Source organism: Pipistrellus kuhlii, unplaced genomic scaffold (genome assembly GCF_014108245.1).
Source record: "Pipistrellus kuhlii isolate mPipKuh1 unplaced genomic scaffold, mPipKuh1.p scaffold_m20_p_33, whole genome shotgun sequence".
Classification (NCBI taxonomy): Eukaryota; Metazoa; Chordata; class Mammalia; order Chiroptera; family Vespertilionidae; genus Pipistrellus; species Pipistrellus kuhlii.
In genome coordinates this window covers 3,384,482-3,493,598 of record NW_023425533.1, presented here as the reverse complement: position 1 = coordinate 3,493,598, position 109,117 = coordinate 3,384,482, and the positions used below count along the sequence as shown (strand labels likewise).

The 109,117-nt window shown below is 38.3% G+C and overlaps 1 protein-coding gene and 1 long non-coding RNA gene across 4 annotated transcripts; one reads left to right on the top strand and one right to left on the bottom strand.

Moving 5' to 3' along the window:
* Window positions 1–22,038: 22,038 nt before the first annotated feature.
* On the bottom strand, window positions 22,039–108,857 carry TBC1D8B (TBC1 domain family member 8B). Of its 3 annotated transcripts, XM_036460735.2 has the most exons (21): window positions 108,559–108,857; window positions 95,737–95,847; window positions 88,822–88,940; window positions 88,102–88,327; window positions 86,999–87,239; window positions 80,954–81,161; window positions 78,058–78,225; window positions 69,281–69,430; window positions 68,131–68,281; window positions 67,231–67,445; window positions 50,957–51,074; window positions 49,588–49,873; window positions 48,538–48,667; window positions 47,931–48,029; window positions 44,804–44,872; window positions 44,377–44,617; window positions 43,113–43,178; window positions 39,822–39,905; window positions 38,510–38,566; window positions 33,389–33,486; window positions 22,039–24,760 (listed from the first exon to the last, which is right to left on the bottom strand). In XM_036460735.2, the coding sequence occupies exons 1-21, from the start codon at window positions 108,686–108,688 to the stop codon at window positions 24,365–24,367; spliced, it is 3,363 nt and encodes a 1,120-aa protein (XP_036316628.1). In that variant the 5' UTR covers window positions 108,689–108,857; the 3' UTR covers window positions 22,039–24,364. The 3 variants fall into 3 exon arrangements, with proteins under 3 accessions (XP_036316628.1, XP_036316629.1, XP_045426423.1); XM_036460736.2 differs by lacking the exon at window positions 43,113–43,178; XM_045570467.1 differs by lacking the exon at window positions 95,737–95,847.
* Window positions 69,844–79,587, top strand: LOC118731866. The gene is made up of 3 exons (XR_006739548.1): window positions 69,844–69,854; window positions 70,015–70,018; window positions 79,307–79,587. It is a non-coding gene; the product is annotated as an uncharacterized LOC118731866 (long non-coding RNA).
* Window positions 108,858–109,117: the final 260 nt, after the last annotated feature.

Genomic DNA, 109,117 nt, shown 5'->3' with positions numbered 1-109,117 from the left:
AGGAATATTCCTGAAACAGGTGCCTAGTATAATACTAAAAAATGATTAGGTCATCCTAGCGGGTTTGGCTCAGTGCATAGACTAGGGGTGTCGAACTCAATCAGAGAAGGGGCCAAAATCTAAAATCCAGCCTAAATCGCGGGCCGAATGGTTTACTGAACAGTCATAAACTGTCATTGTGATGGAAACGCAGTGGAGTGCAGTGATGACAGCGCGGTGCGGGCCACATTGCAAGGCCTGGCGGGACGGATTTGGCCCGCGGGCCTTGTGTTTGACACATGTGGCATAGACCATCAGACTGTGTACTGAAGGGTCCTGGGTACAATTCCAGTCAAGGGCACTTCAGTTGTGAGCCCTTGGTTGGGGCATGTGCAGGAGGCAACCAATTGATGTGTTTCTCTCACATTGATAGTTCTTCCTTTCCCTCTCTCTTCCAATCCCTTTTTATTTATTTTTATTTTTTAAATCTTTATTGTTCAGATTATTACAGATGTTCCTCTTTCCCCCCCCCATTGCTCCCCACCATCCAGTTTCCATCCCACCCAGGCCTTCCCTTCCCCCTCCCCCCCCCCGCCCCACTGTCCTTATCCATAGGTACAAACTCTTTGTCCAGTCTCTTCCCACTCACCCCACACCTCCTCCCCACCAAGAATTGTCAGTTTGACCCCTTTACATGCCCCTGATTCTCTTACATTCACCAGTTTGTTCTGGTCATCAAATTTTTTATTCATTTGATTTTTAGATTCACTTGTTGATAGATATGTATTTGTTGACAATTTGTTGTCCATAATTGTTTAAAATAAATCTTTATTGTTCAGATTATTGCAGCTGTTCCTCTTTTTCCCCATATAGATCCTCTCCAATTGGTTCCCACCCCACCCCATACCCTTACCTTGCACACTGTCCTCATGCATAGGTATACGATTTTTGTCCAGTTTCTTCCCACACCCCCACTCCCCTTCCCCCCAAGAATTGTCAGTCCACTCCCTTTCGATGCCCCTGATTCTATTATATTCACCAGTTTATTCTGTTATCAGATTTTTTATTCACTTGATTTTTAGATTCACTTGTTGATAGATATGCATTTGTTGTCACTTTGTTGTTCGTAATTTTTATCTTTACCTTTTTTATCTTCTTTCTCTTCTTAAAGAATACCTTTCAGCATTTCATATAATACTGGGATAGCAGTGATGGACTCCTTTAGCTTTTTCTTATCTGTGAAGATCTTTATCTGACCTTCAATTCTAAATGATAGCTTTGCTGGGTAGAGTAATTTTGGTTGTAGGTTCTTGTTATTTATCACTTTGAACATTTCTTGTTGCTCTATTCTGGCCTGCATAGTTTCTGTTGAGAAATCAGCAGACAGTTGTATGAGTGCTCCCTTGTAGGTAACTAACTGATTTTCTCTTGCTGCTTTTAGTATTCTCTCTTTGTCTTTTGCTCTTGGCATTTTAATTATGATATGTCTTGGTGTGGTCCTCTTTGGATTCCTTTTGTTTGAGGTTCTCTGTGCTTCCTGGACTTATAAGTCCATTTCTTTCACCAGGTAGGGGAAGTTTTCTGTCATTATTTCTTCAAGTAGGTTTTCATTATCTTGCTCTCTTTCTTCTTGTACCCCCATAATTTGGATGTTGGTACACTTGAAGTTGACCCAGAGGCTCTTTTCACTGCCTTCATATTGTTAGATTCTTTTTGTACTTCTGGTTAAGTGTTCTTTGCTTCCTCATATTTCAAATCTTTGACTTGATTCTTGGGATCCTCTAGTCTACTGTTTAATCTCTGTATATTATTCTTTATTTCAGTCCGTGTATGCTTAATTTCTGAATGGTCCTTTTCCATTTTTTTATTTTTTTTTTTGCATTCTCATTAAGATCCTTAAAGGTCTCACTAAGTTCCTTGGAGGTTTCTAGAGGATTCTTCAGTAACTTTATAACTATGGTTTTAAACTCTATATCCAGTATTTTGCTTTCATCCATTTCTTTCATTTGTGGCATGTTTCGTTGTCTCCACATTTAGGCTGGTTCCCTGTGTTTGTTTCTATGTATTGGGTAGCTGCTAAGTGTCCTTGAGTTGATGGAGTTGCTTTGTGTGCTAGGTGTCTTATAGGGGCTAGTGGATCAGCCCCCCAGTCACTTGAGGTGGACACTCTTGGTGCACCCCTTTGTGGGCTGTGTGCACAGTCTTATTGTAGTTACGCTTTTATTATTGTTCGTATCACTGGGAGGAATTTACCTCTAGGCCAATTAGCTGTGAGGACCAGCTGTGTGTACACTGGAAGAGCTGCTGTGCAGGAGACACCCTTATGGGACAGGACTTGCTTCAGTAGGTCTTTAGTGCTCACTGAGTCTGTCCCTGAGTGTGTCTCTTATGGATGTGAAGAGTTTTAATCTGGTATGGTCTCACACTGACCACTGAGTACACTGGCTCTTGGATTTCCAAGGAGGTGAAAAGGCAGCCACTGCCTGGGGTCTCCTAGCAGCAGCTACAGAGATATCTGCAGATTCCTCCTCTTTGTATCGGGTTTGGGAATGCCCAGATGAGGCCCAGCTGTATAGCAAGGTAGACTGCTGCTGCCTGTTTGACAGGTTTTAGGCTGAGAAAGGACAGGGCATTCATTTGCAAAAGCCGCTTCACACAACTTGGGAAGGGTTGTAAATTGGGTGGGGTGGGATCTCAGGGAATCACCAGTGTGGAGCAAACAGCAACGGCTGCCAGTTAGCCCTGCACTGGAGAGGTCCCCAGGTCCCTGCGCAGGAACAATGATCCTTGCATGGACCTCTGAAAGAAAGCCACCCTCACATTCCTGTCCCGATGCCAGACAATCCAGTTTTTCAGCTATGTGTATGGGTTCCCCAGTGTCTCGCCTGGAACTGGAATTCAGAGCAAGCTGGATCTTGTATCTCCCTCACAATTAAAAAAGAACACCCAGGTGCCAATCCATTCCGCGCAAGCCTCTGCACCTTTTACCATTCTCAATGTACTTTCTTCACCTCTCTAGTTGTGGAACTTCCACTCAGCCAGCTTTCCCAAGGTTCTGGATGATAGTTGTCCTGCCTTTTAGTTGTAATTTTTATGTGGTTGTGAGAGGCAGCAAGTATCGGTGTTTACCTATGCTGCCATCTTGGTTAGTATCTCTCTTCCACTCTCTAAAAATCAATGAAAAAAATATCTTTGGGTGAAGATTAAAAATAATGCCTGGGTAGAAGAATAAAAGATGAGATCAAAAGATATGTAGAGATAAATGAGAATTACAATGTAACACATAGAAACTTCTGGGATGCAGCAAAAGCAGTAATTAAGAGGAAAATTTGTATCATTACAGGCCTATCTCAGGAAACAAGAGAAATTTCAAGTAAAGGATCCAACATCACATCTGAAAGAACTAGAGGGGGGAAAAACAAAAGCAATCCAAAGTCAGCAGAAGAGAGGAAACAATAAAAATTAGAGCAGAGTTGAATGAAATAGAGAACAAGAAGACTATACAAAAATTCATAAAACAAAGAGCTGGTTCTTCAAAAATTTAATAAAATTGACAAACTCTTGGCTAAACTCACTAAGGAAAAAAGGGAAAAGACCCATATAAACAAAATCAGAAGTTAACAAAGTCACTACAGACATCACAGACATACAAAGCATCATACTACCATATTATGAAATATGCCACTAAATTCAACACCCTAGGAGAAATGGATAAGTTCCTAGAAATATGTAACCTTCCTAGTCTAAATCATGAAGGACTGGAAAATTTAAGTACACATATCAGTAGTGAGGAAATTGAAACAACCATAAAAAAATGCTCCCAAAATATAAGTCCAGGTCCAGATTGCTTCACTAGTAAAGTCTACCAAACGTTCAAGGAAAATTAAAACCTATCCTTCTCAAACTCTTCCAATAATTGAAGGAGAGGCAATACTTCCTAACACATTCTATGAGGCCAATATAATCCTCATACTAAAACATAGCAAAGATAACACAAAGAAAGCAAAGTACAGACCAATTATCTCTGATGAATACAGTTGCAAAAATCTTTTTTTTTCTTTAAATGTTTTCATTGATTTTATTTTTTTTAATTTAATAAATATTTATTGTTCAAATTATTACAATTGTTTCTCCTTCCCCCACCCACTAGCTCCCTTCCACTCGGTTCCCACCCCACCCTGTGCCCTTTCCTCCAACCCACTGTCTTCATCCATAGGTGTACGATTATTGTCATCTCTTCCCATACCTCCACACCCTTTTCCCCTGAGAATTATCAATCCACTCCCATTTTATACCCCTGATTCTATTATATTCACCAGTTTATTCTGTTCCTCAGATTTTTAATTCACTTTATTTTTATGTTCACTTGTTAATAGATATGTATTTGTTGTTCATAATTGTTATCTTTACCATTTTCTTCTTCTTCCTCTTCTTAAAGAATACCTTTCAGCATTTCATATAATACTGGTTTGGTGGTGATGAACTCTTTAGCTTTTTTCTTATCTGTAAAGCTCTTTATCTGACCTTCAATTCTGAATGATAACTTTGCTGAGTAGAGTAATCTATTCATCACTTTGAATATTTCTTGCCACTCCCTTCTGGCCTGCATAGTTTCTGTTGAGAAATCAGCTGACAATTGTATGAATGCTCCCTTGTAGGTAACTGATTTTCTCTTGCTGCTTTTAATATTCTCTCTTTGTCTTTTGCTCTTGGCATTTTAATTATGATGTGTCTTGGTGTGGTCCTCTTTGGATTCCTTTTGTTTGAGGTTCTCTGCGCTTCCTGGACTTATAAGTCTATTTCTTTCACCAGGTGGGGGAAGTTTTCAGTCATTATTTTTTTCAAATAGGTTTTCAGTATCTTGTTCTCTTGCTTCTTCTGGCACCCCCATAATTCGGATGTTGGTATACTTGAAATTGTCCTTTCACTATCTTCAATTTTTTGGATTATTTTATCTTTTTGCTTTTCCAGTTGTTTTTTGCTTCTTTGAATTTCAAATCTTTGACTTGATTCTTGCTTTTCTCCAGTATGCTGTTGGGTCTCTATATAATATTTTTATTTCAGTCATTGTATGTTTTATTTATAGTTGGTCTTTTTTAATATCTTGGAGGGCCTCACTAAATTTATCAGCCTTGTCTAGGAAATTCTTGAAAAACTTTATAACTGTGTTTTTTAATTCTATATCCAGACGTTTGTTTTCCTCCATTTCTTTCATTTGTATTCTGTTTGTCTCTGCATTTTTGCTGCTTCCCTGAGTTGGTAGGGTAGCTTTCTATGCTAGGTTTCCTGTATGGCCCAGTGAGTTGTCCTCCCCAGTTACCTGAGGTGGACACTCTTGGTGCACCCCTTTGTGGACTGTGTGTACAGCCTTGTTGTAGTTAAGTCTTGATTGTTGTTGGCATCACTGGGAGGAATTGACTTCTAGGCCAATTGGCTGTGAGTATCAGCTGTGTCTATGCTGGAAGACCTTCTGTAGTGGAGACAGCCTTATAGGATCAGACTTGCAAAATTGCAAAAGCCTCTATGCTCAGCTTGGATAGGTTTGATTCATAGGGCTGAGCAGACAGTCTTGGCTTCTTGTCAGACCTGCCCTTGTGTGCATGCCTCCAGACCTCTACCTTCCATGGCTCCCCTGAGTTTCTGAGGTACAGTCCAGATCCCCTGGCAAGCGTGTGAGTCCCCAGGGACTTGCCCGGAACTGGGGTTCAGTGCAGTCGGAAATGGGGTTCAATGCAGTCAGGAGCTTCTGAGTCCCTTCCACTAGGGAAATCCTGTAGCAACATCTGCAGTCAGTCTCTGTGCGTACTTGTGCACGCATGCACCTCTAGACCCCTCCCTGTCGTCGTTCCCCTGAGTCTCCGAGTCTCCATGTACCTTTCTCTGTACCTGATAGTCCAGACATCCCCCGTATGAGCCTGCTTCCATGGGGTTTCAGCTGAACCTGGAGTTCAGCACATTAGGAACTGGGTTTCAGTACATTTGAAACTGGGGTTCTATGCAATCAGGAGCTTCCTTCCCCATCCTGCCAGAGAAAGCCAGCCAGCCACTAGGCCACCCTTCCTCTCTGCAGGCCTGTCTGCATACCTCAGGCCTTTGCAGCTCCTCTGATTCTCTGTGAGCTTTTCTCTTACCTTCTAGTTGTAGAATTTGCATTCAGCCAACTTTCCTATCTGCATGATGTCCATTCTGTCTTTTAGTTGTAGTTTTCAAATTGTTGTGCAAGGCAGCAGTTTAGGTGCTTACCTATGCCACCTTGGTTTCTCCTCTCCAGATATAAATCTTAAACAAAATACCCGAAAATCGAATACAAGAGTACATTTAAAGAGACATCTCGATTAAGTGGGGTTCATTTTAAAGATGCAAGGATGAGTCAGCATATGCAAATCAATCAATGCAATACACCACATTAATAAAAAAAAGGATGAAAATCATATGATCTTGTCAATAGATATAGCAAAAGCATTTGATGCAATACAACATACATTTAGGATTTTTATTTTATTTTATTTTATTTTATCTTATTTATTTTTTACTTTTTTTTTATTAAATTATTATCTGTGTACATGTTTTAACATTGTCCCCCCCTCCCATAAATACACTCCCTCCCCAGAGTTTTGTGTCCATTGGTTGTACTTATATGCATGTATACAAGTCCTTCGGTGGATCTCTTATCTCCCCCAGATCTCCCTCCCCTCCCCACTGTAATTTGACAGTCTGCTTGTTGCTTTACTGTCTTTATATCTGTTTTTTGGTTCATCAGTTTAAAATGTTCTTTAATATCCATAAATGAGTGAGGTCATGTGGTATTTCTCTTTCATTGACTGGCTTATTTCACTCAGCATGATGTTCTATAATTCTATCCAGGTTGCTGCAAATGATGAGAATTCCTTCTTTTTTATGGCAGCATAGTATTCCATTGTGTAGATGTACCATAGTTTTTTAATCCAATCAGTTGCTAGGCTGTTTCCAAATTTTGGCTATTGTAGATTGTGCTGCTATGAACATAGGGGTGCATATATCCTTTCTGATTGGTGTTTCTAGTTTCTTGGGATATAATCCTAGGAGTGGGATTACTGGGTAAAATGGGAGTTGCATTTTCAATTTTTTGAGGAAACTCCATACTGTTCTCCACAGTGGTTGCACCAGTCTACATTTCCACCAGCAGTGCACTAGGGTTCCTTTTTCTCCGCAACCTCGCCAACACTTGTCTTTTGTTGATTTGTTGATGTTGGCCATTCTGACAGGTGTGAGATGGTACCGCATTGTTGTTTAGATTTGCATCTCTTGGATAATTAGTGAGTTGGAGCATGTTTTCATGTGCCTCTTGGCCTTCCTTCTGCCTTCTTTTGAAAATATATTATTTAGGTCCATTGCCCATTTTTTAATTGGATCATTCATTTTCCTTTTATTTAGTTGTATAAGCAATCTGTAGATGTTGGAGATTAAACCTTTATCAGTGATAACATTTGCAAATATGTTCTCCCATACAGTGGGCTTTCTTGTTGTTTTGTTGATGGTTTCTTTTGCTGTAAAAAGCTTTTTATTTTGATGTAGTCCCATTTGTTTATTTTCTCTTTAGTTTCCATTGCCATAGGGGCAGTATCAGTGAGGAAGTTCTTTTGGCATATGTCTGAGATTTTTCTGCCTGTAGATGTCTCTAGTATTTTTATGGTTTCCTGTCTTATGTTTAAGTCCTGTATCCATTTTGAGTTTATTTTTGTGTATGGTGTGAGTTGGTGATCTAGTTTCATTCTTTTGTATGTATCTGTCCAATTTTCCTAGCACCATTTATTGAAGAGACTGTCTTGACTCCATTGTATATTCGTGCCTCCTTTGTCAAATATTAATTGAGCATAGTGATTTGGGTTGATATCTGGGTTCTCAATTCTATTCCATTGATCTATATGTCTGTTCTTGTGCCAGTACCAAGCTGTTTGAATACAGTGGCTTTGTAATACAGCTTGAAATCTGGTAATGAGATCCCTCCTACTTTACTCTTCTTTCTCATGATTGCTGTGGCTATTCAGGGTCTTTTATTGTTCCAAATGAACTTTTGGAGAGTTCTTTCTAGGTCAGTGAAATATGCCATTGGTATTTTAAGGGGAGTGCATTGAACCTATAGATTGCTTTAGAAAGTACGGACATTTTGAGGATATTGATTCTACAAGTCCATGAACATGGTATGTTCTTCCATCTGTTTACATCTTCCTCTATCTCTTTTTTCTGTCGTGTAGTTTTCCACATATAGGTCCTTTACTCCCTTAGTTAAGTTTATTCCTAGGTATCTTAATTTTTTGGTGCGATGGTAAATGGAATTGCCTTGTTAGTCTCTGTTTCTATAAGTTCACTCTTGATGTATAGAAATGCCATAGATTTCTTGGATTTAATTTTGTATCCTGCTACATTGCAAAATTTATTTATTAACAATTAGATTTTAATGGTGTCTTTTGCGTTTTTTATGTACAATATCATGTCATCTGCAAATAAGGACAACTTTACTTCTTCTTTTCCAATTTGGATGCCTTTTATTTCCTCTTCTTGGCTAATTGCAATGGCTAGTACTTCCAGTACTATGTCAAACAGGAGTGGTGAGAGTGTCATCCCTGGCTTGTTCCTGTTCTTAGAGGGAATGGTTTTAGTTTTTGCCCATTGAGTATGATGTTGGCTGTGGGTTTATCATATATAGCTTTTATTATGTTGAGGTATGATCCTTGTACTCCCACCTTGTTGAGAGTTTTTATCAGGAAAGGGTGTTGGATTTTATCAAATGCTTTTTCTGCATCAATTGATATGACTATATGATTTTTATCTTTCAATTTGTTTATGTGATGTATCATGTTTATTGATTTGCAGATATTGTACCATCCTTGCATTCCTGGAATAAATCCTACTTGGTCATAGCTTATGATCTTTCAGATGTGCTGCTGGAGCTGATTTGCTAAAATTTTGTTGAGGATTTTGGCATCTATGTTCATGAGGGATATTGGCCTGTAATTCACTTTTATTGAGTTGTCTTTACCTGGTTTTGGTATTAGAGTGATTCTGGCTTCATAGTAGTTTGGAAGTGTTCCTTCCTCTTGAATTTCTTGGAATAGTCTGAGGAGGATAGGTTTTAGTTCTTCTTTGAATGTTTGGTAAAACTCTCATGTGAAGCCATCTGGCCCTAGGCTTTTCTTTACTGGAAGCTTTTTGATGACTGTTTCAATTTCTTCCCAAGTCACTGGTCTATTGAGATTTTTAGATTCTTCCTGATTGAGTTTTGGAAGTTTGTATTTTTCTAGGATTATGTCCATTTCCTCCAGGTTGTTCAGTTTGTTGGAATAGAGTTGTTTGTAGTATTTTGTAACAATCCTTTGTTTTTCGGGGGGTCTGTTGTTATTTCACCTCTTTCATTTCTGATTTTGTTTATTTGAGTCCTCTCTGTTTCTTGATTAGCCTGGCTAGAGGTTCATCTATCTTGTTTATCCTTTCAAAGAACCAGCTCTTCTTTTTGTTGATCTCATGTATTATTTCTTTAGTCTCTATGTTGTTTATCTCTGCTCTGATTTTTATTATTTCCTTCCTTCTGCTTACACTGGGCTTTTCCTGTTGCTCTTTTTCTAACTCTTTGCACTGTAGAGTTAGACAATTTGTTACCATTTTTTCTTGATTTTTGCAATAGGCTTGTAGGGATATGAACTTCCCTCTCAAAACTGCTTTTGTTGTGTCCCATAGATTTTGGATTGTTGTATTTTCATTGTCATTTGTTGTCAGGATGTTTTAATTTCTTCCTTGATTTCTCTGGTAACCCAATCCTTGTTTAATAGCATGCTGTTTAGTCTCCATGTGTTTGATTTCTTTGGATTATTTTTATTGTAGTTAATTTCCAGTTTTTATGCCACTATGATCTGAGAAGATGCTTGATATGATTTCTATCTTCTTGAATTTGAAAAGACTTTGCCTATGTCCCAACATGTGGTCTATCTTTTAGAATGTTCCATGTGTACTTGAGAAGAATGTATATTCTGTGGCTTTGGGGTGCAGTGTTCTGAAGATGTCAATTAATGCCATCTGGTCTTGTGAGTCATTTAGGATTGATATTTCTTTGCTGATTTTTTGTTTAGATGATTTGTCCAAGGGTGACAGAGGGGTATTAAAATCTCCTACTATGATTGTATTGCTATTAATATCTTCCTTAATGTCCTCCAGCAATTTTTTTAATGTATTTGAGTGCTCTCGTATTGGGTGCATATATGTTTACCAGGGTTATTTCTTCTTGTTAGACTGTTCCCTTTAGTATTGTGAAGTGGCTTTCATTATCTCTTGTTACGTCCTTTACTCTGAGATCTAATTTGTCAGATATAAGTATTGCTACCCCAGCTTTTTTTTTTCCTTTCCATTCTCCTGGAAAACCTTTTTCCATCCCTTCACTCTCAGTCTGTATGCACCTTTTTTTCTGAAGTGGGTTTCTTGTAGACAACAGATGTATGGGTCTTGTTTACTTATCCAATCTGTTACCCTATGTCTTTTGATTGGAGCATTTAATCCATTTACATTTAAAGTTATTATTGATAGGTACTTATTTGACACCATTTTTATTCTATATCCCTGTGTTCCTTCTTCGCTTCCTATTTCTTTATTTTTACAGTAGACCCTTTAGCATTTCTTGCATTGCTGGTTTGGTGGAGATAAATTGCTTTAGTCTTTTTTTTTGTCTGTGAAGCTCCTGATTTCACCTTCAATTTTGATTGATATCCTTGCTGGGTACAGTATTCTTGGATTCAGACCCTTCCTTTGCATAATTTTGTATATTTCATCCCATTCCCTTCTGGCCTGATGAGTTTCTGTGGAGAAGTCAGTTGCTAGTCTGATGGGTGTTCCTTTATATGTAACTTTCTGTCTCTCTCTGGCTGCTTTTAAGATTCTTACTCTGTCGTTGGTGTTTGCCAATTTAATTATAATGTGCTTTGGCGTCGGTCTTCTGGGATTCATTTTGCTTGGGACTCTGCAAGCATCTTGGATTTGTGTGGGTTTTTTCTTCCTATTTCAGGAAATTTTTCTGTCATTATTTCTTGAGATATGTTTTCCATGTCTACCTCAGTTTCCTTTCCTTTTGGAATCCCTATTATTTGAATATTGTTTTGTTTTGTATTGTCCCAAAGCTCCTGTAGGCTCCCCTCCTGTTTTTTAAATTTTTTTTTTCTAGAAGCTGCTCTAATTGGGTATTTTTTCCCCATCTTGTCTTCTAGCTCACAGATGTGGTCTTCTGCTTCTTCTAGTCTACTCTTGATGCTTTCTATTGAGTTCTTCATGGTAGCGATGTCATTTTTCATTTTTTCTTGGTTCATCTTCATTTCCTCTTGGTTCTTCTTCAATTCCTCTTGGTTCTTCTTCAATTCCTCTTGATTTTTTTTCATTTCTTCTTGGTTCTTTTTTATTTTTTCTTGGTTATTGTCAAATTTCTCTTCCATTATTTTTATCCATCTTATGATCATTACTCTGAATTCCTGCTCTGGTAGGTTGCTTGCTTCTAACTCGTTTACTTCCTTTTCTGGTGATGCCTGCTTTTCTTTCATGTGCGTGCTATTTCTTTGTCTGCCCACGGTCTCTGTTTTCAGGATGTCTGGTTATGTGGTTTTCTTTCTCTTATGTTGACATAAAGGCACAAAATACAACACTACCAGGTACAACACAAAAAGCACTGAACAGGAATGTATTTGCGATATTAATCACCTCTAATAAAGGTGATCACTACAGAAAGGCAAATTAGAGGGTAGGGGAGAAAGAAGAAAGGCAAAAGAGAGAGAGAGAGAGAGAGAGAGAGAGAGAGAGAGAGAGAGAGAGAGAGAGAGAGAGAGAGAAAGAGAGGGATAAAGAGAGACAGAGAGAGAGAGAGACAAGAAGCAGACTAAGAGAGAAAGGGGAAACAAACTATATATATATGTGGAGAAAATTTCCATAAAACAACCACTAATCTCCGCAAATGCCAGCAACAATACTTGGAGATTAATACAAACTACAATATCCACTATTATTAAGCAAGACTATGATAAACAGAGGTAAAAAATAATCAAAAACAAAGCAATTGAAAAATACTAAGCAACAGTACCAACAAAAGAATAAGCATATCAATTTCACTAAAAAGCATAAAAATTCAATACAATCAACATTCACACAAACAATAACAAAAGGATAGAGAGGAAAACAGTTTTGTTTTTTTTGTTTTTAACTAGTTAATATAGCAAAGAGAGTTGTATTTATGCACTTGGAGCAGGGATTGAAAATTAGGTCTATAAGTATGGTGAGAATTTTAGCAGGTGGTATATAGAAAAAAATAGAGAAAATCTAAAGCCGGAAAGGGATAAGAGAAACAGGAGATGAAAAGGATAAAGGTTAGTAAGATAATGATGGCATAAAGGTCGCATTGAGATAGGTTTGAATGATGCTGTAGTAGAGATTAAAATAGAATGAAGACTAATCCAAATGTAAAAAAAAAAAAAAAAAAAGGAAACAAAAAATGCAAAATAGCAATAGTAATAATGATGTTTGAAATTGAAAAGTGTCATAAGGTAAAATTGCAAAGGTAAAATTAAGTCAGGAAAAAGAGAAAAAAAATTGTTTCTTAAGTAAAAGATGTAAAAAATGAAAATAAACTAAAAGATGTAAAAGATGAAAATAAAATAAAAAATAGAAAAATTAGCATAAAAAATGTGCAATAGTAGTATTCACTTCCTCTGTTATTCTATTTAGCATGTGTTTCTCAGTCCAGACAGTATTGCAGATTCCTGCGTTCACTGTACCTCAATTTTGTAAGCTAGTCCTTAATTTTAAGTAGGTTATTTCTTAGTTATTTGTGTCCATTTACTTTTGATTAATTAAAAGTAAAATAAATAAATAAATAAATAAATAGGAAGGAAGAAAGGTAAAAAGCAGGGAGGTGGGGGGGGGAATCAGTTTGTAATTCAGCCCCTAGGTGGCAGTATTTCTGGTTTGACTTCCCAGTCTTTTTGGCTGCTCTAACCTTCTTTCTCTATGGCTCTATGTTTTGTCGAGGTAGGCTGCCTGGGTGCAGGCTCCAAGATTGTCTTGGCTCCTAGATTGTCTCTTCTTGCTCTGATCCCCTGTTTCCAGGAAGGCAATTTCCCCCTGCAGTCTCCCAGGATATGCCCCTAGTACTCAGAAGCAAGGGGGTAAGGGGATCAGGCACAGGATGGGTCTGCATGTCCAAGGTGTCCAGATGTTCCGCTTTTGGTGGGACAGTCCCGATTCTTAACAATTTGTCCAGCGTCCCTTGGTGTTTTTAAAAAAGTCCCAATTTGGGGGAAGATCACTCTAAACCCAGCACTGGGTCTTACAGCGTGTGATTCTCTGCAGCCCCTGTCTCTTTCGGTGCAGCTCTGGGCACGGGGCTACTAGAGGTGCGGGGCAACTTGTGGCTAGGGTCGCTTGTGGCTAGGGTCGCTCGGGGCTAGGGCTGCTTGTGGCATGGGGCCGCTCTGGGCGCGTGGCCACCAGGGGTGCCGAGCCACTGGAGGCACGGATCCGCTAGTGCGCACCGCGAATCAAGTCCCTGCCTGCGCCGCAGTGACCCAGAACCCTCACACTATCCCCACAAACTCTGACCTTTCTGTGGGTGATTGAAAAACTCCCTTGAATCCACGTGTTTGCGTTGATTGGGGCGTCACAGCTGCTTGATGGTCTCGTCTGCTGTGGGTTTTCCAGGCCTCAGAGAAGGTCCTCCTTTCTTGGTAAAATGGCGTAGCCTTCCCTCTGAGCCCATAGCTCTGGGAGAGGTCTCTGCCGCCGCAGTGCTGGCTGCTTGGTCAGGAAATCCTGTCCAGAGGACCCTTACCTTCTTTTAGAGTTCTGCTACCCCTTAGCTTGCCAATCAATACTCCCTGAGTGACTCTCAGAAGCTGCTTCTATCTGTTCTGGGACTAGGCTCAGAACAAGTCTGTCTGATCGGTCGCCATCTTGTCTCTCCCATCCCATTTTATGATTAAGACACTCAATAAAAAAGGAACAGAAAGAAAGTACCTCAATATAATAAAGGACATTTTATGTAATAAAGCGGGAATATGCTAATTAAACTTCATGCCAACACAAAGATGGCACTGCCCACAGCCAAGAAGGAGGGAATATGCTAATTGACTGACAAACCCTCAAAGATGATGGTTCACACGGCCACAAGAGGGCAGCACCCAGTCCCCTCAGCCCCGCCAGGGCCGCAGATGTGTGGTGAGACCAGGCCTGACCCCAGGCAAACTCAGCTGCTCCCTGCACCTGCCTTAGGAGTCCCCCCAGTTCCCTCAGCCCTCCAGCCACCAAGTGCCAACCTGAGGAGCAGGCAAGCCTCAGATAGCAGCTGCCTAGCTGATGCCCAAGGCACAGGCAAGCCTCATGTTTGCTGCTCAGCCACCCAGGGCCAGCCAAGTCTTGTGATTCTGGCAGTGGCAGCAGCAGAGGTGTGATGGGGTGTCACATTCTCCCGATTCCCAGGTCGTCTACCACCCCTGAGGGCTCCCGGACTGTAGAGAGGTTCCCCCCTCCAGTGCATGAATTTTCATGCATTGGGCCTCTAGTATATGATAACCCTCAGCCAATATCATACTCAGTGGTGAAAAACTGAAAGCTTTTCCCCTAAGATCAGGAACAAGACAAGGATGTCAATTCTCACCATGCTTATACAACATAGTGCTGGAAGTTCTAGCCAGAGCAATAAGGCAAGAGAAAGAAAAGGCATCCAAATAGGGAAGGAAGAAATAAAACTGTCACTTTTTTCAATGACATGATCCTATATATTGAAAACCCTAAAGACCCTCTTCCACACACACACACACACACACACACACACAAAAAAAAAAAAAAAAAAAAAAAAAAAAACACCCCACAAACAAACAAAAAAAACCTATTAGAAACAATAAATAAATACAGTAAAGATGAAGGGCACAAAATCAATGTGCAAAAAATCTATTACCTCCCTATATACAAACAACAAAACTTCAGAAGAAATATTTTTTAAAAACCACAATTCATTTTGCAATTGCAACCAAAAGACTAAAATACCTAAGAATAAACTAAACAAAGAATGTGAAAGATCTATATACTGAAAATTACAAAGCATTATTAAAAAAAGATAGGAAAAGGCACAACAAAATGGAAAACTGTCCTGTATTCATGGATTGGAAGAATCAACATAGTTAAAATGGCCCCTTTACCCAAAGCAATATACAGATTTAACAAAATCCCCATCAAAATCAAAATGTAATTTTTTAAAGAAATAGAATGAGAAATCATCAGAGTTGTAAAGAACCACAAAAGATACCGAATAACCAAGTCAATCCTGAAAAAAAAAGAACAAAGCTGGAGGTATCAGGCTACCTGGCTCCTAATTATACTACAGAGCTACAATAATCAAAACAGCATGGTATTGGCAGAGAAACAGACATACAGATCAATGGAATGGAATAGAGAACCCAGTTATAAAACTACATGTATATGCACAGATAATTTTTGACAAAGGAGCCAGAAACACACACTGGAATAAAAATCTCTTCAATAAATGGTTCTGGAAAAACTGAGAAGCCACATGCAAATGAATGAATCTGGATTATTGTTTGTTCCCATGTGCAAAATTTAATTAAAATGGGTCAAAAACCTAAATATTAGACCAGAAAAAAAAAACATGTTACATAGAAGAAAATATAGTTAACAAACTTAAAGACTTTGGTCATAGAGAACATTTTATGAACTTCTCCCCAAAAGCAAGGTAAATAAAAGCAAAAATAAATGAATGGGACTGTATCAAACTAAAAAGTTTCTGAACAGCAAAAGAAACTGACAACAAAATAAAGAGGCAGCCAGTGAGATGGGAAATGATATTTGCAAAGAGTAGCTCTGACAAAGGTTTAATTTCCAAAATATATCAAGAATTCATAAAATTCAACACCAAACAAACAACCCAATCAAAAAGTTGGTAGAGGACCTGAAAATACACATTTCCCAGGAAGACTTAGGAACAGCCCTTAGATACATGAAAAGATGTTCAACCTCACTGGCAATTAGGGAAATGCAAATCAAAACTACAATGAGATGCCCTACCAAGTTTTGCTCAGTGGATAGAGTGTTGGCCTGCGGACTGAAGGGTCCCAGGTTCGATTCCGGTCAAGGGCACATGCTTGGGTTGTGGGCTCGATCCACCGTAGGGGCCATGCAAGAGGCAGCCAGTCAATGATTCTCTCTCATCATTGATGTTTTTATCTCTCTCTCATTATCCCTTCCTCTCTGAAATCAATATGTATATTGAAATATATATATTTCAAACAACAATGAGATAGCACCTTACACCAGTTAGAGTGGACATTCTCAACAAGATAAGCAACAAGTGTTAGAGAGGTTATGGACAAAAGGGAACCCTCATCCACTGATGGTGGGAATATAGACTGGTATAACCACTATAGAAAGCAGTCTGGAAATTACTCAAAAAATTGAGCATAGAACTACCATACAACCCAGCAACCTGGGTATATACCCAAAAACCTCAAAATCATGTATTCGCAAAGATATATGCACCCCTATGTTCATTATAGCATTATTCATAGTGGCTGAGACATGGAACCAACTAAAGTGTCCTGCAATAGAGGACTGGATAAAGAAGATGTGGAACCTATACACAATAGAATACTACTCAGCCACAAGAAAGGATAAAATAGCCCTGACCTGTTTGGCTCAGTGGATAGAGTGTCGGCCTGCTGACTGAAGGGACCCAGGTTCGATTCCTGTCAGGGCATGTACTCTGGGTGCGCGCACATCCCCAGTAGGGGGTGTGCAAGAGGCAGCTGATCGATGTTTCTCTCTCATTGATGTTTCTGACTTTCTATCCCTCTCCCTTTCTCTCTGTAAAAAATCAATAAAATAAAATAAAATGAAATAAAATAAAAATTAAAAAAATATATATATAGTTAAAAAAAAAAAAAAAAAAAAAGAAAGGATAAAATAGAGCCATTTGCAACAATGTGTATGGACCTTGAGAACATTACACTAAGTGAAATAAGTCAGAAAACCCTAAGAACTATATGATTTCACTCATATATAGGATATAAAACTGAAACTTGTGAACACAAACAGCATTGTGGTGGTTGCCAGAGGGAAGGAGGTGGTGGAAGAAGAATCTGTATGATAAAGAGCTAATATGCAAATGGTCGTGATGCCCTCACACAATCAACAGGAGGCTGCATGCACAGCAGGAGTGGGTGGGAGGAGACTTGCGTGAGGCATATGTCCATGCCCCAGCACCAGCCCCAGGGACATGAGGCTCATGGAGGCCTACCTCTTAGGGGCAATGGTTCGGAGGGCTCCCACACTGTGACAGGGCACAGGCCAGGCTGGGGGACCCCCCTTCCCCCTCAGTGTATGAATTTTGTGCACCCAGTCACTCGTGTCCTAATATAAGGTGACAGGAGAATATTTGACTTTGGGAGATGAGCACATGGTGCAATATACAGATATTGTAACATAGAAAACCACACCTGAAACCGATATGTTCATGTTTAACCAATTTCACCCCAACAGATTTTTTTCTTTATTAAGGTGTTACATATCTGTCCTTATTGCCCCATTGCCCTCACCCCCCTTACTCATACCTTCACCCCCCTGTTGTCTGTGTCCATTGGTTATGCTTATATGCATATACACAAGTCCTTTGGTTGATCTCTTCCCCTTATCCCCACCCTCCCCTACCTTCCCTCTGAGGTTTGATGGTTTGATCGATGCTTTTCTGTCTCTGAATCTGTTTTTGTTAATCAGTTTATGTTGTTCACTATATTCCATGAATGAATGAGATCATGTGATATTTATCTTTCTCTGACTGGCTTATTTTGCATAAAAACAAAACACTATACAATTATCCCAAACAAACTTACAAATTCTTTGAATGTCTGGCAGCAATTTAAAAACAACATGAAAGGATTTAATCCCTTCCACTGTGTAGAGGGCCCCCTGGGAAGCCACCTGAGCATTCTATATTGGTCCTTCTTGCCCTTTTGGCCAAGAGTGACTCTCTTCTAGTGGTTCAGTTGCCCACAGCAAAGGTTGAAGCATCATGGTGGCTGGTACCATGGATCTGTCTCTCACTCAGTGGGGTGAGCTGGGCCCTCTCTGGAGAAGAAACCTGGGTTTCCCAAAATATGAGATCAGTGCCCAGTCTTCGCCAGCAGGCAAGGGGATCCCAAGGCAGGCACTGGGGGTGGAGGCCACAGGGGCATAGGCTACCAAGGAGACAGAACTGAACCTCACATCACCCTGCTTGGCCCCGGAGGATGGCTGGTTAGCCAGAGAAGGGAAGATTCCCTAAGACAGGCACAGTCGCAGAGGGGCCAGCAGGAGAGAACTTAGGGTTCAACAGAGGTGGGGCAGGGACCCTTACTGCCTCTGCAACTTGGCAGGGGCCTGAACCTTCACCCCTTCTTAGGGAAGTCTCCTGCCCCACGATTGCTTCGCTTCCCATGCACAGCTCAAATCGGGGCCCAGGTAACAGAGTCTTGGCTGACAGCAGCTGCCCTCTCACTGCAACAAAACTTGTTTGAGAGGGCTTGTATCCATGGTGTAGGCAAGGGGTCTTTTGATATCCAAATCCAGCCTATACTAGGAATGCTGAGGGCCTACTCAAGAAGGCAAATAATCCTTTCTGCTAATACACCCAGGGTAAAATAAGATTGTTGTTAGAGTATTGAGTTTGACAGTTGAATAGTAGTCAATTTCTCAGAGGAAATTGAATTGGCTAATTGAAATAAGCGAATATTCTAGAAAATCTGATTGTACTGTATAAAAAGCTATTCCTAAAGTGTTAAAAAAAAATTCTTATTGGCAGTTCATCTCATCGTAAAATTGCATAACATATAATGAACCTAAAATAGACATATTTTAGAGCAAATAATTAAAATGTAAAAGTTGTCAAGACTACATTATAAAATTTCCAAAAGCCTCCTAATATTTAAATTAAAAAAGGGGGTGATAGTGGAAAAATATCATGTAAGGGAAAATATACTGCGAGTAAATTACATTTAGAAAATTTGTACTTTAGAAAATTAACTTTCATTTGAAATGCTAACAGCAAGATACCCATGAAAAACAAACATTGTGTCAAAACAAGCCAGAAGAAAAACATTTGGATTAAAAAAAAGTGCAAAAAGGATCCCAAGTCAAATTTATAGAAAATATCCCTTTATTAATTTTTGGTCAAGAATATTTTTTTCATTTTTTATTAAGATATTATATGTGTACATATCTTACCATTGCCCCCCCCCCCCGCCCCACTCCCATACATGTCCTCCCTCCCCAGAGTTTTGCGTCCATTGTTTATGCTTATATGCATGCATACAAGTCCTTCGGTTGATCTCTTATCTCCCCCACCTGTCCCTATCCTCCCGCTGTAATTTGATACTTTGTTTGATGCTTTACTGTATCTATCATTTTGTTCATCAGTTTATAATGTTATTATACATGAATGAGTGAGGTCATGTGGTGTTTTTCTTTCATAGACTGGCTTAATTCACTTAGTATAATGTTCTCCAATTCCATCCAGGTTGTTGCAAATTATAACAATTCCTTTTTTATGGCACCAAAATATTCCATTTTATAATTGTACCATAGTTTTCTGACCCAATCATCTGCTGAAGGGCACCTAGGCTATTTCCAAATCTTAGCTATTGTAAATTGTGCTGCTATGAACATAGGAGTGCATATATCCTTTCTGATTGATGTTTCTGGTTTCTTAGGATATATTTCTAGGAGTGGGATTACTGGGTCAAATGGGAGTTTCATTTTCAGTTTTTTGAGGAAGCTCCATACTGTTCTCCACAGTGGTTGCACCAGTCTGCATTCCTACCAGCAGTGCACAAGGGTTCCTTTTTCTCAGCATCCTCGCCACCACTTGTCGATAGTTGATTTGTTGATGATAGCCATTCTGACAGGTGTGAGATAATACCACATTGTCATTTTGATTTGTATCTCTTGGATAATTAGTGACTTAGAGCATGTTTTCATGTGTCTCTTGGCCTTCTTTCTGTCTTCTTTTGAAAATATTCTATTTAGGTCCATTGCTCATTTTTTAATTGGATCATTTATCTTCCTTTAATTAAGTTGTATAAGCTGTCTGTAGATGTTGGAGATTAAAAGTTTATCAGTGATAACATTTGCAAATATGTTCTCCCATACAGTGGGCTTTCTTGTTGTTTTGTTGATGGTTTCTTTTTCTTTTTTTTAAATATATTTTATTGATTTTGTACAGAGAGGAAGGGAAAGAGACAGAGAGCAAGAAACATCGATGAGAGAGAGTCATCGATCAGCTGCCTCTTGCACACCCCCTACTGGGGATATGCCCGCAGCCAAGGTACATGCCCTTGACCGGAATCGAACCTGGGTCCCCTCAGTCCCCAAGCCAACGCTCTATCCATTGAGCCAAACCGGTCTCGGCATGATGGTTTCTTTTTCTGTAGAAAAGCTTTTTATTTTGATATAGTCCCATTTGTTTATTTTCTCTTTAGCTTCCATTAACCTAGGGTCAGTATCAGTGAATAAGTTCCTCTGGCATATGTCTGAGATTTTGCTGCCTGTGGATGCCCCTAGTATTTTTATAGTTTCCCATCTTATGTTTAAGTCCTGTATCTATTTTGAGTTTACTTTTGTGTATGGTGTAAATTGGTGATTTAGTTTCATTTTTTTGCATGTTTCTGTTCAATTTTCCCAATACCATTCATTGAAAAGACTGTCTTGACTCCATTGTATGTTTATGTCTCCTTTGTCAAATATTGAGTATAGAGGTTTGGGTTGATATCCGGATTCTCTATTTTATTCCATTGATCTATAATATATGTCTGTTCTTGTGCCAGTACCAGGCTGTTTGAGGACTGTGACTTTGTAATACAGCTTGAAATCTGGTATTGAGATCCCTCCTACTTTATTCTTCTTTCTCAGAATTGCTGTGGCTATTTGGTTTTTTTTTTTTGTTCCAGATGAATTTTTGGGGAGTCCTTTCTAGGTCTGTGAAATATGCCATTGGTAATTTAATGGGGAGTGCAAAAGGAAAATAAATGATCCAATTAAAAAATGGGCAATGGACCTAAATAGAATCTTCTTTTCAAAAGAAGACAGAGGAAGGCCAAGAGACACATGAAAACATGTTCAAAGTCACTAATTATGCAAGAGATGCAAATTTAAACGACAATGTGGTACCATCTCACACCTGTCAGAATGGCCAACATCAACAAATCAACAAACTACAAGCGTTGGCGAGGTTGCAGAGAAAAAGGAACCCTCGTGCACTCCTAGTGGGAATGCAGACTGGTGCAACCACTGTGGAGAAGAGCATGGAGTTTCCTCAAAAAACTGAAAATGGAACTCCCATTTGACCCAGTAATCCCACTCCTAGGAATATATCCTAAGAAACTAGAATCACCAATCAGAAAGGATATATGCACCCCTATGTTCATAGCAGCACAATTTACAATAGCTAAGATTTGGAAACAGTCTAGGTGCCCATCAGCTAATGACTGGATCCCAAAACTATGGTACATCTACACAATGGAATACTATGTTGCCATAAAAAGAAGGAATTGTTATAATTTGCAGCAACCTGGATGGAATTGGAGAACATTATGCTAAGTGAAATAAGCCAATCAATGAAAGAAAAACACCACATGATCTCACTCATTTATGGATAATAAAGAACATTATAAACTGATGAACAAATAGATAGATACAGAGACAATAAAGAATCAAACAGACTGTCAAATTACAGCGGGAGGATAGAGACAAGTGGGGGAGATAAGAGATCAACCGAAGGACTTTTATGCATGCATATAAGCATAACCAGTGGACACAAAACACAGGGGGGTGAGGGCATGTATAGGAGTGGGGTAGGGGGGCAATGGTAAGATATGGACACATATAATACCTTAATAAATAAAAAAAAGAGTGAATTCTGTTCTCTGCAACTGAACCTTAAGTAATACAGGGAAGAAGTCCTCAAGTGAAAACTGAATTTAGTCGTTAATAAAAATACATTGTAACAAATAACAGCAATATCATTAAGTAAACCACTTTTCATGTTTATTAGAATAGATTTATAACACTTATTTTATAAGACAAGAAAAGCCACTTTATAACATATTTAATGTAATATATAAGGTATAATGCTCTGGTTCATTTTGACACAGCCACATAAGACCCATTTGTTCATCAAGGTAGCAACTATAAAACTATGTATTTTGCTTATTTCTCCTACAGACTGAGAAAAAGTTGTCTTAACTTGCATGTATAGTCTTTTTGCAACTAAAAAATTTCTTTAAGTATTCAATGTTAATTAATCTATGCTACAATACAATATAAGGTAGTCTTCAATATTCTGACTTTAAAATATCAAATATTAATAGCATATACTCTTAAGAAAGTATCTTTTTTGTAAATACAATTGACAAAATAGTCAACAAAATATGTGCAATAGTGCCTTTGTATATAAGCATAGAGCCTGTGTCTTTTTAGAGCTACAGAGGTTTAATTTATCAATTATTGCATAATAGCAAATGTGTGATAGTTAACATATAAACTATTAGCCAAACTCTGAACTGTGAACATGTTTCAGCAAATCATTTCTGAGAAAAGGAATAGATGTTATCTACCAGCTATCTCTTTAAATGGTAATTTCCTTGCAAAGATAAGGAAATGACTGACCAAATCATTTTAAAGACACTACTATTAAGTGTTTGGTTAAGTTCAATTTATGAAAATTTCAAAGGGTTCACTTAAAAATTCGTCTTTCTGAAAATAATATATTCTATGGTGACAAAGCCCTCTATGTTACACCTTAATCACAGTGGATCCTTGTTAAAGGCTGACTATATATACCATTTTTTTTTCCACAAAAGAAGACTTCTTGGGTCACCTGAGTCTAAAGGATGTCTATCCTTTCACTATTTCAAATCTAAAAGTCAAAGGGCTTAAAACCAAAGTCTTTTTTGAAGAAAGAAACTCAGTGGATGATTTTTCCCCACAATTCTAGAGTCAAATGATTAATAAATTGCTCCTATCAGAAGTATAGTTTGATTATTTTTTCTTTAAAGTGCTAATGAAGCCCATTATTTATACATGGATCTTCACTGTAATGACTGATACATAAGCAGCATAAAGTATATAGAAATTTATATCTAAATCATACAGTAAAAACTTTTTAGGTAAATACCAGCAATTCTATACATCATCTTAACAGTCATACACACTATTATATTTTATGGACTTGCCAGACTAATACAGTCAATCTAATGTAACTTAAAACATGACTGGTGAAAATCCAAAATATAAAGCTAGAATCAAAGCAGTCACAAGCTATTCTGAGACAAATGCCACAAACAGCAGTGCTCAGAAGAATTTCAAGTAATTTTTCAGTTTAATGAGAAACAGTTAAAATTGAACTTTTTCTTAACCCTTCTGAAAAAGCTGGCTTTATCCGGCTTAGATCCACATCCAATATTGTTTTTCTTTATATTAGCCCAGAGTTTTGAGTTATTGATATATTTTTATCAATAACACAGAAGTATGAGTCAGCAGCTTCTGAACTGCTCAGGTAGGAAGAATTAGGAAGTTACTAAAATAAAACATTTATTATTAGAAGACAAGATTAGATTAACTTTTAAAAAGTTAATATCATTTCAGTTAGATAACTTGAAAATGAGCCCCCATACAGTAATCTTATAATTAAGGCTATAAATTTAAGAGCCTGGTTTTCTACAGCATTGTAATTTGGAAAGTAGCATTCATCAGTATAACATATCATCATCACTAATACTCAAACATTAATACCACATTTTCAAAATTATCAGTTATTCATATGGAAATAGCAGCACAAACTAGTAATTTCTTTACCAAAAGTGTTACATTGGCGCCCTCTGGTGGTATCATTTAACACTCTCCCCTGATACCTTGTATCTTGTAAAGGTGAAGGTATTAAGAAGTACAAATTGGTAGTTATAAAGTAGTCACAGGGATGTATAGTATAGGAAATACAGTCGATAATATAATAACTATATATGGTACTAGGAAGCTACTGGGAATTTCAGTGGATCACTGTGCACAGTCCATGACTGTCTAACCACTATGCTATACACCTAAAACTAATACAAAATAATATTGAATGTAAACTTTAATTGAAAAATAAAATTTTTAAAAATTACATTTGTATTGGAGAATATAAAAATTAGAGACTACCACAAAGGAATGATTGTGTTTCAAATATATTTTTCAAACATTCAAACATTTTGGTACATAATAAATCCCTGATCTCTACTCCCAGGAATCAAGCTGACAACTACAGGAATCAGTGAATTTGTCTGAAAGGCAATTCCTGTTAAGAGATTTATATCTTGTTTCTGGAACTTAACTGAGAGGTTTTTGCATGCTCTAGTTTGGCTTTTACATCTATGGGTTTCTCAAAAAACCTCACCACTGCTGGTTCATTCAACAAAGAAGCAAGAATCTGTTCAAATGCAAATGACCACTGAGGTTCTTCCTTGAGCAAGGAGGGATCTTTCTCCAAGGGGATCTCTGTTTTCCCCTCACTGGGTCCTCTAGAAGCACAAACGATACCAGAGAATCCTTTGGCTGATGATGTAGGGCTATGAAGTGTCCTTCCAACTTCTTCCATTCTGAGCAAAAGGCTGGTTACAACAGCAATGGCTTGATATAACAACTCTTCTTCAGGGTCCCCATGAAATAAGTTATAAAGGGTCTTTGAAAACTGAATAAATTGTGACTAGAAAACACAAATTAGAAATACCGCATTTGATATTAGATTTAGCAAATATAAAGAAAACATATACTATGTAAATAGTCACCTATTTAGAATTTGTATATAACATTAACCAAAGAAGTAAAAGAAATTATAATTAATCCCCCAAATAAATCTTGCTTCTAGAAAGAGATATCAACCACAGAAAAATTCCATTTAAATCATCTCATTTGTTGCCCAATAGCAATATATTACTTTTAATTAGGCAAAGTCTCATATTTCCCTACATATAAATAATACATTCATTAATAAATCTAAATAAAATAATTAAGATAAGGTCGTTTGATCTACTTAAATAGGCAGAGTGAGCAGTTCAACTAGGATGCCTTAAAATTAGGAAAAAACGTTTTGGGATCTATCTAGTAGTACAAGGTAACTATAAAAAGCCCATTTGGACATGTTTCTCTTTAGAGGCTGAGGTGGGACTCAAGTGGAGAAATCAACTGGTTTGTTTGTCTCTAGATAATCATAGATATTCTTAAAAGATATCTGTCAATTAAAAAAAAGATTCTAGATGAAATGTAGAGAAGATGGCGGCAAGGTGAACACTGGTACGTGCTGTGTCTCACAACCACAGCAGAGCTGCGACTGGGATCTTATCTGAGACCTGAAAAGACCACAACTGTGGAGACCACAGAGCAGCTGTGGGGCCCCAACCAGTGCGGACACGCGGATTCCACAAAAAGGTTGGATTTTGCTGGGGATAACATGGGGTGTCTGTGTCCAGGCAGCAAGGGCAGCAGGTGCAGAGGCTGCGGCCGCTGTGGCTGCAGAGACAAAAGCAGGCGCACTGGGACCACGGAAATCTGTGTCCACAAAAGCCCCCCCCCCCCGTGTTGGGTCTGGTGAGATTCGAGAAAGTGGATGGGAGTCCCCAAAGTTGCTAATAGTGGGGTTCTCTAGGGAGCAACCCATTCTGATCAGACACGGAGGGAGAACACAGGAGTTGGAAAGGTTTTTGTCTGTTTGCAAGTGCGCGCAGAATGGCCCATCGTGCACACAGGCTGAATCCCCTACAACGCTTTGCTTCTGATTACAAAGGAGAGACCACCTAGATTGGCTGGCCCTGAGATACGACAGGGGGAAACTGCTTTTCTGGAAGCTGAGAAGCAGAGCAGGGAGAGACCATCTGGGATTCAGCTCCAAGGGAAAATCTGTATGGAGTGCCATAGAAAAAGAAGGCTAGATCAGCCAAAAAGACGGGGACATCAATCCAGAAGCACTGCCACCTAGGGGCTGGAGTACAAACTAACTATGTTTATTACTACTTTTATTTAATAAAAAACCAAGAAACTAAGAAATCGCCATCTTAAAAGTAAGCACTAGCTTACAACACTGAGGTGCAGCGGAATGCAGGAAACTGCAATACTGTCTGGACGGAGAAACAGGCGTGCCAAATGGAATAACGGAGGAAGTAAAAGGCCTTCACAACTGCACACTTTTTTTGGCTATTTTTTTAAATTTTTATTTTATTTTCATTTTTTGCATCTTTTACTTAAGAAACAATTTTTGTTTCCTTTTTTCCTCACTTGATTTTACCTTTTTAATTAGTACATTTTTAGGTTCAATCAGCATTACTACTGCCGCTATTTTAACTTTTTTGTTTCCTTTTTCTTTTTTTTAAGTGCCATTTTATTTTCTCTCTATTTTACATTGGAATTACTATTCTTCATTCTATTTTCATTTCTCCTTTAGCATCGTTTAACCCTATCTCAACACAACCTTTACACCATGACTCTCTTGCTAACCTTTCCCCTTTGGCTATCCTGTTTAATTTAACCCTTTCCTGCTGTAGATGTTCCCTACTCTTTCTGTCTCCTCCCCCTGCTAAAATTTCTACCTTACTTATATATCTAATTTTCAATCCCCTGTGCCAAGTGCATACACACCCCTCTCTGAGCTGTATTAACTAGCAAAAAAAAAAAAAAAAGTTTTCCTCTCTGTCTTTTTGATGCTGTTTGTGTGAATGTTGATTATATTGTATTTTTATGCGTTTTAGTGAAATTATTTTGCTTATTCTTTTGTTGTTGCTGTTGCTTGGTATTTTTTTGTTTGCTTTTTTTTACTTCTGTTTTCCCTTCCTTTGCTGGATATTAGTGGGTGTTGTAGTTTATATTATTCTCCAGGTACTGTTGCCAGCATTTCCAGAGGTTAGTGGTTGTTCTATTGAAATTATCTCCCCATATATATAGTTTGTTCCCCTTTTCTCTTAGTTTCTTTCTTCTCTCTCTCTCTCTCTCTCTCTCTCTCTCTCTCTCTCTCTCTCTCTTTGCTCCGTTTCCCGATTTCATTTTGACATTCCTTTTTTTCCCTTTTTCTTTTTTTCCTTCCCCCGTCTCTTTTTACTCTTCTTCTTTCTCTCCTATCCCCTAATTTGCCTTTTCCTAGTGGTCACCTTTATTGGAGGTTATTAATATCACAAATACATTTCTATTCAGTGCCTTGTGTGTTGTACCTGATTGTGCCATATTTTGTGCCTTTAAATCAATACAGGAGAGAGAGATCTACATAACCAGACATCCAGAAAAGAGATACAAAAACAAAAGAAAACAAAACAAAACAAAAACAAAACAAAACAAAAAAACAACAACAAAAAACAGCCCACAAATGAAAGAAGAGCAGGAATCACCAGAAAAGGAAGTAAACTAGTTAGAGGCAAGCAACCTACCAGAGCAAGAATTCAGAGTAATGATCATAAGATGGCTAAAAAGAATGGAAGAAAAATTTGACAATATGAGTAAGAACCAAGAGGAAATGAAGAAGAACCAAGAGGAAATGAAGATGAACCAAGAAGAACTGAAAAATGACATCGCTACCATGAAGAACTCAATAGAAAGCATCAAGAGTAGACTAGACGAAGCAGAGGACTACATCAGTGAGCTAGAACAAAGATGGGGGAAAAATACCCAATTAGATCAGCTTCTAGAAAAAAAAAAATTAAAAAGCAGGAGGAGAGCCTACGGAAACTTTGAGACAATACAAAACAAAACAATATGGGTTCCAGACAGAAAGAAAACTGAGGAAGGCATAGAAAAACTATTTCAAGAAATAATGAGAGAAAACTTTCCTGAGATAGAGAAGAAAAAACCCACACAAATCCAAGAAGCTTGCAGAGTCCCAAGCAAAATGAATCCCAAAAGACCAACGCCAAGGCACATTATAATTAAACTGGCAAACACCAACGAAAAAAAAAGAATTTTAAAAGCAGCCAGAGAGAGAAAGAAAGTTGCATATAAAGAAACCCCCATCAGACTAGCAACTGATTTCTCAACAGAAACTCATCGGGCCAGAAGGGAATGGGATGAAATATACAAAGTTATGCAAAGGAAGGGTCTGAATCCAAGAAGCTGTACCCAGCAAGGCTATCAATCAAAATTGAAGGTGAAATCAGGAGCTTCACAGACAAAAAAAAGACTAAAGGAATTTATGTCCACCAAACCAGCAATGCAAGAAATGCTAAAGGGTCTACTGTAAAAATAAAGAAATAGGAAGCGAAGAAGGAACACAGGGCTATAGAATAAAAATGGTGTCAAATGAGTACCTATTAATAATAACTTTAAATGTAAATGGATTAAATGCTCCAATCAAAAGACATAGGGTAACAGATTGGATAAGAAAACAAGACCCATACATCTGTTGTCTACAAGAAACCCACCTCAGAAAAAAAAAAAAGCATGCAGACTGAGAGTGAAGGGATGGAAAAAGGTTTTCCAGGAGAATGGAAAGGAAAAAAAAGCTGAGGTAGCAATACTTATATCTGACAAATTAGATCTCAGACTGAAGGACATAACAAGAGATAATGAAGACCACTTCATAATACTAAAGGGAACAATCCAACAAGAAGAAATAACCCTGGTAAATATATATGCACCCAATACAGGAGCACTCAAATACATAAAAAAAAAACCTGCTGGAGGACATTAAAGGAGAGATTAATAGGAATACAATCATAGTAGGAGATTTTTATACCCCAGTGTCACCTTTGGACAAATCATCTAAACGAAAAATAAACAAAGAAACATCAATCCAAAATGATGCACTAGACCAGATGGAATTAATCGACATCTTCAGAACATTCCAACCCAAAGCCACAGACTATACATTCTTATCAGGTACACATGGGTCATACTCAAAGATAGACCAAATGTTGGGACATAGGCAAAGTCTTTTCAAATTCAAGAAGATAGAAATCATATTAAGCATCTTCTCAGATCATAGTGGCATAAAACTGGAAATTAAATACAATAAAAATAATCCAAAGAAATCAAACACATGGAGACTAAACAGCATGCTATTAAATAAAGACTGGGTTACCAGAGAAATCAAGAAATAAATTAAAAACATCCTGACAACAAATGACAATGAAAACACAACAATCCAAAATCTATGGGACACAACAAAAGCAGTTTTGAGAGGAAAGTTCATAGCTCTACAAGCCTACTGCAAAAAGAACAAGAAAAAATGGTAACAAATTATCTAACTCTACAACTCAAAGAGTTACAAAAAGAGCAACAAGAAAAGCCCAGTGTAAGCAGAAGGAAGGAAATAATAAAAATCAGAGCAGAGATAAATGACATAGAGACAAAAGAAACAATACATAAGATCAACAAAACGAAGAGCTGGTTCTTTGAAAGGATAAACAAGATTGATGAACCTGTAGCCAGGTTAACCAAGAAACAAAGAGAGAGGACCCAAATAAACAAAATGAGAAACGAAAGAGGTGAAATAACAACAGTCCCTGCCAAAATAAAAAGGATTGTTACAAAATACTACTAACAACTCTATTTCAACAAACTGGACAACCTGGAGTAAATGGACATATTCCTAGAAAAATACAAACTTCCAAAACTCAATCAGGAAGAATCTAAAAATCTCAATAGACCAGTGACTTGGGAAGAAATTGAAACAGTCATCAAAAAGCTTCCAGCAAACAAAAGCCCAGGGCCAGATGGCTTCACAGGAGAATTTTACCAAACATTCAAGGAAGAACTAAAACCTATCCTCCTCAGACTATTCCAAAAAATTCAAGAGGAAGGAACACTTCCAAACTCCTTCTATGAAGCCAGCATCAACCTAATACCAAAACCAGATAAAAACAACTGAATGAAAGAGAATTACAGGCCAATATCCCTAATGAACATAGATGCCAAAATCCTCAACAAAATTCTAGAAAATCAGATCCAGCAGTACATCAGAAAGATCATACACCATGACCAAGTAGAATTTATTCCCAGAATGCAAGATTGGTACAATATCCGCAAAGCCATAAACGTGATATATCACATAAAAAAATTGAGAGAATTGATGCAGAAAAAGCATTTGATAAAATCCAACACCCTTTCCTGATAAAAACTCTCAACAAGGTGGGAGTACAAGGATCATACCTCAACATAATAAAAGCTATATATGATAAACCCACAGCCAACATCATACTCAATGGGCAAAAACTAAAACCATTCCCTCTAAGAACAGGAACAAGACAGGGATGCCCCCTCTCACCACTCCTGTTTGACATAGTACTGGAAGTACTAGCCATTGCAATTAGACAAGAGGAGGAAATAAAAGGCATCCAAATTGGAAAAGAAGAAGTAAAGTTGTCCTTATTTGCAGATGACATGATATTGTACATAAAAAACCCAAAAGACTCCATCAAAAAGTTAATTGACTTAATAAATGAATTTGGCAATGTAGCAGGATACAAAATTAACGCCAAGAAATCTATGGCATTTCTATACACCAATAGTGAACTTACAGAAACAGAGACAAAAAAGGCAATCCCATTTATTATACCATCGCACCAAAAAAATTATGATACCTAGGAATAAACTTAACTAAGGAGGTAAAAGACCTATACGCAGAAAACTACACGACACTGAAAAAAGAGATAGAGGAAGATGTAAACAGATGGAAGAACATACCATGTTCATGGATTGGTAGAATCAACATCACCAAAATGTCCATACTTCCCAAAGCAATCTATAGGTTCAATGCACTCCCCATTAAAACAACAATGGCATATTTCACTGACCTAGAAAAAACTCTCCAAAAGTTCATTTGGAACAATAAAAGACCCCGAATAGCCACAGCAATCCTGAGAAAGAAGAGTAAAGTAGGAGGGATCTCATTACCAGATTTCAAGCTGTATTACAAAGCCACTGTCAAAACAGCCTGGTACTGGCATAAGAACAGACATATAGATCAATGGAATAGAATTGAGAACCCAGATATCAACCCAAATCACTATGCTCAATTAATATTTGATAAAGGAGACATGAACATACAATGGAGTCAAGACAGTCTCTTCAATAAATGGTATTGGGAAAATTGGACAGATACATGCGAAAGAATGAAACTAGATCACCAACTTACACCATACACAAAAATAAACTCAAAATGGATACAGGACTTAAACATAAGACGGGAAACCATAAAAATACTAGAGGCATCCACAGGCAGCAAAATCTCAGACATATGCCAAAAGAACTTCCTCACTGATACTTCCCCTAGGGCAATGGAAGGTAAGGAGAAAATAAACAAATGGGACTACATCAAAATAAAAAGCTTTTTTACAGCAAAAGAAACCATCAACAAAACAACAAGAAAGCCCACTGTATGGGAGAACATATTTGCAAATGTTATCACTGATAAAGTTTTAATCTCCAAAATCTACAGACAGCTTATACAACTTAATAAAAGGAAGATAAATGATCCAATTAAAAAATGGGCAACGGATCTAAATAGAATCTTCTCAAAAGAAGACAGAAGGAAGGCCAAGAGGCACATCAAAACATGCTCAAAGTCACTCATTATCCGAGAGATGTAAATCAAAACAACAATGCAGTACCATATCACACCTGTTAGAATGGCCAAGATCAACAAATCAAGAAACGACAAGGGTTTGCGAGGTTGCGGAGAAAAAGGAACCCTCGTGCACTGCTGGTGGGAATGTAGACTGGTGCAACCACTGTGGAGAACAGTATGGAGCTTCCTCAAAAAACTGAAAATGGAACTCCCATTTGACCCAGTAATCCAACTCCTAGGAATATATCCCAAGAAGTTAGAAACATCAATCAGAAAGAATATATGCACCCCTATGTTCATAGCAGCACAATTTACAATAGCTAGGATTGGGAAACAGCCTAGGTGTCCATCAGCAGACGATCGAATCAAAAAATTATAGTACATCTACACAATGGAATATTATGCTGCTATAAAAAAGAAGGAATTCTCATCATTTGGAGAATTGGAGAACATCATGCTGAGTGAAATAAGCCAGTCAATGAAAGAGAAACACCACATGACCTCACTCATTTATTTATAATAAAGAACATTATAAACTGATGAACCAAAAGATAGATATAGAGACAATAAAGTAACAAGTAGACTGTCAAATTACAGCGGGGAGGGTAGGAAGATCTGAGAAATATAAGAGATCCACCAAAGGACTTGTATACATGCATATAAGTACAACCAATAGACACAAAACTCTGGGGAGGGAGGGCATATGTGGGAGGGGGCGCAATGGTATATGTACAGAGATAATAATTTAATTAAAAAATAAAAAATAAAAAAAGATTCCAACACAAGAGTCCTATATGTCAATCCTACCAGAAAAGTTTATCCGCAAATAAAGAGCAAATACAAAGGATGTACTTCATAAAAATATTTTTTTCCACCCAGTATAGCTCAGTTGGTTGGGCAACATTTCATCCCATGCACAAAAAGGTTACTGGTTCAATTCCCTGATAGGGGATGTGCAGGAGGCAGCCAATTGATGTTTTGTTCTCAGCTCTCATGTCGATGTTTCTCTCTTTCTCCCTTCCTCTCTCTCTAAAAATAAACAAAAATATTTACCCCTCAAAATTAGATACACACACACACACATTGTTCAAAACTTTTAAGTTCATTTCTTTTTTCCTAACTCTATCTACAGTACTATTTCTAAGAATTTTAGAATAAATACATCTTATTGATTCATTTTCTAAAAGTACTTAATTCAACTATCAAATTACCAAGTCCACTGAGAAATACTAAGCTATTTGATGGTTCTCATTTTAATAAAGTTCTGGGAATATTAAGGATCTATACTAACATTTTAATAAAAATATAATAACATATAACATATACTGACTAAATACTTTGTAAGAAAGAGATAGATTTAGAATTGTGTCAATACTACTCATTTAGCAGGTTCAAATACAAAATGATTAGGAACTAGGGTGTGACTTATCTTAGTAATTTCTTATTCATAGTACCTAGCACTGTTTGTCATCTATAAACACTAAAAATGTGTACCGAACAGATAAAAATTTCTAATAAAGATGGAAATAGAAAATACTGAAATATGTTATACACATCCATCTTTTCTGTAGGAACAAATGTCATAACATAGAAACTACAGTGAAACACTAGATGTATTTAAGTATTAAAAATAATTTGATCCCATTCATCAGTACTCATCTGCAGCAGAAATAATACACAGATGATTTAAATATTTTTGTAATAGCATGTTAGCTACTTTAGAGTTGGATATACACACATTCATAAAAATATCATTAAAAACCTAGAATTTTTTCTTTGAAAGCACTATACCTGTTTCATTCTTGGTAAATCCTTAATGTTTTCTTCTTTTTTGCAAAGCTCATCTTGCCATTGACTAAGATATGCTTGAATATCAATTTTTCCTTTGCCTGAATGAGAATAAAACCATTTTCATAGTTATAATTTTCATAATAAACAGCCTACTACATTTTCTGAAATCTCAAAAAAATTATCATCAAAAGATATTTCACTGAGTTATAAGATTCTACCTTTTTCTTTAATCCAGCAAATCACCTGAATTAAACTTTTATTTCACCTAGTGGTTCTCAGGACACTTCTCCATTTTCATTAAACTGAGACTTTTATTTTGGGGACTAGGGAATATTTAAAGCAAAATTGAGAAGGATGCATTTTATATTAAACAGTACACCCTGACTTGATGATGTAAATTTCATGTAGAGCTGAAACCGGTTTGGCTCAGCCTGTGAACTCAAGGGTCCTGGGTTCAATTCCGGTCAAGGGCATGTACCTTGGTTGCGGGCACATCCCCAGTGGGAGGTGTGCAGGAGGCAGCTGATCAATGTTTCTCTCTCATTGATGTTTCTAACTTTCTATCCCTCTCCCTTCCTCTCTGTAAGAAATCAATAAAATATAAAATGTCTTTCTTTCTTTAAAAATAAATAAATAAATAAATAAATTTCATGTAGATATTTTCATGCATACTATGAAGTTTAAAATACCTTCTATATACAAATATTAATTGGTCTATGATGGCTCTTTTGGAAAATTCAAAACACAACTTATTTATTCATTCATTTAAAGAGTTTAATTATGCTGCTGTAAAAGAAGGAACTCCTACCATTTACAACAGCATGGATGGAGCTGGGGAGCATTAGGCTAAGTGAAATAAGCCAGCCAGAGAAAGATAAATATCACATGATCTTAATCATTTGTGGATTATAATGAACTACATAAATTGCTGAACAAAAACAGACTCAGAGATGGAGAAGCATCGATCAGATGCTCAAACCTCAGAGGGAAGGTAGGGGAGGGTGGGGATAAGAAGGGAGGTCAACCAAAAGACTTGTATGCATGCATATAAGCATAATCAATGAACAGAGACAGCAGGGAGTAAAGTGCATGCATGGGAGTGGTGTGGGGGGCAATGGAGGATATTGACACATAGGTAATACCTTAATCAATAAAAAAATCAGATTAAAAAAGATATTAATATGATTTTATTAATAATTATCAAAATATTAAATGTGCCTATTACTTGAGACCTAGTATTCTCATACTAATATGAACTTGTCCTATCCTGAAGAAATATGTGAAAAGTATATTAAAATATAAGAATAAAATGTCTATTACAGAATTTATAACCTAAATATCCATCAATATTGGGCTAGTTATTAAAATAAATTATAGTACAAGGATCCAGGACAGAAGTGGAATAGGTGGAAGTTACACTCACTTCCTCCCAAGTCTAAACTGGAATTACAAGTCAATTATAGAAAAAAAAAATCCTAAATAACTAACAGAAGACTAGCTGAACGTAAGTCTTATAACCAAGGATTTACAGAAGAAACCACATCGAGACTGGTAGGAAGGACTGGGATGTGAAAAGGGCTGGCCCTGCACCCATGGGTGGTGGCTGAGAATCCAAAGGATATCTCAGCTGCAAAGGTCCCCCCTGAGGAGTGCGGGGTCTCAATCCCATGTAGGATCCTCAGCCCAGAGTACCAGAGCCTAGAAGAGGAAGTCACATAACATCAGACTTTGAAAATCAGCGGGATTCTGTCCACTAGGGAGAGACAGAAGTCCACTAGACACAGGCATCCTCTTAAAGGGCCAGTGCACAAAATCTTGTTTATAGCCACTAACCCTGGGCTCCAGTCTAAAAGGATGGAACAGACTACATTGTGTGAGACTAAACCAGGGTTTGTGGCTCTGGCAAGAGAACTGAAGGAGTGTCACCAGGATTGCTGTGCTGAATCATTCTCTCACACCACAGATACCATCTTTCTTGGGTGGAACACTCCATTTTTTATGGCATCAGCCTGAGGGAACTCCCTATTGCCCTGTGGTGGAAGAGTCAACTACCTAGGCCCGAGATATTGAGGTCCAGGCAGACTTATGGTGTGCCAAAGTGTGAGTTGTGTGTCTCTGGAGCAGAAGCCATTCACACTTTCCAGAGCTTAATTGGCACCACCCTTCCCCCATGGGACATCCACTAGCCTCACACTCTCTACCCCCAGGGTAGCCCTGCCCTACCAAGCTTGGGCTCTCCAAAAAGTCAAAGCAGAATCAAAGACTGAGTTGTGTGGCTCTAGGAAGGGGATCATTTTTCCCTCACACACCTGACTATTGCACAACCTTCCTTCACAGAGTCAAATCTTGGTCTGTTTGAGTCTGATAAACTCTGCCTCTGCTGGCCTCCCCTTGATGACTCTCTGAGACCCTGCTCTACCACAAATATCTGCAGGCTACTGTTAGATGGAAGATGGCCTTGGTGTACCCTGAGACATTTGCTGAGTGGCCTCAGACCCAGCACTAAGTTTGAATTTGTATAAACCTGGTGAACACTACTTGCCCCTACCTGGTGACTCACTGAGAATGCAACTAGCGTTCTATTGTGCCACCAAAGGCTTTTTCAGTGACTGAGCCTAAAAGGCAGCTGGCAAACAAAGGTAGAAATTGGGGTGCTTTGGACCGTTTGTTGATATTTCTGCCCATGACCTTTGTAGGTGGAAGCCAGGTTTGGTGTACAGTTTGGTCCCTCCCATGTGCACTCAGGCCCAGGAGAGACAGCCAAAAACTGTGGATTGCTCTGTAGTTCCAGATAGCCCAGGGCTGGGCACAGACAGTGCCTGACATTGACCTGCACCAAATTCCCTCAGAAGAGGTCCCAGAACCAATACATCCTGTGGCAGTATTAAGACTATATCAGAGCACAATTCAACTATCTCCACAATTGGCACACCCAAAGGGAGATCTTGGTAGGCACCAGACTCTGCTGGGTTGAATTCCACTTCATGAGATCATACAACAGCAGTTTATGCACTCTGATCGGGGTTGATCTTCATAGTCAGCCAGCCCAAGAGCCCACCCGACTCATAGGTGGACTGAGAGAAATTAAGATTCAACTACAACAGGAGGCTTCACATAAACCATAAAAGGGACATTCCCAGAGCACCTAGCTTAAGTGATTAGGGAGACAACTCCACTAAGCCCCTCAAGATACCTACTGCCATATCAAGAATGGGAGATATAGAAGATCTACCTAATACACAGAAACAATTATAGAGAGATAGCAAAAATAAGGAGACAAAGAAACATATGCCCCATATGAAAGAACAAGAGAAATATGCAGAAAAAAAGAACTAAATAAAATGGAGACAACCAATATACCAGATAAAGAGTTAAAAAAATGGTTATGAAGATGACCAATGAACTTATGCAAAAATAGATGAAGTGGGAGAGAATGAAAAGAGATAGTAAACATAAAAAGGACATAATTACCATTAAAAACAGTCAGAAATGAGGAATACAATATTTCAAATTAAGAATACATGAGAAGGAACCAACAACAGGCTAGATGAAGTAGAGGACTGAATCAGCAGTTTGGAAGACAAGGTAGCATTAAACACCTAACCAGAGCACTGAAAAAAAAATCATTAAAAAAATATTAGGATAGTTTGGGAAACCTCTGGGATAACACAAAGCATAACAACATCTGCATCATAGAGGTACCAAAAGGAGAAAAGAGAGAGCAAGGAATGTAGAACCGATTTGAAGAAACAATGACGCAAAACTTCCCTAACCTGGTGAAGAAAAAAGACATATAAGTGCAGGAAGCCCAGAAAGTCCCAAACAAGATAAATACAAAGAGAGCCACACCAAAAGTTAAAGGCAAAGAATCTTAAAAGCATCAAGAGAAAATCAGTTAGTTAACTACAAGTTGCTCCCATAAGTCTATCCACTCAAGAGAAACATTTTAGGCCAGAAGGGACTGGCACAAAACATTCAAAGTGATGAAAAGCAACCACCTACAATCAAGACTATTCTGTCCAGCAAAGCTGTTACAAAAGTATGAATAATAATTGGCAACAAATACATATCAACAATTATTTTAAATGCAAATGGATTAAATGTTTTAATCTAAAAACATATGATGGCTGAATTAAGTGACAAAATGACCCTTACATATGCTGTCCATAAGAGACTCACGTCAGGCGTAAACACATACACGAAAGTAAAGGGATGGAAAAAAGGAACTTCATGAAAATGTAAAAAAAACAAAAACAAAAACAAAACAAAACAAAAAACCACACACACACACACACACAAAAAAAACTGGGATAGGAAGACTTATACCAGACAAAATGGTCATTAAAACAAAGGCTGTAACAAGAGATAAGGAAAGATCAAGCAATTCCACTTTTGGGTATTTATAAAAAAAAAATCCAAATCACTAAATTGAAAAGACATATGCATCCCTATGTGTATTGCAGCATTATTTACAATAGCTAAGATATGGAAGCAATCTAATTATCCATCAGTAGATGAATGGATAACAAAGAAGCAGTACATATATATACAAGGAAATATGACTCAGCCATAAAAAAAGAATGAAATCTTGCCATCTGCAACAACATGGATAGGCCTAGGGGGTATTGTACTGAATGAAATAAGTCAGACAGAGAAAGATAAATACCATATGATTTCACTTATATATTGAATCTAAAGAGCAAAAGAAATAAACAAACAAAATAGAAACAGACTCACAGACACAGAGAAAACACTGATGATTGCTAGAGGGTTGGGGATTGAGTGAAAAAGGTGAAGAGATTAAGAAATACAAATTGGTAGTTACAGAATAGTCATGGGGATGTCAAGTACAGTGTAGGATATATAGTTAAAAATACTATAAAAAATATGTATGGTGTAAGATGGGTACTATATTTAAGGGGGTGAACATTTCATAAGTTATATAAATATGTAACCACTAGGTTGTATGCCTGAAACTAACATAATATTGTACATCAACTATAATTAAAAAATTAAAAAACATTAAGTTAAATTAAAATGTCATATAAAAAAAGGGAAATCTGCCTTTCCCCTTTGCTTAAAAAACCCCAATAATTTAAATTATATTCTAGATCATAGTACCTTTTTCAGGGCTATGTTTTGCTGATACTGCTTCCTTCCCACCTGCAGGCTTGGAAACTAAAAGAAAAGAGGACAATTGCAATTTGTAAACTATTTAACAAATAGCTTTTATAAAATAATATTTTATATTAAGATTTTTTAAAAACATTATTTTATTTAATTCAGCAAACCAATTTTAGCTGACCTGGCCCCCTATCATTAGAAGACAAAGTATTCAAACCCAGCTGGAATGGCTCAGTTGGTTGAACTTTGTCCCATGCACCAAAAGGTTGCAGGTTTGATTCCTGGTCAGGGCACATACCTGGGTTGTGGGTTTGATTCCCAGTTGGGGAGCATACAGAAGGCAACTGATCAATATTTTTTTCTCTTTCTCTCTCTCTCTCTCCTCCTTTCTCTAAGCATGTCCTTGGGAGAGGATTTAAAAAAAAAAAGAAAGAGAAAGTATTCAAAAACTTCTATAGTAATAAGAACAGTAGGGGGAAATCCATATGAAAAAATACCTAGGAAGAAGTATAACAAATATTAAGTATGTATTTCTGGTTGGTATTTTCTTCTTTTTCACTTTAGTCAAATTAAATATTATTTATTTTATTATGAAATAAAACATACTGGAAGTTAAGAAGACTGGGCTATTAGTCCTGATTGTGGCAATGACTCATTGTGAAATCTTGCAGAAGTCACCACTTCTTTCTGGACCTCAGTGCCCTTATCTATGTAATTAAGGGACTGACTAGACGACTTATTAGGTCTCTTCAAATTTTATGTTCAAACACTAACATGCAGTAAACATACATTAATCAGACATATTCCTCTATAAGACATTCATATTTATGAAAAAGGACACAAAATAAACTCATAATCCTTCCAAATTATGTCTTGGAGACAGATTCACCTCTGTCTCCTAAACCTACAATTATTTATAGTAAGTATTTACTGTTTGAATAATAGCTATTACCTTCAATAATCAAAGATTCTATTGCCTTCATTGTATTTTTAACAAGGCATGGAAATGATCTGATATATTTTAGAAATTTCTGCAACGTAAGTGGGAACAAACTGCATTTTCTTTCTAATTCTCCAGTAAATAAGAAATTCCATGCATCAAAACCAAAATGCAATTTAGTCATTCAAATGTTTATGGAGTATTTACCATGCAGTTAGCATTGTGCTAAGTGCTGGGGTAGCACAAAAGAATCATAAGGTATAATTACCCAAATTTTACTAGTGGTAACTGGGTAAAGAATATTAAAGCCAGGAAGATCACTATTGAGTGAGTAATTATCAAACAGATATATTTTGAACAGATATTTACCATGGAGCTGACTGAAATAAAGTAATTCTTCCTCGGAAAGTTCATCTCCCTTTGAAGGGTCCTTCAATTTCACTTCAGTATAAGCTGAAAACAGATTACCCAGATCAAATTTATTAACAATGAGGAATAGAAACAGTTCCTTTAACAGCTCAAGTAAATCTGGGGGCAGAGATTTAGTAACAAAAGGGTTTCTGTAAAAGACATATGAAGAAGTGTGGAAGTAGTACTACTCTATTGTGTAGCAAGTAACAGGAAATACTTGATCACTTTGAGTTCTATTATTCCTCCTACTTACGTTTTTTATAGTTTTCTGAGAGCCATTACAAGTTGAAATAAGAATCTAGCATTTGGAAATCTCTAAAATGTGACCTCAATTATTTAAAAACAACTTCAAAAATAAGGAAAACATGAAGTTCAGTGCTCTAACAGATATGTAATGTTCTTTCTATTTTTAATCCTCCTACTAAAAACATATTTATTACATGATAATATTAGACATTTTAATGGCAACTTGACTTAGTAATGAAATTTCTTCATAATTAAACTATTTGGTATTTTGTCTCTTGTTTTTAATGCTGTGTTTGTGATCTGAGTGTGTAAAGAGTTAAAGATGGCTTTAAGATTCTTGGTTTGGTTAAAAGCATGGTTCCTGGCTATCCTGGGAAGACTAAAAGAGTTCCCAAGTATAGCTTTAGACAGTGCTATTTGTTTTTGTGAGTTACCTAAGTTAAAAGATACTTTTGTAATGTCCCTTTAGTTGAAAGCCTAAGGCTGTTTACACAAAATATGGATCAGGCCTAGAAAAGTCAGCCTCTTAAGGTTAGGGGGAAACACTTAAGGGTCTAGTAATAATTAATGTCGTTTTAACATTTAAAATCTTGCTTGGCGTTGACTTGTATTGACATAACCTTCAAACACGTGGGAACGTGTGAAGTGCAGTTAACAAGTTTTGCTTGAAAAAGTTTGTGTTTGGTTTGGTTTTTGTTGCAAAACTAGGGCTAAGAAGATGGCGGATGAAGAGCATATTCGGCACTGCATGCTTTACGAGTTCCAATTAGGAAGAAAAGCAAGTGAGGCTGCAAAAAACATCTGTAGTGCTCTTGGTCAAGATGCAGTTAGTGCCAGAAAATGCCAGCGTTGGTTTGAGAAATTTCGCGAGGGAAATTTTTCGTTAGATGACAAGAGTGGTCGAGGCCGTGTGTCCAATTTTGATCAAGAAGCTCTTCAAGCCGGGACCGGTTTAGCTCAATGGATAGAGCATCGGCTTGGGGACTGAAGGGACCCGGGTTCGATTCCGGTCAAGGGCATGTACCTTGGTTGCGGGCATATCCCCAGTAGGGGGTTTGCAAGAGGCAACTGATCGATGACTCTCTCTCATTGATGTTTCTAACTCTCTATCTCTCTCCTTTCCTCTCTGTACAAAATCAATAAAATATATTTAAAAAAAAAAAAAAAAAAAAAAAAGAAAAAAAAAAAAGAAGCTCTTCAAGCTCTTTTGGTGCAAAATCCTCAAATTACCCAACAAGAGCTTGCGACAACTTTAAATTGTTCACAAAAAACAATTTCCAATCAATTGCGTGCACTTGGTAAAGTCCAAAAGTTTGGAAAATGGGTTCCTCATGAGTTGACCGACAACAACCGTAATCAAAGAGTCACAATTTGCAGTTCGCTCCTCTCTCGTCAAAACCGTTTGCCGTTTTTAGAGCAAACTGTTACCGGAGATGAAAAATGGGTGTTGTATGTTAATTTGAAAAAGTGGCCTCAATGGTTGGACAAAAATGAGGCTCTGCAGCCCACGCCAAAAGATGACTTGCATGCGAAAAAAGTGATGTTGTGTGTTTGGTGGAATTTTAAAGGAATTCTTCATTATGAACTTTTACCATCTACCCAAACCATTACAAGTGCAGTGTATAGTGCCCAATTGGAAAGGTTAGCCCAAGCTTTAAGAGAAAAAGAACACGCGCTGATTAATCGGAAGGGCGAAATTCTTCACCACGATAACGCACGACCATATACTGCAAGAATCACTGCTGAAAAACTGCGCCAGTTGGAATGGGAAGTTCTCCCTCAACCTGCATATTCTCCTGATATTGCCCCTTCCGATTACCATTTGTTTCGTTCTTTGCAAAACTTTCTTCTTGGAAAAAAATTTAATAATGAAGAATGCCTCAAAAATGCATTGACCAAATTTTTTGCATCAAAATCACAAGAATTTTACAACAGAGGGATTAAAATGCTTCCTGAGCGTTGGGCACAAGTAGTAGAAAACAACGGCAACTATATTGTTGATTAAATTTTGTTGTATTGTTTAAATAAATTCGATTTAAAAAAGTATTAGAAAACGACATTAATTATTACTAGACCTAATAAACTGGAATGGTCGAGTAACATGGAGGCAGTGTAGTAGGAGAGACAAAGACATGAGCTCTGGAGTCAGAACTCCGTTTGAATCTCAGCTATGTGATCTTTGGCAAGTAATTTAATATTTCTGACCTTTAGTCTCCTTATTGTCAAAATCGAAAGTATAACACCACCTTGCATAAATATTATGAGAATTAAATATAAGAATGCATGTAAGATAAATGCCTTGACAGAACAAGTGCTCACTCAATAAATGGTAGCTTTTACTTTGTTTCCTTTTCCAAATGTTTACTATCACTGCCCTGGTCTCATTTTTTTCTGAATAATTTGTACCATTTCACAAGTTTGGCAGTTCGTTTAAAGTTAAATTCTACTCTCTAATGACAACAGCAGCAAAAATTCAACTTTACACCAATATTCAAATGTTAGGTAGTTCTTATATACAAACTATCATTAAATTGATAGGCCACTAACAGGAGGGAAATTTGTGAACCTATATGTTATACAGATTATCTTCCATAGATTTCACTGTATTTTTATATCAGTAAAAATACTGGTAGTATTATCCATGGGCCACAATAAAGGAATAACCTTATATACTGAATACTGCTATTTGTTAAAATGAAATTATATCTGTAATTATACTTGTTAAAAGGGAGTCAATTACTAAACATCATTAAAGATGTCAAACTCACTGAAACCAGTTCGGCTCAGTGGATAGAGTGTTGGCCTGTGGACTGAAGGGTCCAGGTTTGATTCCGGTCAGGGGCATGTACCTTGGTTGCGGGCACATCCCCGGTAAAGGGTGTGCAGGAGGCAGCTGATTGATGTTTCTCTCTCATCGATGTTTCTAACTCTCTATCCCTCTCCCTTCCACTCTGTAAAAAATCAATAAAATATATTAAAAATAAAAAGATGTTAAACTCTTACCTGGAGGAATATGCAGCTTAAAAAGTAGTTTAAGCTTCTCAGTAAAACTTCCATTGTACATTATGTCTGTTCAATAAAATTTAATTGCAAATAGTCACATATTCAAATGACATTTAATCAACTCCAGCAATGCAGATTAAGATACAGATATTAGTCAAGAATTAAAATTCAGAAACCTTCTATTACTTAAGCTAACAGTTAAATAAACACCCAGTCAGCTAGATCTTCTCCTTCTGGTGTGTAACCAAAATCCTCTTTATCAAGGGATAAAATGCTCTTCTGCTGATCTCCCTTCCCCAAAATTTCTTTTTTTCTTTTCCATGGGGCCTATGCCTGATTTGAGGAGAAAATTCTTCAAGGGACAATCCCTGACAAGAAAGCATGCTGGAGTGTTGTAAAAGAAAGGAATGATAAAACTAGTAGCCTATTTCTAGGTACATGTTTGTTGGATGTTTCTCTACTACTTTCCTTAGCTATGTGGTTGGATTTTTATTGAAGGAGAAAGTTCTCTTCATGTTAACTTTAAAACATCCATATCTAACAATTTGCATTTTTGGAAGGATAGGGACAAAATAAGACCAATATACTCAGACTTAGCAAGAAACACAGAAAAAAAGTCCAGTTATTGCTAAAGCTGGAGACAATATAGCTCCAGCTGATAAAAATCTGACTAAAGCTCATCTAGTGTGGCTCAGTGGTTGAACATTGACCTATGAACCAGGAGGTCATGGCTCAATTCCTGGTCAGGGCACATGCTTGGGTTGCAGGCCTGATCCCTAGTGTGGGGTGGTGCAGGAGGCAGCTGATCAATGTGTCTCTCCCAACATTGATGTTTCTATCTATCTCTCCCTCTCCCTTCTTCTCTGAAATCAGTAGAAATATATATATTTTTTTTTTTTTTTTTTTTTTTTTTTTTTTTTTTTTTTTTTTTTTTTAAAATATATTTTATTGATTTTTTACATAGAGGAAGGGAGAGAGATAGAGAGCTAGAAACGTCGATGAGAGAGAAACATCGACCAGCCGCCTCCCGCACACCCCCTACCGGGGATGTGCCCGCAGCCAACGTACATGCCCCTGACCGGAATCGAACCCGGGACCCTTCAGTCCACAGACCGACGCTCTACCACTGAGCCAAACCGGTTTCGGCAGAAATATATATATTTTTAAAATCTGACTAAATTAGCAGTAATAGGTAGTACAAATATTTTTTTGGGGTCCCTTTATTTTTTGCTTGAAAACAGAAAATTATTCGACATTATCTTACCAATTGCAGAAGAGAATTCTTTGAAGTTGATAAGGCAGTCAGAGTTTTCATCCAACAATCGGAATGTCCATAAAGCTAGTGAGTCTCTGTTTGCAGAAGGAGCCCAGGGACTCAACAAGTGATATAACACTCGGAACTGCTGGCAATCAATCTGATACTGTTCTAAATATGGCAAACTGGGGTCATGGTGCTTCAATACTGGACAACTCAAACACCAATAATAAGAAAAAAACAGCTCTTTCTATTAAAAACAAATAAAAAAGGCAAGTCATTAAATCAGCAAAAGTAATTTTATAAGTTTTGTCCTTTTAAGCATGCTTACTAAAATAAAGATAAAAATATTTAAGAGTAGTTATGGTAAAAAAAATATATATATATATATATATATATAATACAAGAATATTATTTTTCACTTAAAGAACAGTACCTTAAAGATGATATAAAGTTCATCCAATTCATGAAGGCTCAATTTCACATCTTGTGATACAACACGTAACTTTAAAAAGATTAAAAGCAATTTAGAATTTAACACGTCAGTATAAAAATTCTTTTTGAATCCATTTAGAAATCTCCCTCTGCCAGAGTAAAATATTTTCCTTCCAACTTTTAAAAGGAATGACAAATGTAAATGCACCTAGGTTGCCCTTTAAAAAGGTTGTACATAGAAAACAGTTGAATTCTACTCTGATAAGTCCAAAAAATATGAGTCAGTAACTTGGCCATTTAATAAAGCAATATAAACAAACCCACAGCTTTTACATACAGAGCAATAAACAAATTGGAAAACACAAAGGAAAAAATGTATTATTTATATTGGCAACAAAACCATCAAAAGCAAAGGAGTAGCCGGGACCGGTTTGGCTCAATGGATAGAGCGTCGGCTTAGGGACTGAAGGGTCCCGGGTTCGATTCCGGTCAAGGGCATGTACCTTGGTTGCGGGCATATCCCCAGTAGGGGGTGTGCAAGAGGCAGCTGATCGATGACTCTCTCTCATCGATGTTTCTAACTCTCTATCTCTCTCCCTTTCTCTCTGTATAAAAATCAATAAAATATATTTTAAAAAAAAAATAAGCAAAGGAGTAGATAAACCCAACAAGAAACATATAAGACCTATTTGGTGAAAACTATAAATACTAAGGACAGTTAAAAAGACACCATTAAAATAAATATTAAAAGCTTTAAAATATTTTATTAATTTCAGAGAGGAAGGGAGAGGAAGAGATAGAAACATCAATGATGAAAGAGAATCATTGATCAGCTGCCTTCTGCACGCTCCACACTGGGGATCAAGCCCGCAACTTGGGCATGTGCCCTGACCAGGAATTGAAGCATGACCTGGTTCACAAACTGATGCTCAAACACTGAGCCACACCAACCAGGCCCATTTTTTAATTGGATTGTTTGTTTTTCTTTTGTTGAGTTGTATGAGTCCTTTATATATTTTTGAAATTAACCCCTTATCAGATCTATCACTGGCAGTGGGTCCCCTTTTTATTTTGATGCTAGTTTCTTTTGCTGTGCAGAAATTTATATCATCAATAAATCAACAAACAAGTTCTGGCGAGGATATGGAGAAAAAGGAATCCTAGTACACTGTTGATGGGAATGCAGACTGGTACAACCAATATAGAAAACAATGTGGAGTTTCCTCGAAAAGTAAAAAATTAGAACTGTCATTTGACACAGTGATCCCACTTCTAGGAATATATCCTAAGATGCATGAAACACCAATCAGAAAGAATATATGCACCCTATGTTCATAGCAGCATTATTTACAATACCCAAGACCTGGAAATAGCTCCAGTGCCCACCAGTAGAAGAACAGATAAAAAAAAAATCTATGGTACATTTACACAATGGAATACTATAAACTGTAAAAAAAGAAAGATCTATTACACTTTGAGACAACATGGAGGGACCTGAAGAATATTACGCTTAGCCAAATAAGATAGAGAAAGACAGGTATCACGTGATCTCATTTAGATGTGGAATCTAATGAACAAAATAAACTTAACAAAAAAATAGATACAGAGGCATGGAAGCATGCAACAGACTGACTAATCTCAGAGGGAAGAGGGTGGAGAGGTGGGAAGAGATTGACCAAAGAATTTATCTTATCTAATAAAGGGGGAATATGAAAATCATCACACTGTTACAAAGATGGTGGTGCCCATAGCCACACAAGATGGTGGCGCCCAGTTCCCTCAGCCCCACCAGAGTCCCCCAGTCCTTTCAGCCCTGTGGGGGGAGGGGGAGCAGGCGTGTGGTGTGGCCGGATCTGCCCTCAGCCCCCCAGCCTCTCAGAGCTGGGCTGAGTTGCAGGCAAAGCTTGGATGGTAGCTGCCCAGCTGACGCCCAAGGCATGGGCAAGCTTTGGATGTTGGCTGCTCAGCCGCCTAGGGCCAGCCCAAAGCACAGGGAAGCCTTGGATGTCTATTTCCCAGCCAACACCTAAGGCATAGGCCAGCCTCAGATGTCAGTTGCCCAGACAACACCTGAGGTGCAGGTAAGTCTTGGATGTCGGCTGCCCAACCACCAAGGGCAGGCCCGAGGTGCAGGCAAGCCTCAAAGCTCAGGTAACCAGGGCTAGCTGAGGCTTGCACTGCCAGCAGTGGCAGCAGCAGAGGTATGATGGGATCGCCTTCCCCTGACCGGTTCCTGCCCCTGAGGGCTCCCATACTGTGAGAGGGGGCAGGCCGGGCTGAATTTTCATGTACCCAGCCTCTAGTATGCATATATGCATAACCCATGGACACAGACAATAGTGTAGTGAAGGCCTGGGGAGGAGACAGAAGTGGGGAGAATGGGGTCCAAAAAAGGGGAGACGTCTATAATACTTTCAACAACAAAGATAATTTTTAAAAAGATATATGGGGCTTTAAAGTCAAATAAATTTTAAACTATCCTTAAAAATTAGAGTATTTAAAAATACTGTTTTAGACATTTCCCCCTTTATCTTAGTATTCAAGATAATAATATACATTAGCAGCAATGACTACTATGTAGGTCAGCTGTTCTTATTGACAAAGCACATCACAAATATGCTTTGTTTAAATGCCTATATCATAGTATTCATTACTTAAGGTCAAATAACACAAAACATGTTAGTGGAACCAAAATAATGAACTGGGTGAAAAAGGTGAAGAGATTGAAAAGTACAGATTAGTGACAAAATAGTCATGGGGATGTAAAGTACAGTATAGGGAATACAGTCAATATTACTGTAATTACTATAAATGGGTACTGTAAATATCGGGAGAAACATTTTATAAAGTATATGATTGTCTAACTACTATGCTGTACACCTAAAACGAATATAAATAATATTAAATATAAATTGTGATTGAATAAAATACAGAAAGCAATTCCCCCCCAAAAGAAAATAACTTATTTCCTCTCAAAAATTTATAATAAACTAAGTTGTAGCAAGAATCTACCTAAAAACTTTAGTTTGTCACATTTTCTTTACAAAGAATGATAATTTTTAAAAGGAAATTGAAGAAAAAAATGGTCACTCTAACTGGTATCTCCCCATTGGGTGGTGGTTACTCACCACATTCTGCTTTGTTGTTTCCTCTAGAGTCTGTATCACATACAACCTATTTCGACAGCGCATGCTGTGTATATCTTCACAATGAATATTACCATATTTCTGCAAGAAACATGATTTTGGTAAATACTCATTAATAATAAACGTCCACTTCTCTTACAAGTAAATTTCATCAGATTCAATTTCTAGAGGCTTTCGTTCTCTTTCTAGCTACTTTCTTAACTTGTTCAATGATTATGCAAATTTTCACCTCCACATTTCATTTTCTCTACATATTCACTGGAGAAAATTCCATCTACTATGTGTCAAGAATAAGTACAAGAACATTAGTAAAATTCTTAGTATCTAAGAAGAGAATAATTTTCTCCTTTTTATACAGTGACAGATATTTAAAAGTGATAATTATTTTTGAAAGCAAGTGATAACTTCATTTAATGAAAAGCAAATGGAAGTGGAGGCTACATGACCTAGGAACAGTTCACAGAATTCATTGTTAAAGTGAAGTCGTATTTTAAAATTATATCTTTACTTGTATTATTACCTTACTATAACTATAGTATCAATTATTTTAAATATGCTAAGTAATTATATATTTATATTAAAAACTTACCTCATTTGACTCTCTAATCAAATCTGTAATATCCACTCTAATATGACTGCTTTTTTCATCACTCACATTTGAACCCTGCTGAACACTTGAAGGCAATGGACTATCCTTATTAGTGATACTGTCAAAGAACCTATCCAAAAGTGATAGTAATACAAGAATTAGTAGAAGTAAAATACTGAGAAATGACAGCTAAACTCTCCATAGTTAGTCAGAGGTTAGTGTCAACTGAAAGGACAAGGGACAGTTTTATGAAGAAGTAAAATTTGAAGGTGGTTTGGAATTAGGAAGACAGGGGAATGGGGAATGGGATGGGGAAGTAATTATTTCAGAGGTAGAGAGTAGAGCATGATGGAAACAAACAGGCTCAGAGTAGTCTGAGAGTACTCAGAAAATACAATACAATAGCCCAGAAAGGATATGTAGAGGAATGTAAGGAGAAATAAGTTAAGAATAGGTACATCGAAGCCTTAACATAGTGAGTTCTAAATGTTAGAGTGAGGTAGTTATAATTCATGGGTACATAATAGGATTTGGTGGACCATTACAACAGTTAACCAATGAAATATTCATTCATTTAACATGTACATACCTAGTGTATATGCAAACACACACATATATACACACACCCTCCACAATGTTTTAACATAAAACAGCATTCATAGAAAAGGCAATAGGAAAACAAAGTTCAGTCTACCACTTAGAAAACAGAACAATTTTCCTCACTGGATATTTAACATTATCAACTACCCATTCCCCTTCAAATTACTTTTACCCAGTGACACTTGATAGTTTAAATTGGGACAATGAAAATCTCAGAATAATGAATCAACAATATTAGTGGCTTACTTCACAGTGATTTACTTTTGTTATATTCTAAGTGGAAATAGTGGAGTGAATTTTAGGCGTAGCTTTCTCATTCAACTAGCTATGTGACTCTGGGCAAATTGCTTCAAGTTTTTAGACTTAGGTTCCTCACCTATAAAGTAAGGGATTAAACAACATAATCTCTAAGGGGCTGTCTAGATTTAAAGGTTATGGTTCTTATAGTACCTGTTTAAAGTTGTCACGGCTTCAGCATCATCTTTACATGCCAGCAGTTTGTCTAAATTATAGTCAAGAATTGCCAATCCCAGTTGTAAAATGGCCTTTATTCCATCGTAGAAGAAACAGTCCACCACATTCACTGCACTTTCAATGGGTAGTACACTGATAAAAAGGGTGAGGAACCATGAAAGAGAAACTGAAGAAAAGAATGTCATATCGGTCATGTGTTCTGTTAGCTGGGGAAGATGATCCCTGATAAGTTCTTCAAAGACCGCCTGATCTACCAAGGCACCTGAAGGACATAAAAATAAGTTTAAAAATGAACACCTTTCAAAAGGATTTGTTACCAATACTTCCCACTTCTATTAGTATGCTATTAAACCTAATTTTTCTTCCTTAAATTATGAATTTCTTCAGTGCCTTTTCTACATTTTACAAATCTCTTTATCTGTTAATAGAGTGTCTTTTATTAAGAAGCACTTGAGAAACTCAATTCAAATTCATTTGAACAATTATTTAATGAATTGTTACCATGCATAGAAACCTGTAATACACCAATTAATGAAATGGTCTCCTTCAATAAGCTTAATATCTAGTGGAATTTAAGATAAATACACAAATAATTAAAATGAAAGACCATACAATCAATGATATAGCCATGATTCTGAAGGTTTATGAGGGTACAAGGGAGAGACCATCTATGGTTTTACGGCATGGGAATCATAGATCTATAAATATTTGATTACTGAAGAAAATATTACAAAATTAAGAAACCAAGAACTTGGTCTTTCTTTCAAACCTTTCAAATATGTATACAATTCATATAAATGTGGAGATTTTAAGCTGTCTAAAACCTCTTATCAAGAAACTATTAAAAATTATACAGTAGCTCTTGATGCGACCCACAGGTTGAGAACCGCTAGCAGGGTTGCCTAAGACCATCGAAAAACACAGATATTTACATTACAATTCATTAACAGTAGCAAAATTATAGTTATGAAGTAGCAACAAAAATAATTTTATGGTTGGGGGTCACCACGACACGAGGGTCACGGCATTAAAAAGGTTGAGAACCACTGCTTTAGATAATTATTTTAGTAATACAGAGAGAGTGAACTTAAGATTTCTATTTTATTAAGAAATAGACCAAGATACTTTTTTTTTAAAGCAACATATTAATCTTCCCAATTATTATTACTGCAAAAAGGTCTTTACTTGAGCATGTCTGTGAATGTGACATATTCATATTGCTTGCATTCTGTATACTCTAAAATTTAATTGATCTGTTCTTGCATTTAATAATTGGATAGACAAGAGGCATATAAATTGTTTAGAAAAGAAATATGTGGTTTTTCATGTATTTTTTGTTTTTTACCAATGATTCGACGATTAAAATAATCAGGCAACATTCGTTCACATACAGCAACCAAAAGCCAAAATGCTTCTTCTTCTTTTGCATACAGAAGCAACACTGAAGTCAAAATGTTCATTGCCTGAAATTCATAGAGAAATAAAAAATAGTCATTTAGATGATCCATTCATTTAAACTACTTTTCAAAAAAAAAATCTGTATTGATAAGTTTCAATGAATAAATAGGATTGCTATGTAATCCTATGGGTACTCAACCCATTATGAATGAGTTTATAGCAGAGAGAGCTAGCTATCAACCATAATTCATACTCCCTTCTTCCATAATGTCCATACTCAGCAACACAACATTCTGCAGACTTCTTGGTAAATAGGTTTGACCAAGAGACAAGATCCTCCAATAGAATGCAGGTGAGACATCAAAATTACAACTAAATTAAAGAAAAACCATCATTCAGAACCATCTGAAATCTGGCTTAATGGAGATCATACAACTAGGAAATTAAAAAAAAAGACACATCGAGATTGGTAGGAGGCATTGAGACACAGAATGGGCTGGTCCAACACCCAGGTGTGTTGGATAAAAACTGGGAGGGATATCTCAGCGGCAGAGATGCCCCCTGAGGTATAAGGGGTTCTAGACCCACACTAGACCCTAAACCCAAGGTTCCAGTGCCAGGAAGAGAATCCCCACATCTTTTGGCTGTAAAAATAGCAATGGGGATTGAGGCTGAGGGAAACAGAGGGCTGCTGAGTCTCAGCTAGTTCCTCTTAAAGGGCCTTGTGCACAGACTTAATTGGACTCACTCCCTTTGAGCTCCAGCACTGGGCAGCAACTTAAAATGCTGGTATGGCTCAGTGGCTGAGTGTTGACTAATTGCTGGTTTGATTCCTGGTGAGGGCAAATGCCTGGGTTGCAAGCTTGATCTCCAGTAGGGGGTGTGAAGGAGGTAGCCAATCAATGTTTCTCATCAGTATTTCTCTCTCTCTCCCTTGCCCTTCCTCTCTCTCTCAAATAAATAAAAATATAATTTTTAAAAAAGGAATCCAAGACATACAAGTAAGAAGTGGTTTGTTTGACATCAAGGCAAGAGCTGGGGAGGAGGCACAGCTTTCCCAGACAGAGGTGCTTGCAGAGGCCACTGCTGCTTTGATGAGCCTCCACCCTTATAGAGTCAGTAGACGGGCACCATATCTGAGACTCCATAAATCTGGATCACACTTTTTGCCCCACCCTGATAATTCTCTGATGCCCCACCCACCCAACTTTCCAGCCCACCAAAGGGGTTTCTAGTATTTTTTTCCATACAAATGGCCTGTCTTGGCTCATGCTTCAGATCTGCCTACCAATAAAATCTTTCAAACAAGCAAGCATATGGTCTTGGTGTGCCCCATATCTATTGCTAAATGGCCCCAGGACTGGCACTAGTAGCAGTTGGCCTTGGTTTGCAGCTTGGCCTCACCTAGGCACCTCTAAGCCTAGCACAATGGCAAGCATTTGCTAATCGCTTTGCAGCTCATGTGGGTGGCCTCGGGCAGAACACAGACAGAAACTGAACTTAGCCTGTACTTCCTTAGAGGCCCCAGAGCCCACACCCAGTGGACAGCTTCAGAACACACTGAAGAACCACACAACCACCTCCATAAGTGATACACTCAAGGGGTGAACTCAGCAGCCACTAGAGCCCAGCTGAAGTAATCCCTGCTCTATGGGGTGAGTCCCTGCAGATCTGATCCTCTAAGGTAGTAAGGAGTCAGTGGTTGCAGCCAGTCCTTACAACTAATTGGCCAAGAGGTAAATCCCCAACCCCACTGACATACCAACAGCCATCAAGACTCAACTACAACATGAGGGTATATACAGCCCACAGGGGGGCACGCCTTGAATAATCAGCTTGAGTGTTTGGGAAGGCTGTGCTACTAGACCGGGCAAAACCCCTACCACATCAGGCCACTCTGCCAAGCTTGGGAGACAAAGCACCGCTACCTAATGAAAGAAACAACCACAGAGAGGCTACCAAAATGAGACAAAGAAACATATTCCAAATGAAAAAAGAACAAAACTCCAAAAAAAGAAGCAGAGACAAGCAATCCATCAGATACAGAGTTCAAAACACTTGTTATAAGGATGCTCAATAAACTAAGAACTTCAACAGCATAAAAAAGGAGAAGTCAGAAATGAAGGATACACTAACTGAAATAAAGAATAATTTATAGGGAATTAACAGTAGAGTACATGAAACTGAGAATCAAATCAGCTATTTGGAATATAAGGAAGCAAAACATGCCCAATCAGAACAGCAAAAAGAAAAATGAGTAAGAGACAACCAAGATGGCAGCATAGGTAAAAGCCTAAACTTGCTGCCACATACAACCACATTAAAACTACAACTAAAAGACAAAATGAATACTATCCAGAACCACAGGAAGTCTGGCTGAGTGGAAATTCTACAACTAGAGGGAAAGAGAAAAGCACAATGGGTCCAGTAGGAGGTGCAGAGGTGTGGAAGTTTGGAGGTATGGAGAGGCACACAAAAGGGGCTGGCAACTGGGCATGTTGGTGTCTTTTTCAGTCAGGAGGGAGATACAAGCTCCCAACTTCTATGAACTGCAGTTCCAGAAGAGACTCTGGGGACCCAGACTTATACTGAGAGAAAATGGACTGTCTGGCATTGGGATAGAATGTGAGGGTGGCTTTCTCTCAGAGATGATTGCAGCAATCATTGTTCCAGAACGGTGATGCAGAACACAGAGAACTGGGGGCCTCTTCCTGGCAGGGCTGATGGGTAACCAATGCTGTTTTCTCTGCCCTGGTGATTCCCTGAGACCCGGCCCCACCCAATTTACAACCTCATCCAAGCTGTGCACAGAGGCTTTTGCATATGAATGGCGGCCTTTTGCAATCTAAAACCTAACAAACTGCAGCTGTGTCAGAGAACCCCAGAACTTCCAAAAGAAGGCCCAAGGCTGGAAAACAGCTTGCATTGCTTCACAGCTGGGCCTCATCTGGGCAACTCCAAACCCCAAACAAAGAAGAAAAATCTGCAGATATCTCTGTAGCTGCTGCTGGGCGGCCTCAGGCAGTGGCTGACTTTGCACCTTCTTGGAGATCCAAGAGCCAGTGTACCCAGTGGTCAGAGAGAGACCATCCAAATTACAACTCTTCACATCCATAAGAGACACACTCAGGGACAGATTCAGTGAGCACCAAAGTCCCAGTGAAGCAAGTCATAAGGGTGTCTCCAGTACAGAAGTTCTCCATTGTAGACAAAACTGGTCCTCATAGCCAATTGGCCTGAATGTTAATTCCACCCAATGATACGAACAGTAATCAAGGCTAACCTACAACAAGACTGTGCACACAGTCCACAAAGGGGTGCACCAAGAGTGTCCACTTCAGGTAATTAGGGAGGTTGAACCACTGGGCCCCATAGGACACCTAGCACATAAAGCCACTCTATCAACACAGGGAGGCAGCCAAGATGTGAAGACAAAGAAACAGGTCACAAATGAAAGAAATGGAGGAAATCAAACTATTGGATATAGAGTTCAAAACCATGTTTATAGGGTTACTCAAGAATCTTCTAGAAACCTCTGAGCAATATAGGGAGACCCTCAAGGATATGAAGAAAAAAAAAATTAGAAATGAAGCATACACTGACTGAAATAAAGAATAATATACAGAGATCCAACAGCAGACTAGAGGATCCCAAGAATCAAGTCAAAATTGAAATACAAAGAAGCAAAGGACACCAACGCAGAAAAAAGAATCTAAAAATATGAAAATAGTGCAAGGAACCTCTGGGACAATTTCAAGTATACCAACATCCAAATTATAGGGGTGTCAGAAGAAGAGAGAGAGCAAGATATTGAAAACCTATTTGAAGAAACAGTGACCAAAAACTTCCCCCACCTGGGGAAAGAAATAGTCTTACAAGTCCAGGAAGCACACAGAACCCCAAACAAAAGGAATCCAAAGAGGACCACACCAAGACACATCATGATTAAAATGCCAAGGGCAAAAGACAAAGAGAGAACCTTAAAAGCAGCAAGAGAAAAAGTTAGTTACCTACAAGGGAGTACCCATACAACTCTCAGCTGATTTCTCAATAGAAACTATGCAGGCCAGAAGGGAGTGGAAAGAAATATTCAAAGTGATGAATAGCAAGAACCTACAATCAAGATTACTCTACCCAGCAAAGCTATCATTTAGAATTGAAGGTCAGATAAAGAGTTTCACAGATAATAAAAAGCTAAAGGAGTTGTCACCACCAAACCAGTATTATATGACATGCTGAAGGGTATTCTTTAAGAGGAAGAAGAAGAAAAAGGTAAAGACAAACATTATGAACAACAAAGTGACAACAAATACATATCTATCAACAAGTAAATCTAAAAGTCAAGTGAACGAAAAATCTGATGAACAGAATAAACTGGGGAATAGAAAAAGAGTGAACTGACAATTCTCTGGGGGGATGGTGTCTAGGGGATGTGGGAAAAGATTGGACAAAAATCATACACCTATGGACGAGGGCAGTTGGGGGGCAGACAAAGGCAGGGTGTGGGGTGGGAATGCGGTGGAGGGGAGCTATAGAGGAACAAACAGGAACAACTGTAATCTAAACAATAAAGTTTTATTATAAAAAAGAAAATGGAATAAAAAATAAGTACCGTATTTTCTGGCGTATAAGACGACTTTTGAAACGAAAAAAAGTCAACCGAAAATCGGGGGCAAAAGACCAAAATTGCATAAAAATCACCTGCAGATCTTGACGGCAAAGTAAGTCTTTTCTTTAAAGTGGGGGGTAGTCTTATACAGCGAATATAGGCCTAAACCTATGTTTTAACTGTAAAATTAGGGGGTCGTCTTAGACGCCGGAAAATACGGTATAGTGTAAGGACCCTGTGGGACAACTTCAAGAGTACCAAATTACACACCATGGAGGTGCTGAAAAGAGAAGAGAGCAAGAAATTAAGAACCCATTTGAAAAAAATAATGGCAGAAAACTTCCCTAATTTGGTGAAGGAAATATACATACAAGTCCAGGAATCACAGAATCCCAAAGAAGATGAACCCAAAGAGGCCCACACCAAGACTCATCATAATTAAAATACAAAAGTTTAAAGACAAAGCAAGAATCTTAAAACCAGCAAGAGAAAAGCAGTTTATTACCTATAAGGGAGCTCCAATAAAAACTCCAGCTGACATCTCAACAGAAATGTTGCAGGCCAGAAGGAATTGCATGAAATTTTCAAAGTGATGAAAAGCAAGGGCTTATAACCAAGATTACTCTACCAAGCAATACTATCATTTGGAATTCAAGGACAGATAATGAGCTTCCTAGATAATAAAAAACTAAAGGGGTTCATCACCAGTAAACCAGAATTATATGAAAGATTAAAGGGTCTTTTAAGAAAAAAAAAGATAAAAATATGAGTGATCAAATGGCAATGAAGACATATCTATCAAGAGTTGAATAGAAAAAACAAATTATAGAAACACTCAAAACAGAAACAGACTCATAGATACAGAGAAAATTTTGATGGCTGCCAGATGGGAGGAGTTTGGGGGGGACGGATGGAAAAAAGTGAAAGGATTAAGAAGTACAAATTAGGAGGTTCCAAGACAGCAGCCAGGAGGAGAGAGTATGAGTGATAGCAGGATGAAAAGGAGACTGTGTGGATGTGGTGTGTGTGTGTGACTGAAGGACAGCTAGATCTCGCAGGACCTTTGGAGGCTACAGGAATGGGCTCACATAGCCAGGCAGTCTCTGCAATGGCTATAATCAATCCTGGAGCACCAGATCTGCCACAGAGGCAATGACATATTGAAGGAGAGAGCTGCTGTGTCTGTGAGCCCAGCCTCACCTCCACCCAGGGGCCCTCAGACACCATCTGGACAGGGACCTGCTGCCTTGGCTGCTGACCCAGGGACACTAGGATTCCAGTCTGCCCAGCTAAGGGCTATTATGAGTTCCAGAGTGTGCTCCCCTCCTGCCAGATAGACACTTTTAGCCCAGGACACTGCAACCATGCCTGCAGCTTTGTGAGCAGCAGCTGCCAGCACCCACAACCACACAACCCACCACAAATCCCACTGCTGCAGCCACAAGACTCACATGACTCGACAATTAGATTCTTCAGTGAGAGCAAAAATGGGGAGACAGAAGAACCATCACCAAAGGAAAGAAAAGGAGGGATCAAAAGAAGAGGAACTAAATGAAACTGAGGCATGCAATATGTCAGAAAAAATTCATAATAAGGGTCATATAGTTCATAAACCAGATGAAAAAAATCAACAACCTATGTAAGAATCAGGAAGAAATAAAGAGTGATATAGCTACAATAAAAAAACACTATGGAAGCTTTCAACAGTAGACTAGAAGAAGTGGAGGACCAAATTAGCAAATTAGAAGACAGGGAAGCAAAACACACCCAATCTGAACTGCAATTAGAGGGAAAAAATCAAAAGAGAGGAAAGCCTGAGGGAGCTTTAAGACAATATCAAACGAAGCAATATATGTATAATAGGGGTTCCAGAATGAGAAGAAGAGGAGCAAGGGTTAGAAAACATATTTGAAGAAATAATGTCAAAAAACTTCCCTGATTTAGGGTAGAAAAGTCACATAAGCACAGAGCCCCAAACAAGATGAAACCCAAAATACCCACAGCAAGACACACCATAATTATAATGGCAAATGTTAACAACAAAGAGAGAATCTTAAAGGCTGCAGGAGAGAGACAGAGTGATCTCCCATTAGATTATCAAATAATTTCTCAACAGAAACAAATCAGGCCATAAAGGAATGGAAGGAAGTAAAAAAAAGTGATGCAAAGCAAGGGACTGAATCCAAGAATACTCTATCTAGCAAGGCTATGATGGAAAATTGAAGGCAAAATCAGGAGTTTCACAGGCAAAAAAAATCCTAAGGGAACTTATCATTACAAAGCCAGTAATGCAAGAAATGCTAAAGAAACTGTTGTAAATAGAAGACATAAAAAGGGGATGGGAAAAAATGATGAGAAACTAAGATGGCGGCAAAGGTAAACGCCTAACTGCAGCCACACACACTTTCAAAATATACAACTGAAATACAAATTGGACATCATCCAGAACTAAAGGAAAGTAGACTGACAGGAAATTCTACAACTAGAACGGAAGAGAAAACCAGAAGGAAAATCAGAGGAGCTGTAAAAGCCTAAGGTACGGAGACACAGTGCGCACATGGGGAGAGGAAGGGGCCAGAGAGGAGGGGCAGCTGAGTGTCTGGTTGGTGTTCCCTAGCAGGAAGGATATAAAAGGCTCCAGACTGAGCTGAGCCCCTGTTCGGACTGCACTGAATCCCAGTTCTGGGTGAGACCCTGGGAACCCAGGCTCATACAGAGGGATTCCAAGCTGTAAGGCAGAAACTCAGGGGAGCGGCAAAAAGCAGAGTCCTGGAGTCACGCACATTGTGCACAGAGAACACACTGTTGACTGTGCCGCTGGACTGCCCTAGCGGGAAGGAGACAAAAGCTCCGGACTGTGCTGAGCCCCAGTTCTGACTGCACTGAACCCCAGTTCTAGACCAGATCCTGGGGACCCAAGCTCATACAGAGGGAATCTGGGCTGTAAGGCGGAAACTCAGGGGATCGGCGAAAGGAAGTCCCGGAGGCAAGCATATTGCGGGCAGAGGATGGACTGTTGACTGTGCCGCTGGATTGCCCTAGCGGGAAGGAGACAAAAGCTCTGGACTGCACTGAACCCCAGTTCCGGGCTCATCGGGGGAGAGACTAGACTGTCTGGTAGTGGGCGAAACTCGAGGGCACCTTTCTCTCAGAGGTGCTTGCAGGGAGTACCAAAGTAGCTGAGGAGTACCAAAGGACACTGAGGAACACTGAGACTCAGGAACCTCATAGGTTGGGGCTGATGGGAAGCCAAGACTGTAGGCTCCACCCTGAAACTCCGCCCCATCCAAGCTGAGCACAGAGGCTCTTGAATAAGGCTGTCTCCCAGCATAGACACAGCTGATCCTCACAGCCAATTGGCCTGGAGGTCAATTCCTCCCAGTGATACCAACAACAATTAAGACTTAACTACAACAAGGCTGTACACACAGTCCACAAAAGGGGGCACCAAGAGTGTCCACCTCAGGTAACTGGGAGACTGACCCACTGAACCATATAGGACACCTTAACACACAAAGCCACACTACCAACTCAGGAGAACAGTGAAAATTCTGAGACAAGGAAACAGATCACAAACGAAAGAAATGGAGGACAAGAAGTGACTGGATATAGAGTTCAAAACCAAGCTTATAAGGTTTTTCAAGAATTTCCTAGAAAAGACCGCTAAAATAAACAAGACCTATGAGGATATGAAAAGGGATCAACTAGAAATAAAGAATACATTGTCTGAAGTAAAAAATATTATACAGAGTCCTAAAAACAGAATGAAGATCGCAAGAATCAAGTCAAAGATTTGGAACACAAAGAGCCAGAGGACACTCCTCCACAGAAGCAAGAAGACAAGAGGATTCAGAAAGTTGAAGATAGTGTAAGAAACCTCTGGGACAACGTCAAGCGAACCAACATCAGAATTATGGGGGTCCCAGAAGATGAGAAAGAGCAAGATACCGAAAACATATTGAAAGAAATAGTGACAGAAAACTTCCCCCACCTGGGGTAAGAAATAGACTTACAAGTCCAGAAAGCGCACAGAATCCCAAACAAAAGGAATCCAAAGAGGACCACACCAAGACAAATCATAATTAAAATTCCAAGAGCAAAAGACAAAGAGAGAATATTAAAAGCAGCAAGAGTAAAGCAGGTAGTTAGTAACCTATAAAGGAGCACCCATACGATTGTCAGCTGATTTCTCAACAGAAACCATGCAGGCCAGACGGGAATGGAAAGAAATATTCAAGGTGATGAACAGCCAAAAATAATCTACCCAGCAAAACTATCACTGAGAATCAAAGGCCAGATAAAGAGCTTCACAAATAAAAAAAAGCTAAAGGAGTTCATCACCGCCAAACCAGAATCATATGAATTGTCGAAAGGGATTCTTTAGGAAGAGGAAGAAAATAAAGATAAAAATTATGAACAAATACATAACTATCAACAAGTGAATCTAAAAACCAAGGAAATTAAAAAACCTGATGAACAATAGTAACTGGTGAATATAATAGAATCAGAGGTATAGAAGGGGAGTGGACTGAAGATTCCTGGGGAAAAGAGGATTTGGGGGTGCGGGAAGAGACTGAACATAAACTGTAAACCTATGGATGAGGACAATAGGGGGGTGGGAAAAGGGTAGAGGGTGGGGTGGGAACCTGGTGGAGGGGGAAAAAACTTTTGTAATAATATGAACAATAAAGATTTATTTAAAAAAGGGGGGGATGGAAGCAGGGAGAGAATACAGGCAAAAAAAAAATGACTACAAACAAGTACCTATCAATAATAACTTTAAATGTAAATGGCCTAAATGTTCTATTCAAAAGACATCAAGTGGCTGAATGTATAAGAAACCATGACCCATATATATGGTGTAAACAAGAGAAACACCTCATAAAAAGTGAATCACACAGACTGAGAGTGAAGGGATGAAAAAATATCTTTCAGGCAAATGAAAAAAAAAAAAAAAAAGCTGGGGTAGCAATACTTATATGTGACAAAATAGAACTTGAAGTGAAGGCCATAACAAAAGATAAGGAAGGGCACATCATAATACTAAAGAAATTGATACAAAAAGAGGATGTAATGCTGGTAAACATATATGCACCCAATACAGGAGCACCCAAGTACATAAAAGAAACTTATGGAAAATATCAAGGAAGAGATTTAGAGCAATACAATCATAGTAGGAGACTTTTATACCCCACTGACATCACTGGATAAGTCTCCTAGACAAAAAATCAGAAAAGAAACAGCAATCCTAAATGACTCACTAGATCAGATGGACTTAATTGACATCTTCAGAACATTTCACCCCAAAGCCACAGAATATACATTCTTATCAAGTGCACATGATACATTTTCAAAGATAGACCACATAATGGATCACAGGCAAAGTCAATCCAAATCCAAGAAGACTGAAATCATATCAAGCATTTTCTCAGATCACAATGGCATAATATTAGAAATAAACTACAATAAAAACAATCAAAATAATTCTAACATTCGGAGGCTAAATAGTATGCTATTAAACAATGATTGGGTTTCCAAAGAGATCAAAGAATAAATTTAAAATATCCTGGAAACAGCCGAAACCGGTTTGGCTCAATGGATAGAGCGTCGGCTTGGGAACTGAAGGGTCCCGGGTTCGATTCCGGTCAAGGGCATGTACCTTGGTTGCGGGCATATCCCCAGTAGGGGGTGTGCAAGAGGCAGCTGATCAATGACTCTCTCCCATTGATGTTTCTAACTCTCTATCCCTCTCCCTTCCTCACTGTACAAAATCAATAAAATATATTTAAAAAAAAATAAAATAAAATATCCTGGAAACAAATGACAATGAAAACAGAACATTCCAAAACCTATGAGACACAGTGAAAGCAGTCCTGAGACATATAGACCAAGGGAACAGATGAGGCCTACCTAAAAAAAAAAAAAGGGAAAAAAATATGTAAATCTACAACTTTAAAGAATTTGAAAGAGAGTAACAATAAAAGCCCAGAGTGGCCGAAACCGGTTTGGCTCAGTGGTAGGGTGTCGGTCTGCGGACTGAAGGGTCCCAGGTTCGATTCTGGTCAGGGGCATGTACATTGGTTGCGGGCACATCCCAGGTGGAGGGTGTGCAAGAGGCAGCTGGTCGATGTTTCTCTCTCATCGATGTTTCTAGCTCTCTATCTCTTTCCCTTCCTCTCTTTAAAAAAATCAATAAAATATATTTAAAAAAAAAGCCCAGAGTGAACAGAAGGAAGGAGATAATAAAGATAAGAGCAGAAATAAATGAAATAGAAAAAAAAAAGATCACGGAAACCAAGAGCTGGTTCTTTGAAAGGATAAAAGATTGATGAAACTCTAGCCATACTCACCAAGAAGCAAAAAGAAAGTACCCAAATAAACAAAATCAGAAATGAAAGAGGGGAAATAACAACAGACACCACAGAAATATAAATCATTGCAAAAAATAAAATGAACCACTCTATTCCAACAAACTAAACAACCCAGAGAATATGGACATATTCCGAGAAAAATACAACCTTCCAAAACTCAATCAAGAACAATAAAAAAGTCTCAGCAGGCTGATAACTAAGGTGGAAATTGAAGCAGTCATCAAAAAATGTTCAGCAAACAAAAGCCCAGGGTCAGATGGCTTCACAGGGGAGATTTACCAAACATTCAAAGAAGAACTAAAATCTATCCTTCTCACACTATTGCAAAAAATTCAAGAGCAAGGAAGACTTCAAAGCTCTTTCTATGAAGCCAGCATTACCATAATCACAAAACCAGATAAAAACACTACAAAGAAAGAGAATTACAAGCCAATATCCGTGTTGAACAAAGATGCTAAAATACTCAACAAAATTCTAGCACATCGGATTCAGTATTACATTTAGAAAGATCATACACCATGATGAAATGGGATTTATTCCAGGGATGCAAGGCTGGTACAATGTCTGCAAATCAATAAACATGATATATCACATAAACAAATTGAGATATAAATCATATAATCATATCAATTGATGTAGAAAAAGCATTTGACAAAACCCAACACACTTTCCCAGCAAAGAGGAAATAGAGGGATCATACCTCAAGATAATAAAAGCCTTATATGACAAACTTATAGCCAACATCATAATCAATGGGAAAAAACTAAAACCATTTTTCCTAAGAACAGGAACAAGACAGGGATGCCAACTCTCACCACTCCTGTTCGACATATTATTGGAAGTGCTAGTCACAGGAATCAGATAAGAAGAAGAAATAAAAGGCATCCAAATTGGGGGGGGGGGGGGGGAAGTAAAATTGTCATTATTCCCAGATGACATGATATTGTACAAAGAAAATTTAAAAACTCCATAAAAAAAAAACTACTTGGAATTAATAAATGAATTGGGCAATGTAGCAGGATACAAAACTAACACCCAGAAATCTATGGCCTTTTTATACACCAATAATGAACTCACAGAAAGAGAAATTAAAAATAAATAAATAAATAAATAAACTAAAAACAAAACAAAACAAAACAAAAAAAAACATTTACTATTGCACCAAAAACTACTATACCTAGGAATAAATTTAACCTATGAGGTAAAGGACCTGTACTCAGAAAATTACATGGATTGGTAGAATCAACATCCTTCAAATGTCCATACTATCCAAAGCAATCTACGGATTCAATGCAACCCCCGTTAAAATACCAACAGCATACTACAAAAATCTAGAATGCACTCTCCAAAAATTCACCTGGAATAAATAAATAAATAAATAAAAAGACCCTGAATAGCTGCAGCAATCTTGAGAAAGAAGAACAAAGTTGGAGGTATCACAATACCAGTTATCAGCCTATACTACAAAGTCACTGTTCTCAAAACTGCCTGGTACTGGCATAAAAACAGACATATAGACTAATGGAACAGAACAGAAAATCCAGAAATCGACCCAAGCCATTATGCTCAATTAATATTTGACAAAGGAGGCAAGAGCATACGATGGAGTCAAGACAGGCCTTTCAATAAATGGTGTTGGGGAAATTGGATACATGCAAAAAATGAAACTATACTACCAACTTACACCATACACAAAAACAAACTCAAAATGGATTAAGGACTTAAATGTAAGATGGGAAACTATAAAAATCTTAGAAGAAGCCATAGGCAGCAAAGTAGCAGACATTTGTCATAGCAATATCAATCTATACAGCTCCTAGGGCAATGGAAACTAAAAAGAAAATAAACAATGGGACTACATCAAAATAAAAAGCTTCTGTGCAGCAAAAGAAACCATCAATAAAACAAGAAAATCAACTACATGGGAGAACATATTTGTCAATGTTATCTCTGATAAGGGTTTAATCTCCAACATTTACAGGGAACTCATACAATTTAACAAAAGGAAGATGAACAATCCAATCAAAAAATGGGCAAAGGACCTAAATAGACATTTTTCTAAAGAGGACATACAGAAGGCCAAGAGACATATGAAAACATGCTCAAGTCACTAATCATTCGAGAGATGCAAATCAAAACAATTATGTTCCATCTCACACAGGTCAGAATGGCTATCATTAAATCAACAAAGGACAAGTGTTGGAGAGGATGCAGAGAAAAAGAAACCCTCTTGCATTGCTGGTGGGAATGCAGATTGGTGCAGCCACTGTGGAAAACAGTATGGCAATTCCTCAAAAAACTAAAAATGGAACTTCGTTTGACCCAGTAATCTACTTCTAGAAATATATCCCAAGAAATCAGAAACACCAATCAGAAAGGATATATGTACCCCTGTGTTCATAGCAGCACATTTTACAATAGCTAAGATTTGGAAACAGCCTAAGTGCCCATCAGCAGATAAGTGGATAGAAAACTGATATATCTACACAATGGAATATTCTGTGGTAAAAAAGAAGGAATTCTTACCATTTGCAACAGCATGGAAAGACCTGAAAAGCATTATACTAAGCGAAATAAGCCAGTCAGAGAAAGATAAATATCACATGATGTCACTCATTTGTGAAATATAATGAACAACATAAACTGATGAACAAAAACAGTACCAGTCATAGAAGTATGGAATAGACTGTCCAACCTATGAGGGAAGGTGGGGGTGAGGAGATAAGAGATCATCCAGAGGACTTGTATACATGCATATGAGCATAACCAATGGTCACAGATGAGGATGGCGAGGGGGGAGGAGAATGGGGGGTGACGGGCGGAGGGAAGGGGTAGTGTGGGCATGTGCTAGGTGTGGAGATGGCTGGGGAGAGGTCAAAGGGGTCAAAAGGAGGCTTATATGATACTTTAAACAATAAAGAATTTAAATAAAAAGAGAAAGAGGTACAAATTGGTTGTTACAGAATAGTTGTGGGGATATAAAGTACAGCATAGGGAATATAGTCAATACTTTTCCAATAATTATGTATGGTGATAGATGAGTGTGAGATTTATAAGGACGATGATCACTTAGTAAGTTATATAATATTAAGTCACTGGAGTGCACACCTGAAACTAATATAATAATGTATGTCAATTATAATTAAAAAATAAAAAATGAATGTAGATTGAAATGATGTGAACACTTTCCAAGTCCAGCTGATAAAATCTCCCACAATTTTTTCTCCATGCTCTCTCCTCTTTCCTCTGAGTAGTAATGACAATAAAAGAGCACCTTGGAAGCCATGTTTTAAAGATGATCAAGCCTGCTACTAGCTTAAGTCTTTGAATAATCTCATGTAGAGTTGCCTACTGACTTAAAAACTCACTCATCTCTGTTTATTCCTTTAAGTAAACTTTAATGTTTAGAGATATTTCCTGTTTGAAATTATTTGTGTCACTGTCCTAACATACTCTAATAAATATGGTGTGCTCCTAAAGGATTTTTTTTCTATGATTCTGCAATTGCCTACAAAATAAAGTTCAAACTCCTGATCTATCCCAAGGTACCTTAGTAATTATTTTTCTCCAATTACTTTGCTACATTCATCATACTTCTAAACAGAACAGGGTCTTATATATATTCCATATTTACCTTCATGTATGCTTGTTTAAACTGATCCCTTCATCTGCTATAGTCTTTCATTCTATCTCCATAAAACTAAAATTCATAATTTTCAAGTCCTACAAATGCTACGTGTTCCATGAAACCTTCTCTGATTCCTCTAGATCAGAGGTGGGGAACATCTGGCCCCCAGGCTATATAAGGCCTGTGAAATCATTTTGTCTGGCCCTGCCAAGGCATTAGGGTGAGTTAAATATTGGACCACATATGGTAGGCTAATTTTTAAAAATATATATTTTAGTGATTTCAGAGAGGAAGGGAAAGGATGAGAGAGATAAAAACATCAATGATGAAAAAGAATCATTGATCAGCTGCCTCTTGTATGCCCCCTACTGGGGATTGAGTCTGCAACTAGGGCTGGGAATCAAAACCATGATCTTTTGGTCCATAGGTCAGCACTCAACTACTGCGCCAGCCAGCCAGGCAGCAGGCTAATTTTTAAGTTGATAATTTTGTATGGCCCTCAAATGATATTAATATCCAAATGGCCCTTGGCAAAAAAAAAAAAAAGGTTCCCACACCTGCTCTAGATGAAAACAATTTTCCCTATTTTAAATCCTAACAGGACTTTATATTTCTCTAAGAATCTTCCTCATTTTTTTTTTCATTTGCCAGTAAGTATATTTTAATACCTACTAGTCTATATACTTTTAAAGCCAAGATCTTTATCTGATTCATCTTTATATAGTCTTTGGCACCTAAACTGTATTTTTTACAGAGCAGAGATTCAATGAACATCCTATATAATCCTATAGAATAAAGAAGTAATATGAAAATTGATCATCATGCCCTCGAACAAGATGGCCATGCCCATGTGGTCACAATATGGCCACACCCATATCATCACAAGATGGCCACCAAGAGAAGGGCGACAGGGGAGGGCAGTTAGGGGTGATTGGGCTGGCAGGGAAAGGCAGTTGGGAGTGACCAGGCCAGCAGGGGAGGGTAATTGGGGGTGACCAAGCCTGTAGGGGAGGGCAGTTAGGGGCAATTGGGTCAGCAGGGGAAGGTAGTGGGGGCAACCAGGCCTGTAGGGGAGGGCAGTTGGGGGCTACCAGGCCAGCAGGGGAGGGCAGTTGGGGGCGATAGGGCTGGCTGGGGAACATTTCGACGTCAATCAGGCTGGCAGGGAAGCGATTAGGGGGTGATCAGGCTGGCAGGCAGAAGCAGTTAAGGGCAATCAGGCAAGCAGACAGGTGAACACTTGGGAGTTAGCAGTCCTGGATTGTGAGCGGGATGTCCGACTGTGAGATTGGGCCTAAACCGGCAATCGAATATCCTCTGAGGGTTCAGATTGGAGAGGGTGCAGGCTGGGCTGAAGGACACGTGTGTGTCCCCTCTCTCCCCCAGGCCCCGTGCATGAATTTAGTGCACCGGTCTTCTATTTGGTTAAATATAAGAGAAACAAATTAATAAAATTTCAATAATCCTAAATATTCTATCATTCTACTTAAATTAATAATATGCACTATTGATTAAAACTCAACCTCTGTAATTTTCAAACTATCTGAAATTGATTTGATGTGATTTTTATCACTTGAAACATTTATACATTTGGGTTCATAACAAAGTCATACCTGGCAGTATCCAATTTTGGGATTCCTGTATGCATAAGCAGTGAGTACTCGCCTCAGAGCAGATATGCCAGTGTCACTCTGAAAGGCTGGGTGCTCAGGCAGGGAGCGACGTAAATCACGTTCAATTTCTTCAGTAGCCAAATTGCATGTCCCTAAGGACTGTTCAACTACTTTGGCATAATAGCCAGGATGAGCAGCCATGTCATTAACAGCGCCTATAAAGATGATTACATTAACACACAAAAGAAGAGGAATGTAATAAAAACTACTTCTTGCATATATACATGAAGAATTGGAATACCTTTAAATTTAGCTTTATGCTCAAGTGATAGCTGAGTACAAACAAAAGAAAAACCTTCATCCTGGAATTTATAACATGAGGACAACACCAAACTTATCCAACAGAATGACATTTTCATGAACCGTTTCCCCCCTTAACTTTCCTTTGACACTAGAGATAGAGATCCCTCCAACCAATTAGCTGTAAGTTGCCTAATGAAATAATCTGTTTAGACCACATGTGTCAAACACAAGGCCCGCGGGCCAAATCCATCCCGCAGGCCTTGCAATGTGGCCCGCACCACGCTGTCATCACTGCATTCCGCTGCGTTTCCATCACAATGACAGTTTATGACTGTTCAGTAAACCATTCGGCCCGCGACTTAGGCTGGATTTTAGATTTTGGCCCCTTCTCTGATTGAGTTCGAAACCCCTAGTTTAGACAATGGATATGTGGATATATCAGTAAGTACACAAAACTAACATTCCTTCTATGATTAGTTTGGATTCATGATGAATAAGACTTTATCCTAGCCATCTTTGCAATTATTTTTCATTAGCCTGATGCAAAACTCCTAGAAGGGGCATAATTAATGTCTGCTAAATAAATAAATGTAATACCTGAAAAAAGCATCCAAAGCTCTCCTCTTAAGGTCTCTGGAATCCCTCTTATAACCAGATCTCGAGTCTTTTTAGTCCGAAACATAGTAACACCACGCCCACATTCTGAAAACAGGATATTCCATGACTGTTCCTTCATCTTTTCTTTCAACTATAACAGCAACAACAAAAAAATCTAAGCAACTAAAGATAATGAGACATTAACTTCTTTCAAATAACTAGATAACTCTCATCATCATGAAACAATATATATGAAAATCAAGATTGTAACACCACATGACCTCACTTATTTATGGATGATAAAGAACATTATAAACTGAAGAACCAAAAGATAGATATAGAGACAGTAAAGCAACAAGCAGACTGTCAAATTACAGCGGGGAGGCTGGGGAGATCTGGGGGAGATAAGAGATCAACCGAAGGACTTGTATGCATGCATATAAGTACAACCAATGGACACAAAACTCTGGGGAGGAAGGGTATGTACAGGAGGGGGGGGATTGGTATTAATATATGTACAAAAATAATAATTTAATAAAAAAATATATTATTAAAAAAAAGAAAAGAAAATCAAGATTGTAGAAACTATCTCCCTCGCTTCCTCTCTGTAAAAAATCAATAAAATATATTAAATAAATAAATAAAAAGATTGTAGAAACTCAAAATCAGTATTCAGATGGGCCCAAAACTGGTCTACTTGCACCACAAAAATCTTTTAAATTCATGTGAGCGTAACAGAATTTACTATTTTAAATCTTAGCTAAACTCATATAAAATGGGAATATCAATACTTTTAGGAGGTAACAGTTTGAACCATCATTCTCCCCAAATAAACTTGATTAGGACTGATTATTAGAAATATATACATTAAATCCTAATGTTCAACTTTTATCCTTTATCTCAATTCATGGTACAGTTCTTTTATGTAATGGAAGCACACAAGTTACACAGAAGTACCTGCTAGAAAACTTTTTCAAGCCCCAAAGGAGTGTTCAATTGTGGTACCTTCTAGTCCAGCGGTCGCCAACCGGTGGTCCGCTGACCACTGGTGGTCTTAAGTCTGAAAGGTTGGCGACCACTGGTCTGTTCTAAGAGTTTTATTTTTGATCAAGAGATTTAGTCCACAGTAATAAATATTTTGTTTCTATACCATTTTGGAATTAAGAGTCTCCAAATTCTGAGGGTGATATACTGTCATTAAGGCTTCAGTGTTCACAGTTTCGCTGTATTCCCTTTGACATGGCAAAGATTGTACCTCAATATTATCAGATGGATCTGTAGAATGAGAACTAATAGGAACCTGAAAAAGAAAGAATGTAATTATTCCAAGTGTATGCTTAATAGTTTTTACAAAAAGAAAAGTGATGTTTTATCTATCATTTATAAACCACAACTTATATGCATAATAAATATTTTTAAAGCAATATTTTAAGGAGACCAGGAGACATTATTTTTCTATCAAAATTATAGACACAACAAATTAATATCTGTAACAGAAAACTCAGGACCTAAGTGAACCAAGCCACTCCCTTACAAAAGCAATAAAATACTTGCAAAATGTTAGAAAAAAAAACACAGAACATAAGAAATTAACCAAAGGCACAGAACAAATGGAAAAGCATCAATTCAAGTAAAATGAATGAATATCAACAAGAACACTCCAGTCAGTGAAATTTTAATTTGAGGCTATTCCTATTTGCTACCCTCTCAAGCTCAGAAGTGTGGTAGCCATGAAAGCCAGCATTTTCATACCCAAGGATCTTTCATTGAAGCTTCACTAAAATTCCCATCCCTAGGACACAGTCAGTATTTTGACCAAAGTATCACCTCTCTGGAAAATCCCTATTTGTAGGGTGTTATCATTTGATTTGATTCAGAGCTCAGCTCTGTGAAAAAAGTCCCTTCTCTGTTAGAAAAAATATATAGCAATATACTAATTACATCACAGCTGTCTAAACCTAATTATGTATATTGAAAACAAAAGCCTGGCTAGAAACTTAAAAGGAAGGCCTGGAGAACTAGATGGCCATAAGGAACTTTGAAAGGTTCCAGCATATTCTTGGGGATCTAAATGTATACGTGCATGTGCAAGGCTATAAACCTGCACAAGAAAAGAAAGAGACAGAAGAAAAGGTCCCAGTCACTCAACTCTGGCTGGCTTTGGAAGTAAGAAATAAAAGCTAAGACTGATTTGTAAACTGCCAAAAGGTTGAGGTGTACCTTCACACAAAGATCTCGTGGCAAAAGGTGGTAAACTTAATGCTTTCAGGCATTTAAGGAAAACTGATCTATCATTGGCTGACCACCAATTTATACTGATCCAGTGGCTGATCCAAGCATCCAGGCTTAAAAATAAAAATAAGAAGTATTAAAAAAAACACAAAAGTAAACCAATAAAATGTCCTTGAGAAGCCAGTTTTTGGATTTTGTAAACTAAAAATGTAAAGCAGCTATCATAACTAGATTCAAAGAACTAAAGGAAACTTGAAAAAATAAAGGACTCAGTTAAAAAATGGGCAAAAGATGCCCTGGCCAGGTATCTCAGTTGCTTATAACATCATCATGATATGCCAAAGTTGAGGGTTTGATTCCTAGTCAGAGCACTTACAAAAATCAACCAATGAAATAAGAGGAACAACATAAATAAATAAGAGGAACAACAAATGGATGTTTCTCTTTCTCTCCCTCTTCCACTCTCTCTAAAAATCAATTTTAAAAAATGTAAAAAAGATTATTCATTAAAAATGAAGAGTGATCCAAGATAGCAATAGTTTAGGTGGAAGCTACAGTAACCTCCTCCCAGGACCAAACTGGAATTACAATTAAATTATATACAAATCAGAGAGAAACCAAGATGGCGGCATAGGGTAAACACCTGAATGCAGCCTATAACAACAAATTTGAATTTAGAACTGGAAAACAGGGGAAACATCGCCCTGAAGTGCCAGATGGCTGGCCGAGAGGAGGCTCTACCATCTGGAAAAGAGAAAGAAGGCACGCTAAATCTCAGGAACTGTGAAGGTGTGGAGAACTGTGCGTGCGAAAAGGCGGCCGCAGAGTTCGTTGCAGGCTTGCTTTCAGAGCACGGAGAGGGCTGGCCGAGTTCGCTGCTGGCTTACTCCCGGTGCACGGAAAGGGCACACAGCTAATGCGTGGCTAGCTTTCTTGTTGGAGAGGAAAACAGAACCACCCTATTGCTCTGATAAACAGCCCCAGACAGGGAGAGGACAGACTGTCAGGCAGTGGGCAGAGATCTCTCAGAGGTATGTGAAGCCAGCGGCCATTACTGCGGGACTCAGAAACCAGACCCTCGTAGGGAGGGGCTGAATAAAGCTTGTCTGCACCATCCGAGACTCCGCCCCATCCAATCGGAGCACAGAAGCCCTTCCAGTGGCTAGTTTCCTCGTTCGCTGCCAATAGGACTCTCTTAGGGAGGGGCAGACAGCAATACAAAGCTTGTCTGCCCTATACCAAAGAAGTGCACGCGCCTGCAACTAATCTTGCGGGATTCACCAAAGCTTGGCTGTGCCACCCCGAGACTCCACCCCATCCAAGTGGAATACAGAAACCCTCCTAGCTGAGACACTTCTGATCCTCATAGCCAATTGGCTTGAAGATCAACCCTTCCCAGTGATACCAACAACAAGCAAGGCTTAACAACAAGACTGCACACACAGCCCACAAAGGGCTACACCAAGACTGTCCACCTCTGGTAACTGGGAGGCTGACCCACTAAACCATATAGGACACCTTAACACACAAAGCCACACTACCAACTCAGGGAAGCTGTGAAAATTCCGAGACAATGAAACAGATCACAAATAAAAGAAATGGAGGACAAGAAGTGACTGGATATAGAGTTCAAAACCAAGCTTATAAGGTTTTTCAAGAATTTCCTAGAAAAGGCCGATAAAATAAACGAGACCTATGAGGATATGAAAAGGGATCAACTGGAAATAAAGAATACATTGTCTGAAGTAAAAAACATACAGAGTCCTAAAAACAGAATGGAAGATTGCAAGAATCAAGTCAAAGATTTGGAACACAAAGAGCCAGAGGACACTCCTCCACAGAATCAAGAAGATAAGAGAATTCAGAAAGTTGAAGATAGTGTAAGGAACCTCTGGGACAATTTCAAACAAACCAACATCAGAATTATGGGGGTCCCAGAAGAAGAGAAAGAGCAAGATACCGAAAGACTACTGGAAGAAATAGTGACAGAAAACTTCCTCCACCTGGGGTAAGAAATAGACTTACAAGTCCAGAAAGCGCACAGAACCCCAAACAAAAGGAATCCAAAGAGGACCACACCAAGACACATCATAATTTAAATTCCAAGAGCAAAAGACAATGAGAGAATATTAAAAGCAGCAAGAGCAAAGCAGGTAGTTACCTATAAAGGAGCACCCATACGATTGTCAGCTGATTTCTCAACAGAAACCATGCAGGCCAGACAGGAATGGCAAGAAATATTCAAGGTGATGAACAGCAAGAACCTACAGCCAAAAATACTCTATCACTCAGAATCGAAGGCCAGATAAAGAACTTTACAAATAAAAAAAATCTAAAGGAGTTCATCACTGCCAATCCAGAATTATATGAATTTCTGAAAGGGGTTCTTTAGGAAGAGGAAGAAGATATAGATAAAAATTATGATCAACAAATACATAACTATCAACAAGTGAAACTAAAAGCCAAGAGAATTAAAAAACCTGATGAATAATATTAACTGGTGAATATAATAGAATCAGAGGTATGGAAGGGGAGTGGACTGACGATTCTCGGGGAAAAGGGGTGTGGGGGGTGCGGAAAGAGTCTGAAAAAATCTGTGCACCTATGGATGAGGACATTGGAAGGTAGGGAAAGGGCAGAGGGTGGGGTGGGAACCTGGTGGAGGGGAGCAATGGAGGGGGAAAAATGAGGAACATTTGTAATAGTATGAACAACAAAGATTTATTTAAAAATAAAAAAATAAAATAAAATTATATACAAATCATCCTAAATAACCAACTGAAGACTAGTTGGAGAGAAGTCTTATTAACCAAGGACTTATAGAAGTAGCCATATTGAGACTGGTAGGAAGTATGGAGGCATGAGAGTGCTGGCTGGGCTTCTATGAGGATATCTCAGCTGTGGGGGTTTCCCCCTGAAAAGTTTAGGGTCTAAACCCCAAGCCAGACCCCCAAGCCTAGAGCACCAGAACCAGAAATGATGCTCACATAACATCCTGTTATGAAAAGCATCATGATCTCTGTCACCAGGGCACCCTCTTAAAGGGTCAACACAAAGAATTTTATTTATAGCCACTCATATCAAGCAACTTCCCTGACCATAATGCTCTGAAACTAGAAATCAATTACAAGAAAAGTGAAAAAACACAAAAATATGGAGGCTAAGTAATATTATACAATGAATGGGTTAGCAATGACATCAAGAAAGAAATCAAAAGATACCTTGAAACAAATGAAAATGAAAGCACAGAACCCAAAATCTGTGGAATACATGGAAAGCAGTCCTAAGAGGGAAAATCATAGCATTACAGACCTATCTTAAGAAAGAAGAAAAAGATCAAGTAAACAATCTAACTTTACTCTTAGAGGTACTAAGAAAAGAACAACAAAAAAGCCCAAAGTGAGTAGGAGGAAGAAAGAAGAAAATAATAAAGATCAGAGAAGAAATAAAAGGAGTAAAAAAACAACAATAAAAAAAATCAATGAAACCAAGAGCTACATACTTGTTTGAAAAGATAAACAACGATGAACCTTTAACCACATTCATTAAGAAAAAAGACAAAGGACCCAAATAAATAATATAAAAAATGAAAGAAATAACAACTGAAACCAAAGAAATAGAAAGGACTGTAAGAAAACATTACTTTTTAAAAAAATAAATCCTCATCCAAGGATATTTTTCCATTGATCTTTTAGAGAGAGTGGTAGAAAATGCTATAAACAATTATGCCAACAAATTTATATGAAACCACAAAAGACCCTCTATAACAACAGTGATCTTGAGAAAGTAGAACAAAGTTGTAGGTATCATGTTACCTAATATTAAACTATACTATAAGACCATAGTAATCGAAATAGCATGGTAATGGCAAAAACCAAAAACAGACACATAGAACAATTTGCACAGAATAAAGAGCCCAAAAATAAATGCCTTTATAGACAATATTTGACAAAAGGGGCAAAAACATACAATGGGTAAGGGAAAAGTTTTTGCATAGCAAAGGAAATCATCAACAAAACAAAAAATATAACCTACTAAATGAGGGAAGGTATTTGTCAATGATACAACTGATAAGGGGTTAATATCCAAAATTTATAAAGAACTCAGACAACTCAAAAGCAAAAAAACAGAGACAATCCAATTAAAAAATGGGCCTGGCTGGGTGGCTTGTTGGTTGGAGCACTGTCTCATACACCAAAAGGTGGCAGGTTCAATTTCCAGCCAGGGCACATACCTAGGTTGTGGGTTCAATCCTACCTAGGTCAGGGTGCATATGGGAGATGAGAGGTGGCCAATTGATGATATTCTCTCTCTCTCTCTCTCTCTCTCTCTCTCTCTCTCTCTCTCTCTCTCTCTCTCTCTCTCATCAATAAGGAATCTAACTTCAGGTGAGGATAAAAAAGGACAGAGGAACTGAATAGATATTTCTCCAAATAAGATATACAGATGGCCATTCAACATATAAAAAGACGCTGACCACCACTAATCATCAGATAAATGCAAATTAAAACCACAATGAGGTACCACCTTACACCTTTCAGAATTGCTATTATCAATAAGTCAACAAACAAGTTTTAGTGATAATGTGAAGAAAAGGGAAGCCTCCTGCATTGTTTGTGGTTTTGCAGATTAGTGCGGCCACTGAGGAAAACAGTATGGAGTTACCTCAAAAAATTAAAAAATGTAAAGTATGTATGCAACCCTATGCTCATTGCAGCACTGTTTATAATAGTAAAAAAATAGAAGTGACCCAAGTGTCACAAACAGAGGAGTGGATAAGAAAGTTGTGGTACATATCCTATATAATAAAAGGCTAATATGCAAACCGACTGAATCGCAGAATGACCAGTTGCTATGACGTGCACTGACCACCAGAGCACAGATGTGCAACACAGGAGCTTCCCAATGGTGGTTAGTGTGCTCTCACAGGGTGGGCACCACTCAGCCAGAAGCCAGGCTCAAGGCTAAGCCATCAGTTGGAAATCCCACAAGAGCTTCTGGACCTTGACAGGGCACAGGCTGAGGGACTCCCCACCAACTGCCCAAATTTCATGCACCAGGCCTCTAGTATATACAGTATATACAATGGAATATTACTTGGCCATAGAAATGAATGAAATCTTATAATTTTCAACAGCATGGATGGACCTAGAGGGTATGCTAAGTGAAATAAGTCCTTCAGAGAAAGAAAAATACCATATAATTTCACTTACATGTGAAATCTAAAGAAAGAGAAAACAAAATTGAAAAAGGTGAAGAGAAGTACAAATTGGTAGTTACAAAATAATCATGAGGATATAAAATACAGCATAGAGAATATAGTCAATAATATTGTAATAAATATGTATGGTGCCAGGTGAAGGGATTAAAAAGTACAAATTGGGCCCAACTAGTGTGTTCAGTGGTTGAGCACTGACCTATGAACCAGGAAGTCACAGTTCAATTCCTGGTCAGGGTACATGCCTGGGTTGTGGGCTTGATCCCCACTGGGGACGTGCAGGAGGCAACCAGTCTATGTTTTTTTCTCATCATTGGTGTTTCTTTCTCTTTTTCCTTCTCCCATTCTCTCTGAATTCAATAAAAATATATTTTAAAAAGAAGTAAAAATTGGTAGTTACAAAATAATCATGGGGCCCTAGCTAATGCTCAGTGGTTAGAAAATCACAGGTTTGATTCCAGTCAAGGGCACATACCTTGGTTACAAGCTTGATCCCCAGAGTTGGTCGGGTTGACAGTGGGAAGCAACCAATTGATATGTCTCTCATATTTATGTTCCTCTCTCTTTTTGTCTCTCCCCATCCCTTCTACTCTAGAAATCAATGGAAAAATATCCTCAGGTGAGGATTAACAAAAACAAAATGATGATGATGATGGTGGGGAAGTAAGTACAGCATAGAAAATATAGTCAATAATATTGTAATAACTATGCCTGGTGCCAGACAGGTGGGTACTTGAAATATCGGGGAGAATACTTTGTAAAGTATGTGATTGCATAACCAGTATTCTGTACACCTAGAACTAATATAAATTAATATTAAGATATTAAATGTAAACTAAAAATAAAAAATAAATTGTTGCCCTGACCAGTTTGACTCAGTGGATAGAGTGTCGGTCTGTGGATTGAATACAGGAGGCAGATGATCAATGTTTCTCTGTCATCAATGTTTCTAACTCTCTATCCCTCTCCCTTTCTGTAAAAAAATCAATAAAATATATTTTAAAATTAAAAATTAAAAATAAATAAACTGTTCCCCTCCCAGGTTTGGCTCAGCAGATAGAGCACTGGCCTGTGGACTGAAGGGTCCCAGGTTCGATTCTAGTTAAGGTCACATGCCCCAGTTGTGGGCTCAATCCCCAGTGTGGGGCATGCAGAAGGCAGTCAATCATTATTGTTTCTCATCAATGATGTTCTTATCTCCCTCTCCCTTCCTCTTTGAAATCAATAAAAATATATTTAAAAAATAAATAAAAATAAGAAAAATATTGTTGCCCTAGCTGGTAGTTCAGTGGTTAGAGCATCACCAGCAGACTGAAGGGTCACAGGTTTGATTCTGGTCAAGGGCACATACCTCATTTGTGGGCTAGATCCAGGCCTGGTTCGCAACCAATAGATAGTCTCTCTCTCAAAACCATGTTTCTCTCTCTCTGTGTATCTCCTCCTTCCTTCCACTCTCACTAAAAATCAATGGGGAAGAAATATCCTCAGGTGAGGATTAACAAATATAAAATTTTAAAAAATAGTTAAAAAAAGAAAATATGAGTTCCTAAAAAGGATACATTCCTAATTCTCAATTCTGCTTTATAATGGGTCTTAGAGAATACAATTTCTTTTGTATTAGTCTTTTTAAAAATCCTATATGATAAAGAGCTAATATGCAAATGGTCATCATGCTCTCATAAACACTCAATACTGGGGAGAGAATGTGGACCAGCCAGGCACAAATGAGCTCATGAGAGGGGAATGGGGACGAGCCAGGCACAAATAAACTGGAATGGGGACCAGTTAAGCTGTGGCCCAGGAGAGGGACAAGCTGCCTGCCCCATGGTCCCTGCAGCCCAGGGGAGGGACAAGCTACCTGCCCCACAGTTCCAGGTGCCAGCAGTTGGGGATGCGGCCCAGGAGAGGGACAAGCTGCCTGCCAAGCGGCCCTGGGCACCTGAGGCTATGGCCCAAGCAAAGCCGCCTGCCCATGATCCCCTGCGGCTGTGGCCAGCCCAGGACCTGGGTGCCTGTGGCCAGCCAGAGGAAGGGAAGCCTGGGTCCTGGGTGCCTGCAACCAGCCAGAGGAGGGAATCCTGGGTCCTGGGTACAGGGCGAGGCAGAGGCAGTTAGGGATGACCAGGCCAGCAGGGGAACAGTTAGGAGCAACCAGGCCGGTTAGGGAGCAGTTAGGGGTGATCAGGCAGGCAGGCAGAGGTGGTTAGGGGCAATCAGGCAGGTGAGCAGTTAGGAGCTAGTGATCCTGGATTGCAAGAGGCAGTCGGACATCCACCGAGGAGTCCCAGATTGGAGAGGGTGCAGGCCAGGGTGAGGGACTACCCCGCCTCAGAAATTTCTACCCCAGAAATTTCTTGCACTGGGCCTCTAGTTAAATATAAGAATGAATAGGGAAGTCATTATGGATCACATTTGAAATAATGGACCACACAAAACACACACCTTTTTAAAAAATTATTTGATTGTTATATAATTACCTCTGTGCTAATATCGTGATATTGATTTGAAGTTGTCCCACACTTGAGCCTGAGTTTTGCCACCAGTTGTTCAAAGTCTATAACTTCACTGAAGCGAAAAGCTGTTTTTCCTTTGATGCTAATGATGACAGATTTGCTGGAATCATGTGTTTTATCTATAGCTAAGACCTGGGGGGTAAAAACATTATAAATGAATCACATTCTCCCTTGATGCTTACACTTCTAAGCAAACTGTGTTTAGCTTATTCTTTTGTGGCTAAAGTTTAGGTTCCTGGTACGACTTATTAAATAATAAACTTTGAAAAAACCATAATGAAATCTTACTCCACACCCATCTAAATAGTTGTTATAAAAAAATCAACAAAAAAGTAATGGAGAGGATGTGGAGAAAAAAATAACCCTTGTGCACTGTTGGTAAGATTGAAAATTTGTGCTGCTACTATGGAAACCAGTATGCATGTTCCTGAAAAAATTAAAACCATAACTATCATTCCATCTTCTTGTTATTTATCCCAAGAAATCCAAAAAGATATATGCATCCTCTGTTCAATGTGACATTATTTACTAGTACAATGGCCAAGATATTATATCAATTTAAGTGTTCATCAATAGAGACTGGATAAAGAAGTCATGGTACTTATATATAATGGAATATTAGTCAGCCATAAAAAAGAATAAAATGTTACCATTTATGACAGCATGATGTACTTAGCAGGTATTATGCTAAGTGAAATAAGTCAGACAGAAAAATACAAATACAATATGATTTCACTTATATGTGGAATCTAAAAAACAAAATATTGGATAAATGAACAAACAAAACAGAAAGAAACTTATAGATACAGGCCTCCTCAGTCTTCTCCTGGACCAACTCTGGGGTTATTCACAGAGGGGACAGGTTGAGCGGTGGTGGGGTAAGCACCCCAGGGAACAGGAGGACGTGAGGCCCTGAGGCAAGGAAAGTGACAAGCTGCCCTTCATTGTCAGCCAGGGATGAGTACACGGCCACCCATCTGCCTGGCCATGATCCCTCATCCACAGAGATGTTATCCACTGGTGTCCACGGCCTGAGGGCCACCTACTACCAGGTCTTCAATAAAGTGGAGCTCAAGCTGTCTGAGAAATTGGAGCCACTGTACAACCATTTGGCAGAACAGTTTTTTTCTGAGCTCCAATTATAAAATGGGGGTTGTTGTGTGCTGGATTGGCTGACATGGTTTGACCTACAGAAAATCTCAGTACAGCTTAGTCTGATGTTTTGATGATTACAGGGCTTATTTGGTCAAGATACTCACTTGTAATTATTCCAAAAAACCTGAGTCTGTTTGCTATTAATTTCTTTGTTGGGGCAGCAGGAGCCTCTCAGCTCTTTCGTATTTGGAGATATAATCAAGAACTAAAAACGAATGCAAACAGGAATTCCTGATCATCCTAACACCTTAGATGTAGCCATAACCAGTGGGACCTAATTTGTTTTATTATTTGCTTATTGGTAAGGTGTTGCTCCCTGTGCTAATGATTAGAACACATTTTTTTTTTTTTAAATCTAACTTAACTAGGAGCAAGTACACAATTCAGCAGAAAAATAAAGCAAATTTAAAAAAAGAAACTTATGGATACAGAGAAAAAAATTAATGGTTGCCAGATGAGAAGAGGTTTGGGGAGCTGGTGAAGTGATTAAGAAATACAAATCATCAGTTACAAAACAGTCATGGGGATATAAAGTATAGCATAAGGAATACAGTCAGTAATCTATATATATAAAAGGCTAATATGCTAAGTGTCCGACGGTCTGGTCGCTATGACACACACCAACCACCAGGGGACAGATGCTCAATGCAGGAGCTGCCGAGCAGCAGTGACTTGCCAGCGGTGGTTCTTGGGTCATGCACCCCGAAACCAGAGAGGAAGGAGCCTGATTCCTAGCGGGGCTGCATGATTACACCTTTGGCTGTGGGTTATGTTGTTGCTGGGTCACTAATGGCCCTGAATCTGGTTACTGCACACTTGCATTTGCATTCCACAACCTGTACTATAGCAACTTTGCAGAGTGCCCTCTCGCACTCGAGGACCCCTCAGTGGATGTTGGAGAGCTGGTTTCGACCAGATCCCCACAGGCCAGGCTGATGGACCCCACCTGCTGGACAGGACCTCAAGAGGTTGGCTTCAAGGTGTGTCTGGCCCGTCTCGCCCAGTCCTACCTCACTGGCCACCTTCTAATTAATTTCATTTCAATGTGCACAAGTCCATGAACCACATCACTAGTATTATAACTATATATGATTTCAGGGGGTACTAGACTTATTGGGGTGTAAATATCTAACCACTACACTATATACCTAAAGTTAATATATAATTGAAAAATTTTTTTAAAGAAAATAATAAAATTTCTCATTATCCTAAAAAGAAGAAATAGACTTTATATACTAGTTGTACCACTGATACAAGTGCAAGTTATTTAACTTTTCAAGGGAAAGTCTTAACTAACATGTAGTCTTTAAAAATTATAATTCCGTTTAGTGGTGCAATGGTGACTATTTCTGACTTACACAAAAGCTATCAATTCTATTTTTTATCACTGTGTATATCAAATATCTAAGTTTTGGTGTTCATGTCATATATAATACATCTGACTAATCATGTTCCGTTTTGAGTCATCCAAAACCCTTATCTTACTTCTAAATTTTTATCTAACTTTTTTCATTTTCAATAAAAGCTATAAGGCTGAGTACTTTTATACTGAAGAATAATGCTGGACTTAAAAAATTATTATCTAAAAATTACTAAAATAATGTGGCATAATGAGTTTTTAATAACTTATAGAATTAAAGGAAATTTTACTCTGAATGATAACATCTTCAAACTAAAAACTGGTATGCAACCAAATTTACATTACCTCTCGAAATGGAATGATTACACTGCATAGATTGCCATCCTGGCTAGCAAAGCAGATATAGTTCTCTGAGATGCACATTTTTCCATGAGCATTGAAGTGGCTGAATGGCACCCATAAAAAACATTCATGTACTTCTTTCAAAGTCTCTTCTTTGGGCAGCCTAAAAAAAGCATTATACTGCTCACTGTGGGCTCGATCTTCTAGACCTCTGTATGAAGGAAAAAAGGGAGACTTAAATAATGACTGCTAAAGGGTACACATGTCTATACTGATTAATCCAAATGTACTGTAAAGCAGAAAGTTTAACTACATGCTATATTCTTCAACAAATTATGAAATGGAAGAAACATACTGATTCCTAGCAGATTCTTTTTGTTTATTCTCTTTTCCAAGTTTTTAAATTAGTGAATTAGAATGCACAAAAATTAGAGATAATGTATGTCTTCAAACCATCTGTTAAGGAGTGATTTGCTGGAAGATTATTATACTACTATGTTGTCATATTATGTGATTACTAGAGGCCCGGTACAACAAAATTCATGCATGGGCGGGGGGGTCCCTCAGCCCGACCTACACCCTCTCCAATCCAGGAACCCTCGGGGGATGTCCAACTGCCTCTCATAATCCAGGACCTCTGGCTACTAACTGCTCACCTCACCTGCCTGCCTGCTCTAACTGCTCTGCCTGCCTGATCCCCCTAATGCCCTTCCCTGCCTGTCTTATACCCCTAACTGCCCTCCCCTGGTGGCCTGACCCCCTAACTGCCCTCCCCTGCTGGCATGGTCACACCTATTAACTTTTTAAAAATATTATCCCCTTTATACACAATTGTATTTGTCTTCCTTATTGGCTTCACCCTCTCACACAATTTTTCTCTCTCCTTTATGGAACACTTTTTCCTACTGACTCATCATTTATATACTTTTCTTTCCTCCTTATTTCCTACTTCTGTTCCATCATTTTTCTTCCCATCTTTCTTCTACCCTCCCTTCCTCCTTTTTTACTTCATTCCCTCCTTAATTTTTTTCTTTACTTCCTCGCTCAGACCTGCTTTGCTCCCTTCTCCATTTCTTCCTTCTTCCTATTCTCCTTTTAAGCTCTATCAGTCCCCTCCCCCCCTTTTTAAAAAATATATTTTATTGATTTTTTACAGAGAGGAAGAGAGAGGGATAGAGAGTTAGAAACTTCGATGAGAGAGAATCATCATCGACCAGCTACCTCTTGCACACCCCCTACTGGGGACGTGCCCGAAACTAATGTACATGCCCTTGACCGGAATCGAACCTAGGACCTTTCAGTCCACAGGCCGATGCTCTATCCACTGAGCCAAACGGGTCTCAGCTACCAGTTCCCTTTTAAAACTTTTCTTCCCTCCCTCTTTTTCTCTCACCCTACCTTTACCATACATTCTTCTCTAATTACTTCCACTATTTTAATATCTATCTATCTACCTGCCTAATTATTCACTATAATTTATCTTTCTTTTCTGACTCCTACTTTTAAAATCTTCCCCCAGTACACAACTATACTTGATTTTCATTACAGCTCCTACAGTTCACTCTTTCCTACTTTACTCTCTACTGACTCTTCCCTCCCTCCCTCCCTTCTTTTTTTAAGATATATTTTATTGATTTTTTATAGAGAGGAAGAGAAAAGGATAGAGAGTTAGAACCATCAATGAGAGAGAATCATCGATCAGCTGCCTCTTGCACACTCCCAACTGGGGATGTGCCCGCAACAAAGGTACATACCCTTGACCAGAATCGAACCTGGGACCTTTCAGTCTGCCTACTGAGGCTCTATCCACTGCGCCAAACCGGTTTTGGCCTCCCACCCTTCTTTTTTTTTATTTTAATTTTCTTTTTATTAAATTATTTTCTGTGTACATATACCATTGCCCTCCCCCTCCCATACATGCCCTCCCTCCTCAGAGTTTTGTGTCCATTGGTTGTCCTTATATACATGTACACAAGTCCTTCGGTTGGTCTCTTATCTTCCCCAGATCTCCCTACCCTCCCCGCTATAATTTGACAGTCGGCTTGTTGCTTTACTGTCTCTATATCTATCTTTTGGTTCATCAGTTTATAATGTTCTATAATATCGATAAATGAGTGAGGTCATGTGGTATTTCTCTTTCATTGACTGGCTTATTTCACTCAGCATGCATGATGTTCTCCAATTCTGCAAATGATGAGAATTCCTTCTTTTTTATGGCAGCATAATATTCCATTGTGTAGATGTACCATGGTTTTGGGATCCAATCATCTGCTGATGGGCACCTAGGCTGTTTCCAAATCCTAGCTATTGTAAATTGTGCTGCTATGAACATAGGGGTGCATATATCCTTTCTGATTGGTGTTTCTAGTTTCTTGGGATATATTCCTAGGAGTGGGATTACTGGGTCAAATGGGAGTTTCATTTTCAGTTTTTTGAGGAAGCTCCATACTATTCTCCACAGTGGTTGCACCAGTCTACATTCCCACCAGCAGTGCACGAGGGTTCCTTTTTCTCCACAACCTCGCCAACACTTGTCGTTTGTTGATTTGCTGATGTTGGCCATTCTGAGAGGTGTGAGATGGTACCGCATTGTTGTTTTGATTTAAATCTCTCGGATAATTAGTGACTTTGAGCATGTTTTCATGTGCCTCTTGGCCTTCCTTCTGTCTTCTATTGAGAAGACTCTATTTAGATCCGTTGCCCATTTTTTAATTGGATCATTTATCTTCCTTTTATTAAGTTGTATTAAGCTGTCTGTAGATGTTGGAGATTAAACCTTTATCAGTGATAACATTTGCAAATATGTTCTTCCATGTAGTGGGCTTTCTTGTTGTTTTGTTGATGTCTTCTTTTGCTTTAAAAAAGCTTTTTATTTTGATGTAGTCCCATTTGTTTATTTTCTCTTTAGCTTCCATTGCCCTCAGGGAAGTATCAGTGAAGAAGTTCTTTTGGCATATGTCTGAGATTTTGCTGCCTGTGGATGCCTCTAGTATTTTTATGGTTTCCCGTCTGATGTTTAAGTCCTATATCCATTTTGAGTTTATTTTTGTGTATGGTGTAAGTTGGTGATCTAGTTTCATTCTTTTGCATGTATGTGTCCAATTTTCCCAATACCATTTATTGAAGAGACTGTCTTGACTCCATTGTATGTTCATGTCTCCTTTATCAAATATTAATTGAGCATAGTGATTTGGGTTGATATCTGGGTTCTCAATTCTATTCCATTGATCTATATGTCTGTTCTTATGCCAGTACCAGGCTGTTTTGACAGTGGCTTTGTAATACAGCTTAAAATCTGGTATTGAGATCCCTCCTACTTTACTCTTCTTTCTCAGGATTGCTGTGGCTATTCAGGGTCTTTTATTGTTCCAAATGAACTTTTGGAGAGTTCTTTCTAGGTCAGTGAAATATGCCATTGTTGTTTTAATGGGGAGTGCATTGAACCTATAGATTGCTTTGGGAAGTATGGACATTTTAATGATGTTGATTCTACCAGTCCATGAACATGGTATGTTCTTCCATCTGTTTACATCTTCCTCTATCTCTTTTTTCAGTATCATGTAGTTTTCCATGTATAGGTCTTTTACCTCCTTAGTTAAGTTTATTCCTAGGTATCTTAATTTTTTTGGTGCAGTGGTAAATGGGATTGCCTTTTTAGTCTCTGTTTCTGCAAGTTCACTATTGGTGAATAGAAATGCCATAGATTTCTTGTCATTAATTTTGTATCCTGCTACATTAGGGGTGTCGAACTCAATCAGAGAAGGGGCCAAAATCTAAAATCCAGCCTAAATCGCGGGCCGAATGGTTTACTGAACAGTCATAAACTGTCATTGTGATGGAAACGCAGCGGAGTGCTGTGATGACAGCGGGGTGCGGGCCACATTGCAAGGCCTGGCGGGATGGATTTGGCCCGCGGGCCTTGTGTTTGACACATGTGTGCTACATTGTCAAATTTATTTATTAAGTCTATTAGTTTTTTGATGGAGCGGGAGCGTTAACTCCCAGCCCAGGGCTCAGCCCCAGCCAGATGTTCGCCACCCCCATTCCCCAGCCTCCCCGCTGCTGTCCTGCTCACATTCCCTGCCCAGGATGCCCAGCCTAGTGAAGGTGGCCCACACAGCCCAGGGGCTGCTGCTGCCCCAAAGCAAGAGTGCCTCTGCCCAGAAGGCCTCAGACCGTCCACCACTCCATCCTGGACCCATGCTGGGGGCCACCACCCTCCCTGCCCCTTACTGGGAACACCTGCTCCCCTCTCCCATGTGCAGCCCTGCATTTCCTTCTCTTTTCCATTCCTGTGTCTTTTTCTTGTTCCCTTTATATATTTGTTTCTTCTCTTGTCCTGTCTGGATGCAGGCCTGCCTTCCTGTCCCTCTCCTTTCTTATCCCCTCCCATTGTATCCTATCCTACCCCGGGCCTTGCAGCTGCCTGAGCAGAGGGCGGGGACACAGCCTGCTGTTTTGGTCATGACATGACACTGTAATGGGTAATTTGCATATTTCTCTATTATTAGGATAGATGGCTAAAACCAATCTCGGTGACAGTAATCATTATATCTGATTATCAGAAAATCATAAGTTACCCATTTCAAACAAATTAATGAAAATTTATGGTACCCAAATTTAGAAAGTTAGTGCATAAAAAGTAATATTAAAACTAAAACATTGCATAAAAGATAAATAGTGCACAAAAGATAATATTAATGTTTTAAAAAGTCCAAATTAGAAGCAAGATAAAACAACACTGCTTGCACAGTATTAAGCACCATTAGGTGTCAATAAATACAGATTACTTGTTAAGTTATACATACATATATAAATAAAAAACAATTGCTTAAAATAGAACAATTTTCTAAAGGCATTCAACATTTGAATTATGCAGCAATGTCATCTGGGGTAGTAAGTAAATTATGCAAGTTCTAACTCAACAAAATTAAAACTAAATTCATCATTCCAGCATACCCTATTTGAATATAAGATACTTCATGTTTTTCAAAATAATTTTGATAAATATGAACAGAAAACCACATTAATTATAACTCAAACTGTAATTCAATGGGTTATTTCACTATTATTTAAAAGGATGAGGTCTATTCATATCAATGAAATGAAGTTCTGGATATTATTTTAAGGAGGGGAAGCAAATTATAGAATAATATGTGATAGCAAACCAAATACATATAGAGTCCAACAGCTTTTAGACATATACTTCTGATGCAGAAACTAATTAATTATTAATATTTATTTAGTGCTTTATATTTTACAAAGTGCTTTCACATAATATATTGCTCATTCCTTATAAGTACTCTCTGAAAAAACAGAGGTCCTGAGTGATTATGACTTGTCTAAGAGTTCCTGCCCTCTCCTTCTAAGCACTATATTCTCCACTGACTTCCCAAACTTGCCTCTTCATAAAAATAATGCCCTTTGCCCTAGCCAATTGGACTGAGCGGCTAGAGTGTTGGCTTGAGGACTGAAGGGTACAGGCTTGATTCTGATCAAGGGCACATACCTGGTTTGGGGGCTTAATCCCCTGTGTGGAGTGTGCAGGAGGCAGCCAATTAAAGATTCTCTCTCATCATTGATGTTTCTATCTCTCTCTCCCTCTACCTTCCACTCTGAAATCAATAAAGATATATTTAAAAACATAAAACAACAAAACAAGAAACAATGCTCTTTATAAATTATTTAAAAATAATACATTTAATAATTTCAGACCTAAAAGTAGACTACTCATACAGAAATTTAGAGTTAGATTAACCCTGCACATATAAATCTCTACATTTCTAAAGGCACTCCATAGCAAATCCTACTGGTTTCTCAAGAAATAATTTTCAAACCTAACTTCAATTACTTCTTAGGGCTAAATTTCATGGAGAGAACACTATTTGTGAAATGCATATAAATAAAGAAAAAATAAATAAATAATTACCCGCCACCCCCAAAAAAATCACATAATACAGAACAGTTAATTTTTAATGCTAATCAATGCTACCATTCTTTTGTCAAATAATATTTTTTAAAAGTAAGTATTAATTAAGTTTTGAATACCTTTTGGTGATTTGTCGAGGATCATCAAGAATTGGGTCATTATCAAATGTTTCCTTATCAAAAAGTCTCTTTACAGCATAGTTGGCTAGCTGTTCCATAAGAAGATATGTTTGGTTAATATGCAAAAACATCGAAAAATAGTGACTATCCCCTTGGGAACACACATGAATACTCTCTGTCAATATGACATTTGAAGTCTTTTCAAGTTTTGAGACCGCATCCCAGGAGATAATGAGTTTTACTGTAAATAAAAGTTATAAGTAGATCAGATTAATTTTGTAAATGTTCAGTAATATTTATCAATCAGGTCTTTGGAAAGAATAGTAACATACTTGAAAAATGCTATGAACAACTAAAATATTTGAGTCCAACACTGGTTATAATTTTGAATCATAACCACAAACATACAATAATTGGTGAGTCTAGGAATAGATATAAATTATTCTGTTACTTTACATACAGTGGTACTATGTCTACTATATTTATATTGTATGTTTAAAACAAGGATTAAAGCATAGATTGAGAAAAGTAGGTAGTTTAGAACAATGGAAGAAAAGGAGTTATATGCTAGATCACCATAATTTCATATTCATTCACTTGCCACCATATACAAGACATTATGCAGTCTATACACAGTTTTTATGGTTCTATGTTAAATAACCAGCCTTACAAGGATTCTTTTTCTAAATGATGTGAACTTGTTTTATTTTTAGAAAGAGGGGAATAGAGAGGGGAAGAAAGAGGGAGAAGGGGGAAGAGATATCGAGAGAGAGAGAGAGAGAGAGAGAGAGAGAGAGAGAGAGAGAGAGCGCGAGCGCGAGCATTAATCAGTTGCCTCCTACAAACACCCCCACCACAGATTGAACCCCCAATATAGGAATGTGCCCTGACTGGGAATTGAACTAGGATCCTTTCAGTTGCACTGGACAATGCTGCAACCAACTGAGCCATCCTGGCCAGGGGTAGATCAACTGAATTTTTAATGTACAGTTTAATGAACATTAATATCAATCCTATTACTTTATATACAACCTAATACCACTACAGAGTTAATAAGTCAGTCAGAAAGTTCGAAGTCATGGCAAGCAATAGAAACCACTTACTTTCTGATCCCAACAAAAAAGAATAGAAGCTCAGGAAGTTGGTGCTAAGATAGAGCCAGCCCTGACAAGGAACCCGTCCTTTCCAATAACTGCATGAGTAATAGGTCACTAATTTTTCCTGCTCTGGTAAACCAAAACATTTTTCAAATTTCAAGAGAGTTTCTCGAAATTTCTCAGGATCATCTTCTTTTGCAAAAGAATGTTTTCCCTCTTCAGCAATTAATCCCTATGGGAGACAAAATATTTTCTGAAAATTAATCATTATCTAACAACAAAAATTTCATATATTTAAACAGTTCATTGAACACAACTGTGTATACCTACACATGTACAGATATCATATGTATATGTATGCATATTACATACTTAGGACAGAGGTGAGATTTTCTTTAATTTTGTCATTAGGCTTTTTCTAATGCCTCACAAAGAATTATCACAAATACAGGTGCTAAATATTATTTTGATTGAGTGAAGTGTTCACTCAAACTCAAAACTCAAGATATTAAAATGAAAATGTCCCTAAGAGCACTCACAAGGGCACAAAAACTAACCACTGACTTTGCAATTTTTCTTTAGCACTGATTCTGACATTAATATGTGTGCTTCTACCAATCCTGAAAGATGCCAATACAACATTGACCTTCCATGCAGTCTTTAATCCTTAAATAAAAGGGTCACAATTTTTGTATTCCATCTACAAATTATATCCAGGCCACTTACTCTTATCTTTCCTTGTACAAAATTAGTAATATCTTCACTTGAGTCAAACACAGATAAGGTCTTCATGATGTTTTGTTCCAACCAATCCCAATGCTTCATTATTTCTTCTCTGTTGGCTCCTGATTAATAATGGAAGATAATAAAAGACACAAGAAAAACTCCACAACAAAACTGCTCAATATTTACAAGCTTAGTTAAAAAGAAATAAAATTATAAACTATGCTCTTCTCAAAAATGATATTCATAAAAAGGTATTACACTTATTCTCTACTTCATCTCTACATGTGGGCATGAACACTATTTATAATAATAAAAGCATAATATGCTAATTAGACCCAGACATCCTTCTAGACGGCCTTACCATGCACGTGACAACCCTAAACACATTGTATGAATGTAGATTTCAACTGTGGCAATTCAACTTATTTTAGAAGGTATGAAGCCTTTGCTCAGAGCCACCCTTAAATTAAAAGGCCTGTCACTTAAAAGAAATTTCATGGAAGAGATTAGAAACCCTGTAGCAAGATTAAATCCATGTTACCTGCTGAATCAAGGTTAGGTGGCTTTTGGGGGGTTAGCTTAAATAAATTAAATCTGGGTTGCTTTGGCCTGAAGAACACTGCAATATCAATTTCTGCATTTAACCCATATATCTTTAAGATCTCTCAAGCACTGTAGATTACACAAATTTCAATCAAAAGAAATACCCTGACTTCTTAGTATATTTTGTAATATATAGAGAGTGACACTTAAACATTTACTGAACCTGCAAAATTGCCTAATTCAGTTAGAATCATATTCATGCTTTTAAAGTAAGCATACCAAGTGCAATATCTTTCTTTAATGAATGACAAATAAAATTCATGGAAAAATTTTAAGGCCTTTATTTTGGTCTTTTATATAAAGGAAAACTTCATTAGTAGGTAACTATTATATTTCTGCATCAGTGCAATTTGGGGGTTAAGTTATATAATTATTCTTTTAAAAAATAAAAGTGGAAAGGACATTTTTTTCTACATAATTTCAACCAACCAAGTTTAGAGTTGAGTTTACAGACATCTCATAATATCAGCAGGTGTAGTGTCTTCTTCATTTAATTTAAATGATGTTTAAAATGAGAAAATGTTCACCTTCTATACTAAAGGAAATTTAGAGGGAGATGTAAAAAGCATGTCACAAATCTTTTCTTTAAATTTTTTAATTGATTTCAGAGAGGAAGGGAGAGATAGAAACATCAATGATGAATCATTGATCAGTTGCATACTGCACAACCCCCAAAGGGATTAAAGCCCCAACATAGGCATGTACCCTGACCAAGAATCAAACTGTGACCTCCTGTTTTATAGGTCAATGGCTCAAACACTGAGCCATGCCAGCTGTGCAAGCCACACATCTTTAAAAAATTAATTGTATGCTGTAGCTATATGTTGATGCATTTGAACTATCCAAAAGTCACATGAATTTTTTTAAGTATATCTACTTGAAAACAGAGGTGGAGAAAAGAAAGAGAAAGAGAAAGGACAGTATTTCAACATTAAAAAAGCTAAAAATCTGGGATTCTAATTTAGAGCAACATTATAATAGCATCATAAAAAAAGTAACATACTGTCATGGTGTTTTTAAGATTTTGAGTTGCTTTATTAGGAAGAATCTAAACTGCTCCAGGAGAAATGAATATGTAGGATTGCCTGAAAGATGTCCTTTCATATTTCAAGTACTTCAAGGATATGATGCCTTTTGTGAGAATGTAGGTGTGCAACTAAAAAGGATTCAATTTTTCAGGCTTAGAAGTTTTGGGCTTGATTCTCCTCATGTGAGTTATTACAGATAAAACAGTATTTTATGGGGAAGTTCTCATCTTCCCTACAGTGGGGTGAATAAGTAAGAATAAGTTGAAGAAAGGAGTTATATAGCAGTAGCAATAATGAAGTTATTCAGAATTAGGACTGATGGAATACGTGTTTCAGGTCCCTCAACTGATCAAAGTTTTATTTTCGTTTATTATATAACACTAGAGGCCTGGTGCATGAAATTCATGCATCAGGGAGGGGGTTACCCTCAGCCCAGCCTGCACCCTCCCCAATTTGGAACGCTTCGGGAATCGGGGGATATCCAATTGCCAATTTAGGCCCGATCCCTACAGTCAGACATCCCTCTCACTATCCAGGACCACTGGCTCTTAACAGCTCGCCTGCCTGTCAGCCTGATCACCCCTAAACACTTCTGCCTGCCGGTCTGATCGCCCCTTAACTGCTTCCCTGCTGGCCTGATAGTCCCCAACTTCCCTCCCCTGCTGGCTTGATCACACCCAACTGCCCTCCTCTGCTGGCCTGATTGCCCACAAGTGTTCTCCCCTTCAAAAACCTGGTCGCCCCCAACTGCCCTTCCCTGCTGGCCTGGTCACCCCCAACTGCCCTCCCCTGACAGCCTTATGGCCCACATCTTCCCCCCCTTGCTGAGTTGGTGGCACCAGGATGGGGCCTAAACCAGCAGTCGAACATCCCCCAAGGTGTCTCAGATTGGAGAAAGTGCAGGCTGGGCTGAGGGGACCCTCCACCCCCCCCCCACACACACACATGTGCATGAATTTCATGCACCGGGCCTCTAGTGTTGAATAAGATTGGTGAAAGTGAAAATACTTGTCTTGTTCCTATTCTAAAGGGAAACTTTTTTTTTTTGCATTGAGTATTACGTTGGTTGTAGGTGTGTCATATATGGACTTTACTATGTTTAGATATGATTCCTCTATCCCCACTTCACTGAGAGTTTTTATCAAAAAAGGGTACTGGATTTCATTGAAAGATTTTTCTGCATTCATGATAAGACCATGTGATTTTTGTTTTCCAATTTGTTTATATGATACAACATGTTTATAAATTTGAAATTATTGTACCAGCCACACATCCCTGGAATAAGTCTTCCTTGGTCATGTGTGTATGATCTTTTTAATATATTGCTGGATTCAATTTACTAATATTTTGTTGAGGATTTCAGCATCTGTGTTAATGAGGGATATTGGTCTATAATTCTCTCTTTGTAGTATCTTTGTTTTTAGAATTAGGATAATGCTGGCTTCGTAAAAAGAGTGTGGAAGTATTCCTTCCTCTTGACTTTTTTGAAATAGCTTGAGGAAAGGTGATGATAGTTCTGCTTTGAATGTTTGGTAAAACTATCCTATAATTCCATCCAGTCCAGGACTTGTATTTGTTGAAAGTTTTCAAATTACTGCTTTAATTTCATCAGCTGTTATTGGCCTATTCAGGTTTTCTGATTCTTCCTGATTAAGTTTGGGAAGATTGAATGTTTCTAGGAATTTGTCCATTTTTTCCAGGTTGTCCAGTTTTATGAAATATAGTTGTTCATAGTATTTGCTTACAGTCCTTTTTCCCCCCTGTGATGTCCATTGTTATATTGCCTCTTTCATTTGTGATTTTATTTATTTGAGTTCTGTCTCTTGATGAGTCTACCTAGGGGTTCAACAATCTTGTTTATCTTTTCAAAGAACCAGCTCTTGGATTCATTGATCTTTTGTACTGAATTTTAGTCACTATGTCATTAATTTTCACTCTGATGGTTATTATTTCCTTCCTTCTACTTACTCTGGGCTTTTCTTGCTGTTCTCTAATTCCTTTAGTTGTGGGGTTAGAAAATTTATTAGTGTTTTTTCTTGTTTCTTGAGGTAGGCCTGAAATGCTATGAATTTTCCTCTCAGGATTGCTTTCACTGTGTCCCAGAGGTCTTGTGTCCATTTTCATTTGTTTCCAGAAAGTTTTTAATTTCTTCTTTGATCTCACTGGTAACTTTAGCATCCATGTATTTGAGTGTTTTTTAGTTTTTTATTATAGTTGATTTTTAACTTCATGCCATTGTGATCTGAGAAGATGCTTGATATGATATCAACCTTTTTGAATTTGTATTTGTGTTATATGCTAATATGTGGTCTATCTTTGAGAATGTTCCATGTGAGCTTGAGAAGAATATATATTCTGTTGCTTTTTGGTGAAATCTTCTGTAAATATCAGTTAGATCTATCTGATCTAGTGTGTCACTTAAGGCCTCTGTTTCCTTGTTGATTTTTTGTCTTGAAGATCTATCAACTGATAGTGGAGTGTTAAAGTCCCCTACTATGACTGTACTGCTGTCAATCAATCCCTTAAAGCCCATCAAGATTTTTTTTTTAATGTAATTGGGTGTTTCTATGCTGGGTCCATACATGTTTACAAGTGTTATTTATATTTTCTTATTAAATCATTCCCTTTAGTGTTCTGTAGTGGTCTTCTTTGTCTCTTGTTATGGCCTTTGCTTTGTAGTCTATATTGTCTGATATGAGTACTGTTATCCTAGATTTTTTTTCCTTTCCACTTGCATGAAATATATTTTTTCTCATACCTTCACTTTCATTCTGTGTGAGTTTTTGTTCTTAGGCAGTTCTTTTGTAGACAGCATATCCAATATAATAAAAGGTTAATATGCCAATTGTCCCCATGGGCAGGAATTCGATCAACTGGGAGTTAGACATGTGCTGACCACCAGGGGGCGGCATGGAACATGGCAGGAATCAGCAATGGGGCACTGGCAGCAGGAGGCAGTGGAAGTACTGCTGGCCCCATGGGTCCCAATGAGGGCAGGACCACAGTGAGATGATGGATCAAGTGAGCGGGTGGCACAAGGCCAAAAATGGTTGTGAGCAGGGGCTTCAAATTGCCCCACTGATCACCACACAGACGGGGACAAGGGGAGAGGGGTGGGATGATGAGTGGGTGGTGCCAGGCCAAGGCAGGTGTGAGCTGGGGCCCTGATCACCCCACCGGTCACCCCGCAGATTGGCCTTGATTACTGGCCAAGCCCAGGGACTCTACCTGTGCATGAATTTCATACACGAAATTTGTGCTCGGGGGGATGTGTCCCTCAGCCCAGACTGCACCCTCTCCAATCTGGGACCCCTCAAAGGATATCTGACTGCCTCTCACAGTCCAAGACCGCTGGCTCCCAACTGCTAGCTTTCCTGCATTCCTGATTGCCCCTAACCGCTTCTGCCTGCCATTCTGATCACCCCTTAACCACTCCCCTGCCAGCCTGATTGTCCCTAACTGCCCTCCCCTGCAGGCCTGGTCACCCCTAACTGCAATACCCTGCAGGCCTGGTCCCTTCCAACTGCCCTCCCCTGCTGGCCATCTTGTGGCAGCCATCTTGGGTCCACATGGGGCCAGCCATCTTGTGTGTTAGAGTGATGGTCAATTTGCATATTACTCTTTTATTAGATAGGATATTACTCTTTTACTACAATAGATATGTATACATATGTGTTGTGTTCTCCTATTCATTCAGCTACCCTATATATTTTGACTGGAGCATTTAATTTATTAACATTTAAGGTTATTATTGATAGGTATTTATTGCCATTTTTATGTTCTTTATGCCTAATGCCTATGATCCTCTCTCTCCTTTTCTTCTTCTTAAAGCAGTCCCTTTAACATTTCTTGCATTTCTGATTTGGTGTAATGTACTCCTTTAACCTCTTTTTTTCTTCCTTTTTTTTTTTTTTTTTTTTTTTTGTCTGGAAAACTCTTTATTTCACCTTCAGTTTTGCTGGATTCAGTAGTCTAATATTTAGGCACTTGCTTTTCACTACTTTGAATACTCATGCCACACCCTTCAGGTTGAAGTGTTTCTATTGATATGTCAGCTGATATTCTAATGGGAAATCCTTTGTAGGTAAATTTGTCTCTTTCTTGATGCCTTTAAGATTCTTTGTCTTTAATGTTGGCCATTTTAATTACGATATATCTAGATGTGGGTTTCTTTGGGTTCATGGTGATTGGGACTCTCTGTGCCTCCGGAACTTGTGTGACATTTTCCTTCACCAGGTTGGGGAAGTTTTCTGTCATTACTTCTTTATTTATTTTATTTTTTTAAAAATATATTTTATTGATTTTGTACAGAGAGGAAGGGAGAGAGATAGAGAGTTAGAAACATCGATGAGAGAGAGTCATCGATCAGCTGCCTCTTGCACACCCCCTACTGGGGATATGCCCGCAACCAAGGTACATGCCCTTGACCGGAATCGAACCCGGGCCCTTCAGTCCCCAAGCCGACGCTCTATCCATTGAGCCAAACCGGTCTCGGCTGTCATTACTTCTTTAAACAGGTTCTCTGGTTCTTGCTCACCTTCATTCCCTTCTGGTATCCTTATAATGTTGATGCTATTCCATTTCACATCTATCTTTCTGCTTTTTAATTATGGTTTTGTTTTTTTTCTTTTTGCTGCTCTAATTGAGTATTTATTTCTACCTCGTCTTCCAATTTACTGATTTGATCCTCTGCTTCATCCAATCTACTTTTAATTACTTCCAACGTGTTCTTGATGTCAGAGATGTTATTTTTCTTTTCTGTCTGGTCCCAGTCCATTGTTTCTATTCCTTTTTTTCATGTTGCTATAATTTGGCATGGTCTCTGAGCCAGAGTCATGCCCTGGGAGTGGCTGTGGCAGTAGCAGAGGCTCTTTGGCAAGAAAAGTTTGAACCACTAGCTCCTACCCCAAGACTCCCATGCAGTCCATTAGTCTCTCTCTCTCTCTCTCTCTCTCTCTTTCTCTCTCTCTCTCTCTCTCTTTCACACACACACACACACACACACACGCACACACTTTCACACACTCTCCCTCTTACTCCTTCACTCTGGTCCTGCCAGCAAACATGTTGGAATCCCCTAGTGAGTCTGATCAATGTTTTATAAACTGTAATAATCTGTAATATTTCTTAAATAAATAATTAGATGCCTTCCTATTCTCTCATAGTAGAATCTGAGAAATTTAACTATTTTCTAAATCAAAACAACTGGGAAATATAAATATAGTTATTCAATTTATTTGTGTCTTTATTTATTTGACATATATGTTTTAAAAATCATACTTACCACATGCAATTGACAGGTAAACTTGAGAATCTGGTGTCTGGTGTAGAATACGAAATGGAGCTACTTTAGCAGTAGAGTCTAAGACTGAATCAAGAGTCCCAACCAGAAGCCCTGTTGTAATAAAGAAACTGATGAAATAAGGATTTTATAAGAGATGAAATCAATAGTACTTTAAATGACAAAAAATAATGGATTTACTTTTTAAAATTTCTAGCCCAAAGTTTCCTTATAGGGACCTTTCATAAAAATATATATATATATATATTCTGAATGAATATTTTATAGTGTTCCAATGTGAGTAGTGTTTGTTGAGAAAATGGTCTTTCAATAAAATGTCAGGCTTAATTGTCCAAATCTCAAGATATATACTATATCTATATCTATATCTATATATCAATATTTCAAATACATATAACAGGTTGTATATATAACAGGTAAGAATGTCAGAGGTCAGAGACTACTGGGTTTGAGTCCTCGCTCTGCTATGTCACTTATGTCAACTTGAACCAGTTGTACCTAACCTTTTCTTCATGCCCCTTTGCAAAATAAGGGGATTAAAATATAATCAACCACAAAGTGTTGTTGTAAAGATAAAGTTAGTTATTATTACATAAAAAAACAGAACAATGCTTACCATGTAGTAAAATACTTAATGTTAGCTAATACTAATATATAAGAGAAATTTAGTTATTTAAACAATTAATTAAAATGCTGAGGTAAAGGTATTTTTTAAAACAATTCTTATTTCTTCATTTGTAATTCAAGACTTTTGATAAGTTTGTTCCAATTTAATGACCTGATTATATTTCCTACTCCTCTGAAGAACAAAGTTTTCAGTTGTCTTAAACAACCAACTAATTTCTCCTTTAGGGTCTTTGTTAAGCAATTCTGTTTTACTTAGAAATGCTAACGCAAGTCTTCTAGCCCAGTCCAGCTAATCCAAATTCTACATTTTCTTCAAGACCCACTTCCCCCATGAAATCTTCACTGGCAACCCCAAGCACTAATGACTTCCCTTTTCTCAGATTACTTATAGCACTTAAAGTCTATAAAACACAACCTATATTTCTGATAAATTAGGCTAGTTATTACAACTATTTGTTAAGTGCATGAGGTATATTAATCATATCTTTATCTAGATTATTCATTTGCTGAAGATAATAACCACATCTTCTACCTCTGAGTTTGCATCTTTAATTGTCAACATATTTCTGGACACAACAGGAGCTAAATTGTTGACTTCATTGTATCAATGGGATGACTGAAATACATAAATCTACCTTCCTTTTTGGAAATTTTGAATGGTTGAGTATTGGTTTTGCTTTATGAGGCATTTATCTTTAATTTGGATTACATATTTTTTAGAAAAACATTAAATCAATTATAAAGCAGGCTTTTGGCTATTTTCCTAGCTTTACCCACTTAAAAGGAGTTAAGATTTCAAGCAAGCTTTGAATGAGAATATGTATGCGTTGGCAGATGTGAGATAGGAAGTTATAAACTTAGAGGAATGCAAATTAGAATAATAGAAGATAGAACAGAGAGATAAAGAGAATTTTGGCTTAACTGAAAGGAAAAGGTGGAAGTGTAGATGTAGAAATTGATAGAAAATAAAAACAGAGGTCACAAAAGCAGCATAATATCAATTAGCAACCTGACAGATGGTTATTAATCACTTGACAAAACTGTCAAAATAAAGGCATTATACTTTCAAACAAAACCACTTATTAAACACAGCCCTGTTTGAGTTTCTAGATTTGCCTCACAAGAATTTAAATTATAAAAAAGATTTCAAAAAAGTATTTTCAAATTTGCAAGGAAAATAATTTATTCCACCTTTACCACATTTTCAATAAAACTAGCTCAAACCCAATTTCCTTATTTATATATACCAGAAAAAAAGTAGTATTAGAAAAATGGGCCGGGACCGGTTTGGCTCAGTGGATAGAGCGTCGGGCTGCGGACTGAAGGGTCCCGGGTTCGATTCCGGACAAGGGCATGTACCTTGGTTGCGGGCACATCCCCAGTAGGGGTGTGCAGGAGGCAGCTGATCTATGATTCTCTCTCATCGATGTTTCTAACTCTCTATCTCTCTCTTCCTCTCTGTGAAAAATCAATAAAATATATATTTTTTTAAAAAATGGGAGAAAGAACAAAGAGGTAAAGAAAAATTTGACTTAGTTGAAAGATAACAGTGGGAGTGTGGATGTGTGAGGGGCCAGAGAAGGAGAGGCCACAGATAATCATTCCTGAGTAACATTATAACAATTAGTTCTCCCATAGAAGGTTTTGAGACTGTATAAAGTGGTCAAAACCACTGTCAAGAAAGGTCATTTCTTTCTGCATCAGAAATGTTTAAAAGTACCTTGCACTATGTAGAAAGGAAATTGCTTAGTTTTTGTATGTGCATTAAATCAGGCAGTTCGTATAAAACTATGCAACAGATAATTTGGAAGCTAGTTCTAAATACATTTGCAGTCACTTGGGGAAACTCTTCCAGCTCACTAAGCTATATTCATCAAGTTTCAGCAAGTCACTCAGGAATTAATATGTGCCAATGTCTGGGTTTTAAAAGTACAAGGCAACAAGCTGACAACTTTGGGTTGCTTTTCCACATACATAAGAGGTTTATCATCTGACAGCTTGGATATCCAAGGTCATGAGTCAGCCTACACATGGGAAGTCCTTTAGCCATGGTAAATCGGGAAGAGAATAGATATTGTCTTTCAGCTGCATGAAAAAACAATAGATTTAAAAATAATAAGAAATATCAGGAAATTCAAATCATCATTTGAATATCTATAACTGAGTAAGGTACCAATGTTCTAGAACCTGGTAAAGTTCTTTGGGGTTTCAGTAGCATCCTGCCATACAAGTAATACCAAACTTTTTAAAGAAATTCACCACCTTAATTGATGTTAAGTACTTTTTTATTAAAAGGCATAGCAACATAACAAAAGAAGCAAGGTTCCATAATTTAAGAAAATAGGCAATTTACAGGTGATGATTATTGTTCATGAACCCATTCTTTGTTTGATTTATTTATTTATTTATTTATTTATTTATTTATTTATTTACTAGAGGCCCAGTGCAAGAAAATTCATGCACTGGAGGGGGTTCCCTGAGCCAGACCTGCCCCCTCTCACAGTTTGGGAGCCCTCAGGGGTGGGAGGTGACCAGCAATCAGGAGAAGGCAATGTATCATCACCCCTCTGCTGCTGCCACTGCTGGCAGCACAAGCCTCGGCCAGCCTTGGTTACCTGAGCCTTGGGCGGCCATGGGCTATTGGCACCACCATCTTTGAGGGCAGGACAGTCAATTAGAATATTCCCTCCTTGCCGAAACCGGTTTGGCTCAGTGGTAGAGCGTCGGTCTGCGGACTGAAAGGTCCCGGGTTTGATTCCGGTCAAGGGCATGTACATTTGTTGCGGGCACATCCCCAGTAGGGGGTGTGCAAGAGGCAGCTGGTCGATGTTTCTCTCATCGACGTTTCTAGCTCTCTATTCTCTCCCTTCCTCTCTGTAAAAAATCAATAAAAAATATATTAAAAAAAAAAAAAAAGAATATCCCCTCCTTATTGGCTGTGGGTGCCACCATCGTTGAGGGAGGGGCATTCAATTAGCATATTCCCTCTTTATTAGATAGGATTTATTTTAATCTAACATTTTATTTTGAAATACTTTCAAACTCACTTAAAACTTGGAAGAAGAGTACAAAGAGTCATTTGTTTAGGAGAACAGCAATGGCCTAAAGGAGGAAGAATAGACAAGTTGACCTTGTGCCCCCAACTAAATCAACTAGATTGTCCTTAGACACGAGGGTTCACAGGATACCCCCTCGTCATCTATATTGTCAGCTCTTGCTGGCTGGACCCACACCTGCCTCGTGGAGGTGGTTGACAAACATCCCCAAAGGCCTGGGTCCATCAGTGCTCAGCCCAGGCCCAACACCCGCTATACAGGTGACAAGGTTGAGAGAGCCCCAAGGGGCAAAGATAACCTCTCCCACCCTACCCAGCACTGATCACTGTCACTGAATGTCTTCATCCCAAAGTCCAGGCTTCAGAAGTCCTGCACTGGCCAAGCCATGTTTTATTTTTAATTTATTGATTTGAGAGAGAGAGGGAAACACCAATTTGTTGTTCCACTTAATAATGCATTCACTGGCCCAAACCGGTTTGGCTCAATGAATAGAGCGTCGGCTTGGGGACTGAAGGGTCCAGGGTTTGATTCCCGTCAAGGGCATGTACTTTGGTTGTGGGCATATCCCCAGTAGGGGGTGTTCAAGAGACAGCTGATCTGATCGGTGAATCTCTCTCATCAATGTTTCTAACTCTCTTAACTCTCTCCCTTCCTCTCTGTACAAAATCAATAAAATATATATTTTTAAAAAAGAATCTTAGAACTTTAAAAAAAAAATAAATAATGCATTCACTGGTTGATTCTTGTATGTGCCCTGACCAGGGACCAATGACCTACCCAGCCAGGTCTCAAACCAAATCTTTTTGGCTGAAGATATAGCACCACTGACTTTACAGATGAAAAATATACTAATAGATCTTGTAGACCAACCTCCAGCATATTCATCTACACTATAGGATCCCTGATAGAAAGCCTAGCTTTGTCCTTTATAACCCCAGAGTTTATTTCTCTTAAGGCAGCCTATTGCATTTCATTAATTGGAAAGCCTTTTTAAAATATGGAAGGAATTATATATATCCACATGCTGGTTTCATGGGCTTGGTGATTTGTCCATAGTGCCCCATTTAGCTTTACCTGGTTAAATGCTCTATTTCTATCTTGAAATTCTTAATTTTTAAACAAAGAGCCCTGCTTGTTTCTTTTGTACTAAGCCTCACAAATTAGGATATAGTGGTTATAACTATAGGGTAGTAGGATAATGGGTAATATTTTCCTTTTTTTATACTTATACATATTGTCTGAAATTTTTACAATAAACATTTTTTAATCTTTAAGATAGAAAAATAAAGCTACTTCTTACACACTTAAAAAAAGAAGGGCAGCCCTAGCCAGTTTGGCTCAGGGGATAGAGTGTGAGCCTGTGGACGGAAGGGTCCTGGGTTTAATTCCAGTCAAGGGCAAATGTCCAACTTGTGGGCTTGATCCCCAGTAGGGGGCATGATTCCCTCTCATCACTGATGTTTCTCTCTCTCTTCCTCTCCTTTCCCCTCTGAAATCAATAAATATATATATATATATATTTTTTTTTTTTTTTTAAAGGAAAGGGCAGGGAACCCTGCCAGCCTGGCTCAGTGGATGCACATCGACCTACACACCAGGAGATCACGATTCAATTCCTAGTCAGGGCATATGCCTGGGTTGTGGGCTCAATCCCCAATGTGGGGCATGTAAGGAGGCAGCTGATCAATGATTCTTCTATCAATGATGTTTCTATCTTTCTCTCCCTCTCTCTTCTCTGAAATCAATAAAAATGTGTTTTTTAAAGAAGGTCATTCTTGGGATAAATAAAAGGTTACTTTGCAATTTGGGGGGGGTGACACAAAATATATTATACTGTATTAAACATGATGAGTCTTTAAATATGATTATAACTAACTTGTCTCCTCTTGCTTATTCTTCTCTTCTCCTAGGTTAAAATATATCTAGTCCTTTAAACTATTTTATTAGATTGTCTGGGCCTCTTATTATTCCTTCTACTATTCTCTTAACATATCTGTCAAGGTCTCTTATAAAATGTGTCATACAAAACTGAATACCAGATATGGTCTGAAAAATTGCAGGTTTGTTTTTTTTTTATATTAGGGCTTTGTGGCTCTATTAATATAATCTACTATCATACTAGCTTTTTTTTTAGCTACTACATCATATTATCATACTAAGCTTATGATCAACTAAGCTGTTTTGATCTTTTTCACAACTAGACACCAACCTAGGTATTCTGTCCTATACAATTAATTAAAAAACACACACAAAAAAAAAAACAAAAAAAACACTAAAAGCAAAGGCAGGGAGGCCAGAGGAGGACTTGGAGAGCAACAGTGAGGAATCCAACAGTGAGAAAGAGGCACCAGATGCTAATACTGCACTTCAGGTGAAGCCCTCAGGGAAAACCCCGCAGGTCAAAGTTTCCTCGGCCCCCAAAAAGGAGTCCCTCAGGAATGGGGCTGTCCCAGCACCCCCTAAGAAGGCAGGGCCTGCAACTGCCCAGGCCAAGGCAGGGAGGCCAGAGGAGGACTCGGAGAGCAGCAATGAGGAGTCACACAGTGAAGAGGAAGCATCTGCAGCAACAACACCAGCCCAGGCAAAACCAGTTATGAAAACTAAGACCAAGGCCTCCCAAAGGAAGGGCACTCCCATTACCCCTGCATCTGCCACAGTCCCCCCAGTGTGAGTGGGCACAGTGACATGGTCAGCATGCATATCCTCCCCAGCTGTGGCCAGTGGCACACAGACGCAGGGGGGCGGGGGATTCTTTAAGCAGGGAGGAATCAGAGAGTGAGGAGGAGGCAGCTCCTGCCACAGCAGGGGCACAGGCTAAGTCTATAGGGAAAAACCTGCCAGTGAAAGCTGCCTCAGGGCAAGGGACTGCCCTGGGACTCCCTGGGGAGGCAAGGCCCATGTTGGCTCATGTCAAAGCTAAGACCCTAAGACTCAGAGAGTAGTAAGGAAGAATCAGACAGTGAAGAGGCTTCCTTGTCTCCAGCACAGGTGAAGGCCTCAGTGAAAACCCCTCAGAGTAAAGCCCAGCCTGCTCCCACCAGAGTGGTGTCAACCAAAGGGGCATCATCAGCTCCCAGAAAAGTGGTCACTGCAGCTGCTCAAGCCAAACAGGGATCCCCGACCAAGGCAAAGCTGCCAGTGAGAACCCCCCAGTGCAGGGTCATCTCAGTGAGGGGCCAGGTGTCTGTGCCAGGTGTGGGGAAAGCAAGTAGCCCCCAGAGCCCAGGCCCAAGGACAACTCAGAAAGCAGTGAGGAAGAGATCAACATCGAGGGGTAAAACAATTAATTACCTACAAGGGAGCACCCATACGATTGTCTGCGGATTTCTCAACAGAAACTATGCAGGCCACTGTGGAGAACAATATGGAGTTTCCTCAAAAAACTAAAAATGGAACTCCCATTTGACCCAGTAATCTCACTTCTAGGAATATATCCCAAGAAGCTAGAAACACCAATTAGAAAGGATATATGCACCCCTATGTTCATAGCAGCACAATTTACAATAGCTAGGATTTGGAAACAGCCTAGGTGCCCGTCTACAGATGATTTGATCAAAAAACGATGGTATATCTACACAATGGAATACTATGCTGCTATAAAAAAGAAGGAATTCTTACCATTTTCAGCAACCTCGATGGAATTAGAGAACATTATGCTAAGTGAAATAAGCCAGTCAATGAAATAAAAATCCCACATGATCTCACTCATTTGTGGAGAATAAAGAACATTGTAAACTGATGAACAAAAAGATAGATACAGATGCAGTAAAGCATCAAACAGACTGCCAAATTACAGTGGGAAGGTTAGGGAGAGGTGGCGGAGGTAAGAGATTAACCAAAGGGTGTGTATGCATGCATATAAGCATAACCAATGGATGCAAAACACTAGGGGTGAGGGCATGTATGGGAGTAGGGTGGAGGTGGACAATGGTAAGATATTTACACATATAATACCTTAATAAAAAAATGGAAACAAAATAAAGATTAAAACATAAGAAACTATGAGAATTGTTACCATCTTAATTTATAGCATCTTCTTACATTGTAAGACTTGATGCATAATGTACAAAAAGAGCAGTCCCACAGAAACTAAAGAAAATAACAGCATTTGAATTTCTAGGTGCAAAGCAATAAGTAAGTGTGGCCACAAATGAATAAATTCATATACAGTACAGTCCTTTAAAAACATTATTTAGAAAAACTAAAGCTGACAATTAATTTGGTAAGTTTAATATAAGAGGACAACAATTATAAAAATCAACAAATGTGATTATCCCTTGTTTTAAAAATTCACTTATTTTTACTGGAATGGGGGAGAAAAATGAGACCACCTCGGCTGGAGTGGAAAGAGCAGTAGAACAAAAATAACAAAGGTTTAATTCTCAGGTCCCTTTACTTTTCTATCTCAGGTTTCCATCTTCCATAGATGAGGTCACTGCTCTTTAACCTTTTCTAATTGCTAAGGGCACTATTTCTTGATTCTCTTATTCTCAATCATAAGTAAATGAATATGGAATAACTGCTAAGTCCCCAATAACTGCCATTTTTGGAATGTTATTCCTCCCAATTAGAATGCCTTTCCATCCCATCCCAGATACTGTTAGTGCTCATAGATGGCTGATTTAATTCAAAAACAATCCAAACTGGTTTTTGGCAAATTGTGCCACAGATGTCACACTGGAATTCTGCCAGCAGAATACCACCTATTGTTATTAACTACTATTTTTAGGAAATCTTTGTATCATTTAACAGGACATCTTATCAGCATACTTTACACCAGAGCTGGCCTTGGAAAATTGTTTTTGGAATTTCAAATACCCCTTATTTGTGACTATTTAAAAGCTACCCAAACCGGGCTGATATTATTGACAACCTTAGTAATTATATAGTTTGCTTACTTATTTATTATCTGTCTGACCTACTAGATTATAAACTGTGTGAGGGTAGGAATACTTTGTTTTATTCAACACTATATACCCAACATCCAGCACAGTAGCCAGCTACCACCCATTTCTCAGCTTTCCTTCACAGTAAAATTTCTAGAAAAAATTTATATATTTATATTCACTCTGATCCCAAATACCTGCTAGGCTCATATATTCTAGTCCCTCTGGTCTCTGCTCTTATATTACTTAATAAGCCTTCTCAAACCAAATTTTTCTAAAATACCTTCTCTATCCTTATACCTTACTTTATTTTTCCTCATATGGCTCATCACCACCAGCCATATAATACATTATTTTTTTATTTGCCTTCCTCAACTAATATGTTAGCTCCATGAGAACAGGGATTTTGTTTAGCTCACTGTTGTTATTGCTAGCACTTAAAACAGTGTTTGTTTGGTTTTTAGAAGGCACCTGTACTTATCTGTTGAATGAATGTATCTTGTTCCATTACATTTCCTTTTGTGCTTATATAGCAGCAGCAAGAGGTAGAAAACTGGGCAAATTTTCTAACACAAAGGTAATGTAAAAATCCATGTCATAGCTATACAACATGGTAAACATTACAATGCTCTTTATTTTGCTATTACTTTTTAACTTACTTTACAGCCATAGTCGTTCTACTACTGTACAACAGAGGTATGGGATTTCAACAACTGAATCTTTACTTCTTTAATTATTATGTTTTTAAAAACATAAGATAACTAAAGTTATATGTACTCTTTAATACCACTCAGTAAGACAACAAGTGATATTTACATCTGTAAAAGTTCTATTTGAGAATTTCAATTATTGTACTGTTGATATTTGGCTCTGTTGACTAATGAGTTTGCCCACCACTGCTCTAGGGTAACCCTTGGGGATAGAAAAGCACTCTGTGTTCCTGTTTGTCAGATCTTCCTAAATCCCATACACTAAAGTTCTTAATAGAATGCAGCACCATAATTCCACTCAGGTAGTAGCTCCCATTTGAAAAGCAGAGCAAATTCACTTGTACCTAATAAGCCAGATATGCATAATTATTTTTAATCACATAAAATGAGGTGCTAAATTTAGATGCTATAGAAGAGAATTATCCTTAATCAGGCAGGAGGAACAAGGGATAATGTAAGGTAAGTACAAAAAATCCTGAATGGTGAATTACTTATCTAAATGAAAGAAAATAACTATATTAAACTAATCTTATGTATAACAAAAATTTCCACAAGATATTTCACTCTGCTGGGAACCAGGACAATTAAGTAAGATAAAGTTAGACAAATGATAAATAATCTATCAGATATCCACCAAAAGTGTTTCAGAATTTTAAAAAGGACCTCAGAATTCTAACTTCCAAATTAGTCTCCTATTATAACCATACTAGGGTTCTCTATTGCTCCAATTCCATTATTAGAAAAAATAAAGTCACCAACTCCACAGTAAAAGTCATTACATTGCTGGTGGTTATTGCCAATTATTACAAGGCAAAGAAATGAAATCTTAAAGATAGTACAACTATTAATATTTTGAGATGGTCATTATCTTTTCTTCATCAAACAAAATGTATAAATGAATCTTTTAAAGGAGTAGAATGTAACACTGGGTTTTAGCAAACAAAATGGACAAAGGCAAGCTTATGCTGGTAATAGTCAAACTCCTGTGGGAGCTAATCCACATGTGGATGTGTAATAAAGCACAGCAAAGCTCTTGGCTTCACAATCTTAGTAAGAATAAGGTAATTGAGCAGCCATGAAAACTAGCACACACTTTATTTAGCTCTAGACACCCCCCCAAAACAAACACCTCTTGCCCTAGTTGGTTTGGCTCAGCGGACAGAGCATGGGCCATGAAAGGCTCTGGATGGGGCGCATGCGGGAGGCAACCAATTGATGGCACATCCATGTTTCTCTGTCTCTGTCTCTCCTCCTCCCTTCCAGTCTCTCTAAAAATCAATGGAAAAATATCCTTGTGAGGTGAAGATTAACAAAAACAACATATCTTTACTCTTTTCTTACCCATTGTTTAATTTACATGAAATATAGTGGCAGCTCTCACTTGGTAATTTCAAGCATCTTGACAATACCACAAGTAAAAACAATCATGCAGAGATATAAACTGACCACAAAAATTTGGCTATGGATATTCTCAACAGACATGTGTGGTAGAAATCTTGGTTCATTTTTTCAGACAAATCTCTTAGTCTAGAAATATGGGGAAGAATAAATGAAAGTGGATGGGTCAGAGATAAGAAACTGGTGCAATTGGTCTATGCTTTAAGAAAGCATGTCAAATGAAAAATCAAACACAGAAAACAAGGAGTGATCATTTAAAGGAAATGTGCAACAAGTAAAAAACCATTTAATATATTACAGCGATAGGATTCTCAAGAATGACTTGCCTATTATTTTTTCAGGAATATGATTGTCAAAAGGAAAATACACTTCTTAATTTGGGTAAATGTGGGCAAGAACATCAGAAAAATTCTGGTCAAATAGAATGATTGGGAAACAAAATATTATGCTGTAACACGGGGTTATAAGGATCTATTTAAATATATTTTGACTTGTTCTCAGTAGACTAAGAGGATAAATTATATCACTGGGTAATGATGAAGATTGATTCTCAAATTTTAATCTGGAAAATATATGTATCTGTTAAATGGAAAGATTCCTCTGAGAAATAACACAACTTTTAAAAACCAGAAAACTAAAAAAAAAAAAATGTTAATCTAATGAGGCAATTTTCTTTGCCATATTTTCTAAAGAGCCTTTTTAGAAGCTGGATAAGATAGGTCTTGCAAGATTTTTTTTTTAATGTCCTTGTAGAAACTCAAAATTATTTCCACTCTGGGTGTGGCTTGAAAAAAGGAAATAGCAGTACACATCTTAACAACATAGTACATTGATTTGGCACCTATTAGCTTTCATTTTATCCTCTCAACTCTTTGAGATAAACACCATTTTGCAGAAGAGGAAAAGCAATGTCATCTCCTCCAGGAATCTTTATTCAACCCTTCAGTTATTTGATTCTAATTATAATTTAGCTGGTTTACTAGTTACTGATTATAATTATAATTTGCCTGGATTACTGGTTACTTCCTCTTAGCCTGACCCTCTCCCACTTAGGAGGATTAGGCATTCCATGAGGCACCTAGTAGGCACTTATGGTTGAATAAATTAAAAAAAATTGATTTGTCAAATGCCATTTAACAAGAGATTCAAATGGGACTAAAAGGCAGAGTTTCTGATTCTTCCTTCTTTCTGCTACTCATACTGCCTAAATTAAGCCTGGTCTGCCACTTCAAGGCCACAACACCAAACTAGAATGTGTCACACACAAAAAAGAGCTCTGGTCTTAGCAATGTCCAAAACTCTGAATGCTCCTACCCCAGTGGAGGGGTCTGAAAATCAAATTCTTTGGTGGCTTTAAGCACTTGATCAAGGAATAGTTCTTGCTTTGTAAATCAAAGAATTGAAAGAAAGATGGATTAGGCAGGAAGAGTTAAAACTTCCGTTGCTTTAATTGGTTTGCTTACAATTGTGGAGTTGAAAGAAAGGGCAGTACCAAAGCACTCAAGACAGAAGTAAACTGCGATGGTTACTTAGCCCAAAGATTGAAACCTTATATAGACAATGTAAAAGATGCTAAATTGGAAGAGGTCAGCGATTTGATAGACCTCTCCCTCGCCCTCCCCTCACTCCTGACTCTCTCATTTGAAGCCAGTCCTTCAGAATGTGATGGGGCTCCTTCCTTTCTCACTATCCTCCCTGCCTTCTCCTTTCCCCCCCCCTCCCCACACACACTTACACTCCTCAGGGTAGTGATTATCAATAGGGATTTTGTGAATCTATTTAAGTCCAAAACTGCGAATTGGCCCCGCTCACCAGCCTAAACGCGATCCGTGCAGGTCTAACACTCATCAGCCCCCTCCCCCATGCGAAGCGACAGGGAAGGTACTTTGCCTCAGAAATAATCCGTCCTCCCTTTCGCTGTCCCATCCAAAGCGCACCTGCAGATCCAGGGGTGCATTCTCAGGACTCGAGGAGAGCAACGCAAAGGTGGTGGCAGGAGAAGAACCCCGGTCCTCCGCCCAGGGGTTAGGATCCGGAGGTGGGTGGCGACGAGTAACTGTTCTCCTCCCCACCTTCTAAGTACCGGCAACCACGGCCCGGAGGCGGGTGAGGGTGGCGACACCTTACCTGTGAATCCCCCTCCGCCGTCTTCCCCGTGGCCCCGACGCCGTTGCAGCACGAAGTAGTCATTGGACCTTTCCATCACCCACAGCTTCAGCGCATTTTTCAGGAGCACCTCCTCAGGCTTCAGCCACATCGTCAGGAACTTTGTGCCGCCCGGGAGCAGCGACCTAAATCCCCTCTTCACCTCACCTCCCACCCCTCTTTTCCCTTCTACTTTTCCTCCCACCAAATCTTCTTCTGGCAGCAGTGGCTCAGGTTCAGATCCTCCACACTTCCCCCAACCCTCCTTCTCCCACGTAGGCAGCGAGATCGCCAATTCCCTCCCACAGCGCTACCTCCGGACAGGGAAATAGTCCCGCTTGATTTCTGGGAATTGTAGTTTCCTACCCGCTTTTCTGTACTCATCCCACTGGAACGCAGGACTACACTTCCCATAATCCCCCGGAGTGAGAACTGAGTGGGGGTGCTTTCAAAGTGGGTCCCGCCACCAGTTAAGTGTATTTTGCCTATCTAAAATTTAAAGCGGGGTTTGTTTGTTTACTTGTTTGTCCAAATAAGTGAG

Coding starts and splice junctions, on each gene's coding strand:
- TBC1D8B (XM_036460735.2), bottom strand. CDS start 108,688: ATGTGGCTGAAGCCTGAGGAGGTGCTCCTGAAAAATGCGCTGAAGCTG. Junction 88,941..95,736: donor TTACCTGTCAATTGCATGTG/GTAAGTATGATT, acceptor ATTATTAATCAG/GAGCCAACAGAGAAGAAATA. Junction 51,075..67,230: donor CCAAAATTGGATACTGCCAG/GTATGACTTTGT, acceptor TATGAATTTCAG/GCAATGAACATTTTGACTTC.